We start from the raw sequence: 127,803 nt of genomic DNA on the forward strand, positions 1-127,803 counted from the left end.
TTTTATTCAGGTTAATGCAATGTTGGCTAAAATATTTAGTAACTATCAGCAACTACAAAATGAGTTTAAATTTAAAAGATGAGGAGGCATATTTCCTTTCTATTGAATTACTTTATGTACTGTACTATTTAGTTTTTTGCTATTCATCTGTTCTGCCTCCTTGGCCTTCTGTCTGGAGGTGGTGTCACACTACAATGAAAGATAGATAGATAGATAGATAGATAGTAATATATATATATATATATATATATATATATAGATAGATAGATAGATAGATAGATAGATAGATAGATAGATAGATAGTAAGATGAATTATGAAACAGTTTTCACTCAGAAATAGCTTGTAAATTTCAAAAATAATTACAATGAACTGCAAGTTACACACTGAATTAAACATGACATTTTCAAGCAGAAAGACTGAAATAGTGTTTTCTTAGAAAATGTACTCTGGTAATATATATATTTTTTTACAGCTTTCATTTTTTTTTTCTTCAGTGTAAAGTATTTACTGAATTAACAGTCTTAGACACCAACATATTTTTAAAAATGTGGCTGTCTGACTGTAATTCATCAAAATGAAGCTCTCTGCCACTGTAATTTTTAGATTGCTATTACACAAAATGGCCATACGGTTTGTTAATCCTACAGGCTATTTGGATAATCTAATATTCATTAACTGTGATGTCTGTGAGGTAAGTGTTTCTGTTATACAGATGAAGGGAACTGACCATTCTTTTATTATGTCAGATTATGCAACTTCATTCATCTTGTTGAATGTATTTACCCTCTGATTTATTAAGAACTTGTTAATCTGTTGGCTCACAGTGAAAGGATGATGGCTACATGCAGTTTTGGATTAGTGAAAATGTATAGTGTTCGAAGCATCATGACATGATTTGTTAAAAGGTGGGGAGTTAGAAACTTGACATGGATTGAATCTAGATGTATTCTGCAGGCACCTACATACATATGATTTTAATTCTGGACTTGCTTTTATAACATGCTTTTATTGTCCTAATATATTTTTCTCTAAAAAATAAAAATAAGATTTTGTCTTTCTATTGTCTTTTCAACATCGCACCAGTGATCAGTTTTTGCACAGAAAGAAACAAAACTATTAACTTGAATAATGTGCAATAGTATTTACTGTTAAGGTCACAATTTTGTGCTAACCTTCAACCACTTTTTCTGTAATAAGGTTAAATGGTGTTGCACAAAACGGGAAAGGGAAATCCCGTGGGTTATTAATTTTTGTTTTTCGATGTGTTATTCAGTGTGATTTTGTACAAGAAACACTGAGTGATATTTCCTACTACCTAAGTACATAAATTCTGCAGTTCTGTGACAGGACTGAAATAATGTAGAGCTTAGGGGTAAGATAGTAATACTATATGAAATACTTTGGGCCTAAGGTGGGAATATGTTATTTCTTATAAGATTAAAAGTAACCTTGTCAAATTAAATCATAGAATTTCCCTTTAAGGTTTTTTTTTTTTTTTACATACATAGCAATTCTGATGTATTTCTTATACAGTATACAGCAAAAATATTATTTGTTAACTATGTGACCCTGATATATTCAAATTATTTAAGGCATATAGAAAAAAATAAGATGACATGAAGGTCAAATAAACAGAACATTGTTCAAATTAAGGCACAATGCAATCACTGCAAAGTTCTCTAAACTTAAACTGTAAAGAATACAAAATAATAATAATAATAATAATAATAATAATAATAATAATAATTCTAAAATGTTTCATCATTTTCAAATAGAAACCCACATTGCATTTCACTCATGAGCAAAGATCAGGCTTTTGTCTCTATATCTTAGTTCCAGGCTATTAGCAATATGCATTTATCAAATATGGAGGTGTTGGTTGAGGTCATTTTGAATTATTTGAAGCCATTTCTTATTTTCCAGTCTGTTTAACTGTTGGCATGCAGTCACGGAGCAACAGCACACAGCACTATAAAACATTTTAGGCTTCCATTAAGTGTGTACTACATCTCAAAGAAATCATAATAAACTGTAGGAGAGATGCTGCATGGGGCACATAATTACAGTGAACTATTATAATGGCATAATATCAGATAAAGCTCAGCTAAAACATATAGATTAAGGAACGACGGTGTGATTTTTCATCGCTATTCACTTCTTTGAGTAGCTTTGAGCTTTAAGCAAAACAGAATAAATCAACCTTGGAAGTGTTGATGTATGGAGAGTGAATTATTCTGACACTGTGGTCTTGCTCTTCATGCATACAGCAGCAAGGAGAATGGCTCGCTCACAGAATAGTTTTATTTGTAATGCAGCCGCTCTGCTGGGATCAAGTGGAGTCATTTTGTAATGTTCGCAAACAGCCAGGAGCCGCCATCTCTTAAATAACATAAAGGCACAAAGGTGTTACTCTTCTTGAGGCATTACCTACGAGTCACATAATGGGCGTCGCATTGTTTGGTGTCTTTTAGAGCCAAGCCCCCAGTCTAAACTCTCTATACAGCTGTTGTACTCAGTAATGACGTGTGATTATTTCTTTTCAATTAGCATCACCGATCAAACTTAGCTCTTAGATTACTAATCAGTTTAGCCGTGGTGAAGCAGGAAGAGAGCCCTGCAGCAGAGGAGAGTAATTACAGGCAGATTGGCCACCGCTGAGAGCCAATGACACAAAGCGTCTGTGTGATGGAGGAGGATGGCACTCATCAGGGTCTCACAGGCTCACCACATGGGCTCACTATTCCCTGTACATTCTCTTTACATAATACTTTATAATCAGACAGGAACACCTTAAGAGTCGAAGGCTGTCATTGTAGTGGGATTTAAATGTCACTCTGTTTTTTAAGAATATGGTAACATTTTATCTTGATAGTCCACTTCAGACAATTTACTAACTATAAGTAACTATATGTCAACTACCATGTCTGCTTTATATCTGTTCACACTTTACTGTAACGGTCTCCCAACAGACATTCTACTGACTATAAGATCAAGTACAAGTCAACTTATTCTACTAACGCTAACCATTTAGTAGAATGTCTAAAGTGGACTATTGAAATAAAGCATAACCGAAATGATTTGCAGTTAGTGATGAGTCAGCTGAGGATTCAGTAATAGCTCTGAATGATTCAGTGAATGAGTGAGTGAATGAATCTGATTCAAACCAAAATGTCACTGGACGATGAAGGGCACTGTGGGAATGGGATCTATGCAAAAAATCAAATATTTATTTAATGACTATGTTTCGGTCGCATGACCTTGATCAGGAATTTTTTGTAAACATGACATCACAAAGTATGTATGTATGTATGTACAGGATATGTTTATGTGTATATGTGAACTTCATGTTGATGGGTTGTTATTAATCAGTGGATCGTTACAGTGATTGGTCATGAATCTGTTTTTAAATGGGGTGTACTTTGTAATGTCATGTCTAAAAAAAAAGTCCTGATGAAGGTCATGCTACCGAAACGTAGTCATTAAATAAATATTTGATTTTTTGCATAGATATTGTGCGGGATTTGTTTTTTGCTTTTTAGTTTTTGACCTTGTTGGTCTTTGTCTCATACGCACCTATCTGTTGTCGTCAGGTGTGCAGAGTTTAATTGCTAAATGTTATTTAATAAAAATACAGATGTTCATTGTTAGTTCATTTTAGCTCCATTTTAGTCCTAATTTTAACATATGCAACTTTTGATTTGAATGATGTATAAGTAAATGTTGAAATTAAATAAGAGAAATGCATGCTTTAGAAGTATTTTTCATTGTTCATGTTAACTAATGCAGTTAACTAATGTTAGCAAATTTGACCTTATTGTTACCTAACCATTTATGAATAATTCAAGTTGTTTTGTTTTGCTGTGATATATTACACACATTTTTGCCATGCATTTTATATATTTTAAATTAATTTCATAAGTAAGAAATATATTTACTAGTATATGCAGATTTTATAAAGTCGAGACCAAAGATGGCATACGGATGCTTACTTCCAATTGGAATTTTGCACACTGACAGATGAGTTAGAGACTGTTTTGTAAATCATTTTGCCTGACTCTTTTAAAAGAATAGGTTCATAAGAGTCATTTGTTTGTGAATCGGTCATCACAGTCTGCACTGTGTATGATATCTGACGCAACCCCTTATGGATGGGCAAAAAACTTTCGATTTTTAGATTAGCCTACTGTCACAGTGTGGAGCCCTAATGTCACATCACTTGAACAGACATTTAGCATCACAAAGCTCATTCCACAGAAATGCACTGGACATAATTTCCATCAAATGCTCTTTCAGTGAGCTTATATTCTTGAGTGCAGAGCAGCTTTCATTCCGATTGACCAGTGGAGACAGGTGGCACATTGGCTCTTATATTAGAATACAGGGTGAGATACTGCCAACCATCAACATGCTGAAGTGGTATTCAACCATCGCAGAGTACTAAGTGAGGAGGCGAAATATGAATTAATGGAACCGCTCCCATGTGGCTAACAGCAGTAAGTAATCAAGTAATTCATATGCTTTTTCTCTCTGATAGGTGCTGCCAGCTGTGTCTTGGATATGATTAGGAGAACTCCCATACCAAAATCCCAGCTGCTGTGACTTTCTACAAGAGCAATCACAAACACTATTGTTGGGACCGTATGAACATGCCAAAAAGCAATAGTTAGGGTGTCTGAGATTTATTACAGATGATAGTTTGAGCAGTGATGTGCAGAGAGTTCGAATGTAAAAAAGACAAACTGCTGATCCAGATCGCTCCACAAATGCAAATTCATCAGTCCAATCAAACTCCTCATCTTTTCTATATTAGACATTTCACGTTTGTGAAAACAAAAATGGAAACAGACAGTAGCTATGTAGTTTTCAACCGATTTATGAATAAGACCTGGAAATCACCACTCCACTTCAATTAAATTTGAGCTTGTTGTACCATGATTGGCTGGTGTATGTATACATGACAAACAGGCATTGATGAATAATGTAATATTTATATCTAATTTGTGGATTTTTTTTAATTGAATCGACACACCAACTTTGATTCTGAAAAAAAAGAAGATTGTTTTGTTTATTTCATTCTTCCAGCTGTCGAGCTGTAGTCAACCACTGAAAGAACCAAATATGGGTCACGAGTCTATGTTCCCATCCGCTGTTGTAAACAGACAATGTGGTAACAATTATTGGCACTACAGTTATAAACATCTTGTATTTTGTTTTTATAATAGAGAAGAAAAAAAATATTGGAAATAAGGTTAGCTCAAGGTAAGATCATGATGCCAGTCTGTCAGTCAAGACATACACAACCCATATAGCAATGCATTATGGCAGCAACGTCTCAGACTGACAGATACATAAAAATAAATGGGAATTTTGAGTGATTCATCACTGTTTTGTACAAATATTTATATAATTGTAATTCAAATACATTTTGTTTTACTGACCACAATGTTATTATTTGTAATTGAAAAAGGGCAGGGGCACATGCCTGAGTTGGGTATCCACCTTATTTTGTAACACAGAAGAAAAGCTTGGCATACACTGTGAAGGTTCATACACTCAGTAAGTTGTGAAGCCTTGCACATGTTGTGAGATAATCATATGAATGTGACTATATTGCATGGCAAGCCAGTGGATATTGGCATTTTCATTGTTGCTGCTATAGCTTCAGATGGAAAAATAAAAATAAAAAAAAAGATGGCTGAGCTAATGATTTGATCCTATAGGGTTTCTAGTTGCCTATGTGATGTAGTTGTGTATAATTTGGAAATAGTGGAGAGTTGACACTGGTCAAATCCCTTTTTTTTTTTTTTTTTTTTAAATATCTGAAACCTGGGGGGTGCTTGTGAGGTACTCGGCTCGTAATTCCTCTCGTATGATGCAAGCTACGACAATATGAGCATCAATGATTGACACACAATTTCTCCTAAAGGAAAAAAATTACTTGCGTGCTCCCATGACTCCAAAAATCGCACTGTGTACATCTGGCATGAATTAATATGATAACAAGTACCTGTTCGCAACATCAAGCAGCATAACAGATTGTTTTTGTACAGCTAAAATAACTGGAAGCCGGTGACAGCTTTGTACAGTCAAGGTCAAAATAGCTGTGTCTGCACTTACGTTTAAAATATGGTGGTTTGGGTTTATCATGAAAATAAATATAAAATAAATGGTAAATTTTACCTGATTTTTTTTTCTTTGCTAAGTCTGTACACTGCACACAGAAAAAAAAATAATAATTACCCTGTTTTTCTTGATCCTTTGCCACTGAGACATGTCAACAGGAATTGAAAGGAAAACCAAATTATTTTTTCTTTTAATTAAAAGTAAATTATCATTCATTGTACACTAACTAGAGCAATGATGGTGCTGGAGATCCTCTCAGCTGGAGTTTAAAATGAACTAAAACACACAATTAAAGGCAGTCTATTCACTGTAATTTCCAAGGATGAATATTGTACATCTCCTGTGGCCACAGAACTGCTCTATTTCTCCATCCACTACAGTTGATATGCACCAAACTATATGTTTAGTTAAAGGCAGGGCCATCAAGAATGTACAATTCAATGGAAATAAGGCACACAAAGAACGCACCAAACATACATTTGACATAACTCTTCATATTACATTGTGGATGAGGGGTAGATTTTCAACTAATTTTGTCCTTCACTAATGTTGTTATCCATTTAAAATGTCTCTTTGAGGTTTAAATTTGATTAAAACACTTGTCTTGCTGTGTGGTTACATATACTGTATACACACAGCAGGTGTCCTTATTATTATTAAAATATGCCTTGTGTTTGAGCATGTGTTGTGTATTGACTAATATTAGTATGTACACATAAAATATTACTAATCACATTATAGACCTTTTTCATTTACTGTTACATTTTTCACATACATCACAAATGCATTGACAATCTAGTACTGAGAGCTGAATGAAACACAGACAGTCCACTGAGATTGTTCAACAGGACTGTATTGTATATCCAGTACTGTCTGGATTCCGATTATTTGTTGTGGACCTGATTTCATTTGTATAATAATGGAACTGTTTAACAGTCCATTGTATTTTAATGCAAATGGGTCATAGAGGTGAGTGTGAGATGAGTAAACCCCTGTGCACAGCACACACTCCTCTTAAAATGGACAATTTAAGAAAATGGAATACATTAACCTTTCCTGCTTTGTTTTTATTCTGCTGCTTGAAACTTTAAAAGGAAGCATCAGTGGTCAGCGATATTAGCAGCTCTGGGAGGAACTGATTATCTGCCACCAATCAGCCTCTGAGCAAGAAAATACTGGTACAAAGGGAATGCATTGGGAAAATGGGAGTTTTGTCAGCAAAGGTACATCACTGCTTATAAAAAGGGGCTTCAGTAGTCATAATGCTGTATGAATGAAAGGTCACCAGTGGTTTTCAGGCTGTGAAAAACAACACAAAGTTCCATCAGCCATTTCAGATAGCCTCACAAAATCACACAAAGCAGTATTAGAAGTGACTTCTCCAGAAGGAAAGGTTTTTTTTTTTTTTTTTTTTTTTTTTTTTTTTGCTGTTGCTGTTGCTGTTGTTTCTTTCTCTTTTTGAGCTACGCTTGTGACGCTTGTGTCTTTTGACTGCATCCCTTATTATGAAGCATCTTGCATCAAAAGCATCCTGTCTGTTTCATGATAAGCTCTTTGATAAGCTACATATCCTACCATACAAAAAAATCAAAACGGATTCTGAACGAAGCAGTGCAAAACAACCAGATTTTCTCAGATTTAAAAAGAGCATCAGAAGCAGCTTCATTAAATATATGTACACTACATGTAATATTCATATACAAATGTGTGTGTGTGTGTGTGTGTGTCTGTGTAATGATGATTTTTTAAACATGTTTTTAAAAAGTCTTTAATGCTCACTCAGCCTGCATTTATTTGATCAAAACAGTAAAAACATTACACATGTGAAATATTATTATGACTTAAAATAACTATTTTAATATATTGTAAAATGTAATTTAATCCTTGGTTGCCAAAATTGAATTTTCAGCAGCCGTTACTTGAGTCTACAGTGTCACATGATCCTTTAGAAAACATTGTCATGCTGATTTGGCGCTTACTTGCAAAAATACTTTGCAACATTATACATGTCTTTACTGTATCTTTAGATTAATTTAATACTGAATAAAATAATTATTTTCTCTACAAACACACACACACACACACACACACACAAATAAATAAATAAATAAATAAAATAAAATGCTTACCCCAAACTTTTGAATGGTAGTCATGGTCTCCACCAAAATATTGTCCGGTAAAAAATGTTTTTAACATGGATAATAATAAGAAATGTTTCTTGAGCTCCAAATCAGCATATGATTTTTGAAGGATCACATGACACTGAAGACTGGAATAATGGCGGCTGAAAATTCAGCTTTGCATCACAGGAATAAATTACATTTTAAAATGTATTCAAATAGAAAACAGTTCTTTGGTTTAGTCGCAATAATATTTCACAATATTACTATTTGTTTTCATGTGTTTTTCATCAGATAAATGCAGACTTGGCGGGCATACGAGACTGGGGTTACAAGCAGTGGAAAATTTCCAGGAAATTTGTGGAAACTTTCCAGAAATTTCTGAAAATCTAATTTACAGAAACTATCCAATACTGAAGTTTCCAATATAGATGAGCTATATTTGTGATATACAATTACTCATATCATGATAAAAGATTTGGGCCATATCGTCCACCCTTAAAATCTATAATGTTGCTCTAACTTAAAGACAGGAATAGGTGATTTGTTTCAAAAACATTTTTGTTATGCTGGTTGAAAGTCTCTTCACATCCTGATAGCAGTCACTAAGTGGTCTAAATGTATTTATATGTATTTATATCATCTGTGGAAGGCATAGGACCATAAAATGTTCGTCCAATTGTATCCCTCAGTCTGAGGACTACGATAGGCTCCGCACACCCTGTTGCAGAGACATGATACATTATCAGCACGTTCCATTACGCTATTGCAGAACAAGTGAGAACGGAAGGCGTTATTATTGTAATATTATGTGCTTTATACTGTTTATAATGTTTTCTCACTGGCAGGGCTGTTGTTATTGGGGAGAAAGGTGGTGATGATTATAGGGGCCCACGGCTGTGGGCAATTTCAACGGACTGCCTGAGGCCAGCATGAAAGACGCTGAGGACAGTTGACGAGCCCGAAAGCTACACATGGACTGTGTCCGAAAGTGACTGTGCCTAATTTACAACCTGCACCGGGGCCCTGCAAACCCCTGCTACAGCCCTGCTCACTGGTGAATGAGATGTGAAGTAATCTAACAACCATTGCATTCGACCCACCACCAACACCGTCTCTCATCGTGTCGCTGGTTAGCCTCTGGTCTGCCTGAGCACATTCATGTGTTTTGGAGGAGGCATGGCTTTGGAGAGTGACCCTATCTTTAAAATATAGAGATATACAGTAATACCTATGTACTAATATTAGTTTAAACACTAAAACTGACTATATCTCAACACTATGATGGAAAATGTTGCATTCCTTCAGCCACTGTATTAGAACGGTCTCAAGGATAGTGGAGGACTCTAAAGGTCCTTTCAGAACATGCTAAGAGTCGGGCTGGAGACATGGTCGCTGAGAGCAAATATTGATTTTCCTCTCTTCCCACTGTGGGTTGCTCCTGCAGTGACAAGTTCAGGCCTCACCCACGCTGTGTAAAAACCAGTGTGTGGGATTTAAGTGAATCAGCCATGTCCCCTTCAAAAAATGTCCTCCCAGGCTTTCTTTTTCACACACTCATAAGCAACTCTATCAACAAATCCTTCAGGGATGTCCTTCTCCCCTAATTTAGATTTCAATTCAGCCTCCCTCGCTCACCTTCACACATGCTGTGAGCACTGGGTTGTTTCCATGCATGTTGTCCTATTTTCATTCGACCTGTCACTCCCATTGCCAGTTACACGGGCACATTTTTGTGAAAGATACCAGATGCAGACATCGCAAGCACCACCAAGCAATGACAGCCACATCAGCACCCTTCTCCTAAAGCCTATCTCCCTTCTGCTTTCCTCAAATGAAGCTTTCTCCTGCTAATAATATGTTGGCAAGAAGGAACCCTCTCCTCCTCAAGAGAGATTACATGCTTCAGAGTTCGGTGTATGGCTTGGTAAGTGGTGTCTTCCAGGGATTATGCCATTACATCTTTGTGTGTCAGCTGATAAATGAAATAGCTCATCTGTGCATGTCGGATAAAATATCCAATTAAAAAGAACCATGGGGCAAAAACTGAACTCACTGGTGCTACAATGCAGTATCATGAGGGTATGTCGGAGCAACCTGTGAGCTGGCAAGTTGCACTAAGAATCTTATTGTACCTTTCAGCAAAGCACTTTAAAACAGATTGAAATGAGCTTAAGTTGTTTCATGTGAAAAGCGTCTGTGGAATGTCATATTTGACTGAAGATACTTCTGTGGTTTACATTATGTTTTGTTGTGCTGAATAGATGAATAGATACTTGCTTCCGTTTTCTCACCTAATGCCAGCATGATGTATCATGAAGCAGAAAGAGCTGGATGCAAAAAAAAAATAATAATAAAATCAATCCATAAATCTGACTTGTGATGCAGCCTGGAATCATAAATCACACTGTGTTCATTCATTTAAGCCAGTTGCCTGGTTTCTTCCAAGGTATTTTTTTTTTTCTTCCCCTGCATTTCTGTTACATTATGGAGTTTGGGTTCCCTTTTTTACAGCTGAATCAAATTTGTTTCATAATTGATGCATTTTTCTGCATCCACACTACTATTGAACTGAACTGAATCAACACTGAATGGAGCTGAATAACACCATTGTCTTTTTAGAGCTGCTTTACAGCAGAATTTGAATTTGAAGTCATGAATGATTAAATTGTTTTCCTGTTTAAAACTGTGAAGCTGCTTTGAAACAATCTGTATTTTATACGGCAATGAGACTTGACTTAAAAAGGCACTTTATTTGCTTTGAGAATGTATGTGCTGCAGCTTCTTGTGATCAGTTGCCAATGATTATTAATTTAATAATTTTAATTTTGTTTTGAGTAACTTCTTTTAAGTAACCCCTAACACATACAGTATGTTTGAAAGACTTACTACTGACATGTTTTCAGATTGATTCATTCACCGCTGCATAATACATGGAATCAATTTTTAACTCACCAGGTTCCTTGTAATTAGGCCAATGATTTTAAATTCTGGTCTTTTTAGTACAGTTCCTTCATTACAGATTTTGTTCTTGCCCATGAGGGATGAAATGTATGTGTATAAATATCTAAGAGGCTTCATTATAGACTTCTGTATAGGCATTAATCAAATTGGCTACTCAGGTTTTTTTTTTTTTTTTTTTTTTTTACTTAAATGCCAAAGAATAAGAGATGTTGTTCTGAATAAGAGATGTCGTCCTGTCCTTGGTAAATAATTTAACTTTGTGCCAAACCACAGGTGCTTTACATAAGAGAATTTGTGTCTGACACTTTTGGGATGCCTGCCAGCCCTGCAAAGAAAACATTTTTATGCTACATGTTCAGAGCTAAATTGTCCATGAATAAGTAATTGGCGATTTAATACTGTTGCATTTAAAGGACACAGCAATAAACACACACACAGACATTTATATTGTAACAAAGGGATAAAATATTTCAGCAATATCACTTGAGCACTGCTGCTGTTGTTCTGAATATCAGCTGTGATAGAACGAGGCCGCAGGTACAGCTCATATTCATATCCATAGCACAAATTTGAGTGTGATATTGCTTTTACACAAAAAGTTGATAACAGTCCATAAATGAGAAAGTAACAGTGAATAGCTCACATTTTAGACACAATATTGCCAATACCTTTATCGATGTAAGCTCAGCAAACAAGACTAGTTTCAAATGAAGGAAGAGCAGAATAAATGGTTCTGAGCAACAAACAGCAGTCACGAATCAGATGAGTGAATGATTCAGTGACTTAAAAGACCAACACATTTGTTGTTCCTGAAAGCATCAGTGTTTGAATAAACTGGTTAAATGAATAGTTAAAAGTCTCAAAATAATCATTTTGCCACGTAGTCATAACAATATAACCTGCAGAAAGAGTCACCACAGACTGACAAGGTAACACTTTACTTAAAGCCTCCATGCATAATGCATTATGAATATATTCATAACAGTTGTGTGCAATGAGGAGGATCACACAATTATAAGATGCATTATAAGGTGCATTACAAGGCAAACTTAATGCATGAAAGCTTCTTTTATAATGCATTATGTGTAAAGTGTTACCATTAACTTGGAAAATGTACATTGAAAATTAGTACAATATTCTGTTAATGTATGTTTAAAATAATACTTACGAGAATGAATTTAATATGGGTTGTAGGGCTGAAGTCCAAATATGTAGCAGTGTCCTATATGTGTTTCATAAGTCATGTAATAGTTAATGATTGGCCGACAGAGTGGGAGTTCCAACAGTTCAAGGAAACAGCCAAGAACTGACTAGAGTTGTTTGTCATGGTAGATCAGTTTCATCCCATGTTTTCACAAAGGGTTTGGCAGGAACAGGCTGATTTGCATGAGTCTCATCACTCTCATGTGCACATTTTCAGGTACTGTATATGGCTATGAAGAACTCTACTTTGAGGTATCATTAATAAAGGGGATGATAAAGATGGTTATAGCCTAGAAATTACAGATCTGGGCTACCTGTTGTAATCAGATCTCCCCTGCTGGGCAATGGGACGGAGCCAGCAACTGGTGGGTTACTGACATCACAATCCATCTCTGCCGTCAATATGTCCTTGAGAAAAGCACTTATAGCTAAGTTGCTCCATGGGGACTGTCCATGCAATTAATCTAGTGTAAGTTCAATTGAAAATGTGTCCGCTAAGTCAAAATGTTCAATTTCAAAGGTGACATCCTGCATTAGCGATGGCTTGGCATAAGGGAAAGCTCAGATTTGACAAGGTGAAACATCTGGTTCTTGGTGGGTGGTAAGAATACAAGTAGCCACTCACAGGCCAGCAAATATATCTGTACTGTGCTCCTGTAGCTCAAGTGGTAGAGCATTGCGTTAACAAGCGCAAGGTTGGGGGTTTGATTCCCCGGGAACACATGATAGGTAAAAATTGATAGCCTGACTGCACTGTAAGTCGCTTTGGATAAAAGCATCTGCTAAATGCATAAATTTAAATTTACTTTCAGAAACAGAGGAAAAGAAGAAAAGAGACATCACCCTAATCAAAGATTGAAAGAGTCAAAGTGCCAAATAATACAATGTGTGGCTAGTGTAATAATAGTGCTGTCCCCTTGGGCATACCATTTAATATTCTTAATAATTAAAGTGAGGCCAGTTGGGTAAGGGCATTACAGTAGAAATCATAACATTTTTTCATTATTATTTTACATATAAATCCTCTTTCATCCATCATGACAAGAAAAGACATGCATGATGTTTTACATCATGCATGTCTTTGGGGGGCAAGGGGATTAGGTTAATATTTCTATATTATTAATATAACATTTAATATAAAATAAAATAAATACGTTAGCAGTTTGGGGTCAGTAAGGTCAGTTTGGGATCAGATTTTAGGAAATTAATACTTTTAATCAGCAAAGTTGCATTAATTTGTTTAAAAGTGACAGTAAAGCCTTTAACAAGTTTCAGATTTCTGTTTCAAATAAATGTGATTCTTTTGAACTTTTGAAATTCAGCAAAGAATCCAAAAAAAAAAAAAAAAAAAAAAAAAGAATCACAAGAAATGTTTATTGTGCACCAAATCAGCAAATAGAATGATTTCTGAAGAATCATGTGACACTGACTAATGACTGCTAAAAATTCAGCTTTGCATCACAGTAAATATATAGTAAATATAAGTTATAAATAAATATATATATATATATATATGCAACTTTGGCAAGAGACTTCTTTCAAAAACATCACAAAATCTTAAAGACCCCAGCATATAACATTAATTCATATTAATATTTATTGTGGATCTAAATAGCTGAAAAACTACAGCTTATTTTGACAGACAATTATGAATTAATAGTGAGAGAATCATGGCATCACTCCAGAGGCCCAGTCAAAGCATTACAGTGGCAAAATAATTTCTAGCCCAGTTGAAGTCATTTAATATTAAATGCCTTATCTATTATTCACCCATCTATCTGATATAAAGGTTTGTTTTTCTGGGTTCCACATCTGCACTAGTATTAAATAAGCAGTCTGGTAGCGTTTAAATTCAACTTCTAGCTAATTCATTCCATGTAATGCGTGTACCCTGTCGTCGAGCATCACTCTCTGCAGGAAAAGCATAAACCCTGGAAAGGAGGAAACAGCTGTCTGGGAACATTACTCTCTACTGGTGCCAAACTATGTTTGTCAGAGGTCAGCCTGGGGGAACAGCTCACCCTGGTTGAGGTTTTAAACAGTGCACAGAAAGATGACAGACGTTATTACCACTGCTAAGTTTTGAGGGTTCCTTGTTTGCGCTCAAAAAAAAAACAGCAATTGCGGGGTCTTTGACTTGATTGACAGGCTTCGCCATTGTTTTCCGGCTCTGCCCTGAAGCAACAGAGCTGAGCGGTGCATCACAGATGACATAACCCCCTCTGTGTGGATGGTGAGAGGGAGTAAAGGGAGAGAAGAACAGGGGGATAAGAGAGTGCAGGGGCCTCCATAACTCGCGCAGCCTCCAGGCATAGCGGCAGTATGGTGTCAGTAATGAGAGTCCTCCAGCAGAGCGGGGACCAGACACTCTGCCTTTTCCACTGCAGCAGATATCACCTCAGGGACAGCTAAACAGAAAAGAGGCACAGGCCAGCCTTCTTCTCCTGTGCTATGATACAAATGCTGAAAGAAGAGCTGGGCTCTGAGCTGTGCTTAATTACGGTGCGATTGCATGAATGTTGTTAGCAGGCTTGTGAAAAGTAACAGGCTGAAAAGGAGGACAGAGATTCTACCCCGTGGTGCTGGTGAGGCTGAAAGAGACATATTCATCACTCACACTGCTGTGTGGATGGCGATGAGAAATGGATCACAGTCCAGACTGAAAGTCACAAGAGTAGAAAAAAGTGTTTGTTGGTTTTTATTATTAAATCCCTTCTCGCTGTAATTACTCAACAAATACATTGTTCATGATGAAACTGAGTTACTTGTTTTTCATTAATATGGATAATTATAATTATTTGAGTTGTACTTTTAACTCCATATAAGTAAAACACAAATATTAATAATATTAGTCATGCACTGCACACATCATAACCTGTCAAATAGATATGTGATGTAAAGGTTGGGAAAAGCTCAGTGTTTGTAATTGGGAGGTTGTTGGTTTGATCTGTGGCATGCATGTAAAGCACAACATTAATAAGTTAGTTATTGAGTACATTCAAACTAATACAATATGGCTGAAGTTGCTTGACCTACTGAACTACTTGACATAATATTTTAAGGAAATCCAACATGCCATTTTTTTTTTTTTTTTTTAGTTAAGAAAAATTTGAATACACATTAATCATATAATCAAAATCATATATAACAGTGAAATACTATATCAGACATTTGCATATGATTGTCACATTTTGCTTCCTAGTGCTAGTCAGTGAACCTTCAGGTTGGCTGTGAAGCAGTCATTACCCTTCACTTATTCACTGTGGTAAAAAGGAATTAATAATGAATGTATGAATATAAGTCAAGTCAAGTCACCTTTATTTGCATATACCTTTATACAATATTGATTGTGTCAAAGCTGCTTTACAATGTCAAACAGGAAAATCGTTTGTCAATAATGCAAGAAGACAATAATAAAGGGATATATCCACCAAAAAAAAAAAAGAAAAAAAAAAAAGAAAAAGAAACAGGTTTTCTATAGGGCTGATCAATGACGATAATTATTTAATTATTATAAAAGTAACCATAGTAACCATTAGTAACCATTTTACATAAATTGTGTTTAAAGAATAAAGTTTCAGTGGAAAACATGTTGGTAATTCTCACCTCGTGCTCATAGTTTTGATTAGATATGGTCTAGCCACAAAAAATTTACTTCAAAATATTTTAGCGCAACTAAAGCACAAATCAAATCCGAAGATTTGGCATTTTTCGGATACACGCAGCTCTTGTACTAATCTCTATTGGAAATGAAGAGCTTTCAGTCTGTCATGATAAAAATAATGGTTCTTTTCAAACAGGCTTCCCCAAAACATTTCCATTGTCTGCCATTGTTCAGCTAAACTCAAGGCATCAGTAGAGGCAATTTTGCTCAGACTGGTACAAAGCACATAAACAGAGCTACAGTATGTTTTATGATAGAGTTACATTAACTTTTCAACCAACAGATGACTTACGTATAGCCTAGTTATCTCTGCATTGTAAGCTATGAAAGGGAAATTTATTTTAACATTGAAAAAATGACACGCTTTAACTTCAAATGCCCCTTTAAATAGTGGCACACATGAAACAGGCACATTTTCATTCTTGTCTGTGCTTATTACTTTCTTTCCAGTGCACCATCTTTTGGTCTAATTTCACAGGCATGCAGGTGAAGGTTCTGTGTGTCCTTCTAAAAGTAGACTTTAAATTACAAGCCACATTAATCCTCTCTTGTGCCTCAAAGCAAAGATACTTGTCTTTTGTTAGTCTTTGTCTCCCTCAGACTCTCTAACTATGTTATTTTAGTCCATGTCAGTCTTTCAACCCTACATCATTTCATGCCTCTCAATAGTTAAGTCTTCTAAGCAATGATTGTGATCCCAGGCAGAGTACCATGAATATCTTCTTCTCATTATCTGTGACATGACATAGCTTTGTCAGTGGGAAGTTGCTATACAGGGTGATAGAACTCAGGGTCTGTCCACTGAAATTTGCACCATTCTGCTTCAGTTTTCCAGGGGTTGTTGACAGGTTCATCTGCTCCTCTGGCATATCTCACAATGAATCTTTCAGATTGAGTCTCACAACTCACTAGAAACCATTCACTGCCACATATCATGGTTTTAACAAACAGTGCAGCCCTTGTTGTGTTTTATCTGGGGTTCATTTCCTCCATTTCGGGCTTTAGCAACATAATTGATGCTCTCTAAAAACAGAACAACAGGAAAACAGAGTTTATGATGCAACTGGTTCACCAAAAATAATTTGCATTTACCACTATAGAGCATTTTATGCATTAATTAAAGCATGCTGAAAGATGCCAAAGCTCATCTGGTATTCATCAGAACAGGCTCACTTTGGTTTCCTGGTTTAGAATGCAAAAAGGGCATCACAGAGCACACTGTGTCTATTCACTGATTATCATTAGCGTGCCATGCTGGGTTTGTTATAGTCTAAAATTGAAGGCAAGCATAAATACTACCAGGACAGCAGGATAACACTGAAACCTGTTTTGTAAATGTTTCACACATATTCCGTCTTATAAACTATTCAGCTAAAGAAATTGTACATGGCTTAGGCTGTGGAAGAACAAAGGCATGTTTTCAATCTAAATGTGTCAAGTTACTTTCAGAGGCTCGTTCAAATGAGGTCTTCAGAAGAGCAATGAGCATGACAAACTCTGTCATGTGCTAAATGTCACTTCTTGCCCTTATCACAAGATCACCTTGATGGCAAGTTATCTAGACATCAAATTCATGGCTTAGCTCTCACACTTGAAACAAGATCACGTCTTTTTGCCCCTCTCAGAAGTTGCTGAAGGTTTTCATGCTTATCATTAAAAAAATAATACAGAAATGACTGCAACTGATTTACCATAATGTCTTATTAAATTGAAAAATGTTTTATCTGTTTTCTGTTTACATGTTTTTTTTTTCTGATTAACTTCAGAGAGAATTTCAGTGACTGTTCCTGCAAGTAACACCATTACACCAGTAGGTGGCGACAAGTGATTTTATGAGTGATTCTTTGTACCATTTATTCAATGAATTCATTCAAAACACTGATTCATTCAAGAGAAAAAAAAAACCCTGATGATTACAAGGCTGATTTTAAACAGCTGTTTGCTTCTATAGCTGAAACTTGGCAGCCACAAACATGCCACGAAAGCAGAGTACTGAGAAAGAACATCACCCATATTCCTTTTTTTATTCTATTTTGTTTGTTTTCCACTGTAAAACAGAACGGGCTCTCTTGTCATGTTTCACGATCTTGTAAGTCTCCAAGAGATCTTGTGTCACTGTAAAATCATTCCTACAGTCAACAATTGTGAGGTCTCTTGGTCTGGTCAAATCGTGTGTGCGTTTAGAGGATTGTACGGCTAAAAACTGGATGAAACTGTCTTCATATCTGTGGTCTCATGGTTTGAAAATTGGTTAAGATTTAAAAATAGTCTAATGTGTCCCAGGCTCAAGTCATTGAATCATTCACAAAACCAATTTGTTCAGATACACTGGTTCATTCCGGTACGAAACCAGCAACCTATGAATGAGTCACTGAATCATCCATTCTACCGATTTGTTCACAATACTGATTAATTCAGATGGTTAAATCCGCCATAGCTTTATCTTAGGGATGTCCCGAAGCCGATCTCAAGGATCGGGATTGGGGCCGATGAAGCACTTTTTTAACTGATCAGTATCGGCTCTACTAAGCTTGATCCCTATTTTATGTCAGCTGTCATACCAGTGATGTACAGTAGGTGGCAGTATTCGCCTTCCAGTAGATTTGCCAACCGCCATTAAAAGGAAAAGAACACACTCAAATGTGTCCCTATGTTCCATTTGGAAGGCCTCATTCCTATGCTCTGATCCCTTCAAAGGGTTTACCCTCCAGAGTGAGAACTTCGAAGGGATGAAAGGTGCAGGGTTTGAAAGGCACTCCTGCGTCATCTTAATGAGACGATCAAGGAGGTGCAATGTAATATGTATTTGTAATGAATATTGTGTCTATGTACTTGAAACATTTGAATGGACTTATAAAGGTAGCTGTAAAGTATTTTTGTTGAAGTACAATGTCATTTTGACCATAATAATGTACCAAATCTTACTCATATAAATATAACAGTAGTATAGAAAAATACTATACATACATTTATAGGTGAAATCGAACTCTGTGACACCAAATAACTTCACAACCTGTGCAAAGGATCACGGGGGCCCGAAGTGTCCATCAGTTGTACCCTTCGAAATCCTTCATTCCGAAGGGCCCTTTGAAGTGGGCAGTTTTGAGCACTTCGGTTGGGAACAACCATTCAATATGGTACGTTCCAAACGGGATATATCCCTCTGAAGGGCACTTCGGAGTGAATATAATCATGGCTTTAATGGCGGCTGAATATACCCAGCCTATATAAACATATAGCTAAATTACTTTTACTCTCTGCACAAACATTGGATTGATTTTAATAACTTTAATGCAGCCTACTTGAACTGTGCACCAAACACTAGGAATATACATGTATTGGATCAAGACTCAGTACTGGTAGATACTCAATATTCAAAGACTTGGATCAGATCTGGGGCATAAAAATGGATCAGGACATTTCTAATTTATTTTGAATTGTTTTCATTGGCCGACCAAAAATAGACAGAGCAAATGGAAATATTGTGTCTAGAAAGAGTTTCTTAATTTAAATTCAATTCAAGTTTATTTGTATAGCGCTTTTTACGATACAAATCGTTGCAAAGCAACTTTACAGAAAATTACGTTTCTACAATATTTTGTAGAAATATTAAATACATTTAAATGTCTTTTTTTTTTTTTTACTGTTGTATAGAAGGAATATCTCTCTTGTAACATCATCACAGCCTTGTGGTAATATTTAAATATTTTATGTTATTTCATATTTGTCTTTCTTACTCAAATTCTTGAAAACGAAAAAAAAAAAAAAAAAAAAAAAAAATTAAAAAAGTAAATAAATAAACTGAACGCTCTCATTGTTGAGTACAAGCTCATTTGTTAAAATATGAGAATGCGTTTGGGGCTCTTTAATCACTGTCTAGTTCATCTTATATCAACCTACAGACAGAAACTGAAATCATCTAAATCTGTATTCAGGACTGTTAAAATATGGACTATTGAAGCAAAGTGGGATTTACTAGCCTGCTTTGATTGCACTGGCTGGAGTGTTTTTGAAGCTGCGACCACCGATCTGGAGGAGCTCACAGATACTGTATCTTCATATATCAGTTTCTGTGAGGATATGTGCATTCCTACCAGGACATTTCTTTCATTCCATAATTCTAAACCATGGTTTACTAGGAAACTAAAACAGCTTCATCATTTAAAAGAGGATGCTTACAGACGTGGGGATAACATCTTGTATAACCAGGCTAGAAACAGACTGACAGGGAAGATCAGAGTGGCTAAAAGTAGCTACTCTGATAAGCTGAAAAAAAAAAAAAAACTGTTTTCAAACAATGATCTGACATCTGTCTGGACAGGCCTGAGGAACATCACATAGTACAAGTCACCATCTCCATGATCTGTGGAGGATCAACAAATGGCAGAGGAGCTAAATGCATTTTTCTGCAGGTTTAAAAAGCCCAGACTGACACCCCACACCCGCTCTGATCTGCACTTCACACATACACCAACACCTCCTGCAAGGGACTGGTGCTGGCCTGTACAGAGCAAACATGTCTGTAGATGATGCAGTCAACATGGGATTGCATGGAAAGTCGTGGCCTAGTGGTTAGAGAGTTTGACTAAGGTTGTGGATTCAAGTCTTGGGCTGAGTCCCATGACTGAGGTGCCCTTGAGCAAGGCACCGAACCACCAACAGCTCCCTGGGCGCCGCAGCATAAATGGCTGCCCACTGCTCCGAGTGTGTGTTCACTGCTGCGTGTGTGCACTCTGGATGGGTTAAATGCAGAGCACGAATTCTGAGTATGGGTCACTATACTTGGCTGTATGTCACGTCACTTCAATTATATTCTGCAAAATCTAGATAGACCTTAGACTTACACTAGGATCTTGTTTGTGGATTTCAGTTCGGCCTTCAAAACCATCATACCTTATCATGCCTGATCTTCTCACAGCCAAACTGACCCAGCTCTCTGTGCCCTCTCCAATCTGTCAGTGGATCACCAGCTTTCTGATAGACAGGCAACAGCAAATGAAACTGGGTAAACTCATATCCAGGACTCTCATGATCAGCACTGGCGCCCCTCAGGGATGTGTGCTCTCCCCGCTGCTCGTCTCCCTGTATAACAAATGAATGCACTGCAAAAGACCCCTCTGTCAAGCTCCTGAAATTTGCAGATGACACTGCCATCATTGGCCTCATACTTAATGGAGATAAGTCTGCCTACAGACAGGAGGTTAAAGAGCTGGCTGTCTGGTGCAGTCACAGCATCCTGGAGATGAACACGCTCAAAACAGTGGATATGATAGTGGACTTCAGGAGAAACCCCCTGCACTCCCCCCACTCACCATCGTGAACAGCACTGTGGCAGCGGTAAAGTCATTCAGGTTCCTGGGCACCAACATCTCTGACCTGAAATGGGACCCTCAGTAGACTCCATTGCTAAAAAGGCCCAGCAGAGGTTGTACTTCCTTCGCCAGCTGAGGAAATTCAACCTGCCACAGGAGCTGCTGAAACAGTTCTACTCAGCCATTATCGAGTCTGTCCTGTGTTCATCCACAACTTTCTGGTTTGGTTCAGCTACCAAATCAGACATCAAGAGACTACAATGGACAGTCAGAACTACTGAGAAGATTATTGGTTCCTCCCTGCCCAACCCCCAAGATCTTTACACCTCCAAAGTGATAAAAAGGGCTAAGAAAATCACTTTGGACATCAAACACCCATCCCACTCTCTCTTTCAAATGTTGCCCACTGGTAGGCACTATAGAGCACTGCACACCAAAACAGCCAGACACAAGAACAGTTTATTTATCCCCCTGCAGGCTATATTCAGCCTGAACAATTAAAACTTTCATAATAACTATACATTGTACATCGTAACTGACACATTTATACATAACATCTGAAAATTGTACATTTGTAAGTTACATAAATTGTAAACTTGTAAATAACATATCTGTACATTCATTAAAACACTCTACTCCCTAAATATATAACACTATATAATATTCAGTTTTTCTTACATTAGTCATTCTTATATAACATTAATAGCGCCCATGATGTATATCCTCCTATGGCAATTAAACATGACGAAACATGCAGTGAGATACCATTACATACAGTGAGAGATATGAATGTGTTATGCATTAATGGTAATGGGTTCTTGCATGGGAAAGACTGACCTTGTGCAAAGTCATGACTCCTGACTAGGGAACTGCAGGAGTAATGTGTACGGAAGCATGTGAGGAGGAAACAGCGTTGTACAGCCTAATGGTAGAAGGCAGAAAGGATTCCCAGTAGTGCTTCTTAGAGCAGAGTGCTGGAACAAGCTGATGGCTAAAGGTGCTTCAAGACAGCGAACTGTGGAGAGGGAATGAAGAATTCTTCATTATGAACTCCAGTTTTGTCATCACCCTCTTCTCTACCACTTCTTCACACGAGGCTGGGGTAAAGTATCTAACTGTCCTCACAGTTTGTTTTGAAGGAGACAAAGAGCAAATCCATGTTTCTTCCTTTGCAGATTAGTTTACATGTTGTCATAAAAGACAGAATCCGAACTAGCTCTTAATTGTTATGCATCACGTGTTGTTTATTTTGAATTTCCTGAGGCATAAACAAAAGAAAGGCTACATTTGCATGGAACTGGTGATTGATCACCTCTCTGCAAGAATTCCATCCCCAGCCACATGAGACGTGATGTTTCATTCGTCGACCCAAGTCACTTTGTGCTATTGCACGACGGCACCTGTGACAGTAGCGTGAGCTGAGAGCCGTTCCCCTGATCTGTCTGAGACTGGCATAGTCAGCAGAGTGGCTGTAGTTCTGTGCTGATCCCATTAGTTTAACAGCATGGAATAAAAAGTGTCTTGGAGGGAAAGAGTGACTCACCAACCTATCCTTTCCTCTCCTCAACCGTTACTGTGTGATGTCACAAAATGGTGAACTCTTCCATTTCCTAGCTCTTAGGAGGCGAAGAGCCCCCGTCATCCTGTCAACATAAATGTGTTGTAAAGGAGCACTTACTCATAAAGTAACCGAAGATACTTTTACAGTGAGTCTAAACATAGTATCTCTGAGATAGAAAAATCAATGGAACCAAATACTGGAAACCATTTAGACCGAGCCTAAAAATGGACCAAAGCATAGCAACACAAATAATACACATGCTGTGATATCGCACACCAAAAGTGCTGCAGGTTTAGAGCATTTTGAACCCATTTAGAGGTTTATTTATTCATATGAACAGTTAAAGGTAACACTTTACAATAAGGCTGGGATTAGTTAATGTGTATAATGAACTAACAATAAACAGTGATTTTTTTGTTTATTAAGCTAGGTTAATGCTCATTTATAAATACACTATTGTTCATTGTTCATATAAATCATTCATATTTCTTCATAATACTATTGTTCATTGTTAATATTGATATATGCATTATTATATGTAGATTAGTGTGTGTGTGTGTGTGTGTGTGTGTGTGTGTGTGTGTGTGTGTGTGTGTGTGTGTGTGTTGTGGACTGTATATAGAGAGAAAAATTAATATACATATTAATAATATTAATAACATTATCCAAGATTTATACAACAATTAAGATTACAACTATTTTTCATCATTTCTTGCTAGCTATAGCATTAACTAACATCAATTAAACTTATTGTAAAGTGTTACCAGTTGTTGTTTTATTCATAACTGAGTACTCTAAAAAAATATAGAAATTTTACTACAAGAGATATCAAATACTGCCTATAATGGATTCACAGAAATAGCAGGCCTACTCATTTGCATTAAATTAAATTTACTTTATACTGTATATATATAAATATATATATAAATATATATATATATATATATATATATATATATATATATATATATATATATATATTTTTTTTTTTTTTTTTTTTTTTTTTTCTTGCAATGGTCTGATACACCATGCAGCTTCTTTCCAGACACTCACTTGTCACTATCTTTTGTGCTTTTTTTCTGGAATACACTTTCTTTGAACACAGTGATTTGCTGATAAAAGAGCGTTTATAAGCCATTAGGATGTATATTGCCTCGACAGCATTTGAGAGGTGAGGAGAGGTGAAAGCACTTAGACTCCATAAGGAGACAGACAAGCAAGGGTGCGCTGAAGAGCTATTCTGTTCCAATTCATCTCATGTATAAAAAACCTTGAACCGCATTAGTATTCCTGATGTCAGCAGTGAATTCTCTCTTTTCAATCAGTACCTGTTCAAGTTTTTGTACAGCTTCATGGACCGCCCCAGGGACTTTATCCCAGCCAATCGTTGACATTTTTTACATGAAATGCATTGAAGATCAATGATTTTAGGCATGAAAGGCAGACACCATTGAATTTCCAAGCAAATATACTTGCTCTTCCCAAGACAGGAGATCTGTTGGTAACCCACCAACTCGATCAAATATCAAAGGGCATTCATCAGTTATAACAAAACCTCTTTATCTCATGAAGACATTCAAAATTCACTTCCAGCCCATTCCAGCACTGTGGATAAAAATATCCAGTGATTTTTTTTTCTTCTCACTTCAGTGAGCAGGAGCTCAATGCAACCCACTTTACCTTAGACTCCTGCAGAACATCCACACTTACAAAGTTGTGCAAAGCAAGGGGTTTAATCCCTCAGGGTGTGATGGAGTGAAGCAAGGTAACTGCGCTTGAGGGTTGGCAATGGTTAATTTCGTGTGACAGAGTCTACTCAGTTAGAGAGAAGCACTTTACTAGGCAATACATGAGAACATGCTATCAAAAGCCACTCCAGCAATAATGAATTTGAGCTCTGCAGGGCTCAATCAATAGGCACCCCAATAGGTGCTTTAAGATACAGTTCATTGTATGGTTGGTGCTCAAAAGCATTGCATTAAATCCACCATATAAAGAAAGTGTCCATGACATTTCACTAGCCAGCTCTTTTCTTCAGCAGGGAGTCATAGGTAGCACTAGCATCTGCTTCAAACATCAAAACAAACCACATAAAAGACAAAAATAGTCATGTTTCCCAGTCTCTCAAACAAAATGGATCATTACAGATCCATATTCTGCCATTTAGATCCAATATCTCCGTTTACCTCCATTAAAGGGCTCTGTGGAGGATCCAAGTAGCAGATGAGTCTTATTAAAGCTTCCAGCCTGCGTTGAAGTCAAAGGACTTGCACCACCATTCTAGATAGGATTGCTGATGTTCTGTCCTTGGGGTCAAAAAGTAGGTCCAGAAAAGTACCTACAAAAAGTTCAGAATGTAACAAATTGGGGAAAAAGCTCCTGCTGCTGCTGAGAGACACTGAGACAATCTGTGCTATGGTCTGTGCTAAGAACGTCTGAGAAGAAGGTTGTGATAGCAAGGCTTGTGAAGTAATTTCTTCACAGTGAGGTGCATTCCTTGTTTGACTAATAACATTATAGGTGGCTTGATTTTTCACAGTGCTGTCAAATGCAAGTCATAAAAGCACTCCTTAAAATAAATATTAACAGGTTACTCTTGCGGATCTGTTCCAAAGATTTTTGGGAATAAGGCATGAGGTGAATTAATTTTTTCCTTACTGAAATAAGATAATCTGGAGCCTGTAGGTATAAAGAGCATTAAGCATGTGAGTAATGTTCATTTTTTACTGTTCCATATGAATAAAAAAAAATAAAAAATAAATTGACTGTCAACTCAAACAGAGGCTTATCAAGCCAGCGGGAGATTAGATGAATTGTAAGATCTGATCATGTTTTGCTGTTTTGACAAGGGAGGGAGGGCAGGTCATTGAAAGTGCTGCTCTCTGCTGTATGTTGTAAGACACTGCAGCTGAATTTTTAAAAAATAAGTTCATGCAACATTCAGAATGATCTTTATTTAATAACACTAGGGGAGCTGCAAACTTGAATGCACTTAAATAAACCAAAAGGCATTCCCTGCATCACTTTTGAAGCATCCAAGTAAATCTGAAAAACAATGCTTCTAAAGATAATCCTACAAAACTAAATGGTGTTTCCACAGCTATCATGCTACAAATTCATGAACCAAAAAAAATGTTTAATGGGTGTATGTATTATGTGATGGAGAAAGACATGGACAACAAGTATAAAACAAAAGATTGACAACTGGTGTGAAATCACAGCAGATATTAGCAGACTTCATGCATCCATGCAGTTGTCAGTATAAAGTCAAAATTTCTGGTATAACTGGAATGAATGAGTGCCAGCTGAACATGAACCAAAAAAAAAAAATAAACCTTAGTGCCTAATTTTTAGGCCATTTGTCTAAAGAATGAAACGTGAAGGTGCAGTTTCAGTCAGCATGACCTTGAACTGGTGCCTCACTCTTGAGAACTCAGGAAGGTATTGGTTCACTGAGAAGCAGGTTTCAAATACTGTCATGTGGCAGTGAAGTGATGACAGATACTGTTGTCAAGTAGATATTAAGATAGGCCATGCTGAGATGTAGGTTGAGATCATATGAACATATTTCAGCTTATACTCAGATACTTTCAGCACAGCAGACAATGACCAGACTTGCTAAAGTCAGATAAATTCAGGTTTTTGTTTCAGTCAGGGGCGTCATGCACTCATTATTTTTGAGGGGGCACGAGTATGGGGTTGGGGCTGTCATTATGTGACACACCGCATCCACAACAGCACTTATGTTTTATTTTTTCCTTTTTATTCGAAACATTCCCAAACGCATTAACTGAATTATCATGAAATATCTTGATTCTCACCTTTAAAGACTATGTTGATCTATAGTGGGTGATGGTCAAAGTAACCTAATAATGTAATCTAACTATGCATAAAAAAACCTGCCTGTTTACTTAATTAACATATATGGGTGTCATGCCAAAACATATTTTTAATACGACTGTGTTTATATTTAATGTGAATTTAACACTGAAAGTTAATGTGAATAAAAACATTGCAAGTTAGGCTACTAATATAACACTTTCATTGTACAGAAAGAAAGACATTTTCACTGACACTCTAGTTCGAGCACTCTCAAAAACTCCCATTAAAATCGCTGAAGCTATTTACACTATGAAATTAATATCTTACAGATTCGTACACACATTTGCACTTTGTTGTTTCTGATGAGAGTATTCGCCAGAGAGGTAGCCTATTCAGTCAGCGAGCGAGTGAAGAAAACACTGGCATTTTAGCGATGACTCATCTGGACATCTCTGATTGGTCACTCCATTCATAAGCTCAACAGCATCGTGTGTGATTGGTTAAAAACTCGGCTGTCTCTGGCTCAGCGTCAGCCAGCGAACGCATAATTGAATTTAGCAGCTGATGATATGATGCGCTGAACGTTATAATCACACCGGCGTGATTGTATCAAATATAGAAAATATTAATCGGCCATTTTTTTTTTTTTTTACTTTTGAAAGCTGCTTTCAAAATCCACTTGGCTCAAAAATCTGAGGGGAAAAATCTTTCCCCCCCCCTTTTTTTTAGTAACCAAAGAATAAAAATAAAGAGAGAGAGAGAGTAATGCGAATTTGTCAGAGATACATTTTGTGTATGAGATAACTGAGTTTTAGACTCCATATTAGCTTTTTATAGTCACCAATGCTTGAGTCTTGCACCATACATCTCTGATCTCTGAAAAATCAACAACAACAACAAAAAAACAAACAAACAATTTTTATTTTTATTTTTACATATTACATAGTAGTAACTAACTAAAGTTGATTCTGGTAATGTGACATCGCCATGGCACTGCCCATGGGGGCTACCATGTAGTTTAAAACCCAGTTTATTCTAGAAGACTGATATACATTCATATAAGATAAATTCATATAATATTATATAAATTGATTTATTGCTATAAAATCTAATATGACTTAATTGTTTTAATTGCACTTCTCAAAAGCTGTTAATTTATTTTTGTAAAACTAATTAGCTCATTAGCTATATAACTTTAAATACAACTTTAAATATAACTTTTTTTTATACTTACATAATACTTACTTACTTTTTTATATAATTACATAAATAAATCGATTCCCAAAGTTACCTTTGTTGGCATGGCATGTGGTTATGTGCTTGATGGTACGTCACTCACTGTTGAGTTATGAGTATTTATGCATGTAGTTTCATGCAGACAGTCAAGTGCTGCTGCTGATGCGCCGTTTCAGCCTCCTGTTCTGCCAGCTGCACTTCACTCTCAGACGCTGCTGTTCATCCTGAAACACGAATGAAGCCATGCAAAAAGTGCTTTATACTTTTTTTGAGCGTAGGAGAAGCAGATGATAAAACCAGACTAAACCAAGTCATCTGTGTCCGTCCCATCAAAAGTTGGACTAGTTTTGAATTGGGTGAGAGATCAGGCGTGAAAGTCTCCTCTCAGCAGCAGCATGAGCTCTCCACCTCACAGTACAGCGACAGAGCCTTCGTGGACTATTGGACCTTCAGATCTGGAGATGAGCGAAGCTCTGCACATGCGAAATGACAGTGTGCGGCTCGGCAGGAGCTCCCCGGCGTCTGCGGAGCCGACAGTGATTACTCAACGCCAGGCATCTCACCTCCATCCCCGCATGTCCGTGTACAGCGCCACCCGTCCCACACTCTCTAGATCCTTCTTTCAAGGACGTGTATATAATTTCTTGGAGAGACCTTCGGGTTGGAAATGCTTCGTGTATCATTTTACAGTGTGAGTATTTAACTCTGATTGCTTAGTTTAGAGAATAAGAAATAGTCTGCGACATTAATATATTTTCCTATTCAGAAATGTAGTTTCAAAATTCGTTTATTGTTGCAAGAGGCACTGCTTTTTATTAAATGTTTGATGAGAGTACAGTGTTGTGCGAGATGATTGTTCAAGGTCATTTTTCATTTAGCATTTTTCATTTTGCATGAAATAGCCTAATCTTCTCTTCAGTGCAGCGCTTCAGCATACAGAAACTAAAGTATCTTCCAAAACAATAAATAATAAATTTATTGCAATTTATGTCATTTATTGTTGAGTTCAACATAGAAGTTTCTTCTTCTTCTTCTTCTGTCATGGTTTTAAATATTGTTGTATTAACTGATACACTCAAAAAAATAAATTGTTGAATGAACATGATTTATTCGTAGCACCCATTATGCATCTAATCAAATCAAGTAAACTTGCACTGCTTCGAATAATAATTTAGTTACAAATAACAAGAATGAATCATTTAACATAAGTAAACGTGTTATATTCTTATTAATCAGACATATTTGTATTTTGCAAATCAAACAAGTGGCTAGTTGACTTTTTTGAGTGTACCCTGGAAAACAAAAAAGGTGTTTATAATATATAAAAACTGCAACAGTTTACAGCTTTTTGATGTTTGAATTAATCAACGTATTAATACATTTATTCATGGAACTTAAAAAGTTACCTTGAGTTAAAATCTGGCATTATTATAACAATATATTTTGTGATTAAGTTAACAAGAGGTCTATGTAAATAGTCCCTCTATTTACATGGTTTTACATTTTGTTCAATATTTTTTTTAAACTTCCTTGAGGAATGTGCATATAAAAGAGAGTACAGGAAGCAAAGCCTTGTTGTCTTGAACTAATAACATCACTTCAGTACTCATTACATGAATACAAGATGATGATAAAGTCCCTGTACCTCAAACAGCAAAGTATTATGTTGGCAACACATGATTATGGGTTCATATAAATGAACTGACACAAAGGTGTACCTTAAATTCAGTGTCATTTGCTTTAGATAAGAAGACAAAAGATGGCAAGTGGTCAAACAATGCAGCCATATTAATTAATCATGCCCTAGTGCATGTTGTGAAGAGGGCAAATTATTTAAAAGTAAATTATTAAATTTTTCTCAAAACATGCATCAATCAACTAACCTATGATGCTTGTTGGTTTGACTTTAAAAAGTCAGGAAATGCAGTAAGATTTGTGGTGCAGGGGCTTCTGCACATGAAAAAGCATTTAAAAAAGCTGTCATGTCCTTATCCCAATCTTTTTGCTTAGCCTTGTATTCCTATATTCCTAAAACAAATCTAATTATATTGTAATATAAAAGCTGCTTTGGGATAATTTTTGGAATATTAATTAAACAAAAAATTACATTTTTGTCTCTCTAGTATTACTTGATCTTTAAGAACTTTTTACAGTGGTATGAATAACCTAAAAGGATGCTTTGCAGCAGAATGTAGTCGTTTTGTAATTCTCAGTATGACTGGACTCATTGAACCTTTCATGGTCTATATCTCTAGCTGGAGAGGAGGTGATAGCGGGCAGCTAAACTTGGCTGCAGAGGTGACTCTGTTCAGCAGGGGCCCTGTGGGTTTGGTAACCCTGTGACTCAGTGGTGTTGGGCAGAGCTGCCAGGAGAACATGGGAATCTGACTGTGAGGGTGTAGCATCGCTGTATAGAAACTGTTAACAGCTTCACTAATCGTGGATCATTTGACTGATTCTTGGTTAAATGCATTTGTAAGAATGATGAGCATGAGACAGAGGGTTGGAGGTTAGTCTGTAATTAACGGGTTGCTTGTGATGTATTATTCAAAGTGATTTATGGTATACTAATATTGTGATGGTCCCTATAGAGGACAGTGAGGTTAATTGCATCGCTTAAGGGCACAACTGGGCTCTCTGGGCTCCTCAGTGCATAATTCATCCCCACCTGTTGCCTTACTAGCCCAGGGCCTTGAGCAGGAGTTGACCACTTGACCACACTGTTAGCTGCAACAAGTAATTGAAGAGTCTCGCCTGAATACAAAAGCGTTCTTCTGCTGTGTGCGTGTGGGAGGCAGGATATGTTAGCCAAGAATGTGCACAAGCTTATCACTGCTTCAAAGGCTGCAAAGTCATGGGGGAACGAAAGGCACTTATCAAAGTGTGACCCTTGTTTGTGTACATGTGCACACACATGCTGTTGGAAAAAAAAACTAGTAATTGTGTGCTGTACAGTGTTAATGTTATCTGCCCAGCAGTATGTGAGTGAAATGTCTCTGTCTATCTATCTATCTATCTATCTATCTATCTATCTATCTATCTATATGGTTAAAAAAGTATAAATACTTAGTATATATAAAATGTTCTGGAACAGACAATGCAATAGTGGTAAAAGCACGTTTACTCACACTTATGAAGAATGAAGTGACATGTGGCCAAGTATGGTGACCCATACTCGGGATTTGTGTTCTGCTTTTAACCCATCCAAGTGCACTTACTGTATGTGTTGCGACATACTGTTGAATTAACACTAGTCAGACTCAGCACTGCGCGAGCAGCGCAACGCGACTAGACAACAGAACCCATTATAATCAGCAATTCTGACTGCACTGGATGCGGCACGGATTGACACAACAAATCCCCGACAGTGAACTGGTGTCCCGCTCTATTTCTGACATACAAGCATTCGCACCGCTTCTGACCTGAAAGAGAAACTGATTCGCGACATGAAGAAACTGCGCTCGCATCCGATGTAGATGTTTTAGGATCACAAAGCATGCCATTCAAAGACTATTTTTAGCAACTTGCACTACACAGTGTCTTGTAATCTAGTAATGTCATCTGTATGGTTCTGCTGATGGAGTAATCCTGCGTTTGCATCTCTCTAGTATTTCCTCTCCTATTACAAGCACATATCAGTGGGCGGGGCTAAAAAGGTAGTGCTGTTGAAGCAGGTGTTGATCTTCTCCTGTGGAGGCGGTGCTTAGCCACACAGTTACATCATAAAGTGTCACATTATAAAGCTTGGTTTCAATAAAAGCTGATTTTAACCTAATGAGAAAGTTTTGAGTTCTGAAACTTACAGGTTGTTTTTTTATTGTATACTGACCTGTCATATATCAAAAGATCAAGGAAAATGTGATTTCTCAGTTCATGAAAAATAACTTCAACCTCAATTTAAATTCACCTGGAATTGAACTGGAATTTAAAAGGCATTCTGAATTTGATGCACCCAGTTTAGGTCATTATTTCAGCATTTGAATCAGCGGTGACTGAAGTTGATCAGCCTGATTTGAGAGTGGCAGAGTTTAGCATTGTTTGCACACACATATTTTGATTCTGTCTGTTGCATTGTTTCTGCCTCAGCCTTTCTTTTTCAGTCGGTTAAATACTATACATTTCAGTGGTTTCTGCAGGTATGAATAGTTCAAATTACCTGATGCATATTTGATTCTGTTTAGCTCCACTCATCAAAATACTATTTCGCATTGCCCTGATTATTTTCTGTGGTTTTTAACTCTTATTGATGTAAGCAACACAATTGTTTACTGTATTTATAATCCTTAACTAACTGCCATGGATTGGTAGATCAGTTATTCGCTGCACTGCACGGTAGCCTCTGGCATGTTTATTGACATGTAACGTCTCTCACAGACTGCTTGCAAGGTTATGTTTGTGTGTTTACTTACATTTTTGGCCACTCCCTCTGCATTTGTGATGACAGGCAACAGCTGGGCACTGTTCGACTGTGGCAGCTGGGTTTCATACCTCTTGGTGTTTCATTTTTATTGTTAATGCAATCAGGCTGATGAATTATTGAGCTGTTAGAGCTGTTGTAATGGGTTAAGCATCACTGCCAAAAACAAACACTGAGAAACAGCATTTACAAATTAGACTAACCAGTAATGCACTTGATGTTGTACTATTGCTGCTTGTTAACAATGTGCAGCTCAGATTACTTTAATATACGTTTTTAATTACAAGATCAAATTTACTCTTAATTAAATCAATAGATGCCTTTCATATCTTTATATTACAAAAAAGCTGTTTTGTGCTCTCCTTCATATGGTGTTGGACAATTTGATTGCTTTGGTAAAACAAATTAACAAACATGTTTAAAGCACATGAGAAATGATGTTGTCAAAAAAAAAAAATCAGAAAATATATATTTTTTGAATGTCCTCTGAACATTCTGAAATATTTTATTGTTGTTGTTGTTAAAATGACATGTCTTCCTTTCTGCAGATTCCTCATTGTGCTTTCTTGCCTGATCCTCAGTGTGCTGTCCACCATTGATGAGTATCAAACACTGGCTAATAAAACACTATTCTGGGTGGTGAGTCTTACTGCTTTAGACTTACAGTATGTTAAATATTCTTAACTGAATCTAAATCATTGTGCTTCTTAATAATATCTATGATACTAAGTGGACTTGGATGATTGATTCTCTTTTGTCTGTTTCTCAACCTGTGAACAGGCAGCATAAGTAGCAAACAGGCATAACACATAGGGATCATTGACTACACTGGATGTGTGGCATGAGGCTCTGGAACTCTGACCAAAAGCAAGCTAGTGTTTTTGAAGATGGCAGTGGAAATGTTCACATTTGCATGCAACTCCTCTTTAACATGTTCTCCATAGTGTTCACTCATAGTGTTCACTGCCCTTGTTTGTGTCCAGCAGAGGGCAGCAGTTTATCACTTTTCATGGTTATTTTGATGCATGGCTTAACATTTTTTGGCAATGCCCCTTTTTGAAACTAGAACAACCTTTGCCCCCGTCTAATGTAGGAAAAAGAAACACTCATACAAGAGCAATATTAAAGGGAACGTCCATAAAAATAAAAAAAAAAACCGCCCTACTCCCTTCTTTCCATATATTATTTTTTAGTATTTTGTTATCTGTGGTACACAATAATGATAGATGAAAAGATGTGATTGTAATTGTCAAGCTCCAAAAGAGTCTAAAAATATAATCAACTATCAGTGCCCTATTTTCCAGGTCTTCTTTGTTGTGAGGAAAAGTTGTTATTCACTGATAATCTTTCTCTCTGCCATACAAAACTGGCCAGTCAACACCATTAGAAGAAGAAAGGGAATATGAAATTGCGTACATGGGAAATTTAAATGTGCAAAAGTAAATATCATTTAAGAACTTGGGCCTTCCTCTTTACACTTTTCACTTTGAGAACCACTGCCTTGATGTATTTAAGGTCTGAAACTCTCTCAGCATTGTAACTGACACCACAAAGTCTATATCAGAGTAGCAGCTCAGTAAACAGAAGATGAAGGTGTTCTGTTGTCTAGAATGACAGCTTGAGCTGGCTCTCTTAAATCATTCTGTTTACTTTGTTCAATAATCCATGGCAATGTATCTGTTAAGCATTAATTGCTTCAGGCCTTGTTAGCGCATCTGAGACTTTGTTTTGATCAATATTCAGATCACAGTCTGTCAAGTAATTAATGTGCTCGTCGAAGCATTTCCTCCTGACAGAGGCTGTTAAATATGAACATAATCAATACCATCTACAAAAACAATAGCTAGCTTTTATGTCAAAGGTCCAGAGCCTCAATGCCATATGTCTAGATTAGTCAATATTGCCCAGCATGCAATATGCCTGTTTGCAAGCTTATGCTGCCTGTTTACAGGTCGAGGAACAGAGACAAAAGAGAATCAACTGTCTAAGGCCAGCGGAAAAAGGAAAAAGGGAGGGATGGAGATTATAACATGGTGACTGCATGTCAGAGGTCAATCCGACCACCGGCTAATGGGATTAAATCTATGCATTGTGCTCATTAGCCTATGCCTAGCATCACAAATTAATTCCACCGTCTAGGGCTTGATGCAGAAAAGGCCCTCTTGGATTAGCTATCTGGCTACAGCAGCTCTGAGCTTAACCAAGCTCACAACAGGTGTTGTCTATTGCCTGTTAAGGGTAACCATCAAAAATCAAATAGCATACTTTTTAGCATGGGTGGATACTGGAGTAACATAAGGGAGAAGGATGTTCTCACAGGAAGTAGAACCCCTGTTTTAAGAGATGAAACCTTTGCTTAGACCCAACCACCATGTCATCCCTACCCCCAATTCCTACCCTATTTTAATGAGGCATGGCCCTCTACATTGCGTCTCACAGCTGTTGAGGCAAACAAAAGCAGACTTGCCCTCTTTTCATGACGTTCAAAATGCACGCTAAGCCACGATCAAAAGTTCTTTACAACACTAAAATGTTTATGTGCCACAGATATATAAGAGTGTCCATGATAAAGAAGAAAAATAATCCAAGTTCTTTGAAATGCAGTCTTTGTATTCATATTATGAAGCATGTTAGAGCACACATCTTAATTTGGTAAAAAAAAAAAAAATAAGAAGAGGAAATTTGTACATTGACTTAATTGACAAGCATGTTGTTATACAGTATATACAATATATATATATATATATATATATATATATATTGTTGGTTATAAACTGGCCTGATATCATGAAGAAAAATGACTTATTTTTTAAATATATTTTTCAAAGTATTTATTTTCAAATTATATGTCCCACAATGAAAATCTAAATTCAGAAATTAATTCAGAAAAAAAATCTCATCAATGAAGTCACTATATATATATATGTGACCCCCCACCACAAAAAAACCATTAATAAGCCGCTGTATAATTATATATATATATATATATATATATATATGTGACCCTGGACCACAAAACCAGTCATAAGTCGCTGGGGTATATTTTTAGCAAAAAATCATTGTATGGGTCAAAATTATCGATTTTTCTTTTATGGCAAAAATCATTAGGATAAGTTATAAGTAAAGATCATGTTCCATGAAGATATTTTGTAAATTTCCTACCGTAAATCTATCAAAACGTAATTTTGGTTAGTAATATGCATTGCTAAGAATTCATTTGGACAACTTCTAAAGGCGATTTTCTAGGTATTTAGATTTTTTTGCACCCTCAGATTCCAGGTTTTCAAATAGTTGTATATCGGCCAAATATTGTCAGATCCTATTAAACTTATTTATTCAGCTTTCAGATTATGTATAAATCTCTATTTCGAAAAATTTACACTTAAGAAAAAAGTTTTTGTGGTCCAGGGTCACACACACACACACACACACACACACACACACACACACACATATATATATATATTTCTTTGTTTTTACAAATGATAGAACACATCATTCACCCTTCTGCTACTGGTTTAGCATATGTAGGATATCATGGTTAAGATCCCCAGATTCTCTTTTTTTATTGTAAGTGCTTATGTAAATTAATCTAAGCTTGTCAGGCAAATCTTACTAAATGCAGATTAACCATTAACCTAAAACCAATGGTTTAAGTCTTTTTCCAGTGTCAGCCACTAATAGTCTTGATAGGCCCTGTTAATCCAGATTAGCATGACATTGTTTCACCGTGAGCAGAGAGAGCTACTGCATAATAGCACTACTAGCCACACACATGCCGCTAACACTTATTAACTGAGCCTATTCTGTGAGGAAAAAAGACTATTCTGTGTGTCACACTTCTGGAGTGAAGCCTCAGTGGTTGATCATTACCTGCGCAACATCGGTAGGCGGCAGAAGTCACACGGACGTTACGCCACACACGGGTGCTGGAAGTCACACAGGACACTATACTGTGCTGACACCACGCTCCTTGAGAAATCCCACACCCAAGGGTTGTGATCTCACATGCTTCCCCCTGGCCCATATGAAGAGTCATAGCTGTCACCAAACTTCCTCCATATGCTAAGTGTGATAACACATCATCAAGCTCTGTCTCAAGGTGTTGCAAGGACAGTAGTCCTGCCACGAGGTGCTAACCCCTTTTCCAGGCAATTATCAGCTACAGAAAGAGCACTCCCTTAATTGGACAGAACACAGATGTCTCTCTCTTTGTCAGTGAGAGCCCCCCATGAATGAGGCCCCTCATGAATGGCCAATAAAACTGTAAATGAACAAAAGCCTATATCATGATGAAATGTTTCCTATTTGAAACCACCATGAATGCGCAATGAGCATTTATTGCTGTATTTGAGCAATCTGCAGTAATGTTTTAACTCTTGGTCAAAAGAGCTTTAAGGCTTTTTGTGATTCGTGCAGCCAAGTCAAGTCAAGTCACCCTTATTTATATAGTGCTTTTAATAATACAGATTGTGTCAAAGCAACTGAACAACATTAATTAGGAAAATATTGTGTCAATAATGCAAAATGACAATAGTAAACACTCATTTTTCAGTTAAAGGCAGTTCTATTCCTCATTGAATTCAGTGATGTCATCATCCAGCTCAGTTCAGTTTAAATAGCATCTGTGCAATCAAGTCAACAATATTGCTGGAAATTAAGTGTCCTGAACTAAGCAAGCCAGAGGCGACAGCGGCAAGGAACCAAAACTCCATCGGTGACAAAATGGAGAAAAAACCTTGGGAGAAACCAGACTCAGTCGGGGGGCCAGTTCTCCTCTGGCCAGACAAAACCAGAAGTTCAATTCCAGGCTGCAGCAAAATCATATTGTGCAGAGGACTCAACTGGCAGCGAATAGAAACTAAACATTATCCAGTGCATTTTTATCTTTCCAGAAGATGTCCCGCAGTGATTAGGGTTGAAGTGTGATTATTTGTCTGAAGTGATGTTTCCTGTTTTGAAGTAAAAGGCTAACCCCTGGAGTTTTTAAATATTTGTCTCTAAAGCCCCTTTCATTCAGCCATTCCGGAAAATACACGGGTAATGTGTCCCGGCAATTGTTCCCGGGTCACTAGATTTTGCTCCTTTCACACTGCCAGTGATTTCCCGGAATACGTGAGTGCGTTCACACACAACCCCTAAAGGTCCCGTAATGACACGTGACATCAGGATGTGACGTGTAATGTACGAGTCGAAAACGCTAGGCATGTTAACTTTCACTTAAGCTGGGAAATGATCTCAGCTTCAGCGCAAATAGTGAGAAGCAAAATGATCTCTGCTTCATTACAGTTTGCACATAGTTTTTTCGTCACAAACGTTGATCTGCCTTCAAAACCCCCCTTAAAAGACCTTAGGGAGATACAGATAAATCTGTGTAACTTCTCAAACAGTGTTTTAATGTATGACTTTTCAGTCAGATGAGTTAAAGAGTGAAATATTTCACCCAAAAAAGAAAATTCTGTTATCATTTACTCACCCTCGTGTCATTCCAAACCTGCATAACCTTGAGTTCTTTTGAGGAACATAAAAGAAGGTATTTTGAGAAAGGAGGTCTTTTTTTGTCTCACATTCTCCAGAATAACATCTTTTGTTTTCTCTAGATGAAATGAAGTCATACAGGTTTTTAATGACATGAGGATGAGTAAATGATGACAGAATTTTCTTTTGTGGTTGAACTATCCATATAAGAGCTCATTAATTCCTCACTTATTCCCTTAAAGTTTGCACAATGTCACATCAGTAACAGATTTGCTTTGTGTCTTTCTTTTCAAGAGTGTGAAGGGTTAGTTAATGCTACCGTCTATTATTTATTATCGGACTTCAAGTGTTTGCTTTGGCTAGAGCATAAAAGGCTAGAGCAGAAGAAGTCACTCAATGCCAAGAGTCACAAGCTCATAGTAAGTAAATTTTTAATATTTGATGTAATCTTATAAGATTGAGGACAAGGGTCAGCTGGACCTTGCTGTTATTACAGTGAACCCTTCCTCTGCTCACTCTGGTGACTGCATTCCAGCTGCGTTCTGGATGGGATATCTGATCGCCATGGTAACTGAGAGAGGCCCTTGCATCTGGGGTCTTGTTTCCTCTCACCCTACACCCCCCCAAAAAAACTGATCCCATGGCCTCTGTCGCCCACTGGCCGTCCACCCAGACCTTTCGCATGCCAGCTGGTCAGTGTGATCACAAGCCTAGATTTAATTAGATAGCAAGTAGAGGAACCAGCAGCACGGAGTGAACAAAGTGGGAACTGCTAATCAGACATAATTAGAGGGTTAGAAAAGACTGTTCTGAAATATTTTAAGTATTTTATGTAATCTTAAACATAAAAAAAAAACTTTAAAACAAGTAAAAATTTTAAATAATTGACACAAACACAGTTTAGCTTGAAGCAGTTTTCATGTTCTTATTTGATAGGATAAATAAACAATGAGGAGTGAAAATTATTATTGTAATTTTTTTTTTAAATATTCCTAAAAAATATCAATTGTATTTGACTTGATAAACAGTGAGTTGGCCTACTTTCAGTCTAGTTGCTTGCAGTCTCTCACCTCTGCTGTGACCTCAGCTACTTCAACTCACTTTTCTGCTGCTTTGCGTTGTTTCAAACCTCATGTCCTGTCTAATCCCACAGGCTAGGGCTGTGCCTGCAATTTCATTTCATTTTTGGAGGAGATTTAGACAGGCTAGGCAAGTGAACTCTCCGGCTTTGTGCCAGCAGCCGTCCCTAGGCAGCTGACCAAGCTCCTTCTTAGCCTCTTCTCAGACCCGGATCCAGCTCTCCAGACTGCTTATGTGACAGAGGGCTTCACAGCCAGGCTCATAACTCATACATGTCTGGTTCCTCACAGCTCTCAAAGGGCCTGCGCTCAGCAGACTCTCAGCCTTCCTTTGTTTTCTCTTCTCTAAGAAGGAGACAAGGGCAACTGCTGTTGTTGGCCATGACCATGAACCAGCCGTCTTGTGTTTTCACACAGCCCTGTGTCAGTGTTAATATGCATCTGTTACACGCATCTCATGTATATTAGTATTATATGCTTTATGAATTGCAAACTACATTCCAAATGATGCATGACCAAATTATTACTCGGCTATTATCTTTTATCCCATACAAACAACAAATACGATTAATTCAATGGATTCTTTGTCCACAGAGCTGTCATTATATATCTCAGTCATGGGATTGCAGCATTGAGTTGCAATAGGTGCATAGCACAGTGGAGGATTTTGTTCCAGACATACCTCATAAATGTTTTAAAAAGGCATTATTATTCCTCATGAGGAATATCTAGATCACCAAAGGGCTCTACAATGACAGCCATTCACATTTTCCACATAATAAAGCTGTATTGCTAAATCCATTCTCAAAGCAGACGTCTCATTGCTCAAATAAATTACCTCCCTATACTTTCAGAGTTATATTATAGCACAGCATTGTACATTATGTCTCTGTCAAGTCACTTAGCTCTTTATACTTACATTGTTATGTTCTAGTAAATCTCACATTATGTCTCAGTCACAATCATTTCTCATTGTCAGGAGCGTGTAATATCAATAATATATGCCTTTAGTGCTCTTTTGTGAAAGCATAGTGTGTCTGTCTCTTTCATTCTCTAGGAATTAGTGCTAGTACTTTTCTTTGGTCTGGAGTATGTGGTACGTCTGTGGTCATCTGGATGCCGGAGTAAATATGTGGGAATTCTGGGCAGGCTTCGCTTTGCCCGAAAGCCCATTTCTGTTATTGGTGAGTGTGTAAATGAATTTTCAAATTTTCTTTGTGTATTTTCTGATAGTTGTTATTGGCATGTCTACATGTTTTTCTTGTTCTAGACCTGATTGTGGTGGTGGCCTCTATTGTTGTATTGGCATTTGGCTCTAAAGGTCAGGTATTTGCCACCTCTACTGTCAGGTAAGGTTAATATTGTAATAAGTCCTTGTGGCACAGGATTAATCAGACTTAGATGTAACTCTTTTGCATTGTATTGAAGCCATGGCATGATGATTTGTTACAGAGGAGTCCGCTTTCTTCAAATCCTGCGAATGCTGCATGTGGATCGACAGGGAGGAACCTGGCGGCTGCTTGGATCAGTAGTCTTCGTACATCGGCAGGTATATGCTATATGTTTTTTTTTTTGTTTTTTTTTTTTTACATTCCCGGGTTTGGGATGATGTTAAAGGTTCTTGAATTTCTATAGAGGTACTCAGTAAACTGAAGCAGTATTTTTTAATTTTTTTTTTTTTTTTTTTGCATTCACATTGGTCCAACTGCAATAGGAAAAAAATAACTTGGTAATGACTTTTCAATTAAAGGGATACTCCACCCCAAAATGAAAATTTTGTCATGAATCACTTACCCGTCGTTATGTCATTCCAAACCCGTAAAAGCTCAGTTCATCTTCGGAACACAATTTAAGATATTTTGGATGAAAACTGGGAGGCCTGTGACTGTCCCATAGACTGCCAAGTAAATAACAGTGTCAAGGTCCATAAAAGGTATGAAAGTCATCATCAGAATACTCCATCTGCCATCAGACGTACAATCTGGGTTATATGAAGTGACAGGAAAACATTTTGTAAGCGAAGAAAACAAAAATAATGACTTTATTCAACAATTCCTTTGTCACTCATCCGCGCCACAAGGATGAGTTGTTTTCTTTCAAATCAAAGCTAAATACACGTAGAAACAGCCATCCTTGTGGCGTGGATGATACAGAAGAGCATACACAGCATACAGTGATATGGAGAGCCACAGGGGAGACCGTTGACAAAGGACTTGTTGAATAAAGTCATATAATGACATTAACATTCATATAACCCAGATTGCACATCTGATGGCAGATGGAGTATTCTGACCACGACTTTCATACCTTTTATCGACCTTGACACTATTATTTACTTGGCAGTCTATGGGACAGTCACAGGCCTCCCGGTTTTCATCCAAAATATCTTAAATTGTGTTCCGAAGATGAACTGAGCTTTTACGGGTTTGGAACGACATGGGGGTAAGTGATTAATGACAATTTTCATTTTGGTGGAAGTATGCCTTTAAGAAAAATATAGGGACATGTAGGACGGTCAGAAGAAAGAAGTTTAAAAGTTTACAGTTATCCCCTCTCAGAAGTGTTTTTACCATTTTTTTATATTTAATATTTGACTTTCAAAAATAATAATACAAAAAATATTTTATTGACAATGTTAATTCTCGTGGAAATGTGCATTCACACACTGTTAAAAAATATTTGTTACCCTGATCAGCGGTCCATTGACATGCCACTGTTTTAGGAATCAGTTAAATTTTGCACTCTTAAAATTGAAAGTTCTTATTAGAACCAACAAGAAATTATCGCTATTTAAGTCGTTCAAGATTCATTTTCCAATTAAACATGATCCTCATTTGAACGGTCCTAATACTGATTCATAAAATTCTGTTTACTTTATACATGTTATCATTAAGTTTGCAGTCTGTATTATATAAATGTGACACATTACAGATGGTGTACTACTAAATAATGGCAATGAACATCTTTCTAATGAGTTGTCTTCGTGGGATCTGCTTAAAAAAGAACACTGGCTACTACACAACAAGTGTATTCTAATACACTTCTAATACAATTCTGTGTTTTAGATAATAAAATAGTGTGTTTTTTAAATAAATAAAAACATACTAGTGGAAACTATTACTAAATACTTCAGAATGAATCAGGAAACACCACCCTATATAATTTACAGCATTAGCAAAGATAGCATTTTATCATAAAATGAGAATGTGAATCAGAATCAAATTGAATCAGGAAATCTCTACCCAAAGCTAAAGCTGCAAAACATCATTTAAGATTTAAGGTCGTACAATTATAAGTGTTTCCTCTTTCTAGGAACTGATCACAACTCTTTATATCGGATTCCTTGGACTTATCTTCTCTTCCTACTTCGTGTATCTGGCAGAGAAGGATGCCGTGGATGATAGAGGTTTCACAGAGTTCAGCAGCTATGCTGATGCTCTTTGGTGGGGTGTGGTAGGTAGACACAATGGCAAACACCAATAAACTGGATCATTTTGAGTAATGGGTGTTGCATGTCAGTGTCTTTTCTGTACATATGCTCAGGTGACAGTAACCACTATTGGCTATGGAGACAAGGTCCCTCAGACTTGGATCGGGAAGACCATTGCATCATGTTTCTCTGTCTTTGCCATCTCCTTTTTTGCCCTCCCTGCTGTAAGTTACAGAGATTTAATAGCCAGAACAATTGTTCCTCAAACAGCAGGCCGGTGTATGAGAAGAATGATAGTATTTCCCCACAGGGAATCCTAGGCTCCGGTTTTGCTCTGAAGGTGCAGCAGAAACAGAGACAAAAACATTTCAACAGGCAAATTCCTGCAGCTGCATGTCTGATACAGGTGTCTCTTCCTGTTGCATATAGATGTAGTATTCCTTATTATTTGTCACTCATGAGGATGGTCAGACTTTCCAGCGTCAATCTGTTTCTTCTTTTCTCACGCTGAGCATCCTGGAGGTGTTTTGCCTTAGAAAACTGTGATTCTGCCACCTACAAGTTATTTGTGAAAAAGAACATCAGCAGCTCAGTGTCTAGCCCTAAATTGAAGGTAGGCTACCTACCTACTTAAACATGCATGCACAGATGGACCAGACAGGGTACAAAAATTTATAAGCACAAACATTGGCACTTATGTGAAAAGAGTAGTAGTTACTCAGAATGTGTCGATGTAATAAATGTTATTTTAGTATTAATTATGTAGTATAATAGTATTTATTATTTTAATTTTCAGTCATCATTTTATATTTAGTTGAAGTTTTAGTATGTTTTAGTGAATCAAAAACACTTTTAAATGGCTTCAGTAAATGGTTTTTAATGGTTATATTTAGTTAAGTGTATAGGTGTGTGTCTCTAGGGCTTAGATTAAAAACAACAACAACAACAAAATAACTGCTCTTGAGCCCTTTGTCACTTTAATCAGACTGAATAAGCTATTTTTTTTATGCACTAAAAATCTTTTTATCTGCACTGTTTGTTCACTGGTTTGCACTCTATCTGCCATGTGCCTTGCGCTGCTTTTATTTAACCATATTTTTATTATATTTTTTTCTATTATGTCTTTTTTTACATTCCCTTATTCTATAGTTTTATCTTATATTTTATATTTGATCTAGATTTTAGGCTCTACTGTTAGTGTTATCTGTATGCACCGGGGGTCTGAGAGTAACGCAATTTCGATTCTCTGTATGTATGTACTGTACATGTGGAAGAATTGACAATAAAGCAGACTTAACAATAAAAACGCTTGCGGATTTTTTCTTTGGGCAGATGAAGATGAGGAAGAAAATGAAGAGTAATGACAGGGATGATGGACTGAGTTCTGCTACCGTACCTTCCATAACCTATGACTCCTTAGATGACGGGAAAGATGGTGGGCCAGATACAGTGTGCAGTATTCAACAGTCAGGTATTACCAACAATAAAATAGGATACTTTTGACCTTTTCACCCTCTCTTCTGTTTTTCACCTTTCATGCTCTTGAAGCATCTCTCCTCTGATATCCTTCATTTCCCCTCTGCATTCTCACAGAAGGGGCAAGCACACACAGAAGATGTGGTGAGCTCCAGTTAGTGTCTATTGCTACATGTGTCTGTACTCACTTGCTAACTACCAGTCTGTATGCCTGTCTGCTTTGATTGCTTTTTTTTTCAGAAAAAAATTATAATACTGACTCTTTAATTGAACCACATGCCATTTGTCTGTGAACCTTCATATCCATCACAGTATAATTACTTGGCATGAAATACACATCATTTGATTTCATATGTGCCATTTGAAAGCATTGTGACTGATCTATCTTCTCACAGAGCGGGTGCCATCCTGGAACTCTTTATCCTCTTTCCAGTTCTCTTCATCTCCCGGTGGGTAACAAAACCTTTTTGGCTTTTTTGTAATTGGAAAATGCAAAGCCGTTTCAGTTTGAAATGATGTGCGTGTTATGTGTGTATTTAGGGAAAAAACCTGGGATTTTGGAAGTGCAGCCTCGGCCCACACTCCGGAGGAGCAGCAGCATTGCAGATGATATGGAAAGTGAGCTGGAGCGAGAGATTTCGCTCTTTCCAGTCACTCATGTGTCTCAGTGAGTAAGACCGTACCATTTTTAGAGTAATTTAAACTGTCTATATGTCAACCACAGACAGCAGACAGTCAGTTATTCAAGTTTCAGAAAGTTTCCACTACTTATAATCTTTCAGAACTCTTCTGGATGACATGTCGTGCAACGTCTAGTGGATGGGCAATTAAAAAGTGTTAGCTTGATGGCGTCAGAGTTAGCACACCCCTGCAGTTCACACTCACAATATTGCCTCTGTAAATGCAAATGTGGTCTAATCATCCTGCTAATCTCTGCAGTCACTGGATTCTCAGCTCAAATCTGTTAAAACACTTTTAACACATCTGCGCTATCTCTGCTGGAACACATCTCAGCTTTCCGAGCCCACCCACCTCAAGTGAAAACGTGGCTAGAAGAAGTGTACGGTGTATGTTTCTGGGCCCCAAAGCATTCCCATGAAGAGTGGTTATGTCCCAGGCTGTGTTTGGCCTGAGTGGAGGCCATTATCAGAATCTTTTTGCCCCATTAGTTGTTCAGCTTGTGGAACAGCACAGGGTCTGTGTATACTGCAAACCAATTACTTTCGCAGGCAATGGAGCGACCCCATCTCTGAATAATCTAATGAACCAAGTCTCTGTTGGGGGTATACAGTCCATTACATTATCCAGAGTGCCCTTTCCATTTGTGATGGGATCCATCACTCTACAGCGTATAACATTAGGCCTCTGTTACCCTCTAAAATATCTGAAAATACAAAGGTGTAAAGGTTTTTTTTTTTTTTTGTCCAGCGCAAACTTTTATTTATTTTGAGAAACCACAAGAGGGCAGTGGAGGTGTTTTTGTAGACCAAACCCTTCTCCTGGCACTTCAAAGCAGGAGTTTCTTTTGGTGAACACTGGCAAAATCATACTATTGTTGCTTTAAATGTTTATTATATTCATACAGGGTGATGTAGGAAGTCAAACTAAGAAAATGCATCTTTCGAAAGACAATCTGGAAGCTACTGTAGTCTAGGGACTGGTTTTCTTCTCTCTGCACAGTTCTTGTGTATTTACATTGACCTTGATGGAGCTGAAGCTGAAGTAGCAATAATATTAATCTCAGAATTGATACAATTACAACATTGCTTGTATACTGCGATTAATGTGATCATGTGGGAAAATGTTGGTGTTTTCCACCAAAGCAACTTAAAATAAATTTGAATGTTAATTAGGTAGATATAATTTTTTTAGAATATCAAGTATGATTCCTTTCTAAATCCTCATTCTTAGCAGACATATTGCATCTCCTTTACAAAGGAGCCTTGTCACTACAAGCTTTCATTTGATCTTTGAAGTTTAATGAGCTTTCATTCGCCTCACACTGAGATGCAATGGCAACAGCTGGCTTCTCTCTCTCTCTCTCTCTCTCTCTCTCTCCCTCTCTCTTTCTTCTCCTGCTCACTGTGGGTGTGAGTACATGTTTATTTGTTTATGTCCAGCAGAGCAGGGTGGGGACTCAAAAAGATCAGAACCATAACGTCTCTTCTCCTCTCTGCTCATCTTTTCTCATCTTACTCATTCTCTTCTCCTCTTCACTCCACTTCGCTCCTGTTCGCTCCTCTCCTCTCCCTTAGGACATTTGCCCTGCTCTGACCTTTGACCCAGGCTGTTAACTCAAGAGGTGGGAGAGGCACAAAAGCCTCCTCGTGCCTGCAGCTGAAACAGTTCGACTGCATTGGGGGTGGGGAAAGAACAATGCCACAGAAACATCTCTCTGACCGCTGTGCTCCTAAAACACACACTGGAGGATATCAACACTACCTACACACTCTCACTACTATCTATTAGATGTTAGGATTTGTTGTAGCGCAATGAGGTGTGGTAAATAATGAATTTGTTGCTTTTCGAAAGACTCTTTAAGTGTTCTGAATCAAGCAGTTCAGTAGAAAATAGTCAGTCGTTATTTCATATCAAATACAAAGGTGTCTTTCGTAGCTGCCTGGATGAAAGAAAATAAACTCCCGTCCAGAGCAACACAGGTATAAAGATGCAATCAAGGTAAACGCAGGTGCATCTGAAAGTGCCCATTTGTACTCACACGTATCTGCTGTTGCAGTCTTTTAGGGCTGTGGTGTGAGGTTTACCAAAGAAGACCCGAGCTGAAAAGATTGATTTATTCTCAGTAAACAGAGAAGGACTTCTAGTGGCAGAGGCCAAGCCAGGCCGTCTACACTGCTGCAGAGACAAAGAGCCATTGTCTGCGGCTCTACACACGCCAACAATAGCCTGATTGACAGAGCGGTCCTAGTCGTAATGGGCTTCTGGGCTAAAGAGCGCAACAGTGACTTTTGTTAGAAACACTCTTGTCTTCCAGAGCAATAATCTCCATGCTGGTAATTTCACCGAAATGTTCTGTATGATGCATTATATACATATTTTCCTAAGAGCGGAACATACTACTAAACTATTTATTTAAAGTAACACCATGTTCATGAAGGTGTTTTTGATTTAACTGTTAAATATATGAAATATTTCCCAGGTCCAAAGCACATACAGAATCACTTTTGCCTGTTAGAACTGAGTATAGTGTGTGTGTGTGTGATGAGAGTATGCCTGTGTGATTTGGAGTGTGTGGCGGTGTGTGAGGCGTGCTGAATAGGACAGAAACATTGGCTCACTAATGCCTCTTCAGCGCGGCTTGCCAGCACAAGTTTCTTTATCTTGCCCGTCACGGCCCCTTTTCTTCCCCCTTAACAGTAATTGTGTTTCGTTACAGTGTGTTAGAGCTAACGAGGGACATGCAGCGAGAGTCAGCCAAGCAGTGAAAGACAGACAGAGAGAGAGAGAGAGTTGCTCAGCAAGAAAGAACACATCCCAGATGATTCTCTCATTTGCTGTCAGACCAAAAGCCCAGCAAGTTGTAGAAGTTAGAACATTGCACATGGTGACCTTGACAACTAATCGGACAAATTCCTGCGAGCAGCGGTTGTCAGCAGCAGTGCTTTTTTTTTTTTTTTTTTTACAAAAGAAATTACATTATGGATAGCTGATGCAAAAATTAATATTCTATCATCGTTTACTCACTCTCTTATTGTTCCAAACCTGACTTGCTTTGTTCTGCTTAACCCTTTCCTGACAAACAAATCCCTGACAATATTCAAGAAATGGCTGAAAACTCAACTGCATCGTGCTGACTTGCTAAAATAATAATAATAAAATAATAATTATTTTTCTGTGCTTTCACTATTTCTTACATCCTAGCTTGTACTGTTCTGGACCATTTTTGAAACTTGTATTGCTAGCACTATCAATTATTGCCTGCTTAAGATTGATCATTTGTAGGTCGCTTTGGATAGTGCGTCTTAAATCTAAATGTAAGCATATATTTTGGAAAATAAATTATCAGTGATTTAATGAAGGTCAGTGTGGTACAATGTTGTTTTGGACCCCACTGACTTTAATTGTATGAGAAAAAAACTGTTGAAATATTATTTAAAATACCTTCTATTATGTTCTTTAGAAGAATAAATTTCATGCAGGTTTAGAATGACGTCAAGGAAAGTAAATGATGACAGAATTTCCAGTTTTGCATAAACATTTCCTTCAAAATTGTTTTATCAGCTTTTCAGAAAAAATCACTCATAATACATTTGCCTCCTTAACAAAACATTTGTTGTCTATGAGCACCAATATTTCCGTTTCACTTTGTGAAAATGTCAATGTGCCATATCAGGTTTCTTTCAGACGGCCCGGCAAAGTTGGTGACTTTGTTATCTGGCAACATGATATGCCAAAAGGCTCGGAGAACCCTGTTGATGTAAAAAGACTTGCGTTGAAATGAACATTGTTGGTTTCATTGCTGCTGTAATATTTAGGATCATTTGAGGCCACAAGTTTGGGACATAAGCCATTTAGTCATGGTGTATAGCAGAAGAAGACTCAGTGTCAGAGTAAAGGCTGCATTGCTGTGTGTCACTCCTCATAAGGACATTTAATACTCTCCGTATTCGCATGGTGCTTTGATGCTCAGGATGAAAGAGATCTTTGCTTGGCTGAAGGCAGAGGGACCCCTGCTGAGTGTGTGTGTGAGCATCTTGCACCCGCATCGTCTTTGTGCGCACATGTGTGTGTGTGTGTGTATGATGGCTTCTGGCCAGCAGCCCAGACTCCCCCGGGCCTTTACCCCTGCATACAACGTCCAGTCTTTGGTCAGCTATTATCGGTCATTACTGCCTCAGTGGCCCTTATCTCAGCTGACCACTTATTAAAATGTCATTGAGGTATTTGAGCTTGAAGGAGAAGACAGAGCTGATATTTGGGATAATGTCCTGTGCAGCGCAGCAGAGCCCTCTAAACCTTGTGATTCTCAGACCGCGGCTAATCAGAGCACTCTTCCCCTCCTCTTCCACATTGCTATTCTTAGACTCACAGGGCCCCCGTGAGCCTTTTAGTGCCATAGAGTCACGATCCTGCAGCCTGTGGCGCAACACCGCCACACAAAGGTCTTCATCCTTTGACTCGCTGAGACGAGTCACAAGAGTGCACATGGCCTCTGTGGGGGACATTGTGGTAATTGACGTTTTTGTGATTCATCATATGACGTAACAAAACATTAGGGAGGGTTTGCGCTTGCGGGCCATTCCTTTCGGATGATTGAGTCGTAAGTTATATCATGCAGTTGAAGTTTCTAAACTTACAATTGAATTGAATTTCATCCCATTGTAATTACTTGCTTTAATTGCTGCTTTTTAAAATCAGATCAGTAAAAATCTAGTCAAAAGTTTAAGTTTGAAAACCTTTTTAAATGTATTTGAAAGAAGTCTTTTATGCTTACCAGCATGTATTTATTTGATCAGAAATTCAATTAAAAGTGTCACAGTGAATAAAAACTTCTGCAAAAAAACTAAATTCACTAAAATTTACAACTCTGAAAATTATAAATTATGAAAACATTAATTATGAAGACATTATACAATGAATTAGTAAAGTATGCATTGAAATTTTGGCTTTGATTAAAATGATATATAATTTGATTAGAAATTCAATTAAAAGAGCCAATACTCCAGTCTTCAGTGTCACATGATCAGAAATAATTTTAATGCATTCCAATTCTGATTTGTTGCTCAAGAAACATTTCATGTTATTATTAGTGTTGTGGAAATCATGATACTGACGAAAAAATTATTTCAAGGCATTTTGCATTTCAGTTTTTGGACAAGTGCATCCACAATTTTCAGTTTCGGCCCAGAATTTTTATTTTGGTACATCCCTAGAATTAGGACAACAGATAGGTAGTGACTACTTATCTTCATAAATCTTTTTCTATGTAAATAAACTATATTTATGTGTTGGACATATATTTATTGATATCCATCTGTAATTTAGCATGCTCTTGTTTATTCGCACATCTGTCTGATAGAGTTTGTCTTTTGCAGTACCATTTGAGGCCATGTTGGTGAGAAAAAGAGAGAGCGAGAGTGTGTGTGTGTGTGTGTGTGTGTGTGTGTGTGTACATGGATGCTGTCCAGTTATAAGATTGGAGTGGAGCCCGGTGATTGTTATGTTTCCTGTTTATCTACATTTAATTACACTCAGATTAGCAGAGGGAGGTCAAATAACAGGCTCGTTTTCCTACCTTAAACACACAATCAAAATAAAATGGCACTACATTTCTATCACCCTTGCAGATTTTATATTTTAATTTTTTTGCAGTTCATATAAGACCTAATTTAGTCAGTAATATGTACTCATCTCTCTTAAGCATCTCCTTCCCATCTGAATTCTTGGTCTCCTTCCCCAAAATCAAATCAGTTTAGCACTAAACTGAGTACAATTGATACGAAAGTTCCTGCACGTTGCCCTAAGGAGCGGTCACTGACCTTGGTTCAGGTGTTCTCTCATCTACCCACTACTAATGAGGGTTAGATGCACAGAAGCGTGGATGTCATTGTTCAACACTGCATACGGAGGCAAAGCTGAGATCACCTCCTCAGTCCAAATGTCGCTGAACACACCCCGTTAGAGTTAATTGGAGGTGGGGAGTTTGAGCCTTTGGCCTGAAGTGTTGATGGTACTAATGGCGTGTTTATTTCCTGTCCCATGATGCACTTCTTTGATCTTTATTTGGTGCAATTATGACAGCCTTTGTTACAAGTACGACATCACTTGCTATTTACATGAACTAGCACGCAAACTCAGATCTTTAGCTTGCTTACAAAATATATGGCTTGTCTTTTGACCATTAAAAACCGCAAAAAAATGGGTTGATTTATGGTTCATTATAGAAATTTTCATTTGTGATCTGTGCATTAACATGTAAAACCAATGCCTTAAATTTAATCCAAAATTCTGTCAACCTCATGTCATTTCTATGGAAGCCTCTTTCTGCCATGTGATAAAAAAAAAAACGGTTTATAACTAGATTATTAAATTTTTTTTTTCCCTCTCTCTTAGAAGTGCACATCTGTATCTTGCAATTTATTTCTCACAGTTCGGAGTTTGTCTTAAAATTATGACTTTTTTCTTCTGGATTGCAAGAAAAAAGTTTTGAGTTATTGTGAGTAGAGATAAACTCAGAACTGTGAGGAAAAAAGTAAAAATTCTGTGAATAAAAAAAAAGTTGAATTACGAATTAATAAAAACATTTTTTTTTATCTATTTATTTATTTTTATTTTTTCATTGAAAATCAATGGAAAATCACTGGATGTCAGTTTTTATTGAATGGACAAAAGAGTCAAAATATTTTTTTTATATTATTATATTATATAATTATATAATATTATAAAATATTATTTCGTGTTCCTCAGCAAAAAGAAACATGGTAACACTTTAGTTATATGGTAACACTTTACCATTATATATAATACATTATAAAAGTATTTTAAATTAATTAATTATGCCTTGTAATGTACTTTATACATTGTATAATCTCACAAATAATTGTAACCAGTTATAGTTCTTTACAATATTGTTACACCTATATAATGCATTAAAACATGACAAACAACCAAATTCAGATGTAACAAGGAATCTGAATTTACTTTGGTTACAAATATTTAAGAAAAAAAATATAATGCATTATATATACATATTATGCATACATTATGAATACCTTTATAATGCATTATACATAAAGGTGTCAAGTAAGTCATACAGGTTTGGAGCGACATGAGCAAATGATGACAGAATTTTTTATTTTTTTGTGAACTACCCCTTTGATGTTTTTCTCACAGGAAACGTTTATTATGACTTGCTTGTTGTGGGATTATTGTTTTGTAAAAATCACAATCTCAGTACGTTAAGGTACACAATGCACCATGGATGCTGTCTAGACAAACTCTCTTTGTTTGGGTCAGTGGTGGCCCTCCAGTGGATATGCAGTTTCTTTCACATCTGGCTGCCATTGTTAAGCAGGCTCAACTAAAAAAAAAAAAAAAGATTGGGAATGGAAGAGAGATTTGCAGCCTGCCTTTGGCAGAAAGAAGACCTCAAATGATTGCCTCCTTTTCTCTTTCTCTCCCTATCTGTCTGTTTGTCTGTCTCTCTCCATCTTTTTCTTTCTTTCTCTCCCTCTCTGTCCCAGTGGGAGTCTTTCTCCCTTTGCGTACGTCTCCACCAGTGTTCACCATTAGCCAGGCTTTGTGCCAGCACTAGAGGCAGATGGTGACCCTGCTGAGGTCATGAGACCAGCGTTGCTATGCTTGGTAACCATGACTGGAGAGAGGAAGTGGCACTGCCTCAGGGACAGATGGGGTGGTTCCCATGTTCTATCTCTAGTGTCCCACACCTCTCTCTCTCTCTCTCTCTCTCTCTCTCTCTCTCTGTCATGTTTGCATGCTCCATTGGAATGACAAACACCCAGGGAGGAATGATTCCTGAACTGTTGGCAGATTCCAACTTCAGCTTATTAAGTTGGATTCTGTAGTTTCAAATAATATCCACCAAAACGTGATCTTCCTACCATATTGATCTCTGGGATGCATATCACACTGAGTCGTTCAGCACTTGTCTTGATGTAAACCTGAATAGACATTATTTCTTAATGCATTTCCTTTTATATGTATATAAATATGACTTTATACAATACTGTTCAAAGGTTTGGTGTCAGTACTTTTTTTATTAGTTATTTTTTATCACTTTTACATTAAACTGATAAAAATTTACTGATTTACTGACAGTAAAGTCATTGTTTTACATTGTTACAAAATATTTCTATTTTAAGTAAATGCTGTTCTTTTGAGCTTTCTATTCATTCATGTTTCTTGGATAATTTCATTAGAATGATTTCTGAAGGATCACGTGACACTGAAGACTGAAGTAATGGCTGCTTAAAATTCAACTTTGCCATCACATAAGTAAATAGTAAAATATTATATTATATTATATTATATTATATTATATTATATTATATTATATTATATTATATTATATTATATTATATTATATTATATTATATTATTAGAAAACAGTTATAAACTGTAATAATAATACATTGTAAAAATAATTTCACAATTTTCCTGTATTTTGCTTTTTTCATCTATAAATAAGAGCATGAGAGACTTCTTTCAAAAACATAAATGAAAAAACAAATAAATAAATAAAATTACCAACCAACCTTTGAACGGTAGTGTATGTATAAAGGTTTCCACATACTGTACCTGACTGAATGTTTCTCATGGTCTAAAGACCTTTCAGGGGTTGTTACTTTTAAATGTAATATTTAAATATTTATATGCTTGAAATTAGTTCAAATTTGACAAATATATGTTGTGCCATTACTAATTTCTTTACAAAATTCACATTTTGATTTTCTTTATTTTTAAGTTGGACTGGGGAGTGACGAAAAAGCAGTAAACAAGTGAAGAGTCAATAATAAACAATTGAAAAATCAAAACTTTATTTACAGGAAAAAAAAAAAAAAATCCATTACCTCCTTTCCCTCACTTTTAATGCTAACTTAACAGACATTTGCATTGCTGTGGGTATGATAATGCTCAAAGGCTTGCTATTTAACCAATGGCAATATAACCCAGAGGGATGCTGCTTGAAGTCTAGAGTATGGCACCAAAGAGCAGTAAATTGGCAGTTGCCTGGAGCATGGCATATGCCTTATCCCTCATTTCCCTGTAGCCCGCAGCCAGGGAGAAACCAGAAACTGTCAGCCAGCCACGTCCATTAAGTCAATGAGGCTTGATAGCCTGCAGCCAGTCTACTGCTAATGCATTTTAAAGAAACTTGTGAGAGTGCGCTCCATCTTCTGTCAGAGTGACATGCAACAGACACAAGCCTTGGCATGCTAACATGTTACAGGCACGCTTCACATATACTGCCACGCGGGAGCTGACGTGCAAGGGAAAGTGTACCTCTCATACTTCATCTTTCTTTGAGACAATACCCCATTCCCCTAGATAACTTTGGGTCTCCTGGGAGTCAATCCCCTTCCCCCCACCAAATCTCAATGCTGTGGTTTTTGAAACCTTTGAAAAGCAGAGAGAGCCTTGTATTTTCTTTTAGACACTGTGTCCTGGTCGTGACCCTTATGCTCAGTAGCCACTGGCAAAAGTCCTGTCCACATAAATAGCATCTGGAGAGGCTTTGGGCTGCACCTGAAGGGCCTGCCGGAGACTGATAGGATTGTTTTGCAAATTACATTGAAAATGTGAAAGGGAATTGATTGTGCTAAGTTAGTTAGGGGTGGCATATGCAACCATAATATCAGATACCACATTTATGACCACAGACAAAAGCATCTACATAAAAAATGTAGCTCTAATTTCCTAAAATGTAAAAAATTCTTTGATAATCTCAGCACTTAAAGGGATAATTCATCCAAAAATGAGCCCTCATGTCATTCCAAACCTGTATTGACTTTATTTCTTCTGTGGAACACAAAAGAGAATATTTTGAAGAATGTCTTTGCCCATCCAATGAAAGACAGTGGGGTCTAAAACATCATTGCCTCTCATTATAAGGTGAAAAAAATAGAAATTTTTTAAAATTATCTTCAATAGAAGTGGAAAAAGAAAGTCATACAGGTTTGAAATTACATGAGGGTGAGTAAATGATGACAGAGTTTTCATTTTTGTGTTAACTATCTCTGTAAAAATGGGCTTTAATACTAATCATGACACATAAATACACAGGTTGCGGGATTCCCATCGAGCAGCCATTCGTGTGATCCAGAGGATGTACTACTTTGTGGCCAAAAAGAAGTTCCAGGTAAGATTTTCTTTTTCTGTTTGCAAGCACAATCAGGTTAGCATGATGTTACAAACTTAGCATGACATTACAGAAATGCAGATTTGTTTCTTTTGGTTGTGGTGTATTATGTGATTTTATATTTGATGATTAAGAAACTTCAGTGGCTTTTAAATTCACATGTTTGCAGTAATTAGCATTCCTTAATGAATTGCAGTGTGTAAGTAGTGACATAAGGTGTATGGTTTGAAACATTACTGTATGGAAGGGGATAGATATTTGAGTTGGGACTCATTCAGTAGCAGCAGCAGGGGCTCTGCCTCAAAAATACAATGCAGCTAATGTCTGAGGATTACCTTAATAGCTATCATGCACACTTTCTCCTCCTTTATGCAGCTGTGCCACACTTGATAACTCGTTACTGCACTTTATTTGTCTTTTCTCTTTGCCCTCTCATCCTCTCGCCATCCTTTCATTTGACCCACTTGCCTCAGTCATCTCTCAATCCCCTTATTTTCCCCAAGTCCTTCTCCCCTCCTCTCACACACTCTTGTGACACAGAACACACACTTTGGAGAGTCTGTCAGATGCTGCTGGCTCTGATTTGCTGTTGGGTCTGATGTCATGACAATGTTTACCCGCCTTTTTTTTTTGAAAGGCTCTAGCTTCTCCTGAACTGGTTCATCTGTGCCAGAGATGTGTGAATGTTTGGCTATTTCACTGACTCTAATCAAACTGAGCGTATGTTCTGTAGGGAACGTGAAGCTTCACACATCTTTCCCGTGTTAGTCAGGAAGCTCAAATAAATTTAAATAGCCATAAGCACCATCACCTGTGCTCCGATATGCCCTAAAAAGAATAAATTAAGCATTTGGTCAAAATGTACATTTGGTGTCAGCCGATGTGAATCATTTTCTTTAAAGGGTGACCGAGTCAAGAGGAAATATGACCCCTTTGGGGCTTGTTTGATTTTTTTGGCTGGTTGTATCAAGTAAAGAGAGTTCCCACTTATGATGATTTGATGTCTTTCGACTTTATTCATCTCTAAGGTTCAGTCATATACAGGGGCCAACCAGTTGGGTTTGTTGGGCCCTAGGCAAGATCCATACCCAGATTTTATGTTTAAAGTTGTAGAAGTGTATAACGAAAAAAATTACATTTTACATGCTTTCGACTAGTCCACCATTTTTTATGTGTGGTACAGTACAGGTCAAAATTTTGGAAACATGACTATTTTTATAAATGTTTTTGAAAGAAAGGTTTCTCTTCGTGCCATCAAGCCTGCATTATATGTGATCAAAATAACCGAAAAAAATGTACTATGTGATATATATATTACATTTACAAATAATTGTTTTTTAAAAATTTATTATCCTTTTAATTATCATTTTATTTCTGTGATGCCAAGCTGAATAATAATACATTGAAAAAATTTTTCACAATTTTCCTGTAATTTGCTTTTTTTTCATTCTATAAATAAGAGCATGAGAGACTTCTTCTCAAAACATAAATGAAACAACAATAAATAATAAAACTTACCAACCAACCTTTGAACGGTAAGTGTAGCTGTATAAAGGTTTCCACATACTGTACTGACTGATGTTTCTCATGGTCTAAAGACTTTCAGGGGATTTGTATTTTAAATGTAATAGTTAAATATTTATCTGCTTGAAATATTCAAATTTGACACTATATGTTGTGCCATTACTAATTTCTTTACAAAATTCCATTATTTATTTTCTTTATTTTTTAATTGGACTGTGGGAGTGACGAACCAGCAGTAAACAAGTGAAGAGAGTCAATAATAACAATTGAAAAAAGCAAAAACTTTATTTACAGGAAAAAAAAAAAAAAATCCATTACCTCCTTTCCCTCACTTTTAATGCTAACTTAACAGACATTTGCATTGCTGTGGGTATGATAATGCTCAAAGGCTTGTCTAGTTAACCAATGGCAATATAACCCCAAGGATCTGCTTGAGTCTAGAGTGATGGCAACCAAAGAGCAGTAAATTGGACAGTTGCTTGAGCATGGCATTATGCCTTATTCCCTCATTTTCCCCTGTAGCCCGCAGCCAGGGCAAGAAACCGAACTGTCAGGTAGCCCAGCCACGTCCATTAAGTCATGAGGCTGAGAGCCTGCATCCATCTACTGCTAATGCATTTTAAAGAACTTGTGAGAGTGGCGCTCCATCTTCTGATCAGAGTGACCATGCAACAGACACAAGCCTTTGCATGCTAACCATGTTACAGGCACGCTTCACATATACTGCCTACGCGGGAGGCTGACGTGCAAGGGAAAGTGTAACCTCTCATACTTCATCTTTCTTTGAGACAATAACCCCATGCCCCTAGAGAACTTGGGTTCTCCTGGGAGTCAATCCCCTTCTCCCCCACCAAATCTCAATGCCTGTGGTTTTTTTGAAACCATTTGAAAAGCAGAGAGAGCCTTGTATTTCTTTTAGACACTGTGTCACGGGTCGTGACCCTTATGCTCAGTAGCCACTGGCAAAAGTCCTGTCCACATAATAGCATCTGAGAGGCTTTGGGCTCCCTGAAGGGCCTGCCGGAGACTGATAGGATTGTTTTGCAAATTAACATTGAAAATGTGAAAGGGAATTGATTGTGCTAAGTGAGTTAGGGGTGGCATATGCAACCATAAATATCAGATAATCCCACATTTATGACCACAGACAAAAGCATCTACATAAAAAATGTAGCTCTAATTTTCCTAAAATGTAAAAAATTCTTTGATAATCTCAGCACTTAAAGGGATAATTCATCCAAAAATGAGCCCTCATGTCATTCCAAACCTGTATTGACTTTATTTCTTCTGTGGAACACAAAAGAGAATATTTTGAAGAATGTCTTTGCCCATCCAATGAAAGACAGTGGGGTCTAAAACATCATTGCCTCTCATTATAAGGTGAAAAAAATAGAAATTTTTTTAAAATTATCTTCAATAGAAGTGGAAAAAAAAAGTCATACAGGTTTGAAATTACATGAGGGTGATAAATGATTGACAGAGTTTTCATTTTTGTGTTAATATCTCTGTAAAAATGGGCTTTAATACTAATCATGACACATAAATACAACAGGTTTGCGGGTATTCCCATCGAGCAGCCATTCGTGTGATCCAGAGGATTGTACTACTTTGTGGCCAAAAAGAATTCCAGGTAAGATTTTCTTTTTCTGTTTGCAAAGCACAATCAGGTTAGCATGATGTTACAAACTTAGCATGACATTACAGAAATGCAGATTTGTTTCTTTTGGTTTGTGGTGTATTATGTGATTTTATATTTGATGATTAAGAAACTTCAGTGGCTTTTAAATTCACATGTTTGCAGTAATTAGCATTCCTTAATGAATTGCAGTGTAAGTAGTGAATAAGGTGTATTTTGAAACATACTGTATGGAAGGGAAGATCTTGAGTTGGGACTCATTCAGTAGCAGCAGGTGCTCTGCCTCAAAAATACATGCTAATGTCTGAGGATTACCTTAATAGCTATCATGCACACTTTCTCCTCCTTTATGCAGCTGTGCCACACTTGATAACTCGTTACTGCACTTTATTTGTCTTTTCTCTTGCCCTCTCATCCTCGCCTCAAGAACACACACTTTCATTTGACCCACTTGCCTCAGTCATCTCTCAATCCCCTTATTTTCCCCAAGTCCTTCTCCCCTCCTCTCACACACTCTTGTGACACAGAACACACACTTTGGAGAGTCTGTCAGATGCTGCTGGCTAGATTTGCTGTGTCTGATGTCATGACAATGTTTACCCTCCTTTGAAAGGCTCTAGCTTCTCCTGAACTGGTTCATCTGTGCCAGAGATGTGTGAATGTTTGGCTATTTCACTGACTCTAATCAAACTGAGCGTATATGTTCTGTAGGGAACGTGAAGCTTCACACATCTTTCCCGTGTTAGTCAGGAAGCTCAAATAAATTTAAATAGCCATAAGCACCATCACCTGTGCTCGATATGCCCTAAAAGCAATAATTAAGCATTTGGTCAAAATGTACATTTGGTGTCAGCCGATGTGAATCATTTTCTTTAAAGGTGACGATCAAGAGGAAATATTACCCCTTTGGGCTTGTTTGATTTTTGGCTGGTTGTATCAAGTAAAGAGAGTTCCCACTTATGATGATTTGATTCTTTCAGACTTTATTCATCTAAAGGTTCAGTCATATACAGGGCCAACCAGTGGGTTTGTTGGGCCCTAGGCAAGATCATACCCAGATTTTATGTTAAAGTTGTAGAAGTGTATAACGAAAAAAATTACATTTTACATGCTTTGACTAGTCACATTTTTATGTGTGTACAGTACAGGTCAAAAGTTTGGAAACATTACTATTTTTAATGTTTTTGAAAGAAGTTTCTTCTGCTCATCAAGCCTGCATTTATTTGATCAAAAATACAGAAAAAAAAATGTAATATTGTGATATATTATTACAATTTAAAATAAAAGTGTTTTGTAAATTTAGTTATACTTTAAATTATCATTTATTTCTGTGATCAAAGCTGAATTTTTTAGGATCATTCTCACATGATCCTTTAGAAATCATTCTAATATGATGATTCATTATCAAAGTTGGAAACAGTTCTGCTGCTTAATATTTTTTCAGAACATGTGATACTTTTTTAGGATACTTTGATGAATAAAAAGTAAAAAAAATAAAATAAAATAAAAGAAGCTATGTTTTTAAAATATAAATATTTTGTAATAACAATATACACTACTTTTTTTTAAATAAAATCAATACTTTTATTCAGCAAGGATGTGTTAAATTGATAAAAAGTGATAGTAAAGAAAATATATTATTAGAATTTTTTTTTTATTTTGAATAAATGCAGTTCTTTTTAACCTTTTATTCATCAAATATATTAGACCGTAGCAAACTGTTTCCAACACTCATAATAAATCAGAATATTAGAATGATTTCTAAATGATCATGTGATAGACTGGATGTTACATGTGACACTGAAGGCTGGAGTAATGATGCTGAAAATTCAGCTTTTCATCACAGGAATAATTTTTTTTTTTTATAAGTACATATTCAAATAGAAAAACTATTATTTTAAGTTGTGTAATAATATTTCACAATATTACTGTTTTTTTTCTGTATTTTTGATCAAATAAATGCAGGCTTGATGAGCAGAAGAGACTTCTTTCAAAAACATTAAAAATAGTAACGTTTCCAAACTTTTGACCTGTACTGTATGTATTTATTTATTTATTTCACTTTTTTAATTATGAAAAGCAAAAATGAATTCTCTCAATTAATATGAGTTCACAGTGTGAGAATGATACAATAATTATAAAAATCATAAAAGCTTGATGTACTATAAAAATGTATGGCAAATATAAATATATAAGTTAAATATAAATATAGGTCCTATGCACATAAATAGTATTTCCTTTTAATTTTTGTTTGCTGTAAATTGATCAAAAAAGTGACAGTAAAGATTTTTTTTTTTTACTGAAGTGCTGTCAAACTATTAATTTCGATTAATCGCATCCAACATAAGTTTTTGTTTACATACTATATGTATGTGCATTGTGTTTATTTATTATGTATATACAAATACACATACATGCAGTATATATTTCAAAAATATTTACATGTATATACATTTATATATTCACATTATTATATTTTAAATTATATATATATAAGCATGTTTTTCTTAAATATATAAATGCATGTGTTTGTATTTCAATATACATAATGAATATACATAGTACACACTCAAATTAAAATAAACAAAAACTTGTATTTTGGATGTGATTAATCGTATGACAGGACTATATATATATATATAATAGACATCAATGATTTTATTAAATATTACTGTTTTGGTATAATTAAAATATTATATTATATTGGCTGTTGTTTGTATGTATATGTGTTTTTGCAGCAAGCACGTAAGCCATACGATGTGAGGGATGTCATTGAGCAGTATTCACAGGGTCATCTCAACCTCATGGTGCGCATCAAGGAGCTACAGAGAAGGTGGGATAAGGACTCACTTTATATCAGTTTGCAGCAGTTAAGCTTGTGTTGAGAAAAGAGTTTACTGTAACATGGCTGTACATGAATGACATTTTAGAGGTTTAAGAGCAATATAAATGACAGTTTCATGACCTTTGTGTAAACAAAGCTGGGAAGTTAAGAGTACATTCATCCCTGTCACTATTCCTCTCACATTTCATCTGCCATCTCTGCACATGAACATTTGACATGCCGCACACTTGGCCCTGACAGACTGGATCAGTCCTTAGGGAAGCTGTCTTTCTACCAGACAAGTTCAGGTAAAGCTAGGTCATTCTTTACACTCTCTGCTCTCACATTCCTCAACCCCACACCATGTTTTGCTACAGTTTGACCCCTTTGTTGTTCTTAATGTTGCTGTTAATTGTTGTCTTGTATCCTTAATTCACATTTCACATTATTCATTATGCATATTATTTATTACTTTTCACCATTCTTCACCATTCCTTTATACCTCAAAAAAGAATAAAAGACAAAGGCATAAACACTATTGGCTCCAGACTCAACAGGATGGAAGAGAAGGTAAGCACTTGAATATTTTTGCTACAGCCAGAATAGGATTTAGCTAAACTTAGTGAAAATGACATTTATAGCATTTTTGTGTTGTAAAAACATAGGGAAAACATGTCTTTACTTTAGTATCTGAAAAATCTCTTCAGTTAATACCGCATGCTCTTGAATTTTAATGAGCAATAAACTCAGAAACCAAGCATTTCCAAGAAGTCTCTCATTAGTATAACAATAACAAGTTCAGTTTATTAGCAAATGCACATAGCACAATTGGTTGGGCAAGGACAGATAAAGATCTGTAAGCTTCATTCATCAAGCCTTAACCTGGAGGCAGAAGGAACCTCTCTCTCTCTCTGCCTTCGATCAAACATCACTTTTTGAAGACTTCTCAAACAGTCTCTGTGAGTGATGTGTGCTGATAAGGGCGTTAACACTCTAAAAAGAACAGCTTTCTGGCTTGTGTGTGTGTGTGTGCATTCTGAGGTGTGTAAAAGTGACACAAACTCGAGTATGACGATGACTCTGATTCCCTACAAACCACAAACCCTCACCTGTTCTGCCACTTTCCACTCCACACTCCAGCCATAAATCCTTTTACAAACAGTTCTCATCCCAGACACAAACTCGAAACAGTGTACACATTTGTTCACATGATCTCTCTCTCTCACATACTCACTCACTCATTCACTTTCTCCCTCTTTGTTTCTCGTAGGTTTTTGAGTAAGAAACAAATTGACTCATTTTATGAAATGCCTGAAAAAAAGCCTGTTTGGCGTTTTAAATTCTTTACTGAGAATGTTTAGGAAAACATTTTAAGATGAATTTGATTTTTTTAATGGTTTTCATAGCTGACATATCTGTAGGGAGAAATTGCATCTTTTTCAGTTGTGCTGCCTTTGATTTGTTTATATCAAAACATTAAACAAAGTTGACTTTTGGATTGTTTTGATCTCATTGACTCACTTCTTGTAATGTTAGGCATACTTCTGTGGCATATAGTGACTGATGCATTGAGTAGCCAAATTAAGTATTTCCCAGCAGGACACACCGTCTTCAACTTTTTACATAAAGAACTGTTTGAAAATGTGTCATTAGTTGTAGAGGCTGTGGACAGGATACCCTACCCCTTACAGTGTCATTCTTCTTCCCATAATTATGTGGTAAACAGGAAGCAGGCAGTGTCTGGCATAAACAGGAACAAATAGCCTTAACATTTATACAAACACCCATCTGAAGTAATTCATTACTGCACTGCTGACACAGTCTTCTGCCTCCACTCTGACTGAACTCTCTTCACATTTAGGGCTTTTATTTATTTATTTGTGGGAAACAGTCCCTTTTTTAATTTAATCATATACACTGCTGTTTAAAAGTTTTGGGTTAACATGTTTTTAATGTTATGAAAAAAGTATATTACGCTTACCAAGGCTGTATTTTGTTTATGGAAAATACAGTAAAAATACAGTAATACTGTGAAATATTATTACAATTTAAAATATTTTTTTTATTTTAATATATTTTATAAGGTAATTTATTCCTGGAATGACAAAGCTGAATTTTCAGCAGCCATTAATCCAGTTTACAAAACATTTCTTGCTTAAGGAACATTTCTCATAATTTTCAGTATTGAAACCAGTTGTGCTGCCTAATATTATTGTGGAAACCATGATACTTTTTTTTTTTTTTTTTTGCAGAATTCTTTCAGGGTGATTAGAAAGTTAAAAAGAACAGCATTCATTTGAAATATAAATCTTTTGTTACATTATGCATGTGCATATACATGCCTTTACTGTCACTGAATAAAACTTACTTAAAGATGTGGTATGTAAGATTTTGACTCTACTAAAGCATAAAATTACCATAATATGTTTGCAGATATTTAAGAAACATGCTAAGGTAACATACTTGTTTATCTGAAAAACAGTGATACAGTCAGTTATTCTCCTTTGAAAATGTGCGTTAGGGCCAGAATGTCGGTCTCTGTTTTGGTTTGTGAAACCCAGTTTACCCAATTGTATTTCGCCACCACGGGTTGCCAGTTGGCAGAAAACACCACATTTCATTTCCTTCATCGTGTGCTCTTTTGTGTGTCAATCTGGCAACCTGTGTCTGAGGAGGAGGGGCCTGGTGAAAAAAAACCCTCTCCAATATTTTGAATTTGGACTGCAATACCTAGTTTAACCACTCGGTGTCAATCGTACATTCAGCACCTTTAAACTTAAAATGTAAAAAAATCATAATGACCCCAAAGTTTTAAATAGTAGTGTATGTTTTTTTTTTGTTTTTTTTACAGATTAAATATTTAAACCATTTATTTGAACTACTACAGACAAGACTTCATATTGTAACTTCATATTGTTTTGCCAATTAAATATATTTCCCCATCAAATTTCAAGTTTATACTATTAAATAGAGACTACTTCTATGGTTTATAGTGGCAAAACAGTAAATGTGATCTTTTATAGTACTATGACAAACTTGTGAGTGTGAGTAAATGATGACTGATATGATGAATTTTTAGATGAATTATCCTTTTAAGCTTCAACTTAAGATCTTGTTTTTCTCTGTGGTTGGCAGTGTGCATGTTTGCATTCATGTCTATATGGGGAACGGCTGCATATGTTTACATGCTTGCATTTCCTGCCCTTACTCTGTATGGTGGGGTGTGTTTGTGCATGTGTGTATGTGTTTGTATGTGACTGTGGTGCCACTATCATTGTGTAAACTGTGGTTCAGCACGGAGACACTCGTCTGGTTATTTCTAATGGATTGTAGACAGCACTGGCTCCACACGGCACTTACCCTCATCCCAAGGGAAAGAACCTCAAGACATTTGGCTCCCCAAATGTCTGTAAAATGAAAAATTACAAGTATTTCTCTGACAGTTTTCTTCCTCTCAAACATGTATCCGTTTAAATATTTAACAAGAATTCCCAATGGTATTAAAGTATGTTGTTTTTTCTGAACAAAGACAGTAACATAAACTACTCTAACACACTCTAAATATATATATATATATATATATATATATATATATATATATATATATATATATATAAGTTAAAAATAAATCAAAGATTATTGGAGTACAAAATACTATGTTCAGTCTTTCTACTGTAAAATGTCACATTTAACTTACTTGCCGTTTCTTTTTCATTTCATTATTTCCGGTGCATGTTTCAGAATAGTTTATGAATATATGACATACATTGTCACAAAAGTGGTCCTCTAGTTCAAGTTTAAATAACCACAGCCCTGACTAGATGATAGTTTCCACTCAATTCAACATTGATATTCAATTTTAACAAATTAGTGTGGCCTAATCTTTTAATGTTTCGACTATTCATCATCACCTAATTGATCAAACTTTAATCCCATTTACTACATATAGAAGAATGGATTTATTGCCTTTGCTAGTCTGTTTGTACAGATGGGATCTTGTATCAGTTGCATGTATTGACAGTTTGACTCTTGTTTATGACGTTATTTACACAGACGCTGTGACTACGTTATTTTAGACACTGGTTTGAAAGATGTGCTAAGGCCACACACTCGTTTCCCCACAGATCACACACATGGACAGGACACTGAACAGCATTGCAGAATCTCTCAACCTCATGTTGGCGAGAGAGAGACGAGGAGATCTGGCCAGAGGGAAGGAACTGCGTAGCAGCTTCCACCGACAATCAGCCACCTTCAGCCTTTCAGTGCCGTGCAGACAGGACAGCATGACCAGTTCAGAGTAACTGTCCACAGCACCTGTCATTCATGAAGACAGCTGAGTGAGTCACTAAATCACAGAGTGCCAAATATTGGGTCAATGTTGGCTAGAATTAATATAAGAGATTAGGTATGGCTCAGGTTCAGCATCAGCTGATTTTAAAATATCGCCTTGTCTGACTGTTCCTGTTCATCTTTATAGTTTTTCAGACGATTGAATTTCATTTGAAGCAACAATACATGGACACATATTTTTTGCATACCATTGTTTGATATTGTTTGTTCGGTTTTGTGAGAAGTTTGACTTCTTCCGCTCCACACTGTTAAAAATAAAGGTCCTACAAGGGGGTTTTCACAGTGATGATATAGAAGAACCTTTCAGTGAACAGTTCTTAAAATAATTATTTGTTTCGTGTGAAGAACATTTTAACAACTTAAAGAGCCTTTTGTGCAGTGGAAAGCTTCAATGGATGTTCCAGATGCCAGTAAAGAACCTTTATTTTTAGGAGTGTAGATGTGAACATTGTGACCTTATCTGGAGTGTTATGAATTGTTGAATGTTTTTAAATGATTTCTGTTGACAGGAACAAAATGTGTGCTCTTTGCTCTTGTTTGTTTGTGAATCACTAATAAGCTTTTAGAGGCACACAAATTTGTAAATAATGTTTCAATTCAGCTGCATAAAAACTTTTCACTCCTCTCAATCAGGTTTTTATGTACATTCACTAATACAAATGTACTAGTTTTTGTAAAATAAAAAATAAATACTGTATCCTATAAACACTACTGATTCAATTCTCCAGTAAAATTCTAACTGTGATTTTTAAGAAGTGCTGTTTTTTCTCACGGTTTTTAAAATGCAATATTGGGAAAAGTTCCTAAATAAACATCTTGTTTCTTCTTGCTCATGTTTGCAGTGCTTTAATTTCTGCAATGTTTCCGTGAGGTCAAACATTTTGGCTATTCAAACACAAGTGTGTGGGCAGTCCAGCTTCCCGCTCTTTTCCTTCACCATCAGGCCAGAATAGTGCTATTTATGCTGGTGTGGAGGCATTATGGCATTCAGGAAGAGTTTATGTCTTTTTTCTAAAAGACTTTCAGTGACACTTTCAGAATTCCTTTAGAGCATCCCGACAGATCAATGACTTATGCAGCACACGACCATATGGGGAGCACCGTGACCTCTGATCTTATGACAATACATTTGCTCTCAGGGGTGAGGGGCTTTGTTGCTATGGGGATGACTACATGTGCACCCTCTGACCTTATCCTGGGCAGTAACACGGCTGTCCACTCTGCCTTTGTTCAAGCACAGCTTCTTGTATGGACCATTGTCACCTGTAATATGTGCAACAAATCAGCAACATTCCATCACATACGCATTCCTGAAATGCATGACAATTTTGTCTTTATTATCTCACTACTGTTACTGAAGGCTTAGGATTAAATATCAGGAAAGCTGAAGTAGCAAACCAGAATGTCAGCTTGTTCTTGAACCATTTGTGCCAACTTAATCTTAAGTCAATAAAACCAGCAGATATAAAACGAGATATACCATATCTGGCTTATAAACTTACGCACAAAAAAAAAAAAAAGTCCCAAAGGGAAGAGGAATAAAACGAGTGCCTGATGCTCTGTAGAATATACCTCCTCATGGCAGGACAACTATGTCAACAATGGAATCAACAGGACAACAGTATTGGCAGACACCACAGAGAGCAGGCCTGCTACAGAGGGGGTCTGGCCCATATGCCGCCAGATAAATGATAAGCCTTTGTTATTCGTTTAAAAGGACGTACTGCTGTCACTGTCTCTAGGACCGCTGAGCAAATTTTAGGACCAAATGCCATTAATTCAAGCTAGTGAACCCATAGAGGTCTATCCAGCCTTGAAGACACAGCTTGCCAGTGCCTCCGCTAGTTTTATGGGTTTTATTAGTGAAAGAGAAACAGCTCTGAAATAGAGAGGGCTACAACACAGAGATGAATGGTTTGATGGTTTTGTTGCAAATTGCAGATGTTTGTGGGTAGCAATGTTGGGAAAGTGATGTCCCTGTTATAGAAAAATAAATGAATGGCAATTGAGGAGGGACATTAATTGTTACATATGACTTGTCTCCTTTTTTTATTACTTTGTTTTCTTTAAGTGAATTAGAATTGAAAACTACATGTTTGGCATTTTTACCATCTTTATATTTTAAAGATTGAAAAACAATTTATTTGATTTAAATTATGTATTTAAATTACTTCATCATATTTTGTAGATTAGTGCGTAGGCTACTATTACAGTATTTTGAATTCAGAAGTTGCACAATTCATTGCACAATATTTCCTAGTTTTTAGTCAAATAAACGAGCACGATTTAAATAATGTTTTAGTCCGAACAAAAGGATTGAAACTGAACTCTTAACTTCTTTTAATGATGTACAGACTGCGCGGGCTGAATGAATGTGTCTCTGTGGGATTTGCTGATAAAAGTCGATGTCCCATGAGCCTGAGGAGGTAATCCATCTGGTCAGGAAACCCAGCTGAGCTATAACGGACCATATTGGAAACCCTATCAATCTGGACATATTGATTTTAGTGTAAAAGCTCAAATAATGAGGTCCAGATAAACCCTGGGGGATTCCTCACATTAAAGTCACACAATTACGTTTAATAAAATCCTCGTTTTTCATTAGGCTTATAATTATGAAGCATGTTGGTGTCTGCTGGTTCGCGAACAATAATATGTTTTAACACACGAAAGACAAAAAAAGAAGAAAAAAAAAACCTTCATGTAAATATATTTATTTTACCTCCCTATCAAAAATAATACTTACTACAAAAAAAACTTTATAAAAAAACTCACATTACACGAGCTACATCAGTGATTAAACTCCTCGGATGCCGGACTATTTGTGTAGCTAAGTAAAAAAAAAAAAAAAGCAGGCTAATAAAATTATTGATATCTGTTATATAATTATAGCTAGCTGATTATGTTTACATTACATGTATATTTTGGCTACAAATTTAAAGTGTTACCCAACAATCTTAATACAGTTGCGTTTCACATCTCTAAACGTTATTCGTTTCTTAATTTGAATGATGGCCAGTCGCTGGCATGACAGACTGGAGTATCTCTGTTTTCTCGCACACGACTAGATACGGACTAGAAACAAAAGCAAACAGGATTTGTGAGCACCGAGTGCTTCTATGAGAGCACAAAGCCTCATTTGCAGGTGAATGCGATGGCACTCGCCTTTAGCGGCCTTTGTTCCATTTCGCCTTTTTTGGTGCCAGATGGTCATGGAAATGGGAAACTTCTTTAAAGAAAGGCTATATCTGGCAAAACACTGGTACTCTTCACCTACCAAACGCGAACGACGCAAATTAAAGGAAAAAATTCGGAGTAGTCTAACAAAATTCGATCGGATTTTATATATATATATATATATTTATATATATATATATATATATATATATATATATATATATATATATATATATATATATATATATATATACATTTCGATTTCTCAAAGTTAAAAAAAATCCTCGGTTTTTCGTGTAAATTACAAAGACTAAACAAGATCATTTCTATATATTGTGAATACAATCTACTTTATCCAGATTTCGTTTCTTTTCAATTTATTATCAGTTTTAAAAAGCTGTTCATGACCATTTTTTTTTATGTCAATTGATATTACTGTTTTTCGTCATTTGAAACACAAGACATTGATGCAGGAATCAAACAGCTATACGTTTAAGTCTACTTTAAAAAAAAAAAAAAAAAAAAAAAAAAAAAAAAAAAAAAAAAAAAAAAAAAACACACAATTGGATAGATAGCCTAAACAAAATTTTGCTCACCATTAGATTTCGTTTTGGTCACTGTTTTGTCTATATCGTTTTTGTTCTCTCTCTCTTTTTTTTTTTTTTTAATTAGCCTTTCTCCTGTCTCAATGACATTATAAAGATCTGGCGTGTGGTGGTATCTATATTCACAGATAGTGTGTAGGTAAGGGGGAGGGGGCGGCAGGTGGTTGGCGTGTAAATAGAAGGAGCCCTTTTGTTCAAGTCTTGGTAAGTGTTTCATTAGCGGGATAGCTGAGTGGGTGCTGAAAATGAAGGTCTTATGTGGACAAAGCGGGGTTCCAAGGGCACCTGCCTTCTTCATTATGGAAAGAAAATGGCATTTAAATCCTCCCTATAGCACGCAGCTGCCCGCGTATCCCTCCCCACAAACACTGAGGGCGGAACAGCTGAGTCCCTCCTGTTTAGAGGCCAAACTCTCTTCTTTTTGTCACAGGCAAAATGTTGATGCTTCAAAAGTGTAGGGCAAACATTTTTTTTTCTTCTTCTGCCGTTTACCCACATCCCATGATCCACAACAACGGAGTTGAACTGTATTCATACTTTGCCAAGAACACACGTGAATACGACCAGGTTAGCAAAAATATAATTTAATTTACACTTTGATTCAAAGGTACATCGTGAGCTACAGAATATACTTTAACAAACACGGCTCAGAACAATTCTCTGCATGATGTTGCGAACAAAACTTAAATAAAACACAGCATAAAATATGGCCAAAATAATAAAAACAATAACAATAGCTGTAAATAATAAAGAGTAACCAACTATTATTAGCATAAATAAAATAAGTTAGTATATTTAAAAAATAAAACAAACAGGTATTGCTCTATTTAGAGCAGTGTGGCCTAGCCCTCTACACAGTCAAAACAAAAGAAATATAAAATTGCACCGTTTAGACATTGTAACACTGCAACAAAGTCTCTGTTGGCGGAGCCATTATTGCTACATGAGAAAGAGTTAAAGTGTGTCCCCTTGATTTCTTTCATCCGCTCTGCAGATAAACACAGGTGGACTGCTGCATGGAGTGCAAACATCTAGAAAGCAAAGAAAACGAGAAATTTAGCGTTTGTTCCACAGCTAAACAACAGCTTTAGAGTATGGGCATTTAATTAAAGAAATGCATTTAACTGAACTCGTTGTCGTCAATCAGTTACAAGTTTTCTACAATTAGTAATACGGTAATAAAAATAACAATTATAATGATTAAAATCGTAATAACACTGCACTGCAATCGTAATAACACTGATATAGTCCTAGTTTGATGCACACAGAGCTGATCCGTACCATCTTATAGTTTTGCGCGGCGTTACTTCAGTGCTGGTGGATGCGCCGGCTTGAAGCGAGCTCGCGTCATCCTGCTTGGACTCCTGGGTCCTTTTTCTTTTCGGGAAGAAGTCTGGTGGAAATAAATATTATAAGCCGTTAGACATGTTTGCTTGCATTTCACATTAAATACCGAGACATTTAAACAGTTTGCACTGTTTTCAGCTCTAGTTTAAAGACACTTACCTGTAATTTGTGGCGTGCTGTTTCTGGGGGTCTCTGGGATGAGTGCCCGTTTTCGTCTGTTTCTGAGGACTGAAGAACGAGCTGGTCTTGAGTTGAGTGCACCAGAGAGGTTCTCCTGGTTGAGTTCGCTGGGTCGACTCGGGACGTCCGCGGACTCTTGAACTGTCGGACCCCTGGAAACCCCATGTAACCCGCAGTCAAGAGTGCTGGGCGCGTCTCCTGTTGCAATAACAGACGCGCTCTTATTTTGGACTTTATCCTTGTAGAAAAATGCCAAAGTGTCTTCAGAAATCTCCTCCCATTCGTAGTCTCCATTCAAAGGCGAGTTGGTCTCAAAGTTAAAATTCCACCGGCTCTGGTCCCGCTCGGAGATCTCCTGGAGTTTGCGTGTCATTTCGCAGTGCAGCTCCTCGTGATCTACGGGTCCGAAAAGGTTTCGGCAAACCTTTGTGCGCGCGAGAAGAGGAAAGGTCCTCCGTGCAACATGACGCTCCAGATTGCTTGACACGTCCACGTTTGTCATGATGCCTAAAAGTCAATGCCGTGAGCCGACGTTTGTTTAGTTCTTGTTGTCTGTAGTCTGTTTATATCTGTGCCGGTGGTTAAAGGTCTGTGTTTGTACGAGCAAAATCCTCCGATTGGCTAGACGGGCACCACGCCCTGTGTAATAAACCCCCACCAGTATCAGCAGTTACCTTCCCCCCTCATTTTAAAAACCACAGTTTGAAAATCACGGCCCATGCCTTAATACCACGAAATAAGTGATTGTTTAAAAAAATTAAAATAAAAAAAAAGAAAGAAAGAAAAATCTTTTTTCCCCATGTTGTAACCGGAGTAATTTTTTATACAAAATACACTTTGGAAAAAAATTTACCCCGTTTATAACATTGTAAAAAAAAAAAAAAAAAACTATATAATAGCCTAGGTCTCTCGATATTATTTATAATTGGAATGTACAGCAACAATACTATATATATATATATATATATATATATATATATATATATATATATATATATATATATATATATGCGCAACATAAATATTTCACAAATATAAAATTATATTTCTAGCCTTTATTAAATTAATTATAAAAGTATTTGAATATTTAGAATATTCGTGTGAGGTTTAGTCTGCAGTATGTATTATCATCTTCATTTCATTAATAACAATGTCCTGCTGTTCATAAAGTGTGTACTTGTGCTGGCTCAGTTTCAACATTATTTCATTCAGTGTAAATTATAGTTTTTAGCATTCAATGACATTATCTTTAAATGCTCGCGGGCACCGACTCGACTGCATCTCTTAAATTATACATTTAGCTCGAACATATTTTTAAAATGGTGCATTTCAAAATAACACACCTCAGGGTTTACATATTTATGTATTTAGTATAAATTATGAAACAAGCATTAAATGCGGTATAATAAATACCGAAATCGAAACGACACACACAAATCTAAACGCTGAATCTAAATCAAGTCGCAACACTTCTCAAATTCGCGCGTTTCTGACGCCGGCCGCTGGGCGGTACCCACAACTGGCGCGCGAAGCTCAGCCAACCAGGTGACTCGGGCGATGACGTCAGCGCATTGGCAAGATGGCCGCGGTGCGTGTCGTGATAAATCATCACGAAGATTCAAGGAAACTCGAAACGAGTAACATCCAAATAAAACATGCTAATTAAGTGTGAAATAAATTTAAGTTTTCCACATTATGTGCTAAAGTTTCCCAAGATAATGTCCATATAACAACAATATCGCTGCACATCACGCTAGTTCGCTCGGGGTGAGTGCTTGTCTGCAGGCTGACAACTCATCGCATGCACCGCTTATTAGCAGTATATACTCGGTTATACATTTATATATTTCACATCTAATATTTGAACTTACATGTTGACTAAACAGATAACATTTATTTCTTGAATAATTATAGCTCCTCCTGAATGTATAAAATTGTGTTGATATGGCCTGTTGCCTAGTTAGTCAGCGAGACGGCGATAGCCCATTTCTGAAAGAAACTGATTTTTTTTTTTCCAGACCAGCTTCCTTTGCATCTTGATGCCTTCCTACTACCGTATACTGCCTCAAGAGGCAGCAATTTTAATGTTTCAGACAGAGCCTGTGGTAGATTTGCACGCATTTTAAGGACGACCTCGACATCGTCTTCGTGCTGTATCTTGACACCTAGTGGCCAACTCCCGTAACTGCACACTATCAACAGATACACTCGTCCTCAGCTGATGGCAGACTTATTTTTCATTCGCAAGACAAGGCTCTCTCTCTCTCTCTCTCTCTCTCTCTCTCTCTCTCTCTCTCTCTCTCTCTCTCTCTCTCTCACACACACACACACACACACACACAGTCCATGCACTGAACAATTGTGAGATTTTGGCCTAATTTGCTTCCAACATGTCTACTTTCAGACTAGTAGAAACAAAAACATTACATTAATAGACATTTAAGTGTTTATTTTATTACATTTTTAATCTATTTGCATCTGTTAGATTTCAATTAAATTTTAATGGAATTAAAAAGAGAGAGAGAGAGAGAGAGAGATCCAAATTTCCCTTTGGAAACTCTGATATGTCAACAAAAAGAAACAAGAATTTTGAACCTGATTTTATCCAATGCTCAAATATCTGTGCTGGACATGTATGCATAATGCTTCATTTGCATAATTAAACGTAACATTTCAGAAATTGTTTATACAATACAATTGTCTTTATATACTGTGATTAATCAAGATAGGAGGTATAGTTACATTTTAACCTATATTCACCTGTGGTGTCTTGCCTTAATTCTAGCTACAAAAGTCTTTTGAAGTCTAGTTTTTCATGTGTTAAATATTATTATTATTATTATTATTATTATTATTATTATTATTATTATTATTATTATTATTTTACAAATTAGCAACATTCAGTGAAAGACCTCCAGGTATTTTAAGCAATCAATCTTCTAGGTTGCAACCATTTCAAATGTCTAAAGGCAATTAGGGAAAAAACAATAGTAAGCATGTAAATTAAATTAATCACCTATTCTGAAGCTATTTTCCTGTTGCTGTATTACTCCAAGGAATGCTTTATGGTGGAGATCAGGAGAAAGGGAGGTAAGTGGTTGAGCGTAGGTAGCAGCGGTTGGTTAGGGAGTGGTTTTGTCATCATAAACCTCCCGATTCACTTCCTGGTGACACTCTAGAGCTGCCCAAGCTCATAGTGGCCTAGAGGATCCAAGAGCACAGCCATCATCTAGATATGCTGGGGCATCAGGATACTCCTCTGGTAAGTGAACTCTTTCAGCAAAAAATATGGCATCAGCTTCCAGATCATTTGTTGAGTTGTTTATAATAGCTGAAAATTTTCTGAAAAAACAAAAACAAAACAAAAATACAACCACATGAATATAGGGTTGCGTTTTGTGAATAATAGACTGCTATGATTTAGTAGACATCTGTGAAGTTTAGCATTTCAGATTATTATTCACATACCCTTAGATATTTCTGAAATTTCAAGTTTCAATACAAACATCTAGTTTTGTTTTTCAGTGATTGAAGTTCACATTTGGACATTGGAGAAAATATTTAAACTACCTTAAATAATCATAGTAAACCCAATTCATTGATAAAATGATGATAATAGTGTCAATTATAAAGATCTGTTTCCTGCTGGATCTAATGTCATGTCTATGTGTGACCTTTAATGCAAATGATTGTATTTGTGTGCTGCAGTGTCTATGGCGTTTTCCTCTCTCATACACCCCATCTCATGCCCTAGTCAAATCATGGGCAGCTCTCCACACACCCACACACATCAGTCACGTTTGCATAGATGTCATTGGCACTTTTCAATAATCACATCCTTCCTCCAAGAATTGATTATTATTTAAGTCACAATTTGCATAATGTTTTTATTATATAGTTTAAAACTACAGCTTTACAGCACTCAATCATCAGTCAGATTGTGTCTCATTGAAAACAATTGAATGAATGGGAACTATTAGGAAACTGGAAGTTTCAAAAGGTTTAAAATGGCAATCAGGAAAGGTGACAGATATACCTGAACCTGATAGCGTTTGGATAAAAACGAATTGATTGAAAAGAGATTAATCAAGTTCATTCAGCCTGATTACATCAATTACATGCTGTCAACTGCCTGAAATGGTTTTATAGCATTACACTTCTGTTTCAGACTGCTTTTACTATGGCTCTTTTTCTCCGTGCCTCTTCAACCACATTAGGGAATGAACTTCCTAATCACTTGTTGACCAGGATGCAAATAAGCAATAGTTGACAATTAAATGGCTGCTTCTTGTGTTTAAAATGACATACATAAGTTTTCATGGGTTGTTTATTATTTAAATACATAATTATTTATTTTCTTTGTTTGACTTTAACTTGTTCTTTCTTTATATCTTTACTTTTTGCTTTCTGACTCTAACTTTACCTCAGGTTAGTAAAAAGCACATCAGTTTTTCAGTTCATGTGTGGCTCAGCCCTTACCAGAAGGAAGGGCAAGTTTGCATGCGTGTAAAGAATGAAAATGGAAATCGCTTCTGCTTTACATAAAGATTTCCAACTACCTGAACAAATCAGCAGCTCCTGTGTCTGCACCTGACTGGACTGTGATGCAGTGCATGTTGATTCTGTCTGTAGGAGGTGTTACCTCAGGGCAGGAGGTGTTTGCAATGTGGAGAACTGTTCAGTGAGTCCCAAGAACATGGGTGAGACTAGTTGCATCACTTATTGCCAATATTTAATACAGTTCAAAATGCTTGACCTTTTGTGTCATTATTTGCAGTTCTCTACAAAGATGTCGGTGTTACATCCCACTCACAGAGTCTGTTGTTAATATGGGCGAGAGGGGCAATAAGAGATTAGATAAACCCCAATGGATGGATGGACGTTTGGGAGATATTGATTTTACTGGCGTCAGTCGGACCAGGGGCAAGGTATATAAGGACAGATATTTACAAAACTCAGAATCACCTCTAATGAGCTTGTGCACATTATTCACAAACTTTATTTGTCAGTCCAGTTTGTCAGGGTAACCAGCTCTACAGATCCAGCTGAAATCTACCAGACGTTGACTAAGCAGTGGGGTCTGGCCCCTCCTCATCTGGTGGTGGCACTAATGGGAGGTGATGAAGTGGCTCAGATGAAGCCCTGGCTGAGGGACACACTTAGAAAAGGCCTTGTGAAGGCAGCACAGAGCACAGGTGGATAATTTACTGTTCATCAAAAACAAAAATCACAATCTCCTTTTGACTGTTACAGAACTTTGACCCTTGACCTACACAGGGGCATGGATCCTCACCAGTGGTTTACGTTTTGGCATCACCAAGAACCTGGGTCAAGCCGTAAGGGACCACTCTCTAGCGAGCACTTCCACTAAGGTGCGAGTGGTGGCCATTGGAATTGCTCCCTGGAACATGATTCAAAACAGAGATCTGCTACTGTCTGCAAAGGTGAAGACAGACAAAAGATACAATGTTTTAATTTATCACATCATTATATAATTTAATTGCATGGATGAAGCATGTAGACATTTCGTTATGCAATAAGGCGCTACAGAAATGAGTCTTAAAATCCAGAAACAAGTTAGCATTTTTGCACTTAGTTTCCATCGTCCAAATTCAATGTTGTTGTTGTTTGGGTTTTGTGGTTGACATAACATGAAAGGCTTAAGATATTTTTTCTATGACATAAAATACATCAGTAATACCTCACTTGTGATTTTTTAAAAGCTTTTTTAAAAGGTGGTCTAATGGGACTACAGAGGCTGCAGGGGACATTAAATGTAATCTCGGCAAACAGGAAAACTCATCTACACTGATAGCCTCACTGTTTATACTTGCACTCTTACAAACTATTTTAACTTCAACTTTCGAACTTCTAGATTTTAAAATAAAAAGTTGTCGGAAGCTTAGTGGCAGTGATATTAAAGTCATGCAACAGTTGTGTAGTTTGTGTAGAGATTGTAAAACATTGTTTAGTTTTTGTAATTTGTTATTTTTGTTTAGCCTGATCATCCAGCAACATACCCATCTGAAGATCTTCCTCACGGTGCAGTGTACTCTTTAGACTGCAATCATTCTCATTTCATCCTGGTAGACGAGGACCCCCAGAGACCTGGAGCCACTGGTGAGATGAGAGTCAAGATGCTCAAACACATCTCTCTGCAGCGTACAGGATATGGAGGTGAGTTGAGACAGATTTTTATTCTTTTTTTTTTTATCTTCTCGTGAAGAGATTTTCAATGGAATTCATTGTTTTAACAGGCACAGGCAGTATAGAAATCCCTGTCTTATGTCTTCTTGTTCATGGAGAGCCAAGGATATTACAGGTCTCTCTTAACATTTTATTATTAAAATATATCCACAGAATTTTTGTAAGTGTTTTATTGTAGCATGTTATTCTCACCAGGTTGGTAATAGCCACTTTCAATGCTTTCTTACAGAGAATGTACAAGAATATTCAGAATTCAATACCCTGGCTGATATTAGCTGGCTCAGGGGGAGTCGCGGATATTTTAGTGACCCTGATGGACAGAGGATGCTGGGATGCGGATATGGTCCAAGAGCTGTTAATAAACACCTTCACCAATGGCCTACACAGCACAGAAATCACTTCCTGGATCAAACTGGTGATTAGCACTTTTTTGTTTTAAGATATTTAAATGGTGTGTTTTTATGTAAGGATACTTCTTTTTTAGGCACTTTTTAAGTCATTTGTGTAAAGACTCTGATTTGTCCATTAGATCCAGAGAATATTGGACCACGGTCACCTGCTGACAGTTCATGACCCAGAGCAGGACTCAGAAATGGACACAGTAGTTCTCAAAGCGCTGGTTAAGGGTGTGTAACTGTGATTTCATACTAACTCCAGCAAACACATGAAGGAATCGTATGCTTCTCTTTTAGAGTGATATATTTCTGTATAATGATGTCAGTGAATTCATAAATGTTCTTGTCTGGGCTTAGCTTGTAAGAGTCAAAGTCAGGAAGCACAGGACTTCCTGGATGAGCTGAAACTGGCTGTGGCCTGGAATAGGGTGGACATTGCTAAAAGTGAGATCTTCAGTGGAGACGTGGAATGGAGTGTGAGAATAAAACTTTTAAATCAAAATTGTTTTGTTCGTTTATCAGTAGTCCTACTTGTTTTGATTCTCATACACAATATTTCTTTATACTCTTTTAGGCTCAGGACCTGGAGGAGGTGATGATGGAGGCATTGATAAATGACAAGCCTGACTTTGTGCGTTTGTTTGTGGATAACGGCGTGAACATAAATGAATTCCTAACATACGGCCGTCTTCAGGAACTCTACTGCTCTGTGTCTGAGAAAAACCTCCTTCACACCCTGCTCCTGAAAAAGCATCAGGTTCATTTGGCTAGCAAACGGACGTCAGGACACCCTCACACTGAACCAGGTGACCGCAGGCCTCGTTTCACCTTTCATGAGGTCTCCAAAGTCCTCAAAGACTTTCTTGATGATACCTGTAGGGGTTTCTACCAAAAACTTCCAGCGGTGAGTGGGCCTTTAACATGCACTTAGACGTAATCCGCCATACTACAGTCCTACTATATTATGTGTATCTGCTGCAGGAGAGGATGGGGAAAGGCCGGCTTTTCCATAGCCACAAGAACCTCCCAGACATGGACCATCGTTGTGTTCACCCTTGGAGAGACCTCTTCCTTTGGGCTATCCTGCAAAATAGGCAGGAAATGGCAAACTACTTCTGGGCCATGGTGAGTCAATAAACCAGTATAAGCGATGAGCTCATTTTCATAAACTCCATTTGCATTTACAATTCTATTTACATGTTAACAATTTGTTCTTTAGTCCTTATCAGAAGCTTGTACCTAAGTCCCATTGATTACCAGTCATTTGCAGTTGTATATCACAAATGACCTCATTAGGGTTCACAGATCAAACTTAATAAGGGTGGGTAAACAAAGAGCAATTTGCATGAACAGTGCTAAGAATCAAGGCTGAATGAATTTACTGCTTTTGTTTTTGCATTCTTGTGGTTTGCAATTTAGCTATTTTCTACTTTATGCACAGGACTTATTTAGAGTGATCATATGTCCTTATTTTCACCAAGCATGTCCTGGCCAGGATTTGTAAATTGCCTAAAATGTCCTGGATTTGGCTTTGTTTTCCAAAAAAGTGCTGCAGCAAAATGTCCAAGATTGTTAAGTTATGTCTACCATAAACCTTATTTTTAAATTCTGAGGTTATCCATGGCAAATTGGCCTTCTGGGTTTTAACATGACTTTATTGTTTTTATACTTATTGACAGTAATGACTGAATTGTTGTCTGACCAATAGCATGCAGGCATTCAACCAATCATGGAGTGCGAGAAAGTTCTACAGAAATATGTGTACATATATTGTATGAGGACATATATTTGGAGGCAGTCATGACCTAATGGATAGAGAGTCGGACTTGTAACCTGAAGGTTGTGGGTTTGAGTCTTAGGTCTGGCAGGGATTGTAGGTGGGGGGAGTGAATGTATAGCGTTCTATTCCACCCTCAATACCACGACTGAGGTGAGACCCTTGAGCAAGGCACTGAACTGCCAACTTCTTCCCGGGCGACACAGCAATATGGCTGCTCACTGCTCCAGGTGTGTGTTCACGGTGTTTGTGTGTGTTCACTACTGTGTGTGTGCACATGGATGGGTTAAATGCAGAGCACAAATTCTGAGTATGGGTCATCATACTTGGCCACACGTCACTTTCACTTTCTCACTGTAGAGAGCATGTCAATAAGATAACAAAGCCAACACCAAGACATTTTAGGCAATTTAGAAATCCTGATCAGGACATGTCTGGGAAAGAAAGGACGTTTGGTAACCCTAACTTATTCAATGCATTATTTTACAGTCATCTTTTAATAACTATTTGTGTGTTTTAGGGTCCGGAGGCCGTGGCAGCTGCTCTGGTGGGCTGTAAGATCATGAAGGAGATGGCTCATCTGGCTACTGAAGCAGCGACTGCTCGCAGTATGAAGAATGCCAAATATGAGCAATTTGCTATGGGTGAGAATCACACCATTATAACCAACAGACTCGTTGCTCAGCAGAGTGGAGAACCCAATCATTCAAACATTTAATCTTTGTTGAGTTCATTTTTTTGTCAAACCACTTGAAGAGAGAACTAGTTAATCCAATTTAAAGGTACAATGAAGCTTTTTAAAATGACAATAAAAGATTGTGACAGTTGTGATATACTGACATGGATTGCATTGTTATATAGTACTGGGCTTTTCACACTTAAAATTGTGAACTCAGGGTCATGTTTAGTTATGTGTTACAATAATCCTTTCACAGTCACAGTTTCCCTCAGTTATTTTATTGTAAACTGCAGTTTATACCAGGGTCAAATATGGTGCTAACCTCCTTTAAAAATGTCCTTAAAGGGTCTCTAACCTGCATGATGCTAAAACAAATGTTAACCCAAGGTTAAGTAAATAGTAGAATATGGTGTTATGGTTTACTCAGCATTGTCCCATTTCAGTACCTTGATATTTTGGAAAGCATTTAAAAATGCACCAAAAATTGTAAAAGTGCTTCATACAAAAAGCAATATTCAAAGCCTTCTAAAGTCATACAACATATTCGTCTGAGGAACAGAATCAGGAATTCAAGGTATAGTTCACCCAGAATGAAAATCCTATCATCATTTGCCTACCCTCATGTTGTTCCAAACCTGTATGACTTCATTACTGAAGCAGAACATAAAAGAAGATATTTTAAAGAACGATGGTAATCAAACAGATTTGGTGACCATTGACTTCCACTGTATGGGAAAAAAGCCAGAGGCAGTTTTTTTAAGTATCTTCTGGGTGAGTAAATGATGACACAGTTTTCATTTTTGGGTGAACTCTTCCTTTATTTAAAATTAAGTACAGCATTAGTTTGAGTAAATGACTCAAAGTGTTCATTTCTGTGTGAACTGTTTCATTAAGCTGTTTGAAAAACCTGTATAAAGTGTAACTACCAGAACTATCCGTCCTGATGCCTGCACTGTTCTGACAGATCTGTTCAGTGAGTGTTATTCAAACAGTGAAGACAGAGCCTATTCGCTCCTGGTGAGGAAAACATGCTGCTGGAGCAAAGCAACAGTCCTGAATCTCGCCACTTTGGCAGATGCTAAATGCTTTTTTGCTCATGATGGTGTCCAGGTAACAGCTTATGTCTAATTCTTACATTATCATGCCACCAACCAACCATATCCCCATGATCAACCTGGTTGCTCTTGCACAGGCCCTGCTGACCAAAGTCTGGTGGGGAGCCATGAGGACAGACACTTCCATCGCTAGACTCGTGCTCACGTTCTTCATCCCTCCCCTCATTTGGACCAACCTCATCAAGTTCAAGTGGGGATATTATTTGATTAATTCCATGTGTGACATTTAAACTGATTTTTGATTCATTGTGCATCAATATGTGTGTGTATGTGTCACAGTGCAGAGGAACGTGTAAAGAAAGGTGAAGGGGAGCCGTTTGCCGAGCTCGACAGTTTGGAAACAGAGCAGGCCCTGTTACTCACAGACGAGGACCCAGTGTAAGCCTTAAATTCATACTGAAATAGATAAAAACAGTGAAATGAAGTGAAGTGAAGTTGAAAGAAGACCTCTGTTTTGTTTTGTTTTTTCCCAGTGCTGCTGAAGGTGGCAGTGACTCTTGCAGTGCGAGTTTCATTTACATGATGCTGCAGAAGTGGAATCGTTTCTGGAGCGCTCCAGTTACTGTGTTCTTGGGGAATGTCATCATGTACTTTGCCTTCCTCATTTTGTTCTGTTACGTGCTCCTTCTGGACTTCCGGCCACCACCACCACATGGCCCGTCTGCAGCTGAAATCATCCTCTACTTCTGGGTCTTTACCCTGGTGTTGGAGGAAATCCGTCAGGCATGAATGCATCTTTTTTTTTTTTTTTTTTTATCTATTTAAAACCTGTGTGGTTGTTTTCACATTGTGTATGTTGACAGTCTTGTATGATTCTTTGCTGATATGACTTTGAGCAGGGGTATGGTAGATATGTCATTATTTGTCCAAAGTGATCAGAAACATAGTTAAAAGTAAACTTTATCTGCTCATTTCTAACATAAGGATTCTTTAGAATACGTAGAGCAGTGTTGCTATTGTTAACATAAAATTAAAACTTAAAAAAAAAAAATCATTAATAGAAATAAAGCAGAAATAATATAAAATGATATTATAATATATGAATAATACTAAAATAGCACCGATGTAGAGTGGTCAGTAGATTTTTACACACACTGGGTCACACACAGGGTTTATCAATATTAAAATTTGATTTTAAAATGCCTTCTGAATTATAATTTGATTTGTATTGAAGTAGCAAATAAGGTGCATAACTGTAATTTGAGTTAACCATAAATATGTTATGATACAGAGAATATACTTTGAGAACTTTTTATTAAATATATATATATAAAGTGCCTTTCAGAAGTCTAATAGTCTGAGTTTACAACTTTAAACGCAACAGAATAGTACGTCACTAAAATACAGTGCAAAATGCAATGCGACAGCAAACAGATTGAACATACAATACAGTACTATGCAAAATACAATAAATAATACAGTACAATACCGTGCAGGAAAATACAAACAATATACAATACACAATACAATAGTCATTAACACACATGCAGGGCGGAGTTCATCCGAAATAACAGGTACAAATGCAGTTTAGCAGTGAAGTGGCCAGTGTGCCCAAGCAGCTGAACAAACAGTGCCAACAAAAATGGGAGAAGGGTTAAGAAACATATCCAGTTCAGGGAAGTTGTTCATAAGAGTGACATCACAGGGGAAGATACTGTATTAGTTTTTGTTTTGATAGCTGGGAAATTATTCTCTGGGGTAGAGATTCAAATATGAGATGACCAGGGTTTAAAAAAAAACACTCATTAATGATCTCACCTACCAATTTCCTGGACTCTGACTCGTTAGATAGGGTAGGTAGGGTAGATGGCAGCCGATGATTCTTTCTGCTGGGTGCCTAATGTGCAGAGGTGTGGCTTTGTGTGTGATGATGATTAATATGCTATACTTATGGATAAGGGCAGATTCAGTGACAGAGGTGCAGAACAGGTTGGAATAAACATTGAGCATTTTAATCAGTAAATTCTTTTTTGAGACTTTCTTGATTTTATTGGGCAGGAAATTAGTTGGTAAACCTCCTGAAGTCCACAGTGCAGTTATATGTTGTAAAGCTGGTATTCAGTGTATACAACAATTTTAACACTCTGATCCACAGAGTTTCTTTACAGATGAGGACATGAGTATTTTCAAGAAGATGAAGCTATATGTGGAGGATAACTGGAACAAATGTGACATGGTGGCCATCTCTCTCTTCGTGATGGGACTGTCATGCAGGTATTATGATCAAATAGTGCTGTTGCATGAGCCACATTAAAGGAGCAGCGCACTTCATCTGAATCCTTTGTTTTCTCAAATGGCCACAAGCACATATGAGGCTGGCCGCACTGTTTTTGCTTTGGATTTCATGGTTTTCACCTTAAGACTCATTCACATTTTTGCCATTCATAAGCAACTCGGACCCAAAATCATCATTGTGGAGAGAATGGTGAAACTTGACATAATCTCATTTAAAATTAAAAATCTTTGAAGAAACATCCAATTAACCACGTGGTTTTTTTTTTCTTCCTTTTTTATTATTGTTTCACAGATCAAAGACGTGTTCTTCTTCTTGTTCTTCCTGACCGTGTGGCTGATAGCGTATGGAGTGACGACACAAGCCCTTCTGCACCCCAATGACCCGCGCATCGACTGGGTCTTCCGCAGGGCACTGTACCGCCCATACCTCCATATATTTGGACAGATTCCTCTGGAGGAAATAGATGGTACACTATCAATATTCTTGCTTTGAGCACATTGTAGCTCACTGTTCGCAAAAAAAAAAAAAAAAAAAAAAAAAAAAAAAACCTTTTTGAAGCATTGTTTGATTTTTTTTAAGCATTGTTAGTATTATTTATATATAATATTACAATATTGTGAAATTAGCTTTTATTTTATATTTTCAGTTTTAATTTCATTTTAGTTTTTTATTTTATGTTTTAGTAACATTATATAATTTTAGTACTTCAACTTAAAATTATTTCAGTTGAATTTTAGTATGCTCTTTTTAAAAAAAAAAGATTTCTATGTAGCTTATTTATTTTTATTTTTATTTTTTTTAGTTTTAGAGCACTTCAACCTCTACATATTTTATTTCAATTAGTTGCCAAGGAAATGTTTAGTAGTCAATCAGTGCTTAATTTTATGCTCAATGGGTCTAGTCAGATCATTTCTGACAGTATCTGTTCTGTTTAATTATTAGACTTGAACTCTAGGTGGAGCTATTGCAGTTTATTCTTGACTGTATTTGTCCATGCATCTTCACAGCGGCAAAAATGCCAGATGATAACTGCACTAACGATGTGCAGGAGATCGTCTCAGGTATTCTGCCACCCTGCCCAAACATCTACGCCAACTGGCTGGTCATTCTTCTGCTCGTCATTTATTTGCTGGTCACAAATGTGCTGCTGCTCAACCTTCTTATTGCCATGTTCAGGTCAGAGTCCGGCTAATATTTTGAGAGTCTATATAATGTAAATTCTTCTTTGCAGAAAAGTAAAGTACAGTTTCAAATGTATTTCCCAGTAAAGATTAGTGTTTAGGTTTTGTGTGTGTGTATGTATTTATTTATTTAATAAATATGCCATGAAACTCTCTCCACAGCTACACCTTCCAGGTGGTGCAGGAGAATGCAGACATCTTCTGGAAGTTTCAGCGCTATAACCTGATTGTTGAATACCACAGCCGTCCGGCATTAGCTCCACCCTTCATCATCATCAGCCACATCTCTCAAGCTCTCCTCAGCCTCGTCAAAACTACAGAAACCCATCAGGATCTGCTGGGTATGTGTGCTTCCTGGAAGGATTATTCTGGTAATTCATAATGAATACCCATTTGGTAACTTTCTTTATGAGGCAAGTTACAAGAAGTGTCGAAAAATGACTAAGAAAAGAACATGTCAGAAAAAAAGCAAAGAAAATATTTAAAGAACCTGTGGTTAAATGTTTGTTCCTCTTTCCTTGTGGTGGTTAGAGAGGGAACTACCAGCTGGACTGGACCAGAAGCTGATGACATGGGAGACGGTGCAGAAAGAGAACTACCTGGCTGAACTGGAGCATGAGCACAGGGAGAGCAGTGCAGAGAGACTCCGATACACTTCCTCTAAGTGAGTTACACTAAGATGTTATAATAACCTATTGACTTGCATTGAGATTTGGGCTACAGATGTGGAATGAGTGTATGTATAACCATTTAAATCTACCTTGTTTACGTGTAACACTTCACAGGGTACAAAGTTTGCTGAGGATGGTTGGGGGTTTTAAGGAGCAAGAAAAGCGCATGGCAACAGTGGAGACTGAGGTGAAAAGAAGGAGTAGCTGCTGACTTCATGTGTTCAGATGTGTCATTTAAGTCCATGATGTTGAATGACTTTACTGAAAGTGAAACTTCATCTGTAGGTGAGGTATTGTGGAGAGGTGTTGTCTTGGATTGCGGAGTGTTTCCACAAAAGTACTCTGAAGTGTGACAGAGATGCTCCTAAAGCGCCACGTGAGGCTTCATTTACTATTGTGTTGCTCTTATTCTGACTTCCTTATCTCTGATATCTTATTTGTTCTCTTTCTTACTCAGTGCCTTCTTTCCATTGTCACAGTTTTTGTCCTCTCAAGGTAACACTACGCTTCATGTTTTGCAGGGTCCATTGCCATCAGCTCCAGACATCCACAACCGCAGGAAGCCGAGCGACAGCAGCCATCGGGACATTCAGGATATGGTGTCGACAAGAAACTGCCCTACATCGATCAGTGATCTGGCCACGTTATTATGCATTTGTTTAATTTAACTAGATAACTAGTGATTGGTAAGATTGTTTTGGAAAGTCTCTTATGCTCACCAAGGCTGCATTTATTTAATGAAAAAAAATATAGTAAAAAAGCAATATTGCAAAATATTGTAACAATTTAAAATAACTGTTTTCTGTTTAAATATATTTCAAAATCAAAGCTGAATTTTCAGCAGCCATTACTCCAGTTTTCACTGTAACACAAATCTTCAGAATACCGACCCCAATTGCCTGAACAGTAGTGTATTCATATTCATATTATCTTTCACAGTGCACACTTGACAGTTTCACACAGGATCACACTGATTATTCATTATCAAGAATGACCAATACCGTTCCCATAGGTAATGAATCAGTAACCAGTTGACTAGGCAAATTTACCCAATGTGCACAAGGGACGTCAAATTAGCCTTGAGGGAAAACAAGGATTTTGCAAAGTCTGTTTTCAGTAAAATAACCAGAACTAAATGAGGACACATTCACTCTGTATGAACCCACAGTGTTTGCTCCTAAAGACCTGCTCTAGATGTAATGAAACTGAAAAGCATCATAGTCACTTCTGCACTGTGATGGACAGGCTTGGTGTGTATTCAATTTCAGGTTACAGTTTATTTTAAGGTGTCCCTGTTACAGTGTAATTAAACATTTAAGTACTGTGTAGTATAAATTAACTACAATAACTTACAACGTTACTAGCATAATAATCATAATTAATCTTAGGGGCATATACTTTCTGATAAAAAAAATTAAAACTTATTATAATAGTAAGTGCATGTGTAACAAGGACACCTTAAAATAAAGTGTTACCAAATTTCCTTTGTTCCTTTATTAACTTTATTAAGTTTTCTGTTCCAAATGTTTGTGATGAATTTATTAATGTGCGCTGCAAAATCTATATTACCATACATGATTTCTTACTCATCTTTGTAATATTTATATTGTGTGATGCAACAATGAATGAGAATGAAGAATAAAAAATTCAGTAGAAAACTGTTCAAGCTTATTCATGAGACTATGTGTAATATCTGTATGTGTGTGTTTGTTTGTGATTGCATGTGGAGAATAATAATTTATTATTTCTTTATTATTTATAAAAAATATAATTAATACTAATTAGGCCTATATATATATATATATATATATATATATATATATATATATATATATATATATATATATATATATATATATATATATATATATATATATATATAACCAATGAACTTTAAATCCTTTGCAGATGCACAATCAGAAATCAGTGTGCCAGATCCTCAAATGAACAAGATATACAAAATGACGAGTTGATTTGAGGTTAATGAGTGTTCAGTCGTAAAAAGAACATGACTGTTAGTAACAGGAAGTTGGTGTACCACAGGAAGTAGATAATGTGTCAGATCCACCTGTCTATTTTCACACAGCTCTAATAATCTGGAAATGGCCTGGTTGCTGTGAACTGACATAGCATTTGGAAAGCTCTTTTTCGTCATTCCAGAGCTTAAAGGTCCCAGCACTGCTCTTACAAACAAGTATAGACATTTTTGAAATTTCCACTTTCCTTTTCCCTCTATTAAATGTATTATTATTATTATGCTATGACTTTAATTTTCAAAAATATGAATGTTTTCTTTTTCAGTATCTACACTGCTGTTATTAAGGTGTTCAAGGGAGAGGAACTACAGCCGAATGAGCTGTACTGCTTGGATGAAAATACTAGGTATAAACTAAACTAGCTGTAACATCACATTTTTAATTGCTTTCATTAATGTATGCAGCTTCTAAGGACAGATATGGGCTTCTTATCAGAGATTATTTCCAGGTGCTTTAACATGTCAGTTCCCAGAGCCATGGTGTTCTTTTTCTGGTAAAATAAATGAAAATAAATGCATTACTGGTAGAAGAAAAACATGCTAATATTGCTTCATGTGATTGTTTACAGAATCAGATTTTGACCAAAGGTCTAGCAATCATTTTGGCTGAAATTCAGAAGCATGGAGATATTTGTACATGAGTGTCCATCATTAAAACAGGTCTTTAACATGTTTTTTTTATTATTTTATTTTTTTTTATCAGGAGATAGACAGCTGTTTGTTTTGGCCCAGGTGTGGAATAAGTTTTTCACTTCAGGCTATTTTATATTGTCTGCAGGTAAATCTGCTTGTAATCTTAACAATTTGTGCCAAATTCTTGCCTAGTATAATAGGTTCAAACATTTAGGTGAGGTCTGCCCTTATGTCAGGGTTGGGTGAAGGGATGAAGCGAGGACTCAATTGTGCAGAGTAGGGCTTTTTATTAATGAAAAATAAAACAAAAACCAACAAAAACCATCCTGAGTTGGAAAACAGGTGGGCAGGCCAGGGCACAGCACAGCAAGGTGAGGCAAGACAGGAACAAACACGTGTGCATTAGACAACAAACTGCAAACACAAGGATAAATAAATAGGGACCATCAAGGCAGATAAAAAGGGAGGACAAGTTGGGTATGGAGTCAATTTAATCCCACATATATTTGCAAAAGAATTAACGTATTGCAAAAGAAAATAAAAGAAAAAATGAAAGTATTGAGGTATTATTGCAAACAAAAATAAAGAATGGCAAAAGAAAATTAAGTATTGCGAGAGAAAAAAAAGTTTTGCAAACAAAAATGAAGAATTGCAAAAAATAAATGAAACCGATGCAAAACCAATGATTTTGCAACAAATTTTTCACATGGCCATAGCTACTTATTTATTTGCAATGCTGCTTTTATTTTGCGTTTCAGTCAAGTGTGAGCTTGCGATTCAGTTTTTCCCCCTTTGCGCTTCATGTTTCTGCGCGTTTCACTTTTTGGCATTGTTTTGACATGGGGGTGGAGTCAGGGACTGGGGCATGTACAATAGGATTTCCTGGAACGTCATGAGTTTTATAACTTCTATGAGTCTCACTTGTGGACTTTCTGTGCGAGGGCGCCTTCAGGCGTCGAGTATGAATGATATATTCCAAATATTCTCTTCTTTATACACATTTAAAGTGAACGTGAGAATCAATTAAACATTTATCCAAATGTGCACACTTTTGGACTGAAAGCCCCGAGGGACGTTGTTTAGTTAAGTGCTTTCATGATGACTTTACAGGAGTTGGTTGTGGCTCTTCTGTGGCTCATATTTCACATTGAAGGTATTGACTTTGTTTTTAATTTACACAACTCCTGACAAATGAAGAAATTACTGTCACTATAAGATTTAAAAAATTGAAGCTTCAGTCTTAGACCTTTTTAATGATGTATAGTTTATGAGGTTAATTACATTCTTTTACATAAATACTAAAATAAAATTTGAACTAATGTAAACAAAGAACGCTTGGGCTGGCGTCCTCCCACAGGTCAAAAGATATTAAGCAAACACTGTTAATACACATTAAGTTTATAAAACTAAACAACAGACATTTTAATGCTACAGAAGTGTGCACATTGAGAGAAATAAACAGCAGATGTTCATGTCAGCAACTTCTTTAACCTGAGCAATCGCTGTTAATACACATAGTTAATGTAACAAAACCATTCAGGTTTTCACACAGAAAGTGAAACATGTGTAATGTAAAGCACAATGGAAAAAAAACGGTATTGCGAACTCGCACTGAAATTCAAAATAAAAGCAGCGTTGCAAATAAATTAGTAGCTATGTTGCCCATGGAAAATTTGTGTTGCAAAATCATTGCTTTTGTTCTGTTTCATTTATATTTTGCAATTCTTTATTTTTGTTTGCAAAGCTTCTTTTTTTTCTCGCAATACTTCATTTTTGTTTGCAAAACTTTAATTTATTTTGCAATACTTCAATTATTTTGCAAATATATGTGGCATTGAATTGACTCCATAATGGGTTAATTAGACTGTAGAATAGTTAATCTGCTTAAAATAGTGAATTTAAATCATGTTTAGGCTTAATTAATTTTTTAAAAGCTCATGTGGTTAATTTAATTGTGATATATTTTAATTCTGCATGAAATGTATTCTATTTCTCTCTTTCTTTCTGTACACAGGGGCAGGAGTTGACAGTGAGACAGATGGCTCTTCTCGGCTTCAGGGATCTGGTCCTAATGAAACTGTCTCTGGATGACCTGCTGCGCAAGAATCTGTCTCTCATCCCAGCATCCATCACACAGATGCTACTTGTGCTACAGGTGAATGTTAACTGCAAACCCATGCTGAATTGCCATCTGTATAAACATCTCTATTATTCATGTCCAGTGTTGGGGGTAACGCATTACAAGTAACATGAGTTATGTAATCAGATTACTTTTTTCAAGTAACTAGTAAAGTAATGCATTACTTTTTTAATCTACAAGAAGATACCAGAGTTACTTTTTCAAATAAGTAATGCCATTTTATTAACCAGTGTCTTTGCTGCTGACCTTCGATGATGAAATTCAACCATACTAATAAGCAAAAATTACTCAAGACAAACTAACATTTGTTCTTTTTTTTTGCTGAAGAGTGTTGAACTTCCTTCTTCTGAATTCTACTGTACAGACGCAAATTTACATTACTTCCAGCCTGGGGATTTTGGTGTGAAAGGGCTTTTACATTGGCCAAAAATAGAAATTTTTATATGAAAAACAAACAAGAAAGCCCTGCCCAGATTTAAAAAGTAACGCAAAAGTAACGTAACACAATACTTTCTGTAAAAAGTAACTAAGTAATGTAATTAGTTACTTTTTTAGGGAGTAACACAATATTTTAATGCATTACTTTAAAAAGTAACTTTCCCCAACATTGTTCATATCTGTTCTTGTGTATGTGTAGGGAATTCAGGAATCCAGAGGCCCTTCAAAGGAATATTACCAACTTGAGAGTCCAGTGGCGCGAGTGGTCAAACTGGAACTGCAGACACACAAGTAGGAAAACCAACATTGATTCATTTTAGTTTAATCTAACCCCAAAGTATTCTGTTGCCATCTCAAAATGCTTTCACACATCTGCTATTTCCTCAACCACAAAACAACAAAGTGTTAGTTCACCCAAAAATTAAAAATTATTTGTACTACTCACCTCCATGTAGTTCCAAATTCACGACTAGTCCAAACGATATGAAATAAGGATTAGTCATTACATCTCTGAAGGCTCTCTGCTGTCCCATGTAGAAGAACAGGAAGGGGAGGTGTACCTCGAGTGTGTGGGTAACCTATGACATCACAGGGTGACAAATGCTCATTCTGGCATCCAGCTGCTCACTGTTACTAATAAGATATATGCTGTGATGGACCACAGCTGTGAAACTGTAGATCCAGGGCTCGCAAAATTTCAAAATCCCTCGTAGTCCTTGAGGCAGGCACTCTTCAGATTTTGGTAGCCTGAAATGTAACTAGCCCAACACCTCATTAACATTTAAAGGAAAATGCTACAAAACTGCGTGCTCTGAAAAAAGCTGTTTCTGACATGGTAAAAAAAGGTTTTTTACACTACCATTGAGAAATTTTAACCAAACTATGTTACAGACTTTTCATTAAGACCCTAAAGAATCATATCAACTTGTGCAAAATGGGCATCCTATGACCCCTTTAAGAAAAGGGATGAGTCAAACATAAAATTATATTCATTTCAAGCATACACTCACTGGCCACTTTATTAGATACACCTTGCTAGTACCGGGTTGGACCCCCTTTTGCCTTCAGAACTGCATTAATTCTTCGTGGCATAGATTCAACAAGGTGTTGGAAACATTTTCTCTGAGATTTTGGTCCATATTGACATGATAGCATCATGAAGTTGCTGCAGATTTGTCGGCTGCACATCTATGATGCGAATCTCCCGTTCCACCACATCCCAAAGCTGCTCTATTGGATTGAGATCTGGTGACTGTGGAGGCCATTTGAGTGAAGTGAACTCATTGCCATGTTCAAGAAACGAGTCTGAGATGATTTGAGCTTTGTGAGATTGTGCATTATCCTGCTGGAAGTAGCCATCAGAAGATGTGTACACTGTAGTCATAAAGTGATGGACACGGTCAGCAAAAATACTCAGGTAGGCCGTGGTGTTTAAATGATGCTCAATTGGTACGAAGGGGCCCAAAGTGTGCCAAGAAAATATCCCCCACACCATTACACCACCACCAGCAGCCTGAACCGTTGAGACAAGGCAGGATGGATCCATGCTTTTTATGTTCTTTACGCCAAATTCTAACCCTACCATCTGAATGTTGCAGCAGAAATCGAGACTCATCAGACCAGGCAGCAGTTTTCCAATCTTCTTTTGTCCAATTTTGGTGAACCTATGCGAATTGTAGCCTCGGTTTCATGTTCTTAGCTGACAGGAGGAGCACCCGGTGTGGTCTCCTGCTGCTCTTGCCCATCTGCTTCAGGGTTCGACGTTGTTGTGCGTTCAGAGATGGTATTCTGCATACCTTGATTGTAACGAGTGGTTATTTGAGTTACTGTTGCCTTTCTATCATCTCTAACCAGTCTGCCCATTCTCCTCTGACCTCTTGACATCAACAAGGCATTTTCGTCCACACAACTGCCGCTCACTGGATATTTCCCTTTTTTTGGACCATTCTCTGTAAACCCTAGATATGGCTGTGCGTGAAAATCCCAGTAGATCAGCAGTTTTTGAAAAATAATAACACCATCCCTTCCACCAACAAAAAACACTCCACGTTCAGTCACTTAAATCCCCTTTCTTCCCCATTCTGATGCTCGGTTTGATCTTCAGCAAATCATCTTCACCGCGTCTGAGTTGCTGCCATGTGACTGGCTGATTAGCAATTTATGTTACCAAGCAATTGAATAGGTGTACCTAATAAAGTGGCCGGTAAGTGTATAAATATACATCATATTTGTCTTAACAGTTTAGATTTTTAAAAGGCACATTAGCTTATTTCACATTTACAACTCTGCGTGTTTGCTGCGTAAAAACATTGGTCAATATTTACATTGATCTTAAAAAAAAAAAAAAAAAAAAAAAAAATAAACCCGCAGAAGGGCTTACTGAGATTCTTTTTTACTTTATTTTCTGCCACTAGGTGGGGCTTTTGAAACCAAGTAGGGATTACTGCAGGATGGAGCAGTGGGTGGATAAAGGCCTTTCTAATTAGGTTAGGGCCAGGCCTATTACTCCAACCTGCAGCTACCCTTGTCTCTTTGAAACGGTAGAAATAGAGCTGTTTTTCCAGGCACTGCACTCATAAACGCTGCTTTATCTGGCATTGCAAGTAAGGTGAAAAGATAATACCATCAAAACTTTTCTAAAGACAGTCAGTTCCCTTCAGAGACATTCACATAAAAACACCATTAAATTTGATGCAACTAACTTTAAGACCTGCATTTAAGATTGCCCGACTGGACGTCCGGGTTAGCAATTTTGCAAGCCCCGAGATCTCACTAAAACACACCTCTGAAATCTGCCATGTTATGAAAGCATGGAAAGACAGAAACCATGTAAATCTACAAGACAAATATCAACTCATTTGGGCACTGTATATTGTGATGAAATGAACATTATATGAAAAAAAGGAAAAAAAAGGGAAAAAAAAGGATAGTCAAGATTACCAGTGTCAATACAATTATCAGATTAATTTGCATATATTAGTCCATCAGTAATTTTCATGGTTAAAATTCAGTCATTTCTATACAAATCCAAGTGATTGGGAGTTTCGCGAGAGGGCAAAAGATTTCCCCAGGCAGCTTTCACAAAGAGTTCAAACTGATTATGCAGATTCACTCCATGAACCAACAGAGAGTTGCCTGCTTTGAAAGGGACTTCTTTGTGAGCTACACTTCATGCATCGCTAACAGTTTTTCACTGACACTTTGCTAATGTAACTGCACCTTAAGACATTAAGTTGTTAAATGAACAATGCACAACATTCAGTATTATCAAAGTAAACAGTGCTGCACTGTATTAATGATGCTTTAAATTGTCAGGTCTTATCAGATCAATGAAAATTAAGCACATATTTTATGAACAAAAAAAATCTAAATGTATGAAAAAAAAAAATGTATTTTTTTTTTTTTTCTACTATTGAGTTGGCAGAAAAGGCAGCACAATTAGTTGGATGTAGTACAATGAAAATAATTTGTGGAAGCTAACAAGCAGCACCATTAAAATAATAGTTTTACACCCTTTAGCTTGGTTGACAGGACATTCAGTGAATTTCTGATACTAATCAAACGTAGGTTTGTCTGTTGATTGCAATTATTAGAAACGCTTTTGAGAAACATTTGTATATAAAACACTTCACAACAGACACAAGAGTTATGCAACTGTGTAAAAATATCATTACGAAATCTGGTGTACCATGACGAGTCTAATAAAGTCCATGGTTTGGCACATCTTCCTTGTTTCAGCAAAGTGTCTATGAGAACTTATGAGTACAAGAGCATTGTAGGAACTCAAAGTGAAGGTTCTGACCCCCGAGGTTGGACCCCTTCCCTCCTGAGGCTAGCATCAAATCGTGGTGTCACCTCGCAGCGCACCAACAGCACGTCGTCTTTCACAAACCCACGCTGCTGCAACACCTGTAGGTGCAGGAAAGTGACGTACCCGAAACCTTTGGGGTTGCGCAGGACAGTGGGCCTCTGGAATGCCTGCAAGTCCGGCTTGGTCTCCATCACTTCCACATGATGCTCCCCCTCGACCTGGTCCAACACTGCCAGTCGGATCGTGCCCTGCAAGGGCCAGGAGAGCTGGCTGTCAAACTCACCCTGCATAGTGTGCACGAAAAGTGAGATGTAATTGGAACAGCGTGGGGCATTGGGAGTTTGCAGATGCAGTCGTAGGCAGAGTTTGTACCCTGGCCGGCCCGTGTAGAAAGGTGGGCTGTGGAGGACTATGGGTTGACCAGCCTCTTGGTTGCGCAGGTGAAGTGAGAAGTTCTCCAAACGCCATACGTAGACACCTTGATACTGCTGGGCTTCCAGCTCTCGGGTGGCCTCCTCCAGTGAGCTCAGCTTTCGGCGTAGCTCTGTGACCTGGTTTTTTTGTGTCTCATTGTGGATGCACAGCTCCCGGATCTGTTGATCTTGACGAACCAGCCGACCCTCCAGCTCCAAGACTGTCTCCCGCAGATTCATCAGCTCTGGTTTACACTGGCATGACTCTGGCGCTCGGGCAGTTGCTCCACGTTCGTCTGATGAAGAGTGGGCGGCAATTGACGGCACTGGGCAGCTACTGAGTGACTGGCTGCGCAGGAACTCAGCCATGTAACGCATGTGCATCTGTGTAAATTCCTGCATGTGCTGGGCCAGTTCATTTCTTGGCATCTTTAACATTTCCAAAGAAATAAAAAGGTTTGACAATTATATGTTATACAGTACCACTCAAAAGCTAAGTATTAATATTTTTGTATTTAGAAATGATATGTTTGTTGAAACTGATACATTTCTTTTCAGCATTCTTTGATGAACAGAACGTTCAAAAGAACAGCATATATGTTTTTGAGTGTTATGCAAAAAGGAATCTCATGGCCCACCTTTTCACGACAACCAAAAGTGCTGAAAGTACAGGCTACAGGAGCTTTAAGACAGTCTGTGTCACAGTGCAATGCCAACTGAAACCAATAAGAACAGATTCATTCAGCTTCATAGTTTCACAATGAATAATTTGAACTATCAAAAAGAGTTCATTACTGTTGTGCCTCAGGAAATGTGGATATTAGTGAAAAATCATCTGACACACCTGATCCCGAATAAGCTCCATTTCGCAATATTCACACACTGTATTGGCGAAAGGACAAATCTGTTCATGAATCTAAACAAAAGAAGATAATCCTTTCAGACAAGTGTTGTTATTGGTAACTAAAACTATTAAATTTTTTAAAATAAACAAAACAAAAATAACAGAAACTAACCAAAATAAAATAAGTTTAAGTCACTATATTTAATAAAACTAATACAGAAATAGAAGTACAGTGTCTTCCACTAATATTGGCACCCTTGGTAAATATGCTCATACAGTATTTACCAAGGGTGCCAATATTAGTGGAGGGTACTGAAGAAAAAAGCTAACTATAAATATGAAAAATCAACAAATGACAAAAGCACATAAAATTACTATTACTAAAATTAAAATGAACTGAAAATACAAAAATAAAAGCTAATTGAATATAAATACTGATCTACTTTCAAAACCACTTCAACCCAATCTAAACGTATCCAGTATGTAAACAGGAAACAACGGTTTTCACCTGTTTATTAGCATACACAAAGCTCCCTGCACAGGCAGGGCAGGTCATGAGCCGCTGTAAACACTGCTGGCTCTTGTGTTCATCCAGATGGCTCTTACGAACAGACTCCAGACACTGAGGGCATGGCACTGTGGCAAACTTACAATGAGACAAGTGTTTCTGAGGAAAAGAGAATGTTATAACACAATTAAACAAGCAGCCACCAGGACAACTGCGATTTAGCAAGCATGTTCATGACTCCACACTAATGGGTTTGAAATGGCATTTATAAAAGGTCTTGCTCTCTGAGGAGTTGATGCAAAACATATCCAAGGACTGATTTAGGGGCCGTTTACACAACAACATTTTCAGCCAAAAACAGGAAACTTTTTAAGCGTTTTGCCTGTTCGTTTACACGACAACGGCGTTTTGGGCACTGAAACGCATATTTTTGAAAACGGGTTTCAAAGTGCAAGTTTTTGAAAACCGCACCGTTATCTTTTCCGTGTAAACACCCAATACGGGAATCTTTGAAAACGGTGACGTCATGTGTGTGCGCAGTACGTTAGGTATGTAGACACGTGCAGTACGTGTTGATTTTAAAGGCAAGCGCGGACAAACACACACAACAATGGCGGAGTACATGGTACTGTTGTTGCTGCTCAAGAGTTTGCTAACGCTTCTTCAGAATAGTGTGGATATACTTCACCAATATTACAACCAACAGCAGAGAAACATCATATACAACATACAATCGTCACTTCCCTACAGGTACTGTTTACTAACAAGGTGACAGCGCCAACTACTGGCCTGGCATATGTAACACAGCGTTTTTGGGCGTTTTCGGGGATGTGTGAAAATGAGAATTGTTTTGAAATTGTTGTCGTGTATACATTAAACTTTTTAAAAATGCAAGGAAAAAACTTTTGTTTTTTACTACATCGTTGTCGTGTAAACGTAGCCTTAATAAACAAGATTCATACTGACTGAAATATATCTCGTATATATACACAACTGAACTCTATTTTTTTTTTAACCATATTTAAGGAATTGGGGCTTATAAAAATCTTCTTAAAAAAAAGTTAAGAGTATTCTTACTCACATGCTGCCTTTTTTTGTACTGCCAAATTACCATAATACTAAGCATTAGTAACCCGCGGGTCCCACTTTTACGAAATTATTTGGCCCTCCCCGCAAATACAGTAAAATTTCTTTACCCGCCCCAACCAGACCCGTGGGTTATGAGACGACCCACGCATCAGGGACATCACGCAGGTTACGTTGCTACGTAGGCCTTCGTATTGTAACCTTATCAAAGAACCTAATAAAGTATGAAAATAGATATTCCAAATATTTAAGATAGGCTATAGGGAATTGCACGCAACATACATGGATTTTTTTATTTTGTTTTTAGTGACCCACCCCAACCTGCCCCACAAATAAAGTGACAATTTCTTTACCTGCCCCAACCCATGGGGTCCGTGGGTATATATATATATATATATATATATATATATATATATATATATATATATATATATATATATTTTTTTTTTTTTTTTTTTTTTTGCAAGTACAAATATTTCAAATACAGCATTTAAAATACTTTAACCATGTCAGACCCACAAATTTACCTCCAGTTGGCGCAACTCCATTTTATCACTGCATCCTACATTAGGACATCGGACAGTAAGTGAGAGGATCTCTCGTTTGGCAAAGTTATCAGGGAAGAGCTGTTCCTCAAGCAGCACCTCATTGTCAACTGGACATTTTTGCCCTGTGTCCCTGCCAGAAAATAGTAAGTTATATTTGACATTTTTAACCCTGTAAAGCCTGAGATAAAGTAATAGTCAAAAGTCAAGAAATAATAGTCTGCTTTTTTTTTTAAACAAATGGACCAATTTATTGAAACTTTAGACAAAATATTATTTAACAAAAAATAATAAATAAAATAATTGTGTATATATATATATATATATATATATATATATATATATATATATATATATATATATATATATATATATACATACTCCAATAAATATTAAAAAAAAGTAAAGAAAAGAAATTGCATGCGTTTTTGATGTTTATCATATTTGATAAATCTGGCTTTTGTGACTACTTATATTATGATATAGGACAATATGGAGCTCATATCTGAGGAGGAAAAAAAAACAATTCAAACAATTTTACTTTAATTTGGTGCAGTTTGGTATTTATATGGCCAAACATTAATATGATATTCTGATAGCTTGTGATATAAATCAATGAGATCTTTCTAACATCACAACAGACTGCTAGTACTCCATATATCCCAATAATATATCTTAATCAGACAATATTTCAATACTTAGTTTTATAATCTCTGTAGTTTCTTCAGTCCATGAAGTGTTCACCCTAAAATATCACTAAAGTTATTCTTATGTTTATTTAGTAAACTAGTAAAGATTTCCAAACAAAAGACACATGTACCACAACCTAAAAAATGACAGAAAGCATATATAAGATCGAATACAGGATTTTTTTCAGAGATGTTGACAATTCAGCCTTAGAAGCATTAGTTTCGAATATGACACAGCAGGGTTAAGCACAGGGTGAATTTTGAAAGTGACAAGTACACTTAAAGTTACTAACCTGATAGACTTCTTGATGCATGAGTTGCAGAATCGATGTCCACATGGGGTCTGTACTGCGGAGCGGAGACCCATCAGACAGATAGGGCACTCGTACTTGCTCTCTAGCGGAGGGTCAAACTCCACGTCATAGCCTTGCTGGTCTGGAGGGATGCTAGCAGAGACACTGATGGTGGAGGGGTTCTCTGTCGGACTCAGATAGGACTCCCTTTCTTTCTCCATGGCTGCTGCACAACCCGAGAGGTCGCTATCACAGTAGGGATCCACATCGAGGCTGAGCTTCTCCATGTCACTGCAAGCCATCTGTAATCACATCAAGAGAGTTTTATGTCGATCAGTGAAAATAACACATTATCATCTATACAACACCCCGTCTTAAACGCACAGAAGATGTGGCAAGAGATTATATATTAGGGTGATTTCCTAAATAATTATGCAAAGTGAAAAGGCATAGGATGAGTAACTCCAGGCCTATTGAAGTATTCATCTTTAAACTGCTGTTTCCTCACGCGAAGTTCTGCTGGGCGGGGCTGTGTTGTGGGAAAAACTTTTCGCTCAACTGGAAAGTTACTTTTTTGTAGCCAAAATTACCCACATTATACAGCGTAAACGCAAACATATGAATTTCAAAAGGTTAAACTTATCTTATATGTAATTCTCGTAAAACTTATTTCATCGTTAAACTAAAAAAGTTTAGAGGAAAGTCAGCTAACCAGTCACAACCGACGGTTAACTTTAACTTACATCAACAACTTTCCTTACATCGCCTGTGGAAACACACTTTTTAACCTGACATTATAGTTGTAACACCACAAACATCTTGGTATATAATGTATGATTCGGTATCAGATCAACATTATTTGTAATAGGTTTAATTTACATACCTTGCCTCGGTCCGGCCTCGCTGTCTACTACAAGCTTCCTGTATCCAAACATCAGCGTATTAGCAAGGGTTGCCAGGTTTTCACAATAAAACCCGCCCAATTACTACTCAAAACTAGCCCAATCGCGTTTCGAGGGATGCCCCGGTAAAAATCGCACTCCGGTTGGGTAAAATAGACGTTTTTGGTTTGGTTCCCCTGCTAAAATTCGCATTTTAGAGGCTTAATATCACGTTATTGGGGTCGCTTAAACCCGCATACATGAAAAGCAACCAGCGGCAACAGCGTTAAAGTACCCCAATCCACGGGAAAACCGCGGACTTGGCAACACTTTTCTTGTTCTTCTTGTTCAATGGCAAATAACTCTTTAGGAACATTATCGCCACCTACTGTACTGGATATCAAATTAAACTTACAAAGCTGTTGTGTCTGAAATAAAAATAAAAAAATTAAAAATTAAAAATAAATAAATGTGTGGGCGTTTCATACGCCCTCAATCAGCGCGCATGCTCATGCTAGCACTGCGAGTTCAGCTCCTCTAACATAATTAGTGCTCTGTATACCTGTCTGTCCATTAATACTTTTCCTAAAATATCCTCATTCTTCATTCTGTCCTCCCCATCCTTAAAGTGACTTAATAATATATCTTGGTGTACACTATATTTACCATGAAAAGCACACAGCATACATTTTCAGATACACCGGTCCACACAAATCGTATTTTCAAGCAACCCACAAGTGCCAGTGTTAATTTCAACCTTGTGTGTCCCAGTCTTAATCTAGATAGACATACTTCTTTCCTATTTCTTGCCATTTTCCTCCCTACTGTCTGTGTAATAGTACACATCTCCATGTGCTACTATTATCACATATAATTTGCCATTTTCTCATTAACCTTTTCTTTAAAATAAATTTTGCCTCCTGTTTTTCCCATTGGTACTTTAACATCCACCTCCTTCTTGTCTAGTGTTTTTATTATTATAATTTTTTTTTAATTTAATTTAATTTAATTTTTTGCTACTTTGTCAGCAACTTCATTACCAGATACCCCAGTGTATGCTGGTACCCAAATAAAAGACACCATTATTCCAGCCTCTTTCAGTCTGTATAAAGATCAGTACACTTCCATTAATAAATCTTTTCTGTCTGATCTTGCATATATCATAGTAATTAAAGCTGAAGAAGAGTCTGAACATATTATACTTTATTTGGTCTGACTTGTAATCCTCTTATTATCTGTTAACTCTGCAGTGTATACACTGATAAATCATTTGGCAATTTCAAACTAATTTGTTTTTTTACATTGTGGAATATATAACCCTGTTTCAACCTTTTTGACTGACAGGTTCTTTAGAACCATCTGTAAATATTTGTGAAGTTGAATAAAATGTATTAATTAAAATAGCATTAACCTTGATAAGCATTCCCAATGTATTTTTTTCCCAATTTCCGTAAACTTTCCATGGGAACTTAATATAGGGAATTCTGGAAATACTCGGAAATAGTTTGAATTTTGGAAATAGTTGGAAACTTAACAGGAATTTATGGGGATTTATTGGAAATTTGGGGAAATTTATAATGTATCATATAAAAACATAAATATAAACATTTTGTTTGGTCATAAGCTGACAGGCATGCAAAATAATACAACATTTTTAAAATGACATTTTAGGATTTATTTTGGAAACTGTGATACTTTTGTCAGGATTCATTGATGGATAAAAGCTTAAAAAGAACAGTATTTATTCAAAATAGAAATCTTTTCTAACAATATAAGTCCTTACAATAACTTTTTATCAGTTTAACACATCCTTGCTGAATAAAAGTATTAACTTTAAAAAAAGAAAGAAAGAAAAATTACTGACCCTAAACTTTTGAATGGTAGTGTATTGTTAAAAAAGATTTATATTTTAAATAAATGCTCTTCTTTTTTATGTTTTATTCATCAAATAATCATGAAAAACATATCACAAGTTAAAAAATATATATATTAAGCAGCACAACTGTTCATATTATATTATTCAGCATAAAATTCAGCATATTATATGATTTCTGAAGGATCATGCGACACTGAAGCCTGGAGTAATGGCCTTTGAAAATTCAGCTTCGCATCACAGAAAAACATCCGATTTTAAAGCAAAACGAAAAAACAACAACAACAAAAAACAACAACATTATTTTAACTTGTAATAATACTTCACAATATTGCTGTTTTGTTCTGTATTTTTGATAAAATAAATGCAAGCTTGATGAGCGTAAGATATTTCTTTCCAAAAACATTAAAAATATTAATGTGTCCAAACTTTTGACCAGTACTGTACACTGTACTTCTGTGTGATAACAGAAAACTGGCTAGCAGAAGGTAGAAGAGCATTACAGCTTGAGCTAGCTAGCAGTACATGATATCTAGTCTCATAAATTGTAAATGAAATAGTGCTAACTAGCTTACATTTTTCAAATCTGATTTACTGGCTAGCTGTATAAACACATTTTAGTATTTGCTAGTTAAAATATAAGGCTGCTAAATAAATGCCACTGACTACTTTACCAAACATATCATCAACACTACCCTCTACTGACAGATTATCAAATTCTTCTTCACATAACATTTGATTTTTTTTTTTCCAGTCTGGCTTTTCATTTGTCCATCTTACACCAAAATTAAAATTTTGTATTTGAATCTTATTTTGAATTTCACAGGTCACTGGAAAATGATCACTTCCTATTTTATCTTTAGATACTGATATTTACCAGCTAATGATGCTGAAATTATTCCAGCTCTTATTATATATATTCTTGTTGGATTGTCATCATTTAGACACACTAAAGAGTTCTCTTCCATGAATTCCTCTATCACTTCTCCATCTTTTTACTGTGTTCCTGCTACCCCAAATACTATTGTGAGCATTAAAATCACCACAAATAACCATTTGGTTTGGAAATTCTCCAGTGGCACTTTTCAGGATATCTAATAATTCTGAAAAATAATTATAAAAATGTAATAACCTGATTACCCCCTGTATACCCATTACTTCTATACACATGCTCCACATTCTCCACCTCTAACATTAATCCTGTCTTGCCTTATTACTTCATATCCAGTCAGCTTGAAATCGAATGACTTGCATTGCAATGTTTCTTGTATACAATTAGAGATCAGGCTTCTGGCATTCCATATTGTCTGTTGGGTCATTCTTTAACAAGTTCAGCTGTTTCATTGAGAGGTTTGTGCCTGTTCATTTTGGATTCTTGTTTCTGCCACAAGTTTAACTCTGCGAACTGCTTCTGCATATGTTAAATTCTGGATGGACTTTACCTTCTAGATTTCATGAGCCTGCTGTTGTACTGGAAATCCTAGCGCTGTGTTCTTCTTCACACTTCCCGTATTCATGCTCTCCTCCACATTTTGCACATCGCATTTTCCCTTTGCAAACAGCAGCAGTATGTCCTATGGGCTGACATTTATAACAACGTAAGGGAGGGGGAACATATTCTCGTACCACATAACTGATGAAACCATAGCTTTACATTTACTGGTAAAATTGTTATCTTCAGAGTGTATAAAAACAGAGAGACTATCACACTTTTTATTATTTTTCTGTGTCATCAATCTTTTGACCAAAGCCACTTTGCCTCCAATCGAGTTTCCTTTTATTTCCTCCAGTTACATTTAAGGGCACTCCTGAAATCACCCCACACTTCTTCACATCCAACTTCAGCACAGCTTTTTTTACCATCAGCCAGTGATTTTAGTTTTAGGACCTTTGCTCTCCCTGCTGAGAAAAACAAAAACAAGCTGGTTGGTTGGTTTTAGTTGGGCGTCCAAGCTTTCATGGTTTGGCCATTCTTAGGCTGGTCAGGCTGGTCTTAGCTGGTTAGGCTGGGAGATCAGCTAAAACCAGCTACTTCCAGAATAAATCAGCTAAGACCAGCCATCCAGCTTAGGCTGGTTTCAGTGTTTTTTGTTTGTTTGTTTGTTTGTTTGTTTTTTTCAGGAGGGCTCTGATTTTAATCTTTACACTTAATACAAATTTTTCTATTGCTCAGACATGTTGCCCCTTTCACTGATCCTATTTCTTTTTCTATCGCTTTTGATAATTTAACAGGATACATATATTGTTTTGCTTGTTTGACAAATGTGATCATGACTTTCATGTCTTTTTCCTCACTATTTATTATCACCCTTTGTTTGGTATCCCTGTGTTTTACTTGAATACATTTATTTATATTCAAACTCATCAGTCAACATGATATATCCTTTTTTTCCCCCTTTTATTATATCGTACTATAGCAAAGCCCAGAACTGCTTCTGTGTACAACAGTGAGCCCAAGCTACATTAAAGTGATTATTACGTTATGAATATGGCTATTTTTCTTGCAAAACTGCATCGATTCACTACAGAATGCCTTTGTTCACTGTGTCATTGTTCCACATGCGGGGAAATTTGTCTTGGGCCATCACCCATGCTGCAGTTAGCTCACAATTAAAGCACAATAATCAACAACACAAACAATAAAATAAACCATACAACCAAAAATAACACAACAATAAATAAATAAACCTAATACTGTATCTAAAAAAAACAAACAAACAAACAAAAAAAACAACAACACACAATTACAGCTCCATACTGCCACTATTTAACAAATTTACAGACACAGGAATAAATGAGTTTTTAAATCTATTCAGTCTACAACGAGGAACTCTAAACCTCCTCCCAGAGGGCAGCAGCTCATACTGTGTATATAAAACATGGGATGAACGCAGTACATCTTTTGATACTGTATGTGCTGGAAATAACACTCTGGAAATGTTCATAACTTACGGGAAAAAAAGAAAGTGACAGAATTCTTCTGTAATATATGTATGTCCATTGTGTTGTGAAATTGTTCGTGACTCATGAGAGTGTGAAAAGTGTGTTTTAAGAGCCTTTATTTGCTTAAAGTCCACCGGGTCGAAAGTGTCCTTAGCTTAGAATTTTTATTTATTTATTTATTTATTTTTTTTTTATTTTTTTTTTTGCTGGAAAGTTTGACACAATTTAGTGTTATCACTCATACAGATGTTCCAGAGCCACATTTATTCAAACATTGTCTTCCTTATGACTGATGTCAGCAGGATTTTTTTTTGGGCTCCTCTGAGGACTGAGCATTGGCTTGTAAGTTTTGTTGCCAGTCTGTTTGTAGCCTGATCCCAGCCCACATAGTATGTGAAAGTTTAGGTATAGGTGGAGGACACAGTGAGCTTCTATGTCATTTATGAAAAGCACATTTTATAAACAGCAAGTTCAACAACCTGCATTTAAACAAGGCTCCTTACTGAGCAGCCTCAGGATGCAGAGCAAACCTTCTTGCTTAAACAGAAATCTGTGCAAATGTTTACACAGACCTTTTCTTTAACGGACTTCCAGTTTTGTTTTGAGTGGGTAAGTGCAATTTTGGAAAACTGCAACATGATTTTGATCACAGATATGCCACAATGTCCTGTACGTAAATAGAAACAAGAATACAAGCATGAATGTGACCATTAATGCACCTACAACTCTGCCTTGTTCATGCTTCCTATTATTTTGCCAATCAGCATTTTTGAATAGCTTATTGAAAGTCTCCTTGTTGCTGTCTTGTTTTATTATTATTTCTATACATTTATTTATCATTTCAATACGAATTACCAATGGATAATTGCATACATTTACCACTACATTTTTTTTTCTTTACATTTCTGGTGTAGGTATACCATACACCTAACAGCCACACATCTGATAAGCTTCAAACCAACAATCAGCCATTCAGAAAATTCAGATCTTGATACTTTCAACCTAAGCTCAACATAATGAGGAAATGACTGTGAGTTCCAGTGCTACAGTTTGTCAGATTTCATCACTTTAGCCCCAAATTTATTTTGACAAAAGCATCTCTGTTGGAGAGGGCTCAGGAACGCACCTTACATATGTTCCTTATTTAGTCAAACCAGAAGTGTGCTGCTGATTGAGTGTCTATAGAACAATGGATTCCATTATAAAAGTGCTCTGTCCTCCTCTTTTGGACCTAATCACATGACTGACGTCGCCCTTTGGTGTTTGGATAGTGGTCTGAGATGTGTATTTATGTAGGCATAATCTTGATTAGCAGCTATGACTTTGCACTTTAATTGTCTATGTTTTATTTTAATTCAAGATTTCACAATAATCCAAAAGTTATCAATGTGACTTCCTTCCAATCAATTAAAATCTGTGTAATAAAAAAATAATTAAGCCATTTTAACTTCAAACGAGTCAATACAATCAGGAGAAAAATATGCACAGATCAAGCACCATTTAAAATCAGAATCAGATTGAGCTTTATTGGCAGGTATGTTTACACATACGTGGAATTTGTTGTCGTGACAGAAGCTTACGCAGTGCAGCAGAACAAAAACACAGATAATAAAATAATAAAAAATAGAACAAGTAAGTAAGGAATAACAATATACAAATTGACAATTGTATGTGCAGGTATATTACTATAGACAGTTTTGTATGTACAGGTATATTATGTGCAAATTGGAAGTGTAGACTAAGTATGTGTGTTAGATAAATAAGTTTATGTGTGTATAAATAGTGTTGTGTGTTCCACAGTTATTGTCAAGTGTTCATGAGATGGATTGCCTGGGGGAAGAAACTGTTCCTGTGTCTGGTCATTCTGGTGCTCAGAGCTCTGTAGTGTTGACCAGATGGCAACAGTTCAAAGAGGAAGTGTGCTGGATGTGAGGGGTCCAGAATGATTTTGCCCACCCTTTTGCTCACTCTGAATAAGTACAGTCCTTGAATAGAAGGGAGGGTTTTACCAATGATATGTCCAGCAGTCCGGACTACCTTCTGTAGTCTTCTGAGGTCAGATTTGGTAGCTGAGCTGAACCAGACAGTTACTGAAGTACAGAGGACGGATTCTTTGATGGCGGAGTAGGACTGTTTCAGCAGCTCTTGTGGTAGGTTGAACTTCCTCAGCTGGCGAAGGAAGTACAACCTCTGCTGGGCCTTTTTCACCATACAGTCAATGGGAGTGTCCCACTTCAGGTCCTGAGAGATTGTGGTGGCCAGGAACCTGAATGACTCCACTGCAGTCACAGTGCTGTTCATCATGGTGAGTGGGGGGAGAGCAGGGGGGTTTCTTCTGAAGTCCACGATCATCTCCACTGTTTTTAGCGTGTTAAGCTCCAGGTTGTTGAGACTGCACCAGACAGCCAGCTCTTTAACCTCCTGTCTGTAAGCAGACTCGTCACCGTCCTGAATGAGGTCGAGTGTGGTGTCGTCTGCAAACTTCAGGAGCTTGACAGAGGGTTCTTTAAAGGTGCAGTCATTAGTGTACAGGGAGAAGAGCAGTGGGGAGAGAACACAGCCCTGAGGAGCTCCGGTGCTGATTGTATGGGGGCTGGATGTGAGTTTGCCCAGCCTCACTAGCTGCTGCCTGTCTGTCAGGAAACTGTTGATCCACTGACAGACGGAGGTGGGCACGGAGAGCTGAGTTAGTTTGGGAAGGAGAAGGTTTGGGATGATAGTGTTAAAGGCCGAGCTAAAGTCCACAAACAGGATCCTCACATAAATCCCTGGTCTGTCTAGATGTCGCAGAACATAATGAAGTCCAGTGTTGACTGCATCGTCCACAGACCTGTTTGCTCTGTAGGCAAACTGAAGAGGATCCAGCAATGTCCTTCAGTTTTTCAAATGACTTCATGACCACAGACGTTAGAGCCACAGGCCTGTAGTCATTTAGTCATGTAATTTTGGATTTCTTTGAGATGGGGATGATGGTGGAATGTTTGAAGCATGAAGGGACTTCGCACAGCTCCAGTGATCTGTTGAAGATCTGTGTGCAGATGGGGGCCAGCTGGTCAGCACAGGATTTCAGACAGGCTGGTGTAACAAGGTCTGGGCCTGGTGCTTTTTTCCTTTTCTGCTTCCTGAAGACCTGGCACACCTCATCCTTGCTGATCTGAATTGGGGGGAGAGGGGGGTTGCAGGAGGTGTGAATGGTTGTGTGGAGAGGTGTTCAGGGCGGGTTTTGGGTGTTTTTTCAAACCTGCAGTAAAATTAGTTTAGATCATCTGCCAGTTGTTTATAAGGAAAAGCAGTCCAAAACAGTTCTAAACAAGTCAGTGGATTTTGATCTAATAGGACAACAGGGGATGGACGTTTTCATTGGAAGAAGCATGGATTGCTATTTTGGCCAGAAGTGACGGTTTAAAGTTAAAATGCTTTAATTTGTTTCTTACAAACATGCAGCTTTTCACTTCACAAGATGTTAATTGGTAGACAAGAGTCATGTGGATTACCTTTGGATTATTTTGAAGGGTTTTTTTTTTTTTTTATCTGACTGTCATTCTGACGGCACCCATTCACTGCAGAGAATCCATTGGTGAACAAGAGATATATATCTATATCTATATCTTGAATGGCCTGAGGGTGATTAAATTTTCAGCAAATTTTCATTTTTGGGAGAACTGTTCCTAATATGATATTCAATGACTTCATGTATTTTCATCTTTATGTATCCATCACCTACTTTGTGCTTTTCAATTCATTGCTTGTATGTTTATTTCGTCTGCATTAGAAGTTCTGCCATTGTAAAGACACACTAGGACTTTCTATAGATAGAGGTGTATTTCTACTATAATCAGTTAAAATTAAGGTTAAATAAGTGATTTCATGATGAACCATTTATGTGACTTCTAAAACCAGAGCAATTATAATGGATTTTACAGATCTCTAGATTCTATAGATCTTTAGATCTCTATTCATTTTTACATTGTCTTTTTTCTGTTACTCACTAGTGGAAAAAAGCTAAATTAAGTCAATGATTTAATGCTGTGAAACATTATATCAGAAAAAATGGGTTATCATATATACCCAGGGGATGTATATAACCACCACACGTCTTGTTATCAGTCTGTCTCATGGGTTTTCGTTTAGAGCAACAGAGGCATTAAAATGCAAGGAATGTCTTAATCAAAACAAATGCTGTATTAGCAGCAATGGTGAACTAAAGCCAGCATGTTTTTTTTTTTTTACATAAAAGATGTTTGCTTTTTTTTAAATCTCTCTTTCTTTCCCGATACCAAATGCAGACTTTGTGCAGAAACGTTAGAGCATTCTTGTTGTCCACAGTTCCACAGTCAAATGCAAGAGTGCACCATATATATATATATATATATATATATATATATATATATATATATATATATATATATATATATAATATATATAAGTATATATATATATATGTATATATATATATATATATATATATATATATATATGTATATATATATATATATATATATATGTATATATATATATGAAAAAGCACCAGAAGTACTAAACTTACAAGGACAGTTTTTTATTTCCTTTTATAAAATAATATTCCATAAATGTGATTTAATAAACAGACAGTAGCTTGTGAGATGTGTTGAACGCAATGATCTCAGCTGTGGATAGTGGCATTAATCAGCTGTTGAACTACAAGAATAATGTCAGGTCTGTTCCTGCGGATAAGCAAATACTGTTCTACGTCTCCCCTTAAACGTTCACACACTTAAGCAAAACACTTAAGTTTGCATTGGGATGGTGGAAAAAGCTTATGGAAAAAAATCTATGGTTAATAATGATTATTGTATGATTAATGATAATGATTATTTTAATGATTTATTTTATGATTAATATTTAATTGTGGATTGTTTGGATTGCATTTACATGATTTTTTTCTTCTAAAAATCATACAACAATTCTACAAATAATAAAATATTTACAAATACAATCATTAGGATTCTCTGCAGGGCTGTCGGATGCACATAATCATATGCTTTACTTCATATATTCTATAATATTTAAATGAGTCAATGACATGCCAGTAAATATGTGTGTGATGCACAAAACAGTGACAGTTAACAGATGAAATGAGGCATGCAGCAGCTTTAAGTGAGGGGTATAAATGGACACTGTTGAGAGAGAGAGCTGGCGTCCTTCTCCTCAGCTCTGGGACTTACAATGCACTGTTCAGTTCCAGCAGAAAATTAAATGTACTTCACTGTCCAAAAATACCATGTAAAGGCGCTCCCTGTGAAAGAAAGCCTATTTCCTGACAGCAGGTAGCCACTCAGAGCAAAACTTCTTGGGGCAGACTGTGTTAGATATAGCAGTAGCCAAAACTCCACAAAACAAATTCGGTCATTCGTCTATGTCAGGTTCAAACTCGCCATAGAGTCAAATGTATAAAAAATCTATTTTGTGGAGTCAGTAAGACGTATAACTGCACCAGGTCTCCCCAGAGACCTGAGTTGTCTTTTCCTCAGTAGAAAGAAGACTGTCAGTGAGGAGAACTTCTGGTATTGTGGTATTGTGTCTCTTTAAAGGTGTCAATGGACACAGGTTAACAAACCAGGACAAATTTCCAACATACATTTGCACCTCATTTCATACACACAAACTGCAGAATAAAAGCAAAGAGGACAAAGCTCTCACACAAACTCACAGTGGGAATCTCCTTTTTGAAGTCCATTCCAAGCAGTTCAGTAACAGTTTTTAATCACCATCCAAAAGAAACAGAGAATGTCCCTCCCATCTAAACCTAAACTGGGTTAAATCGGCAGCTCATGACTGGTTCTCTCTGTATCTCTGCAGTATAATCGATATGTTACTGATGAAGAGATGGATAGTCTAAGAAAAGGTAAGATTTAAGGAACGTTTTCATATTATCATGATTTACATCATCACAAATTAAACACCTTCAGGAATAAATGAAAATCAGATCTTAAATGTCATGCTGCAGCTTTCCCCCTAACTTTGACACCAAGCACACAGCGTTATTTATTGGGCACTCTGTTTTCTTATGCCTATGTCTTGTGAGACATTGCAGGGTTCTCAAATAGTGACTCTATTCAATGGGATACGTTGTCATGTTCCTCTGAGAGGAATGTTTGAGAGGAACAATGGGGTGGGCCAGGCTGCTGAATGAAGCCTTGTGTTTCTGCTTTCCACTTGTGTTAATGTTGCTGCTCCAGAAGACTAATTAATATGATGGATGTTTGTGAACAAGTGGCACAATATTTGAAAACAGCACTTCTGAAAACAGAAACAAATCTTGAAATAAATCACTGATGTAGTATGAAATGTTTAGCATATACAGGGCTGGTTGTCATACTTTACTCCTGTGAATATTTTAGGCTGGAATAATGACATTCTACCTAAGACAAAATGAATAAAATGAAACAGCATATATCTATAGCTTAAAGAAATAGTTCACCCAAGAATGAAAATGTTCCACACATTTACTCACCCTCAAGCCATCCAAGATGTAGATGATACAATTCTTCGAAATTATTCTAATTTAATTGGGTTTTGAATAAGGTGTTTGAGCCACACCAATATAGCATTGCAAAATGCAAAAGGAAATATGACATCATGTAAATATATTAGCAAAAAAGGCCGTCTTTGTTCCGTACGATGATGTATTATGGCTCAAACCGGATCAAGAGGACTGTTGACATAAATATCATCAGGATTTGTGCATGTTAGCCACAAAAGTTTTGGAGGCTCTGTGTGTGGCCAGATTACATCACACGTGGAAATTTTATGTGCTCCTTTACTCCACCTCTCATTCTCTAGCCCCCCGTCCAGCTCCTGTTCAGTTAAAGTATTTCCCTTGTGAGAAGAGTTTATTTCTGCTTCTCATTCTCCTGCCAGAAACGCTTCTGAACTTTACTGCACACGCAACACTCTTATTAGGGGTTTGGATTGAGAAACACGCATGCCATCAGAGAGCTGAAACGCATCTGCAGTCAAGGACTATAAGAGTTTCAGAGGGACACTGCATCATACAGGTGATGTACAGTTTGGCTTTATGTTGTGGTTGCACTGGATGTACAGGTGAGCACAGCATCACTGGCTTCAGATGAACCCAAATGTCCTGTCCAGGGTAGATTTAATTGTTAAAGTATTGTTAACATATTGTGAAAAGCCTGTCAGTTTGTGTGACAAATGGATCAGAATTCATCATTTGAAAATTTGAGCATTTGGAGCAATGATGTATTTTTGCTTATCGTGGTTTCAGGATGTTAATATGAATTGGAATAATCATAATAAATGTGAAAAATAACCATTATTTATTAGTAACTGTGATATTCTAAATCATTTCTGAAAGTGATTTTGTAATAGGACACATTTCAGATACTTTTGTCTTAGCTTAGTTCATTTTGTTGCTCTAACATATCAGTAATTATTGATTATACAGAGGAATACAATTTCTATTTAATGTGCTGTTATGATGCTGATGTTTTTATTTGCAGTCTTCCTAACCTAAAGTGACTCATTGACCTCAATGTTGAGGTCAGATAGCTAGTCAATACACTTCACTTAACAAGTTTTTTTTTTTTTTTTTTTTTTTGAATGTTCTTGTGCCTATACAAGGATGCCCACTTAAACTTTTTTCTTTTGGCTGCTGTGGTGACATTGCAGATGCATTAGACCTTAACAATTGACTTTTTTTCTTCTTTCTGTCTTACTTAAGCTCTTTTCAACACGTGTACCAAAATATGCTGTTTCATTTACACTGACCTTCCCTAATCATGTTATATTGCTTGCTGTGGTTTAAATGAGATTATCATGAATGAAATCCATCAAAATGTACTATTTTTGTCCTACTGTATGGTTTTTTGTACCATTCTCTTAAACTGTGTGTTATCAGGCACATATTGCACACTAAAGTGACAATTTGGTTTGTTCATGTCACATACCGTATACTTGTGCAGGATTTAATTACCTATGAGAGCATTTTTTTTTTCAAGTGGGTTTGTCTGTATTTAATTTGCTTTACAAACTATTGTTATTATCCTGGACTTGATAATTGCAAGAGCCTAAAATAAAGTTTTTTGTTGTTGTTGACCCTTTGTCATCCACTTGGTGGCATATGTTGTCCAATAATTACTTATTATTCACTTTAGCAGGTTTCTGAGGAGATTATTCTGAGATTAACCATTGCAACATTAAGTGATTCTGTCATTTAACTCACATTTGTATCTGCAAACTACAGTAAACTCATTATAGGAATAATGTTGTTTTTTTAATCATTATCTCACATGCCGTCAACTGAGTTTGACAAGAACAGACACAGCTTTTAATGTTTCACATTTGAGCAGTTGTCATTATTTTCTTCTGTCTTTTATCTTTCTATGACCTTCTAAATCTCGAATGATTTCCATTTAAGCTTCGACTGGGAGAAACCAAAAAAAAAAAAAAAAAAAGACCAGCACATAAGCCATTACACATTTTTCCCATGAAACCAACTTTGACAGCTGATTTTATCTTATCTGTCTTTTTCCTTTTTGCATTCACTAAACACAGTCCAGAGCAATTAAAAAAAAAAAACACTGCACACATTTAACAAACAGCTTAATTGTTTTTCTGTGCTTTATATAAAAGGACTTCTATATATCTAATATTTCTATAGCTTCAACATTATTTGTTTTACTATAGAAATTTGAGGGATCTCATACATTAAAAATGGACTGTTTAAAGGTCACAGGGTGTATGCATCAAGTATGCACACTTTCTTAGATATTTTTATGTTGATTGCTTTATAAGATTAGATTTGGACTGGACTAAAAGGAGAGGACAAACTCGATATGGAATAGTGTATAAATAGTGTTTAACTAACTATGAATAAGTGGCTCTCTGCTCTAGCCGTATGTGTAGATAAGTCTGCAGCAAGTCACATAAATATAGCATCACTCTTAAAAGCGGCCAACACTAGCAAAGATTTATAAATGCTGTGGGTTTGTCAAGTAAGGCCAGACCTTTTAAGATCTTTTCCCCAAAAACTATGTTAACTAAAAGAACCGCATATCTCTCTTTACCCATGCATGGCAGAGAATTAGTTATTAACGGTAAGTTAATTCCCAAACCATCTGGTTCAGATATGACCAGCTTGTTCTGGCATGAGAACTGCACTGTTCCTGTGGTACTTTTGGGAACGGAAAATTACATGTTGGTTTTTCTCTCTCAAAAACCTCTTATTTTACCAAACCTTTATTATGAACATAGAAATTCACATTTGGTCCATTTGATACAGTATATGCTTTCAGAATAAAATCTTTATAAAATCTGAGAAAAAAAAGTTGTTGTTGCTGAATATATGTGCAAATATGATGGTGATAACATTCTTTTAAACCTGTAGGTTGACGATGCTGTCCGTGCTTTTGCTGAGCATGTGTTTCTGGGTCTTCTCAGCCACAGCGTCTTTCGATTACGTTTACTCTGGTGTGTATTCATTATGTAAATTACATATTAAAATTGTTAATATTCTTGAAAACTTCATTAACCTGTATATGTCATTACAGAGCCTGAAAGCACTCTGAGTGTCAGCATACCCAATGAGCTTCCTCTCCGGCCTCTGATGGGTGACACATTAGTTCTGCCCTGCCACTTCCAGGACAACACAGTCAATGACCCTGGTGCCCCCACCATTGCCCCTTTGTCTCACCGGATCAAATGGAGTCTGATCACCAAGGAAAAGTCCACAAACATTTTAGTGGCATCTGAAGGAGTAGTAAGTGTCACACCCAGGGGCTGGCTATGCTTTGACTAAGCCACACCCCTTCTCAACTTCCACCTCGAGGAGGTCCCCAAAGCCAACCCAATGGCCAAACAACACGAGAACAAGTAAGTGATAAAACAATCTTTATTTAAATATTTAAAAATAGCTTGACTTCATAACTCACTCTCTCTTTCCTTTTCTCTCCACAGGTATCAACTTGGGCACAATAGCACAGTTAGTTTGCTTTGAATGGCTCTCACCTCTGGGCTGGACACAGCGTACTGTAAGTACAGGGTTCGCTCTATTCCTCCTCGTGTTATTCACTCTCTCTCCTTTTCTCTCCACAGGTATCAACTTGGGCACACTAGCACAGTTAGTTTGCTTTGAATGGCTCTCACCTCTGGGCTGGACACAGCGTACTGTAAGTACAGGGTTCGCTCTATTCCTCCTCGTGTTATTCACTCTCTCTCCTTTTCTCTCCACAGGTATCAACTTGGGCACACTAGCACAGTTAGTTTGCTTTGAATGGCTCTCACCTCTGGGCTGGACACAGCGTACTGTAAGTACAGGGTTCGCTCTATTCCTCCTCGTGTTATTTACTCTCTCTCCTTTTCTCTCCACATGTATCAACTTGGGCACAATAGCACAGTTAGTTTGCTTTGAATGGCTCTCACCTCTGGGCTGAACACAGCGTACTGTAAGTACAGGTTTCCTCTGTTTCTCCTTGTGTTACTCACTCTCTCTTTCCTTTCCTCTCCACAGGTATCAACTTGGACGCAAAGCACAGTTACTCTGCTTTGGATGGCTTTCACCTCTGGGCTGGACACAGCGTACTATGCTATCTCCGGAGATCTGAAGCACGCTCACAACATATACTGTACTGAACTAGGCTAGGACCAGCAGTCTCCTTGTCCTCCCGCGACGAAGTGCGTGAAGGCGGGGGTTTATCTGACAGGACACACGGCAATACACAGCAGCCCACAGCAATATACAGCACCACGTCAAAATTATAGGTTTTCACAGCATGAAGACTCACCCACCACACTCAGTGTACGAAAAGGACACCCGTCTTCCTTCACTTCGCTTGGTTCGGATCTGGCGATGGAATATGCGGCCTAGCTAGTGATGTCGTCGTTGTGACTACTTCAATAAGTATTCCTTAGGCTCTCCCACCACACTATATTAGGGGTAGGGCCGCCCTCCTCCTCCTGGAGAGATCTACACAACGCCAGGTCAATATACAGGGCACTTTCGACTGGCTCTTAGTACTCACATCAATGCCGCTTCCAATCCCCTTTTTTCACGTCGTCTCAGTTCGCCGTATAATCCGTTCACTTCTCAACCTTTAAGGTTCGCGATGTCTTCACAATCATACAATTCCAGCCTGAGGGAGAGAGAGAGTTAGACAGCCGCCAGCAGCGCACCAAGACGGGCACAACACAGTGCTTCACACACACCAGAAAGAGCGCCCAGACTGTGAAATAACTTGGCCTTAAGTACTGCCTTGTCCAGCGTATCCTCCAATCACCAACCGCTGTCCCTAACTAGGCACAGGTGCATCGAATTCCCTGATTTTCCTTCTTACGGCGCTACCGGAAATTCCGGCGTTCTGTTTTTCCGGTCCGGGCGGAAACACTTTGGTTCCGCCAAAATTTTGGTTCCGCCCCTAAAGATCGTCACCTTGTGACATCAGCATTGACAAAACGTATCTTGATAGGATCACCATGGTTGGATACCCCACGACACCCACAGACGCCTCCATTAAGATCACTGAGCTCCATTCCAATGACTCTGGAGTGTACCGCTGTGAAGTCATGAATGGGATAGAGGATGGTCATGATATTGTTGACGTTCAAGTTCAAGGTACTGTTTGTGTGAAGATCCTTAAAGAGAATATTACTTTATTTTGTTTTGTTTTGTCAGAAATATGAGATAGATGTACTTATATTGCTTAGGTATTGTTTTCCACTATCGTGCAATCACCACACGATATACCCTTACTTTTGAGAAGGCCAAGGCAGCCTGTGTTCAAAACAGTGCAGTGATTGCTACTCCAGAGCAACTCCAAGCAGCTTATGATGAGGGATTCCACCAGTGTGATGCTGGCTGGCTTGCAGATCAGACCGTCAGGTCAGTTACCGGTAAATTTACGGTAAAAATGGCAGCTGAGGTGTCCAGAAATTCACCCTAAAAATACAGTGAAAATGTTTCAGGTATTATAGTCAGGCATATTGGAGGATGTATATTTTGCAAATTTGCATATCAATAATTGATATAATGTTGATATATCAATCTATACTTGAAAATCTGCTTTTTATCTTAAAATGTATGAATAACCACCATAATAACATAGGTGGTATGAGAAAAAGCCACACGATGAATCAAAATTAATTTTAAGTGGCCTGTCCATAAAACATGTCCAGTATTTGTATGTAGATGACGCACATGCACAAGACAAAAAATGTCACTGGATTGATGGAATAAACATTAACTAAATAACAGAAAATATAACACAAAACTCCCTAGTTTACATGACTGATAACAAAAATAAAATTAAAAAAAATTGTTCATATAAAATATAATGTTAAGGAATATATAATATGGTTTGTGTGATGCAGGTACTTCTGGGAATGTCCTTTTATTGTTTTTCACTAAATTATAATGTAATTCATAGTTCTTACTTTCAAAAACTCTAAATTTGACAGTATTTTACAGTAAAATAACATATAATGCAATTACAAACCATTTACAGTTTTTCAGCATATAATGTATAGTAAAGTAACTTACAGTTAAAGGGATACTCCACCCCAAAATGAAAATTTTGTCATTAATCACTTACACCCATGTTGTTCCAAACCTGTAAAAGCTTCATTCATCTTCGGAACACAATTTAAGCTATTTCGGATGAAAACAGGGAGGCTTGTGACTGTCCCATAGACTGCCAAGTAAAATACACTGTCAAGGTCCTGAAATAACGTGAATAAAACAAAAATAATGACTTTATTCAACAATTTGTCTCCTCTGCATCACTTCACATCAGTGTAGCGTCATTTTGGCGAATTTGAGCTGTTTTCTATACGCATATTTAAGTTTTGATTTGAAAGAAAACAGCGCATCCTGTGTCGCGGCTGACACAGAAAAGCGTAAGCTGCCTGCTTACAGCTCAGATTTTCCAAAATGGTGCTTCGCTGATGTGGAGTGACACAGAGGAGACAAATTGATGAATAAAGTCGTTATTTTTGTTTTCTTTGTGTACAAAAAGTATTCTCGTCGCTTCATAACGTTACGGCTGAATCACTGATGGCAGATGGACTATTCTGACGATACTTTTCATACTTTTCTGGACCTTTACAGTGTATTTTACTTGGCAGTCTATGGGACAGTCAGAAGCCTCTCAGTTGTCATCCAAAATATCTTAAATTGTGTTCTGAAGATGAACAAAGCATTTACAGGTTTAGAACGACATGGGGGTAAGTGATTAATGAAAAAAAATCATTTTGGGGTGGAGTATTCCTTTAACCAATTAACAGGTTTACTGTAAATTTTCTTTCCTGTAATAATGACAAACTTTTTTTAACCATGTATATTTAGTTAATGTTCTATAATTCTGCTTGAAAATGGGAAATAATATCATCTGTTTTTTGAAAAAAGGTACCCTATTCATGATCCTCGTGAGGCTTGCTATGGAGACAAGTACCAGTTTCCAGGAGTGAGGACGTATGGAGTAAGAGATGTGAAAGAGACGTATGACGTGTACTGCTTTGCTGAGAAAATGACAGGTACATGTTTGAGATGGCAGAAAACTAAATGCTTTCTTTGAAAAACACATTTTGAAAAATGCTAAAAAAAAAAAAAAAAAAAAACATTCTGTTTCGTCTTACAGGAAAAGTGTTCCACACTACTTCTCCTAACAAATTCACTTTTGAGGAGGCAGAAGCTGAGTGTGCAAAGCTAGCTGCCAAGTTGGCCACCACAGGACAGCTGTACCTGGCATGGAAGGGGGGTATGGATGTTTGTAATGCAGGCTGGTTGGCAGACAGGAGTGTCCGCTACCCCATCAACATTCCCCGACCGCAGTGTGGGGGTGGCCTGCTGGGAGTGCGAACCGTCTATCTGTTTCCCAATCAGACTGGCTACCCTCTCTCAGACTCCCGCTATGATGCATTTTGCTACTCTGGTACAAAATTCTCAATTTTTCTGCTATTCCTTCTTTATAATTTATGATTATCCATCAACATACATATATATTTGTGATTGTTTTATCCTTGTTGATCCATTAATCCACAATAATGTGTGTTTAATAGCTGGTGCTAATTGATTAGGTACTGACATTGTTCATATAGTTACATTTAGAAACGGCTGAGGAAGGTTCTGGCCTATTGCCATTCGACATAGAGACGACCACAGAAGCTGGCAGTGGTGTCCTGAGTGTGGACACAATCACAGAAAGCCCCCAGCTCTTTTTAAAGCCCACATCCACAGAAAGTGAACTGAAGGGAGAAGTTGTAACATATAAGCCCTCAGTGACCACTAGTGTCGAATTCCCATATACTGCACTAAATATTTCCCAGCTGCCCCTTTCACCAATTCCCAGCTCTGCTGAGGTGGTTACGGACATTATGGAAGGGGTCATTGACAGGACTGATGTTGGCTCTGATTTATCCCGTTTGAATGAAACTGAAGCTATCAAACCTGCCACAGGTATGTATCAATGGCAAATATACAGTAAAAATGTTCAGCATTCCCATCAGGCCTTAAATTGTAGATTCTATGAAATGTAAAACATTTAGTCTGTTGAGTGTTTATACAACATACATTATTCTTTACATGTTTGTCATTTTATATATATATATATATATATATATATATATATATATAGTGGATCTGGATTTGGATCTGTCTTTGAATGAAAGTGAACTGAATATGATGGTGACAGAGGAAAAGATAGTGAGCTTAAACCTGGTAATATTGTATTTCAGGATACATATATGAGACAATGGCAAAAAAGATTAAGAAATATGCATGAGTCATACATAAATTATACATCTGAACAATTATTTTAAAAAGTGTTTAAATATATTTTGTTTAGATTTAATATATATTCATTCATAAATATTATTAGGTTTTGAGGAATCACACCTTGTGACATTTTACAACCTGAACTAATCTTGCATTAACATAAAAAGCGAAATAAAAGTCAAATTGTCTGATATATGAACCTTGAACCTTGACACAAGGGTCCTCTCATTTCCTCTCATGTTATTTTTTTCTTCATTTTGATATCAGGACAGCATCAATGTAGTATTTTTGGCTTTAAATAATTAAAAACCTTAGTGAATATATATATATATATATATATATATTTAAAAGGATAGTTCAAATATATGACTTTCCTTCTTCTGAGAAACACAAATGAAGATATTTTGAAGAATGTTGGCAACCAGAATTGAAAACAAACAAACAAAAAACAGACATTACTCAACATGTATTGTTTTATTTGTACAGAAGAAATAAAGTCATACATGTTTGGAATAGCATGAGGCACGAGTCATCATTTTTGAGCGAACTATCACTTTAAGTCGTTGTACAGATGAATTGCATTTTTTAATGCATGATGAGTGTTAATTTCGGTGCATTACCTTAGATTCTGTGTGTATCTGTGTTTCCTCAGAAGGAACCACTCCTACTACTATCCCTGCAGAACCCTCTGGACCTGATGCATCTGGGGCCAGTGGCACTGATGATCTTTTGAGCAGTGGGAGCGGGGATCACCTGGGTGGGTCAGTTGTGTCAATTGGAGACTCCTCTGGGGCCAGTGGTAGTGGGGATCTGCCAAGCGGGTCTGGAGGCTCATCAGGATATGGCAGTGGCTTAGATATCCAAGTGACCTTTTCAGGAAGTGACTTTGTTTTATCAGAAGTTGGATCACCTTCAGGACGACCTAAGGAGGCTGCAGAGGCAGGCACAGAGATCCTCACCTTCCCCTTTGGCCAGGGTTCAGGCCACTCTGGACTGGACACCTCTGGATTGGGATCAGGGAGTGGGTCAGGGTATAGCTTTGAAGAGAGTGGCTCTACCTCAGACTTTTCCAGCAGCTCAGGAGAAAGCGATGAGAGTGGAGACCTTTCTGGCATCTCTTCAGGATCAGGTTCTAGTGAGGAGTCCTCAGGATTCAGTGGTTTCCCATCAGGAATATTTCCCTCTAGAGGATCTAGTGGCATTTCATTCATCGATGGCAGTGGTGTCATGGTGGATAGCCCATGGTTGAAGGTGTCCACTGCTCCACATTTAATAGAACAAGAGCTGGGTGGAAGTCATTTGGATTTAAGCAGATCAGGACATATCTCAGAGTCTGGGATGAGCGGTGATATATCTGGGATGAGTGGTGATATCTCTGGGATGAGTGGTGATATCTCTGGGATGAGTGGTGATATCTCTGGGATGAGCGGTGATATATCTGGGAGGAGCGGTGATATCTCTGGGATGAGTGGTGATATATCTGGGATGAATGGTGATATCTCTGGGATGAGTGGTGCTAGATCTGGGATTAGTGGTGATATCTCTGGGATGAGTGGTGATATCTCTGGGATGAGTGGTGATATCTATGGGGTGAGTGATGATATATCTGGATTTTGTGATGTTCACAGTGGCTCTGGGAGTGGTTTAGAGTTCTCTGGTATGACATTTTTGGGGTCGGACTTCATTGATCTCGAAGAACAAACTCGTGAGCAGGAAGCTTCTGGACTTCTGCTGTTTGGGTCTGGTAAGGGAAGTGGATTTACATCTGCAGGCTATGGCACTGAATCAGGAGAAAGATTAGGGGAATCAGCTAATGGTGAGATCATCTTCACCAATAATGGTATGGTGGAAATGTCCAACAAGCCCTTCCAAGGCATGGAGCAAGGAAGCGGGGAGGTGGAGTACAGTGGCACCGTCAGGTTGTCCTCAGGGAGCGGAGACGACCAAAGTGCCTATTCTAGTGGACAAGAACAGGAATGGATCCCATTTACTGAAGATATGCCAACAGTGAACTCCAGTGATGCTCCCTTAGCTGTGCTGTCTGCTCAAGGGCCATCTGGCCTGAACAGTAATGCTGCAGGACCTCCAGTGCCTTATTCAGAACCAGAGGGGATCACGAGTAAACTTGAAACGGTTACTTCTGCAGCTTTGTCTTCTAGCACAGAACCTACTTCTTTACAGAGCCCTTCTGTCACGGAAGGACTTGTTGGGAATGGTGAGATTCCTATTGCGTAAAATTTGTTAAAATAAAGAATAGAGAGACATGACATATCAGTAACGTCTGTTATTGGCCAGTATTAATGATTTGTTGTGTATACAATTTTTATATTGTGTATTTATTATTATCATAGCAGGAAAATATCGGTTAGCTCATTGGTGCATCATAATATGGAAATCTATTTCTTCTCACCCCTTGAGACATAAACAGTCCTTTTCATCATGGTTTCATGTGTCTCTTTCTTTCTTTCTTTCTCTTAAACCATAATAGCTTCTCTTAACCCATGTGAACCAAACCCTTGTGGAGCTGGAGTGTGTTCACTGAAGGATGGGGTGGGTATTTGTCACTGCCCACCTAGACTGCATGGAGAAAAGTGCAAGTTTGGTGAGTCAAGTCAATACTTTTTAAAATGTTGTATTTTGATTATTGGACATTTTGACAAACATTTTTATTACGAACAGCCATCTTTATAACTTTTTAGGCTCATATTTGTGTTCAAATTAATCAAATATCTGCATTTCATTTGTGAATAACTTCTGTTCAGTTTGCTCTTGCCTAATTTATGTCCTCACAGTCCATTTTACAGGGTATGTGTCGTGTGTGTGGTTAAATACTTATCAACTTACTCTGCTCTTGTATCCAGATGTCTTTTCAGTGACTTCACCTGTGTTGTTTTTGATCACCTGTGCCTTTGCTGCAGTCTGGTTTAATCAGCACACCCTCTAACACCTGGTACATGCTCATATTTCTCGTCCATCTTCAAATGAATCTAAACTCTAAAATTCTGCTTCTGTATCTGGGACTGTAAGAGTGCTGATCTGCTCTCCTCGTGAGAGGCATAAAAACTGATCCAGGTCAGTGCTCTTACAGTAACTACAACTGACTCTGATCTCCCCTTCAGTGTACCACAATTTACTTGTCTCTCTTCTTAGCTTGTTAAAATATTGATGCTATAATTATTCAAGAGATTTGTTTAGAAGCAGCTCCAAGAGTTCTGATTCAATGATGCTCTCTGCTAAGCTTGGCCTTCTTCGGGGCATCTTCATAGTAGTCAGCTTTAATCGCTAAACCTTTATTTGCAGAGGTTGATGTTTGCCATTCAAATCCCTGTTCCAGTGGAGCCACCTGTGTGGAGGTGGAGGACGCTTTCAAATGCTTATGTCTGCCCAGCTATGAAGGAGACCGCTGTGAGATTGGTATGAGGCTGCTTCAGCTTATTCTACTAACAGTCTTTCAAAAACAACCTTAAAGGTGACATACAACTCTAGATGTCGCTGTAGTGGAATTAAAGTCCCTGGATACATAGCATATTCTAGATTTCTTAGAATAAATGGCTGCCCACTGCCCCGGGGGTGTGTTCACTGCTGTGTGTGTGCACTTTGGACGGGTTAAATGCAGACCACGAATTCTGAGTATGGGTCACTGTACTTGGCTGTACTGTATGTCACGTCATGTCTCATATGTGTGTGTGTTGAGTAGGGATTGGTGAGTTTGTATTTTTTTATTTTTATTTTTTGAGAGAGACAGGGAGAGTTTTGCCAGTCCTTTTATAGAAATCTGTTGCGGTTAAACATCAGCGTCATTCAGGATGCAATGAAGCTATTTCAGGTACTGTAAAAATATAGCAAGAAACTACAACATTTTTAGTAACTCAGAAAGGCAAAGGCTGAGGTAAACAGGAAGTGACCAGTTCATATTTTTCATCTGAGCAGCGACTAGAAATACTAGTTTGTTAATTTTCTGCTGGATGTTTCTCTTGGCTTCACTTTATCTGATAAGCTGACATTATGTCACGTAAAAGGCATTTGTCACTTTCTTACAACACTGAAAGATAAAGTGACTTCATCCAAATCCCTCAGCACATTTCCTCATACATTTGTCATGTGTTTCTTATTTGCATGTACAACAAGTATTAAAGGGATAGTTTACCCATAGATGAAAGCTGTGTCGTCATTAACGCACCCTTCATCGTGTTGTTTCATCAGAAATATCTTAGTTTTTCAATGAACAAAAGTCTTATGGGCTTGGAAGATGAGGAAATAAGATAATATTTTCATTTTTGGATGAACTTAGTCTGTGTCAGGGGTGATACATCTCACACAAGTGGTCTAAAAAGAATATATGGTGAAACAGTGGTAAAAATGCCATGTGATGTTGCTTCAGATGTGCACAGCTGTGAGGAGGGCTGGACTAAGTTTGAGGGCAACTGTTACTTGCATTTCTCGACGAGAGAGAACTGGCTGGATGCTGAGCAGCGCTGTCAAGACTTAAACGCTCAACTGGTGAGCATTATCACTCCAGAGGAACAAGCCTTCATCAGCTGTGAGTGTGTGTCTGTGTGTTTAAGCTCCTAAGTATCTGTGTTGTTTTTCTGATTATAAACAATCACCCTCTTGTAACAGCATATGCACAAGACTATCAGTGGATTGGACTGAATGATAAAATGGTGGAAAATGACTTCCGCTGGTCAGATGGGACCTCACTGGTAAAGCCTGACTCTTGCTAAGAAGCTGTATTTCTAATAATAGAGCTATCTGATTCAGATCCAATGCTTGAGTTTTTCTCTTCCTCTCCTTAGCAATATGAGAACTGGAGGCCTAACCAACCCGACAATTATTTTAACTCTGAAGACTGTGTCGTAATGATCGGGCATGGAAATGGCCAATGGAATGACATGCCCTGCAACTACTACTTACCTTTCACATGCAAAACAGGTCCAGGTATGCACACCAACAAACTCAAATGTCATCACATTTGAGACCATTTTTTTTTTTCAGATTCGGCTTCAATTTGAATTCCCCCTTATTTCAGTGACATGTGCCCAACCTCCTAAAGTGGAGAATGCCAGGATGTTTGGAAACAAGAAAGAGCACTACCAGGTGAATTCTGTAATCAGATACCAATGCAGTGAAAACTTCATACAGCGCCACCTACCTGTGATCCGCTGCATGGCAGATGGACAGTGGGAGAAGCCACAAGTGCGATGCATAGCCAGTAAGCTACTCAAGCATTACCAAAAAAACATTACCATTACCCAGCCATTAAAAAGTTTGGGGTTGGTAATATTTTGAAATGTTTATGAAAAAAGTATATTATGCTCACCAAGGCTACCGTCTTATGCTCACCATCTTTTGATGAAAAATACAGTAATATTGTGAAATATTATTACAATTTGAGATAACTGCTATTTTCATATAATTAAAAGTATAATTTATTAATGTTATGGCAAAACATTTCTTCTTCTTCTTCTTCAATGTTGTAAATGGTTGTCCTTCTTACATTTTTTACCATAATTCTTTTTTATAATAATGCAAATGTCTTTAATGTCTCTTTTGATCAATTTAATGTGTCATTGCTGAATAAATGTATTAATTTCTTTAAAAAAAAGCATACTGATCCCAAACATTTTAAATCATATATCTATATGATGTCATATTTTAATCATATTTAATCATATAAGATAAAAAAAAGAATTCAAATAACTATTCATTTAATCATCTTTGTAAATGTTTGAAACATATATTGCATACATTACTATGTAAAAGGCATTCACATGATTTCTTTTGTTTTTGTATTTATAGAGGTCAAATCCGGAATACAAAAGGAATCTTCTGATCATCACTCTCATAAATCTATTACAACAACATTGGAGAAACATCTCTAAGGAGATTTAAAGAGCTAGAGATTCGTTTTTAAATCAGTACAAGTTTTATATTTATTTTCCAAGACACTGAATTAAAGGTATACTCCACCCCAAAATGAAAATTTTGTCATTAATCACTAACCCCCATGTCGTTCCAAACCCATAAAAGCTCTGCTCATCTTCGGAACACAATTTAAGATATTTTGGATGAAAACCTGGAGGCTTGAGACTGTCCCATAGACAAGGTCCTTAAAAGGTATGAAAGTCATCTTCAGATTACTCCATCTGACATCAGACGTGCAATCTGGGTTATATGAAGCGATGGGAACACTTTTTGTAAGCGAAGAAAACAAAAATAACGACTTATTTCTCCTCTGTGATTTTCTATATCACTGTATGGTGTGTACGCTCTTCTGTGTCATCCGCGCCACAAGGATGTGCTGTTTTATTTCAAATCAAAGCTAAATACATGTAGAAACAGCGCATCCTTGTGGCGTGGATGACAGAAGAGCATACACAGCATACGGTGATATGGAGAGCCACAGGGGAGACCGTTGACAACAGAATTATTAAATAAAGTTGTTATTTTTGTTTTCTTAGCTTACAAAAAGTGTTCCTGTCGCTTCATATAACCCAGATTACACATCTGATGGCAGATGGAGTATTCTGACGACGACTTTCATACCTTTTATGGACCTTGACACTGTTATTTATTTGGAAGTCTATGGGACAGTCTCAAGCCTCCAGGTTTTCATCCAAAATATCTTAAATTATGTTCTGAAGACGAACGGAGCTTTTATGGGTTTGGAACAACATGGGGGTAAGTGATTAATGACAAAATTTTCATTTTGGGGTGGAGTATCCCTTTAAGAACTATTTGTGATTAAAAAGTGTTATTTTCAAGATAAGTGCCCATCTTGTATATTGCTGCCCCCTATACATCAGATATAAGTTATTGGCCAATATCTATGATGCAGAGATTCATTTTATACCTGCAGCAAAATATCAGAGACCAAAAGATCAAAGAGCAGCAGCATTCTTAAATATGTCTGTAAATATTTGCAGAAGGTTTTTCTTTTGGACCAGCTAGTGTTTTATGTTAAAAGGTACTGAGCAAAGTGCTGGAATGTGCCCAGTTTTTCCTCTTTGAAGGATATACAATTTTTTTTGTCTTTCTCTGCTAGTAAGCCAAATTAGGTACATGCACTACCTAAATGATGTGACAAAATGTGAAGTATTATTTTCATCTAGTTTATGGAGAGGAGATGTAAGCCTAGAAATGTTTATGGCCATAAAAGATGTTTACAAATAATCCTATTTATTTCTAATACCTAACCAGAGAGATTAAGTAAACAACTTGCACAAGGATGCCATTACTTTGTTATGTCTGAGTTAAACAACATAATGTGAAATGAGATCTATTTATCGATATCTCATAGCATAAACATAGTACATCCATCTTTGACTGGGTGTGTTCATCTTTTTCCTCATAAAAGCCATATATAATTAAAGGAATAGTTCTTCCAAAAATGAAAATTTGCTAAAAATGTACTCACCCTCAGGCCAACCAAGATGTAAATAAGTTTGTTTCGCCATTGGAACAGATTTGGAGAAATGTAACCTTACATCCTTGCTCACTGATGGATCCTCTTCAGTAAATGGGTGCCGTCAGAAAGTCTAAACAGCTGATAAAAATGTAACAACTCACAGGTAATCCACACGACTCCAATCCATCAAAAAGCTGAGTTTTGTAAGAAACGAATCCATCATTACTCTATATAAGACATTTTAACCATAAACCTATGCTTCTGGCCAAAATACCAGTCCATAATCCATGATAACAATTCCTCCAGTGGAAAAGTCCATCCCCCGTTGTCCTTTCATATTAAAATTCCACAATATATTTGTTTAGAACTGTTTTGGACTATTTTTGTTTATAAGCTGTACTTGATCTGTGCATATTTCTCTCCTAATTCAGACGGAGAACAACTTTTTCATAATATTGGAGAAATCAATATTATGGATTGAGGACTTGAAGTTAAAAACACCTTAACAATGAATTTGTTTATTACGAACACAGCTTTTCGCTTCACAAGATGAATTAGAGTCATGTGGATTACTTGTGGATTATTGTGAAGTTTATATCACCTATTTGAACTCTCATTCGGACGGCACCCATTCACTGCAAAGGATCCATTGGTGAGCAAGCTTGATAAAATGATACATTTCTATTCAGATGAAAAAACAAACTCATCTACATCTTAGATGGCCTGGAAGTGAGCACATTTTAGTTTTTTAAGTGACCTGTTCCTTTAAACAACATCAGACAGAAATAGCAAAATCCATTCAGATTATGAATGTAAACCCAACAATGAAAATGTACTTGTTTGTTAGATGTTATCTGTCAACCAAGACTGTGCAGGGCATAGTACTACATGGGGACAAGAATTACCCTGGATCAGCTAACAGCAATTTTATTACAATAGTTCAGATAGAACTATTAAGGACAAGTGCCTTGTGAATATTTTACATTTTGCCTGTTTCTGCGATGAGACTGCTTACTTAGTACAAGAGGCTGTGCCAAAGGCAGCAGGAGCTCTCTTTTATACAGCATAGCTTTATTTTCATCTGATACAGCTGAAATGGCGAATGTAGCATAAACTGCAAAAGATGCACAAACATTTATTGAAAAGCATTTTTTTCTCATGAATTGCAAGCGGTTTGATACTCTTTGGCATAGAAACCCCATAATTTCTTTAATTGAGATGTAAGAGTGACCAAAGTCAACAGTGAAACCGTGGGAGAACATGTGACAATTACTGTAGTTGTGATAATCTGTTGTCTTCTAAAGTAGGAGAATCTACATTTTTCCAAGAATATCTTCAGATGAACTTTGTGTTTGAATAAATGTATTACAGCAAATGCAACAGTGTGCCATTAAAACATTCCATACATCATGTTTAATACAGGACTGATTTGTGTGTTGGCCAGTAGTTTGTCACACAGAGGAGGAATGAAGGGCAAAGAGTACTGAGGTTCTGCAGGTACTGGAAATGAAATGGTTTTAACCTCACCCAACCCAGTCTAGAAGTGTATTTTAAAGCAGATGATAATGTTTGCCTTATTGGGTGGACTGGAAGGAATGAACTTCCCTGTGACTAAAGGAAGCCCTTTTAGGCTGTTTTTAATGCCCCAACCTGTTTCTCCCATGTCGCCCAGAGAGCCTTGTTATAGAAGCTGAAGCATATTGCCTACTGACATCTTCTGGTTGATTGGCAGCATGACATTTAGTCTGATAGATTTGTATTGTCTACAAATGGCAGAATAAATCATTTATCTATGGAAAACAGCACGTCACATTAAAATTTACAGATAATTTATTTCATGTGCATCAAACAATATCTATAATG

General features: G+C 37.1%; 5 protein-coding genes across 7 annotated transcripts; 3 read left to right on the plus strand and 2 right to left on the minus strand.

Moving 5' to 3' along the window:
* The first annotated feature begins 28,148 nt into the window (after positions 1–28,148).
* On the plus strand, positions 28,149–65,891 carry LOC109069967 (potassium voltage-gated channel subfamily KQT member 1-like). Of its 2 annotated transcripts, XM_042760648.1 has the most exons (18): positions 28,149–28,697; positions 32,972–33,062; positions 40,038–40,164; positions 40,251–40,329; positions 40,433–40,529; positions 42,293–42,433; positions 42,524–42,634; positions 42,721–42,816; positions 42,922–43,023; positions 43,743–43,881; positions 44,004–44,030; positions 44,282–44,335; positions 44,427–44,553; positions 54,651–54,726; positions 60,625–60,719; positions 60,972–61,028; positions 61,223–61,280; positions 64,835–65,891. In XM_042760648.1, the coding sequence occupies exons 1-18, from the start codon at positions 28,402–28,404 to the stop codon at positions 65,012–65,014; spliced, it is 1,953 nt and encodes a 650-aa protein (XP_042616582.1). In that variant the 5' UTR covers positions 28,149–28,401; the 3' UTR covers positions 65,015–65,891. The 2 variants fall into 2 exon arrangements, with proteins under 2 accessions (XP_042616582.1, XP_042616581.1); XM_042760647.1 differs by lacking the exons at positions 44,004–44,030; positions 61,223–61,280; positions 64,835–65,891 and having other exon boundaries at positions 60,972–61,125.
* A 3,154-nt stretch (positions 65,892–69,045) lies between these two features.
* On the minus strand, positions 69,046–70,990 carry LOC109064860 (cyclin-dependent kinase inhibitor 1B-like). Its single transcript, XM_019081887.2, has 3 exons — positions 70,352–70,990; positions 70,127–70,238; positions 69,046–69,876 (listed from the first exon to the last, which is right to left on the minus strand). Coding segments are annotated over exons 1-3 (636 nt in total). The 5' UTR covers positions 70,875–70,990; the 3' UTR covers positions 69,046–69,875.
* A 2,336-nt stretch (positions 70,991–73,326) lies between these two features.
* LOC109064879 (transient receptor potential cation channel subfamily M member 5) lies at positions 73,327–85,982 on the plus strand. The gene is made up of 26 exons (XM_042760649.1): positions 73,327–73,634; positions 75,005–75,072; positions 75,150–75,300; positions 75,387–75,567; positions 75,650–75,816; positions 76,372–76,549; positions 76,630–76,694; positions 76,809–76,994; positions 77,109–77,205; positions 77,332–77,450; positions 77,549–77,878; positions 77,956–78,099; positions 79,272–79,395; positions 80,395–80,540; positions 80,623–80,735; positions 80,825–80,923; positions 81,019–81,268; positions 82,641–82,760; positions 82,839–82,970; positions 83,073–83,247; positions 83,789–83,957; positions 84,125–84,303; positions 84,494–84,626; positions 84,748–84,820; positions 84,919–85,009; positions 85,155–85,982. Exons 1-26 carry the CDS (start codon positions 73,608–73,610, stop codon positions 85,265–85,267), a joined length of 3,630 nt encoding a protein of 1,209 aa, XP_042616583.1. The 5' UTR covers positions 73,327–73,607; the 3' UTR covers positions 85,268–85,982.
* A 6,273-nt stretch (positions 85,983–92,255) lies between these two features.
* Positions 92,256–99,250, minus strand: LOC109065463 (TNF receptor-associated factor 6). 2 transcript variants are annotated; one of them, XM_042760650.1, is made up of 7 exons: positions 98,952–99,250; positions 98,069–98,370; positions 97,069–97,219; positions 95,456–95,614; positions 94,948–95,019; positions 94,742–94,819; positions 92,256–94,532 (listed from the first exon to the last, which is right to left on the minus strand). In XM_042760650.1, the coding sequence occupies exons 2-7, from the start codon at positions 98,368–98,370 to the stop codon at positions 93,663–93,665; spliced, it is 1,632 nt and encodes a 543-aa protein (XP_042616584.1). In that variant the 5' UTR covers positions 98,952–99,250; the 3' UTR covers positions 92,256–93,662. The 2 variants fall into 2 exon arrangements, with proteins under 2 accessions (XP_042616584.1, XP_042616585.1); XM_042760651.1 differs by lacking the exon at positions 98,952–99,250 and adding an exon at positions 98,812–98,945.
* A 10,992-nt stretch (positions 99,251–110,242) lies between these two features.
* LOC109065446 (aggrecan core protein-like) lies at positions 110,243–124,544 on the plus strand. Its single transcript, XM_042760657.1, has 16 exons — positions 110,243–110,802; positions 113,154–113,236; positions 113,317–113,526; positions 115,203–115,376; positions 115,469–115,643; positions 117,165–117,292; positions 117,397–117,690; positions 117,867–118,214; positions 119,185–120,747; positions 121,021–121,134; positions 121,833–121,946; positions 122,914–123,072; positions 123,153–123,235; positions 123,329–123,470; positions 123,562–123,744; positions 124,332–124,544. Exons 2-16 carry the CDS (start codon positions 113,161–113,163, stop codon positions 124,412–124,414), a joined length of 3,846 nt encoding a protein of 1,281 aa, XP_042616591.1. The 5' UTR covers positions 110,243–110,802; positions 113,154–113,160; the 3' UTR covers positions 124,415–124,544.
* The last annotated feature ends 3,259 nt before the right edge of the window (positions 124,545–127,803 follow it).

The sequence above is a fragment of the Cyprinus carpio genome, chromosome A7 (assembly GCF_018340385.1).
Source record: "Cyprinus carpio isolate SPL01 chromosome A7, ASM1834038v1, whole genome shotgun sequence".
Taxonomy (NCBI): Eukaryota; Metazoa; Chordata; class Actinopteri; order Cypriniformes; family Cyprinidae; genus Cyprinus; species Cyprinus carpio.

Excerpts from the sequence above, each read along its gene's own strand:
- LOC109069967 (XM_042760648.1), top strand. The coding sequence starts at position 28,402 with ATGAGCTCTCCACCTCACAGTACAGCGACAGAGCCTTCGTGGACTATT. Across the intron at positions 40,330-40,432 it reads TTTGCCACCTCTACTGTCAG|AGGAGTCCGCTTTCTTCAAA; the intron begins GTAAGGTTAATA and ends GATTTGTTACAG. Across the intron at positions 42,817-42,921 it reads CAGCTGCATGTCTGATACAG|GCATCCTGGAGGTGTTTTGC; the intron begins GTGTCTCTTCCT and ends TTCTCACGCTGA.
- LOC109064860 (XM_019081887.2), bottom strand. The coding sequence starts at position 70,874 with ATGACAAACGTGGACGTGTCAAGCAATCTGGAGCGTCATGTTGCACGG. Across the intron at positions 70,239-70,351 it reads CAGCACGCCACAAATTACAG|ACTTCTTCCCGAAAAGAAAA; the intron begins GTAAGTGTCTTT and ends TATTTCCACCAG.
- LOC109064879 (XM_042760649.1), top strand. The coding sequence starts at position 73,608 with ATGCTGGGGCATCAGGATACTCCTCTG. Across the intron at positions 76,550-76,629 it reads GCAGCGTACAGGATATGGAG|GCACAGGCAGTATAGAAATC; the intron begins GTGAGTTGAGAC and ends TTGTTTTAACAG. Across the intron at positions 78,100-79,271 it reads CAAACTACTTCTGGGCCATG|GGTCCGGAGGCCGTGGCAGC; the intron begins GTGAGTCAATAA and ends TGTGTGTTTTAG.
- LOC109065463 (XM_042760650.1), bottom strand. The coding sequence starts at position 98,370 with ATGGCTTGCAGTGACATGGAGAAGCTCAGCCTCGATGTGGATCCCTAC. Across the intron at positions 95,615-97,068 it reads TGGAGTTGCGCCAACTGGAG|AAACACTTGTCTCATTGTAA; the intron begins GTAAATTTGTGG and ends TCTTTTCCTCAG. Across the intron at positions 94,820-94,947 it reads TGGAGCTTATTCGGGATCAG|TTGGCATTGCACTGTGACAC; the intron begins GTGTGTCAGATG and ends TATTGGTTTCAG.
- LOC109065446 (XM_042760657.1), top strand. The coding sequence starts at position 113,161 with ATGCTGTCCGTGCTTTTGCTGAGCATGTGTTTCTGGGTCTTCTCAGCC. Across the intron at positions 115,644-117,164 it reads CTTGCAGATCAGACCGTCAG|GTACCCTATTCATGATCCTC; the intron begins GTCAGTTACCGG and ends TTTTGAAAAAAG. Across the intron at positions 123,073-123,152 it reads GGAACAAGCCTTCATCAGCT|CATATGCACAAGACTATCAG; the intron begins GTGAGTGTGTGT and ends CTCTTGTAACAG.